Here is a 144,179-nt window from a genome sequence, read left to right as displayed (position 1 = left end):
AAGTCAAATAAACGCAACATAACCATAGAAAACACTCAAATACTAAATAAAGAAACAGACATAAACAAATGCAAAATAAAAGAAGCCTTACTTATACAACAACTTAAACCCAAAATAAACCAATATAAAAAAACACCTTTATACCTATATTAAAATAAAATAAAAAAATAAATTATATATTCAAACATCTAATACCGCCCTCTACATTCCGACACTCAGTTACACAACCCCTTCCAAACATGTGGTCAGCTTCCGGTCAGTTACCTCTTTCTTTCTTTGTGAACCTGACGATGACCGAAGAAGGTCAAAACGTTGTTCGCTACTCTTCTCTATCCATATCTGCCGTTTTTTATATATAATTCTCTATAAGTGGGTTTTCTCGTCATCACGGATGCTTGAGGTAGATTTTCTGCGTGTGGAAGTCTGTATGTTTTTTTGGAATTTCGCACAAAGCTACTCGAGGGCTATCTGTGCTAGCCGTCCCTAATTTAGCAGTGTAAGACTAGAGGGAAGGCAGCTAGTCATCACCACCCACCGCCAACTCTTGGGCTACTCTTTTACCAACGAAAAGTGGGATTGACCGTCACATTATAACGCCCCCACGGCTGAGAAGGCGAGCATGTTTGGCGCGACTCGGGCGCGAACCCGCGACCCTCAGATTACGAAGCGCACGCCTTAACGCGCTAGGCCATGCCAGGCCCGTGGAAGTCTGTATATGTTCCGAAAACACGTATATATATTTGGAAAAAAAAACATCTCAATACATTTATTTTATCATATTTGTTTTAAAAATGTACATAACGGTGTACATAAATTTCCAATGATAATCAATTTTAATACAAAATAAAATTACTTGAAGCTATAACATATAAATAAGTAACAAGGGGCCATTTTGTTTGTTCAATTCTGTCAATCTACACTCACCTTTGAGAAAAAGTAAAAACTTAAACCGTTCTGAGAAACATTTTTATTTTAAGTTGGTTTCTCATCACTAAGAAAAACTTAAACCATCCTTTATTATTTTCAGGATATTGTCGACTATTATTTTAATGAAGGATTTTAAATCTGAAGATTTACTACTGTAGGTAAATGAAACATGTCTCCTCCACCTTATCCCAACATGGTGTTGGGTGCATGAAAATTTATAGTTATGCCAAATTTCATCTTGATGACTGAAAGTATGACCGCACAGGAGCTCAAACATACATTTTGGGATTGTTTTACTGTTCGCCCTGTAAAAGTCTTAAAAGGAACTAAATGCAAAGATCGTAACTATGAGAAACCTCAAACTGTGCTTTCCTCGCTGATAAACTGAGCAAAAGACAAAAATTCCATAATTATCTATATCTCTGGGACTTGCAAAGAGGATCTTTATACTAATTCCAATGTAAATTGGTCGAAATATGGCCAACAGATGAAATAAAACCACAATATTTTTTTTTTGTGTGGTATTATATTGGTATCCCCAATAAGTATAAAAAATATAATGTATTATATTTCTTAGAAATTCTACAAATTTTAAACAAATCTAGCATTTTGAGCAAAGTTTTCCTGTCTTTTATTAAGTTATAGATAATTTTCCTTTTGATAATGAACTACGTTTTTGGAAACATTGGCAAAACTTGATCTTAACTATAGTTTTAAGTAAAGTTTAGTGGTGGCTCGTTAGAGGAGGCCGGGCATACACGAAATTTTGAAAAGATCTAAGCAAGAAATGGTCATGTTCATTATTATCATTTATTGGTTTACGAAAGTTGTCATATTTCTGGTGGCCTAAACTGAGAAACTGTCAACAAAATACACCCTCTGCTCTTTCACCTATAAACAGAAGCTTATACACAATCATTAAAACAATTGTTGCACAATAATATATTAGCATATTTGCATAAGACTCCTGAGTGTGCTCTCGTTGTTGTTTTTTATTACTTTTTACCTAAAGTGAATATAAGGTATATGGCCCGAACATTAAGGGCAGAGTAAATACTACATTTTAAAAACAAATTATAGCCGCTTTTTGAGCCGAATTCCACAGAAAATGTTTAATCTGGATGAGAGGCAAGAACTGAAGCTGGTATTCGAGAAACATACCAACTATATGTCTTATATAACCAATATTTTAATTAAAATTATTGAATTTAGGAGACTAGAAAATATCTTTCAAATACATTTTTCCACAACAGGCTTCAACTTCATCCCTGAAGATACTTTGTTTGTTTTGGAATTTCGCACAAAGCTACTCGAGGGCTATCTGTGCTAGCCGTCCCTAATTTAGCAGTGTAAGACTAGCGGGAAGGCAGCTAGTCATCACCACCCACCGCCAACTCTTGAGCTACTCTTTTACCAACGAATAGTGGGATTGACCGTCACTACCGTTTTATAACGCCCCCACGGCTGGGAGGACGAGCATGTTTAGCGCGACGCGGGCGCGAACCCGCGGATTACGAGTCGCACTCCTTACGCGCTAGGCCATGCCGGCCTCCCTGAAGATACATAAAAAGCTCTGTTACAATGTACCAGTAATATGTCGAAAATATACAAAGAAAATTAAGATAATGAATGTTATTAAATCTCTAAATAAATATTTTCTTATTTAGTTGTGTTTTCTATATAGAGAGTAAAAATGTTTGTTTTTTTTCTGTCTTTTATCACTGTATTTTCTGTTTGAAGTGACTTAAGTAAGGCTAATAGGAATGACGCGTAATTGTTAAAAGTTGGTATTCATATTGTTGTAAGTTAAATTGTAAATGTTTTACTTCAGAGGACGCAAAACATTAATTAAGGACACGTAAGCTTTTGAAGATATTCCTAGAATACATAACAGAATATTTATGTATATTATTAGTTTGCTTTGAATTTCGCGCAAAACTACATTAGGGCTCTCTGCGATAGCCGTCCCTAATTTGGAGACAAAAGGGTAGCTTAGTCATCGACACTCGCCGTTAGTTCGAGATACTTTTTTAGTCAAGAATAATGGAATTGACAGTAATATAATAATGCTTTCACGGCACAAACAACCTGACCATGGCGGGACATATTATTAGTGAGTCTAACGACTTTAAGAATATTCTACAAATAAATCTAGAAGAATAAGTATAACTAAGTAAATTTTCAGCTGATACAGTACTACTAGACCAAACGAATTATTCAGATCACCAGTAGTTATTGCGTATATTAACTACGAAATTATACAAGTAAATTTCATTTGAAAGTTGAAATGTTGTTGGTGAACTGAGTCCTGCAAGTATAAGTGTATATAAATGATAGTATTAACGTTACTATTATTAATAGCCTATAGCAAACATTAAAGGGTGTGTGTGTTTTGTTACAGCAAAGCCACATCGGGCTATCTGCTGAGTCCACCGAGGGGAATCGAACCCCCTTGATTTTAGAGTTGTAAATCTGTAGACTTACCGCTGTACCAGCGGTGGACCAAATACTAAAGAAATTATAATAATTTGTTGTAGTTACTTGAACGGAACTTTGCATTATTTTCAAATAATTTAACCCATGAAAAGAAAAAAAAACAAGTGTTAAAATGATACTTTAAATGGTTACAGTATTGAACATTATTTGATTATAATTATTTAATAAATATTGCTAACTTATAATTCGCTAGAAACTGCAGTAATTGCTGTCATTGATATTTGGTATTGATAGGCCTCACGTTGAATACTATGCATAGTTTTGGTGTTCTTAACATTAAGATCGCTTCATTTATATTTAACGTTATCTTTAGAGAATAATAAGAGATAATGTTATTGACACTTACAAGATTATTTGGAGGATCTATAGGATGAAAGCCGCCGATTTCTTTGTATTGTATTCTGAAAGCAATGTACACTCATGAGTTATTGTCAACAGTATTAGAGACTAGAACTTAACCTGAGTTTGAACATGTCTGATTATCAAAGAAAATGTAGCTTATTTCATATGTTAATTTCTTCACGTGTTCTTCAATACAACCATGGGTTAAAGGAATTATTACCTTATCTAAGAGTACTGACCACTTACAGACGTATACAAATTGTGCCAACCCTGGCTCTGAGATAAGTATCATTCTCAGGTAGGCACAGATAACTTGTAGTAAAATTCTAAAACACAACTTTAAGTTATCTAAATAAACCTATGCTTTATATTTTTAAATTATTAAAGAATTATAGGTGACAATACTTGCTTATTACTACCACGCTATCTTAATCAATTCATTTATTTAAAGAAAGTTTCGTATCAGTTGAATGAATTAGGTATTCAACCACAGCAGTGCCAACATTAAGTTCCTAAAAGTGAGGAGGCGGAAAGGTGGCGTACAGATTGGCTAAAAAGGCAAATGTTTTTTAAAGTTATTTTTAAAGGATAGGTGGTGAATAAATTAAGAAGCTTTAAGGGCTAATGAGAGATGGAATAATTTTTGTTATGTGTGCTTTCCGAATAACTGAAACTGAGAGATGTAGCTTTTACTAAACTTTTTTTTTCTCTGTGTGTGTGTGTGTGTGAAATATTTGGAAAGGCAGATACATTTCGGATCTGGTGCTTCCCACCCTTCTCCTCTGTTGTCACCACTGCACTTGGGGAAAACTTGCTTAAAAGAAGGTCTACATAAGCTTTAATTATACAAAAAGTATTAGTCTGGAAATATCTTTCTTTCTCTCTCTTTAATTCGGTATATATATAATGTAAATGCTCTAATAGGATTACTTTCTGGTATTCAAGAAAAACGTTTTCCTTCTTTAGTTCTGGGTCAACACAAAATATTTCAATAATTTTACATTTATCCATCTTTGTATTCTGATGTTCCATGTACAGTTAAAAGTGACTATGGTTTGTTAATTGTGACTTTGTTTTACTCCGGTTTTACACTGTTTAGGGTGATTCATTTTGGTGTTATACTGAACTATATCAAAAAAATGTGTAGTTGGCGAATTCCATAGTCTAGGGAAGACTAATTAACGTGAGTTCCATGTTGTGCACTCATCCTGTTTATAAAGTATCGTGTATTTTCAGTGGCATAACTGGGTATTTTTAGTCACAGTAAATTTGACAAAATGATCACACCCACAGTTTATACAACCACAAAGCAAAAATAATTTTAATTGTATTTGTTGAAAATATTGTGACGTATGTAAATAATAATAAAAGTATATGGGAAAAAAATGATGACAAATAAAGAACTCAAGAATTATAGTTCTAATTCAAGTGAGTTCTTTTGTAATCAATGTTGCCCATACGCTGATTTTTGTGTTCTCAGAACTGACTAAAATTCGAGGATTAGGAAACATGTCTAACCGCTTTAGGTAAATATGGTTTTTACCATTTTTTTCTCACCCACCAACATTTCTACTTGTTGCATTACTTTAAAAGTTGTGAAATAAAACACGTACATAAGATACTTATAGTTATCTGTGCTTACGTAATACGTAATTCCAAGAAAAATTGTGTAATTACACTAAACATTTTGTGCTTATAAGGCCTTCAAAATTTTTATTAAATTAATACAGGTTTTGCTGTCGTTGCGCAGTCACATTTTTCTTTTACAATGAAAATCCAGTGAATAATATTTTTTAAACAATGCCGTTGAAATTGATCAGATAGCTATAATTTAAATTTGATGTTTCTTAAGTATGCCTACCAAAGACAAAGAATGCAAATATACACAACAGAAGTTTAATAATTTCGTAAATTTCATTAATTAATGTATGCGGTCCATTAATTTCTTACCGAAAGAGCTAATTTGGTCATATGATCAAGGTAGCCAATCGATTGAATACACGATGACTATTCACCTGTAGACGCATGCGTTGGATATGGCGGAGCTTGTACCGCCAAGGTTTAAGAGAGTATATAAACTGACAGCACTGGGTCATTAAGGTTATGAGATTAATTAACGTATATTTTGGAAATGAAGTTACGAAAGATGAATAAGACTAGAATATTAATATTATTTATGGTTATTATCTATCCTACTATTGCGCACAAAACAGAAAAGGAAGAAAATGTTTTAGTTCTGGGTACAGCAGACTTTGATGAAGTTATCAAACAAAACGAGTTTATCTTGGTTGAATTTTGTAAGTAATCTATTTGTTATTGTTAGTTGTCATGCGGCTAGTACACTTCGTCTAGATTGGTAGATAGTTATAAGAAATGATGTATGATTTCTTTATAAGTATGTGTTTTGTTCTCACATTGTTATTTGTATCCTCTTATTTGTATCGTACCCAACGGTATTGCCAGGGTTTTCAGATAGGTGGATCAGAAAAGTTTAAAGGGGGTAATAAAATAAAGATCTGAATTTGATCTACATTTTTAATGAAACTGCTATTAAAACAAATTTTGCAGTTTTTATAGAACTTTTTTTTTATTATTATTATTATTAAATGATACAAAACGAGTTTATTATATATAAAATTTCAAAATAAAGATGTAAACAGTATGCTTAGATTTGTCAGGGGGCCTACTTCTCCTTTACCATGCCTGTTCTCATGCTTTTAATTTTAAGTTTAAAGTAAATAAGCCATCAGTTTCACAGCATCAAATAGTAAAATGGAAAGGATTGTTGATTAAAAAATCCATAAGCTCTACACTAGGATGAACAGAGCAGTTAGAAATTTGAGTTATTAACATAGATTTTATTAAATGTAAGGGTGAGATGATGTATTGAATTTGGTAAATCAGATAAATAAAATTGCATGGTGTCTTTTTTTTTTTGTAGTACAGAAACGAAGGAGTGAAGAGGTGCCACAAGATTAATGATTGGCTTAAGAAACTTGATTTGCATAGACAGTCTTAAAGATCTTTTTATATATATGAGTATGCAAGATCTGAAAGTGATACAATTTGTGTATTTGAAAAATGCTATAACTAAAGTTGTCTGCCTATAATAATAATAATAATAACCTGTTGGAAAGGTGAAATATTACAAAACTTCAAAATTTTGTGAATGTTTGTTTGTTTAAAAGAAAGTTCATTCAAGTTCTCATTGGGGTATATCATCCTGTAAGGTTTAAAAAAAAAAAAAACTAGTAAAGAAGTTATTTTTCCAAGAACAAAGTCTTCATCTGAATTTCCAAAGATTATATTTACTACCACACAAATCCAAATATTCTCCAAGTTTTGTAATTGTTTTTCTATGGTTAGCTTATTTAGTACAGTTGAATTAGGTAGCCACTAAAAGAATAGAAGCTTTAACAATTAATTGCAAAGTTTTTAATCTTTTATATACCTGGTATATTGTTGTAATAGCTAATTTCTGTTCTTTCCAGTATAGTGTTTTTTTTTTTTTCTGTAATAGGTCCTAACAAAATGTTGAAAAGAGATCTTGTCAGGATATTATAAAAGAAAAATAGCTTTATTGGTTGAAGAAAAATTCTTTCTCTCCAAGAAGAGTAAGGATACATGCTCCGAAATTATTAAAGCAGCTTACCGTTGTGTATGCATTTTTGTCTTGAAAAGCTTTCTTTGAAGAAGTCTAACAAAATGTATTAGTGTTACAGAAGATTATTTAACCTGTTATTGCCATTCCTAAACCAACTAAAGAATCCATAACAAAATAAGTTTTTTCTTAACATAAATTTACATAAAAAAAAACAAACTTTGAATTAATTCTCAAAAATGTGTACATTGTATCAGTACACATCATTAGACAAATGACATAAGAATAACATCTTTACTAAAGAAACTAACTTGAGGCTGGACTTTGTATTCATAATATTGAAATGTAAGTTTCCAAACTCTTAATTTCACCACTCCTACATATAATTATTATGCAATTTAATCATGCTTCATATGCTTTTAATATGTCCTACATTAACATACGAGAGAGAGAGAGAGAGTGTGTCAATTTAATATCTAAACCTCTATTTCAAACTTAAATTGCTTAAGCCAGCAGTCATTGTAATAACATGTCTGCACCATTTCTTAGATAATGGTATTTCTGTTGGTAAGGAGACCAAAACCACATGGTTTCCAAATTAGTTCTGCCAGGGCCTTGTAAGTTCTATTTTCTTTCCACATAATTATTCTTTTCTAAATTACAGTATCTGTTTTCTTAGTTCCACCTTTCTCGTTATTGATGCCATTTCTCGTATTTTGTTTCTCAAGGATCTTGTAAAAAAACAAAAAACTTAATTTTGTTAATCTCTTCCATTATTTGGTATTAACTATTTTGCAAATACTGTTATCAAAGAGGCCATCAAAATTGTTTATGTAATTAAACTTCAAGATTTTGTGAGGAGGACAGGAATTTATTGTCTGCATTATATCTACTATATCCAGTGCCAGTGAGGTCTTTTGTATAATATTGGGAGTGGTCATCAGGCTGGAAGGATAAAAAGTAGTGATTTGAGATGCTATTTGTATTTATGAATTGCTTAAACACTAACTATCTTAGTGTTGTAAACTGTAATTTTTTTTATCAACTTTTAATATTTGAATTGTTTTCATTTTATATTTATTAATATCAAATTATATGAACATCATATTTTATTTTATTACAATTTTATATATATATATTTTTTTTTTTTTGAATAACTTTTAGTTCATGAAAGAACAGGCAATTCAGAGTAGTTTTTTGATCTTTTATGTTAAGTGACCATAGCATTATAGTTCTACTTGTTAGTACTGTAGACCATATTTTTCTATTTAAAGACACTGTAGCAATGTTTCTGTAGTACTTGGATTATAATTAAACATCACAGAAAAGATTGATACAGCATTTGAGATTTCCAACAAGTACAGAAATACTATAATTGACAATTCTGAAAATAGCTTGTGTATGAGCATGAACTGAAACTCTTGCACCATAATATTTTCTTTTTTGTACTAAGACAATTTGTGTAAATTCTTCAATATAATTTTACAATGCTTTGAAGATGAACCTGTTGCACAGTCTCTGTACGATGTAGAATTATGTAAAGTCATGGGAAACTCGGTTTCAGCTATCTGTGCAGTGTGTGTGTGTGTGTGTGCAAGTTGTACAATTCATAATCATCATCAGTGATGATGAGAAAACTCGCTTGTAGAAAAAAAACAAAATATGTAAAAACAGCTGGCTTGGGTTGAGAATTTCTTGTGTAGAGGAGTGAACAACATTTTTGAAACATTCGAAATGTGACTTTTCTTTTGAGCATTGTTTCGTAACTACACTTATTATACATTTTTTTTTTTTTTTTATTTCTTTTTATCTACCCCAAGTGTTAAAATAGGCTTCTTGTGTTTAAATTGTAAATCTTATAATTGTCTAAGAAAGTACATGTTATGTTGAATGTACTAGTGAAATGGAGTTTCTTTGTGTAATATATTGCCTAGCATTTAGTTCTCTTGAATTATTTTAAGTCAATTTGAATTTACTTGACAATATTACAATAAGTATTATCTTGTTATTAAACATTCTCTAGGAAATTTAAGTTTTGTTTTTAAAATGATTGTACAAAGTTACTCTTAAATACAGATGTTAATATTGCTGTCTTATTTTAGATGCACCTTGGTGTGGACATTGTAAATCCCTTGCTCCAGAATATGCTAAAGCTGCAACTCTGTTGGCTGAAGAACAGTCTGAGATTATGCTTGCTAAAGTTGATGCTACAAAAGAATCTAAAGTGGCTAGAAAATATGATATCCAAGGTTATCCAACACTAAAACTTTTTAAGGGATCAAAAATTATTGATTATACAGGTAAAAAATTAATATCAACAAACACTACATAACATAAAGCCAAACCCACCAGTGAGGTTTATGTAACTTAAGAGGACAAGTGAAAATTAAAATGTTCAATATTCATATAAAGCATATTGTAGATTTAAAGTTACTATTGCTTTTTTAACATTCAGTTAGTCTATATAACAATATTTTGAAGGACAAGATGCTCTTTTTGTCCATCTGTGCTGTCTTATTCCCTGGGTCTTGATGTTTCCATTGTTTATCTGCAAAAACTCATTCTTACCCTTATCTTCCATTTGTCCATCATGGGAGTTGTGTATCAATTTCATGCCCTACCCTTTGGACTAGCTTTGGTGTTGCATGTTTTGATGTGTGTGTGTGTGTGTGTGTGTGTGTGTGTACATACTAATTTTCGAAGAGTAAAAGTTCTTTCAGCACTTGCTTACTAATTTTATATTTTACAAACCAGGTAGTTTTATTCAGGAACACTTGAATTTTCTTGAAGTTAACTTATTGTTAATAAGTTATTTTTATTCAAAATTGTTACTCTTCTCTCTATGAATAAATTTTGAATTTATAGATGATATTTCAGGTATTTTATTCTCCTCTGCACATTGAAAATCTTAACTGTTGTGAAGATTTTTAACATATTACAATCCCTGAATGAAGTTCTCTCTACAACACCTCTACAACATGTATTGCACCAGTTTATGCCATCCACTAATAGGATTGTGCTTATGTCCTCCATGCATGGTAATTCACCATGAATACTAGTTTTAAACAGGTTCATTCTTTTCTTGGCATTGCTTCTCAACGTATCTGCTTACTTAATATTCTTTTATTTTGTTGTTTGCAGGCTTTTTGTGTGGCATGGTTTATACACTTTGAATGCTACTTTTAATGTCTTGCTTATCTTGTCTAATAGCCTATAGTTATTTTATTGTTAACTCAGTTTATTGGTATTCATATTTTTTTTTTATTTATTTATTTTTTTTTTTTTTGCAGTTTCAGGGGTACTCTGTTAAGAGATGTTTCTGCAAATATTCATTGTTCTATTTGTTACCTTTTTTCAACAAATTTAATTGGTTATTTCCGTTGCTTATGTTTGCTGCTGGTTCTTCTATCTCTTATCCTTTTTCTGGTTACATTTTCTTTCCATTTGACATTTTTTTGTTTATGCTGATACTACTTGACTTTGCACTGAAACATGACACTCATTCTCCTTAGCTATAGAAGTGTCAAAAAGGTTCATAGCTGTTGCTCAGCTCATTTAATATTTGTCTACACTTCAAATTATCTGAGGCTCATCATTGCAACACTTCCTTTCTTAGGGACACTTTATATTTACCTACTTGCCATTTTGTCTTGCACCTTTTTCATTGCCTTGTCTCGGTTGGCTTGGTTATTTTTATTGAATTTGTTGGTCATTATACCTTAACCTTGGGTGTTTGCCTTCCTTGGTCTTATCTGTAGTGATTTTACTGTTTCTTTTCTTCATGACAAACTCTTTGGAGATATTCCTCCTACTATGACAGCTTGACTGAAGCTGGTTTCTTTTGTTTCCTGACTTTTCTGGATGACCCAACAAGTTTCCTATCCTGAGGAGATTTATGGGGCTGTCCCATCTTCTCTTTCTCATTCTTTTGCTCCTTCTCAGTATACCCCTTGTTATAGGAGTGGGAACTTCATTCTTCATTTATACCATGGGCAAAAACCTTTGCTTCAGGTCATGAGTTAATAGGTTGTCAATTGTGCAGAGTGGTGAACATGTGTGATATAAATGTTCAGATAAGGAAAATGTTAAATATTCAACACTCTGAGAATTTCTCAATTAAAAGGTGGTCGTAAAGCTGAGGAAATCATTCAGTGGCTGAAGAAGAAAACTGGTCCTCCAGCCAAGGAACTCTCCACTGCAGAAGATGCTACACTGTTTAAAGAAAGTGCCCATGTTGTAGTAGTTGGTTTCTTCCAAGATCAAGAAGCAGATGATGCTAAGGTTTTCTTGGAAGTTGCAGATGAAATTGATGACTACCCTTTTGCCATCACATCCAGTAAAAAAGTGTATAAACAGCTGGATGTAGAATCTGATGGGGTTGTACTCTTTAAAAAGGTGAAACAAGTGTTTGACTATTTAAGAACAACACTGCAATTCAGCCAGTCTAAACACATGTAAACTATCTAATTTATTGTATTAAATTGATTTAGTTAATACTGAATTGAGTATTCGTGTGTGTGTGTGTGTGTGTGTGTGATTTAGTTGAGTATGTTATAAGTACCATATTTGCCTAAATTTAATGCACACTTTTCCTCCAAATACTTTCTGAAAAATTGAATGTGCATTATATTTGCATATGTTTCAATTCTGTTAGGTGTTACACTAAAGCTAAAACTCAATCATTTAAAACATTGTTATTAAAGGTTTCAAAAAGTGTTGCATATTCAGTGTATGAAGACATGTAAATATTTAAGTTGTGTGACAATTACTGCATATTTATTTCCTAGTGAAATGGGAAGTATGAAAGTTCCATTATGTTTTGTAGATAGTGTATGATGCCACCTAAAATTACTTACTTTGGGTAAAATATTTGCATGTTTGGATAAAAATTTCAAAAGTAGTTAATTTCCTTGTACATAATGGCATTGAAAAACAAAGTATCTATTTTTGGTATGTAATGTCTTGTTATAGGTGAGAATTCACAAATGCAAGGGGGGTGATGATTATAAGCTATCCATATGCTTTAAGTGATTATTATACAATATTAATAAAGGACTTTCATCTCTAAAGTCGAAGCAAGTTGGATGTACACAGGTTACTTCCATAACTCATTCCTAAACTAAAGCATACTGTGATCAGCTAATGAATGAAGAATTACTTCTGCAACTCCTTACAAAGAAATACTGGTCACATTACAAATTCCCTGTGGTTCTCTTTCTGACCAAATTGTGAAAATGTGCACTTGGGAACCATTTTCCTCACATCCAACCTGCTTGACATCCATGAGTTATCAAACATGTACTTGATAGCTCGTGGATGTCAAGCAGGTTGGAGGGGTATTCTTTAAACATGACTATGTAAGGAAGGAGCCTTTTCTGTTGGAAACTGTTGCAGAGCTATTGTCAGGATGGAGGGTTATGAAATAGGACATTAACATGGAAATCAATGTACTCAACCTCTGTGTAATATACTTATTTGACTCTTGGTTTCAGATATTTGGGGGTATGCTTCCATTACTACTTTGTACTATATTATTTAATAGCATTAGGTTTTTATTATGGTGCACTTCAGTTTACTGAAGAAAGGGCTTCCAACAATTTCTTGTCTCTGTAGATTTCTTATATACTGTACATTACTTTATCATATTACACAACTTTTTTACAGCTGTAATATATATTTGTAGATGGGTGTCTTCCTACTGTTCTGTTATTAGGATCTGATTTTTCTCTGGGATTTGACAGTGGGGTAATTTTAAAGATTTTTATTGTATTTTAATTTGTTCCTTAAGTGCAACTTCTTTTGATCAGATTTTACTAATGGAACCTTAGTTTTGCACTCTTTAGGCAATTATTTTAGCAATATAATGTAACTTTATAGCCAAATTAGGTTAGTATGTTGCTCACCTAATTGAGATTATGTACCCAACATGGTCAAAAGTATGTGGACACCCCTTCTAATTTGTGGGTTTGGCTATTTCAGCCACACCCATTGCTGTGGTTGTATTAAGTAGTGGTTAAATTCTATTTGTTCACACAATAAGCCTAAGAACTGGTGGTGGATGCTTCTCACTATCTGCCTGTCCTTTTAGTATGTGAATTCAAAATGGAGGAGAGTTATGTGCATATAGCTTTTGTTTACTTTTCCATGAGATTATGAAATGAATAAATGTATAATTTTTATAACTTCTTAAACAGTTATTTTTATTAATATTATGTGAGGTATTGTTTTCTTTTTTCAAGATGTCTGCAATTGGTTCTATGTTCACTTTGTCTTGTAGAGTAAATTGGGGTTCTTATTGTAAATCTAATTCAAGTTTATTTTAGGGGTTTCTTTTGGTCCAAAACCTTTTTAAAAGACACTTATGTCTGGCGATCTATTGTATAAAATTGACTTGCTTATTTGAGATAACATTTTAAGTTGCACTTTTAAAGTATCAACATTCTTACACTTATTACTAGTGATGCATTAAACGTTCATATAATTAACAACAATGAAAGAATTCCCTAAAACTGTTAAAACAGTATAGATAATATTAGTGGAGCCACTTTGCTTGTAATGTGTGCAGAGACCACTACAATTTGTAATAATTAATATAATATAACCCATTATATAACTTACAATTGAAATTTTTTCAGTTTGATGAAGGCAGGAATGCATTTGAGGATGAAATTACTATTAAGTCTTTGAAGAAGTTTGTAAAAGCAAACAGCTTGCCTCTAGTTATAGAATTTGATTCTGAGGTAGGTAACTTCTGTTTTGGATTAAATAAATTTAGTCACTTTTTGCCAGTGTTTTGAACTGGAATACCTATATCTATTTGCCACTCAAAGTATGTTTTAGTGACTGAAGTTATTTTCTGATGTTTCATCTTGTTTGTCTAGTTTTACATTTTTATAAAGTTTTTTATTAACTTATTCTGTAACATGTGTTTAATGATCTTTTTCTTAGTATTGTTTGGGAAATATGAGTTGCTCTTATTTATTTATGCAAATATTCTGTCCAATAATGTGATTTAAAATGAATTAGTTTTAAGATTTAAACCATAATATTTGTATATGGCTGTTTTTAATTTTTGTTTATGGATGGAAGGAAATGTTAACATCACATAAATAAGTGGCCTAGTAACTAGGAATTATTGAATGTTTAGGAAGTGATTTTTAAACAGTATGAAACCATCTACTGGGAGAGGCTAGACTGAACTGCTGATTTGATCATTAAGTGACCCTGTTAATTAGTTCAATGCTCTCACTTTCAAGCTTGTATTTTGTGGTGAAGTAATACAGATAAGAGATGTTGCACATACCATAAAATGAATAAGTGAAACTTCTGTTATCTGTGAAACCTAAGCCTATTTAATATATCTTAGTAAAGCTAATGTTAAGAACATCTAGGTTCAAGAAATATTGCTTATTATGTGGAATGAACTTTGATTTTGACCAAGTAATTCAAACTACTTCAAGATCAAGTTGCTGGAAATGGAAAAGTGGAGAGTAATAGAAGAAATTGGAAAAGAACTGCAAATCTAAGCTTATTGACAAATATATAATGATGCTGATATAAGGAGTATACAGGTGAACATCATCAATAAAGTGAAAATACCAATCAGTGATGTCGAGAAACCCACTTGTTGAGAAATTTATATGCAAAAACGGCTCATTTGGGTTGAGAAAATATATTTTGCATAGAAGAGCGAACAATGTTTCGACCTTCTTCACTCTTCTATGCAAAATATTTTCTCAACCCAAACGAGCCGTTTTTGCATGTAAATGAAAATACCAATGTTTTATCACAGGTTTAATGCAAGTTGAGCTGGCATAGTGAGGATCAAAACAAAACTCTGTATTAGCCTAATAAGTTTAATCTTTATCTTTAACTATGCCATGTAGAAAAGGAACTCATCAGGTCTACACCTGTCACTTTTGTGCCTTTTTATAACCATAAACAAAACCTTTGATTACTCTAGCCACCCCTCTTACATTAATGTGGAATTTAATAGGCCAATTTAGCATCCCCAGAATAAAAAAAAAAACTGATAAAAAAAGGTGCTGTGGGAGACATGTCAGGCAGTTTCAAATAGTTTTCAAGATGCATAAATGGAGTTGTTAACCAACAGTTATTCATCCTCTTGCACACCTGAAAGGACCAGCTTTAACATTTTACAGTTTTTATTGGAAGGTAGTTACTAATAAATAGTATTAGTGGTCTCCTTATTAAAGAAACTGAGTGTTATAAGCAGAAGCAAGTTTCCAAAGGAAACTTTAGGACCAGAGTAAGGGAATAGAATAAGACATTGGTCAAATTTCTGGAAGATATGGAAAGTTTTTGCTCTGTCTAATGCAGACTACCCATATATTATATCAGCAGTGTTATCATGAGTATCACATGACAAAATAGATGATTACCTATGTTATTAAGGCAAATAATCTTGCAGAGAGGGAAGGGAATATTTTATAATTTTTGAAAAAGGATACTAACATCTGTCACTACAGCCCAGAGTAATGTTTATTACTACTTCTATAGCCAACTTCTATACTGCATTGACATGTCTGAATTTCCAGTTGAAGGTCAGACAGATAACAGGAGGTGACTTTGGAAGGTTCACCCGTACAATTTTAAGCTTGTGCAGTGCACTGAATAAATTATGAAATACTGATTCATTATCTTGATCTTGTATTATTGAAGGAAAGCACTAGATATTTTTTATTCTATTCTGTTACTCTAACTTTTTGAATGATGAACTGTTTTCTAAAAGAAAAGTAAGAGCATTAAACTAACTATTCATTGGATCATGAATGGTGCATAATGACCTTTTTGGCTGACTGTCTTAATATAGTACAAATACATGCTATGCAGTTGGATTTTTAATGCCTCCAAAAAATTGTTAAAGGAAAAATGCAACTGTATGGAAATTAAGGCTATAATTTGTTTTTGAGTAGTTACTATGATCAGAAGCATTTTGTCATCTCCATATCCTACTGACAACCAGGCAATGGAGAGGTCAAGAATTTTCTTGTTAGATGTTAGAAACTGCAAGATTAATATAATTTTAATTGTACTTTGAAGGAAACATGGGCAATCTTAGCAGTATTTTTACAGCATCATTAGATATTGTGTTGGAGCACCTTTAGAGAATTGATGTAATTTATTCTCTACCCTAGGACAACATTGAGAGTGAATAAATATCAATGACCAGAGTTATATACTCCACCCCCTTCAGAAAGCAAAAACTCTAAGGAAGCTTATCAGTAAACTTAAAATTATTTCAAATCAGGGATTGAACTTTTTGAACTAGCATTGTTTACAGAAAAATCAAATCCTTGGAACCAAAAGGACCAAATGACAGTTCATCAGTCTACTGAGGGAATGGTGGGGATAAAAGTTGTACACTTTTAAATTACTTGACTATTGATCTTCTGTTACTTGTGAATTATTATACTTAAAATTAATGGCCAGTTACCATCTGCACATTTTTGGAAAAGCTAAAATTTCTGCCATTCAACATAATCTTGCACAGCATATTCAGCGAGGTTAAAGAAAATCATTGCTATATGACATCTTTTGAAAGTACTTAAATGGTATGGTTAAACAGTCAGTCTCTTCTTGAGGTACAATCTCCAGAACTATGTAGATGTTCAGATGGGTTCTAGGTTGTAATCAAATAAATCAATATTGTTTTTAGAATACATAAGGGCAGGTAGTGTGACCTAAAGGCTGCTCATTGGGATAGTCCTGGTAAGTACACCAGCATGAGAATGGATAGTTGATTAGCTAAAGAGAACACTTTACCAGCATAAACCTTTTTGAAGATCCCAAAATTCCTGTTGATTTCTGTTTCATAAACAAGACAGTCTTTTAAAGATTAAGAGCTCATCCTATTTTTCTATCGCAAGCCACAAAAGTTCAAAAGCACTTAACTGGATAGTATAAGTAAAAAAGTGTTGATTAAGATTGTGGTTGCACGTTGTTGCGTATTTAATTAATGGCTTAATGTGGCCTATATTTATAACACTACAAAGTGTTGAGCTACTTTCTTTATTATGGAAGTTTTTAAATTTCAAGCTATTGTTATTGCTAGCAGAAATGCCAACCTACATTTTGTCTCAAAAAATTTCTGGGAGGTACGGTGCAAAAATATTTATTTTGCTTATAGAAAATTAAAAATGTAATTGAACCCTCATGTACAGTCCTAGTAAAAGTTGTTTGTTTTGATATTACTCTCATTTAAACTTGCATTCTGTATAAAGTAAAAGTTGTTGCACATACCTGTTTATTTTTTGTAAGTTCTTCATGGATTTCCATTTCTGATACTATTCAGTAGGTGGTGCCATGTCATATTTATTTTAGTCGTGTACAGATAGAGGTGTGTTTTTGTATTTTTAAATTAATGTTTTTGGGTTAAAACTTGTGTTTTGAGTTATTCACTAGAATAAACTGTTCATTTTATTTATTGCAAATTGTACATACAGTAGTTTATTGCTAATGTAATTTTGTTTAAACTTGCATGGTAGTACAAAATCCTTTCTTTTTTCTGGATAAATATACAAAGTTCTCAAAGTACTTTTATAATGACTGAAATCTGTTGTATACATTTAATGATGCCAAAACCTAATTTTAAATTTTTTGTTTATTTTCTGATTTTTTTAGAATGCCCAGAAAATATTTGATGGAGATATAAAAACTCATATTTTCCTCTTTATAAGTAAATCATCACCAGAATATACTAAACTTGTAGAAGATTATAATAGTGCAGCAGGAGTGTATAAAAAGAAGGTAATGTATAAACTTGGATTTTAAGTAATTTACAATGTAAATTGCATCTTAGTTTGAAAGAAATTTTATGAAGAACTTTTTTACAGAAAGTGGAATTGAATAAGCTTAATTACAATGTAAGTACTTCAGTAAGGAACTTGTATTTACCCAAAATAATGTTAATATCTAGTAGGATTTGTATCTTAACTTCTGTGTTTGGTGCTTATCCAAAAATGTCTGTGTAATAGTTTTTTTTTTTTTTCACAGGTTAAATTTGTTGTTGTTGATACTGAGAAAGAAGACCATGAAAGAATTGTAGAGTTCTTTGGACTGAAGAAAGAAGACATGCCTGCTGTACAGATAATACAGTTAAAGGATGATGTGAAAAAATTTAAGCCTGAAACCAAAGAGATCTCTTTGAAAACTATCCATAGTTTTCTTGAAGGTGTATTTGATGGAAGATTAAAGGAAAGTTTTTGTTTTTTCTGTTAAGAAGAAACTTTTAAACAATCCCATTATCCTGGTTATTCTTAATATTTGCTGTTGATAAACAATCTTTCTATTAACGGATATAAGGAGGTATTAACATGTAATATTTTCAGGTGGTATAATATTACTTAATTTTTAAACTGAACAGTGTTGGGTAAAGAATATTTGTATATAGAATGCATGTGTTGTATTGCAGCATAACAGACTAATAATTTGCATTTGTATAGATTTCTAGGACCAGTTGTTTTGCAACATAAGAAATTTTTGTTGAAGTACAGTTTTGTTTGAAACATTGAGTTTTAATCTTTTAAACTATGGTCTTAATTGAAAACTTTCTTTATACCTATTAAAAATGCTTGTTAGAAATGGTTTTAAACCATTTATATAAATTCTTCTAACTGGAACCATGTACTAAGATAGTAAAGAATGTTGGAGTTTAAATTCAGACTTTGTAATTATGTTAAGAACAAAACAATCACTTATTTATATTTTGATAATTTAATCTGTGCAGGTAGCTAGAATAATAAAATTTAGTATCATGTGGCAATTAAATATTCATCATTTTGGGCACATTTTGTTTCTCTAAAGTTTTCCATAAAAAATGGTACAAATCTTTTCTAAAGAACCACTTTCATTCTAAATGCTCAGTTACTTTATAATGATGAAATGTACTAGATATGTTGTTACTTTACATTTCAGAAACTAAATTATTTTATACTGCTTTGTATACATATAAACTTTGTATAATGCTGATTTATATTGAAAGCAGTTGCATCAGATATCCACTGGTAAACAAGTATTTGAAACTTTATTTACAAAAATTGCTAAGTATAATTTGTAATCTTTTGGTACAGGAACATTTGCTGTCTGAAGATGTACCTGAAGACTGGGACAAACATCCAGTAAAAGTTCTAGTCAGCAAAAATTTTGAATCTGTAGCTTTTGATAAGTCTAAGGATGTGTTAGTAGAATTTTGTAAGTTGGATTTTTACTTCATAAAAATAAAGTTTAGATAATCATGGTGTATAGCATAACTGCTTATACTAATATATTATTGAAAAGTGTTTATTATGGCTGCATATTTTTGTTTCAAGGGAATGCTACTTTTGTGCCATTGCAAGATAATATTTGAAACTACTGTGTATGTTTAGGAAAACATTTTATTTGTTTATTAAAGTACATCCACTTGAAATAGTAACAAAATCTGGAATTGTGTATGAACAGTACTGTAGGTTTAGCCTGACCACCTGTCATAATTTCTTATGATGCTAGTTTGAAGTAGATTCAGAATATATATATATATATATATAATGGGTAGTGCTTTCAGTGACTTGTGTGTGTATTATTTTTTAATGTGAGTTAAAAAAACAAACAAAACAATGTATTGACAGACAAAACCAAAACATTTTTTCTTGATTTAAATTTGATTATTTCAACAGTTGCACCTTGGTGTGGACACTGTCAGCATCTTGCTCCCATCTATGGAGAGCTTGGAGAGAAATACAAGGAAAATGATGCAATTGTGATAGCTAAGATGGACTCTACACGTAATGAACTAGAACATACAAAAATTAGCAGTTTTCCCACAATTAAGTTATATAAAAAAGGGACCAATGAGGTATAAAGACCTTTTGTTTCTGTTACAGATGTTAGTAATAGTGATGTTTTACTTAGTTTTCAGTTTTTTATACAAATTTTTAATGCAGTTTGCATTGATAGATTAAATTGGAGTTATTGGTACTAATCTTCATGTTTAAAAATCAACTTATATTTGCAGAATGTCTACATAATTAATAAATATTTCTATTTAATACTATAAATTAGTATAACTTGCACAGGCAATTCAGAGTATGACACCTGCTTAGGACTTGTGCTAGTTTATATGTACATTTTAATGTTTTTATCTTGAATGTTCAATTGCATCTTATATTAACTAATCACAGAACCTTAAATCTTAACTTTTAAGAAAGTAGTAAACTCTTTTACTCTGAACAAAATTTATTCAGTGCATAAATAACTGGAATATTTTATACAAAATTTGCAATAAGCATGTATTTTTCTACTTTTTCAAGCATAGACTCAAAATACTGTTTCCTTAATGTTCATTATACTGAAGTGCTAAAGAATGAAATTCTTTTGTGAATTGTAAATAAAGCAAGAAAAATATTTTAAGGTATTTATAATATTAAACTTTAATTTTGATATCAAAATGTTAAATTAGTTAAATGAAATTCTGTAGATGTTTTTTTTTTTTTTAATAACCTACATGATGCAAATACAATGCATGTGAACATTTGTTTTTTAGGCAATAGAGTATAATGGTGAATTGACATTAGATGGTATAACTAAGTTCTTGGAAACAAATGGAGAATATGGTAAAGATGCTCCTAATAAGGTAAGGGAAGTTTGTAAAAGGAATATACTTATGTACTTATTAATAAGCTAGTAGATTTTTGCATCTGAATTTCTTAAACTTAGTTGTAAGATTGTCTTATCTATCTTAACCCTAAGTTTTGACACAATTCATTTTAAATGCTAGTACATTTATTAATATCATTTGAAAGTGTTGTGTGTGTGTGTGTGTGTGTGTGTGTCACTAATTTTGAAAGGAAGAACTTCCTAATGAAATTTGTCTATTTGTAGACTTATTGTTATTATAAGAACTTGCATGAAAGTAGAGAAGTGGAGTTTGATATTATTACAACCTTCTGTTCCAGTGCATATTAGAGCTTTTACCAATACCAGAATTTATCAGACTGGCTAGAATAACAGTAATTATCACAAGAACGTTTTTGATATTACTTAGATTTTGTTGAATTATATTGAGCCATTTGCATTTTCTTTTTTTAATTTAATTGAAGTCTATTTGCATTTCAGATAGTTACTTAAATTTCACAGTATTGCATATTTATTTTGTATTGTAATTCACTTAACCTGATTTATTTTGGCCGGTTTACTTTTATTTTCTACATACTTTTTTTTATTGCTTCAGTCCTGCTTTATTCTTTTCCAGATTAAATTTTTCATTCTTTTGTTTTTCAAAACATCTTTTAATTTGATTTTAATTACTCCTTTTCTTTTAATTTTAAAGAAAAGGAGTAATTAAAATCAAACTAAAATGTTTAATTTAAAATGTTTCTAACTTAAGTTTACTGCTTAAAAGTAATTGTTAATCTCATTCTTGTGATGGTCATTACCCATGTAGAACTAACCTCCTCCATGATGTTTTATCACATTTTTGCCTAGACAACTTTCAATTTAAAATATTTTATGATAAAACTACTGGTTGGGTATCTCAACTTAATGAATGGGCTATCTATATAATTCTTGATGGGTTAATTTATTGTGTTATGGATGTCAAAGTACAACTGGAAAAGTTCATTTTAAATTACTGCATGTATGATCTTAACCTTTATTTTTGACTTTTAACAGGTTCACTAAAACATGCTATACAAACTTTACATTCCATGGAATTTTTAGATGAATTAAATTGTATTATAAAATAGTGATGATAATGTACAACATACACTTAACTGCCCTTAATAATAGCAAAAACATATTCCAATAATGCAACTGCAATTTATTTATACAAAATAATTACAGAAAAAATTAACTTCCTATAACTTTCTGCAAACATAACAACAAATGTATGAATTACTTATACATGGCAATAGTTAGTTATTTTTTTTCACATTTTTAATTCTATGAAAAATGTTTCTGAATTTTTGGAAAAATCTAAATTTTTCTTTTTCATAAGGATAAGAAAGATGATGAGCCTGACTATGTGCAAGAAAAGGATGAACTCTGAAACTATTTCTATTTTTAATATTTCTAGCATCATTGTTCACTTTTTAACTTTGAAATATTTAATTTTATAGTATTTGTATTTTGAAAAACAAAAGGTTGTTTCATTTATACTTGGTATATACATGCAAAACTTTCTCAGTGTCAATAAACTGAAGTTGTAGAATTTTTATATAATGCTATCATGTAATGATGCACAAATCTTGTAAAGAAGTAAATGATAATATATGAATATTACACTATTTATGCATTGTGTGGTGTGTTTAGAATATCTTAATTGTCTATTTCTCATGAAATGTGGGGTGTAAAGTGACTTTAAAAAATGAAATTTAACTGAACTTTTTCATATTTAAATATTTATAAAGGTTTAGAAAATGTTAACTACCTTTTTGTATATGAAAGAATAAACTTTTACATTGTTCTTCCTTTATCCTCTTTCTAAAAGGACTAGGTTTACTTTGAATTTATCATATTGTATACAATGTCATCTCCTATGGATGCTAACTTGCTACTGAATTGGAAATGTTGCCTGAATTCAGCATGGGATTGATCTTTTACAAGATGCCAAAAGAAAGTTTAATTCCATTGTGTCCCAAAAACCTGTTGGAATGAATCTAGTACATATAGTATTAAGTTTGGATAAGGTACCTTGGCAGAATTGAACATGATCTCTTACTGTCAAAAAACATTGTGCTTAGTTTTCAAAATTTTATGGGTTTCTCTAGACACTGTCTTCTAGAATGTTTGCTTGGGATTAGATCATCTTAGCTGATTCTTTTTGTTAAAGAGCTGCAAAGTTTGATTATAACTGCAAGTAGTATGGACGTAGGCTGTTTTTTCCCTATCTAAACAAAGTGTCATTAACTTTTAATTGATTTCTACTCCTACCACTATGGTATATTGTAAAGATTCTAAATTTGGACATCCTAATAATAGATAGAACTCTTCCTTTTTAAGGTTGTTTTACTTCAAATTTCATTTGAAAACTTGGGTATAATGTGAAAAGGCTTCCTTAGAACTGATTTATGCAGGAAACTGATTTGACTGATATGTATATATCAACATTTTTTTGTAATGGTTCATCAGTATACTGGAAGATTTTTGAACAGTTATTGCCTTTTGGTTCATATTTATGCAGATAATTTTGAACTGCAATTGTATTAAATCATAACATCTGAAAAAAGGAGAAATACTATTGTTCAAGGTTTCTTCAAAGAACATTCAGTTGTGCTCTTTATTTAATTCAATAAAAATTATGCATCTAACCAAAAAGTAAAATAATTAACTACTATGATGTTTAAACATTCAACATTTGATTTTTAAGGTTGACAACACCAGCTACTGTCCCAAATGTGATATTTGAGGTACTTTTAAAGGTTTAAGGCTATAAGCCTGCCTTCTCACATATAAGTCATTGAAGACATTGCTCTGTTGTTGGTAAACAAATAAAACAAAGTTGTATAGAATACATTTATGGACACATTCATTACAAGTTAAGAGGTACTTATCTTTCTACTTAGATTTATTGGATCCAGTTATGGTTTTTTGTGTATAAGAAATGATTCCCCCTATAGGGAAAGGTTCAAAGGAGAAATATTTGGATATTACAGAAAGGTTAAGATCTCTTCAGAAAAGAAAGGTAAGTAGTAGTATTAATTGTTTTAGAATTTTGCACAGAGCTAGGGATTGCTAGTGCAGATAGCTAGCCCTCATGTAATTTAGTAGGATAAGACTAGAGGGAAAACACCTAGTCATCACAACCTACTACAAACTCTTTGGCTACTCTTACCAATGAATAGTGAGAGTAACTGTCACATTTTAATGCCCCTATGGCTGAAAAGGTGAGCATGTTTGGTGCAATATTGATTCAAATCTGCAACCCTCAGATTACAAGTTGAACGCCTTAACCAGCTGACCAGGCAGTATTGATGAATTTTACAAAATCATACATAAGGACAAAGGCCACCAATTTAGTTGTGCTATAGACAGCACAAATTTCTAGATTTGGAAAATCTAGGCTATTTGAAGAGTTTGACTTGCCTAAAAAAAGGTGTAGTTTAGGGAATGAGTTGCATCAGCCTAGTGAAGGGGGGTGGGTTTAAATTTTTCTTTAGGATTAATATCCAAGAATAGCTTTAAAGATCCAGATTCTTCTTTGTGGTTTATTCAAAGTACTCCATATTCTAAGACTACAGCTATAATATTCCACACTGCTTATTTCTGGCGTTCCCTACTTTCACAATTTTTTACATGCAGGTTTAGCACCATCTTACAACAAAGTGATATTCAACCATTAAGCTCTTTCTCAAAAGCCTTTTAATACCAAGGTGTTCAAGTAGAACAGGCTAAGTGCTCCATGGAAAGTACCATTAACTTTGTAGTAGTTAAAATGTCCTTGACTAGCAAATGCCAGTGGAGTAACCTTGAAACTCTGTTGGTAAAACATTCAACAGGGTTGTGATGGATCTCTGGCTCAAATTTGAGGTGAGCAGGTAGGTTATAAAAACAAACTACCATAAGAAAAATGCTTATCAGTTGGGTACTTCTAGCAACTGAACTACTATAATAGCTATGCACTGTACTTGTCTTCTGCCCAAACTATTGTCTTTGTGTATTTTAATTAAAACTTGCAAAAGTAAACAGATATATTGACTTCATATATTTAGAGTTGTGAATGTTAACATAGATGTTATGAACAATATTTTTATCAACAACAAGTCACAAATTTAACTTTGCATATAGATGTTAGGTTATAGAACAAACTGCCAGTCATCAATTATTTTTGAAGTACTAATGCATACAAACATGTATTCTCTTGAACTTTGTTACAATTTCATAAATCTTAGGGTAAATCTGCAGTTATTTCTCAGGAAAACATTCAAGAAGCTTAAAATATCAACATCTCAATGAGATAACTATAACAGATTGAGAAGAAACCCCAGCATGAGGTCCTATGATGGAGAATATTAACGAGCTTTCTTTAGAGGGCTAGAATGTCATTATACATGAATAGTAACTGATCTTGTCACTTGTTTAAAAACGTGAGTATGTATTGCTGCTGTGACTTCACTATGGATGTTCTAACATCACCACATGCTATTATTTTGTAACAGACTAATATGGAGTACAAATTGGACACATTTAATATACTGTCTGTATTTAAGCTATATATTTATGCAAACACAGACTATTAGAATCCATAACCATTAACATTTTGATCTTCTATTTCCATCTTTACTACAGATAGCAGAAATATAATTCTTAATTATATACTGGTTTAAAGTTGACATAGAATGTCAGTTTAACATATTTATGTTGACAGTATCTTCAGCTTCACTGGGTTAAGAATTATAACAATACAATAAGAACTACCTGTTAAACTCCCTGTAACTTGCTGCCCAGGTTTTTATGCCTTGTGTCTAAGTGTAGTTCAAGATCCTCAAAATTTTGTACCTGGTTATGTGATGAATATGACTTCTCTTCTATCAAAGTTGCATCTAGCTGATCAACACAGGTTGGAGATAAAATGTTGCTGAGTATTTTCCCCAGAGCATCCCATATATTCAGTCAGTCAAATATTGTATGTTGGCCATTCAATATTCTTTTCTTTTCTTTTTTTCTTCTAAGAAGTTACTAAACAGCTGAACACAGGCAAAGCATCTGTCACTTATCACCACTCCTTACAAGAAAGTTCTAGCCAACACTACCAAAAGATATACAACTCTATCATATGACATTCATAATGATCCCTACCAGGACAACCATTACCATAGGCTTCAGAATGGATTATTATTCAAATTTCTAAGTATTTGGTTGCAACATAAAACATTTCTGAACATTTGTCCACGTGTCGTTTAACCAATTCGTATAATCTAGACAGCATTGGAGCCATGGTGCTGACTTAAGCAACATACCATACTGGCAATCTTGCATAAAGGGCAGCCTGAAGAAGCTTGTGTACAACAATTTCTTGCTAACGTTGTACAGAAGCTGACCTGAACTGTTGGTTCAGTTTGAAAGGTGATGCCAACTGGTTGCATGAATTGCATATAAAGGCTACTTTAGGAGATTATAAAAGATGATCTATCATTTCCTGCTGCATGGTAGTCCACATCTCTCTCCCTAAGGCTAAGATTTTTAGCCACTCTGCACAGACTTGTAGTGTTAAACAGGTTTACAGCTGACCTTACTACTTTCTACATCATGAAAACATTTCTTTGTAAAGATCCTGATATGTCTGTATCAATCTCAAATTTCTAACAAGCCCTAAGTAACAGTTTAAAAAACATTAAACTTATTTCTCTAAAATTAAAATCAGATCACACCAGCAGTTACTTGACATTTTTTTGCTAAAACCTCAGTGAATAAATTTTAAGATGTCTTCTGTAGTTACATGTGCTTATCATGTTCAGTGCGATACTTTATGATTTGTGCACTAGGGTCTATGGTGTGATCCATGAAAACCTAATGCTGATTTTAAGTGGTGAAAATCTCTCCTCATGACCAGTTAGAAAGTATGTTGACCATTGCAGCACGGTATAACATAGTATGGAGGTAGTAACAGAATTTGAAAATTCAAGATTGAGCGATATGCAGCTTCTAAAGTACACACAACAACCAGTAAAAATAAATAGAACTAAGTTATTATCCAGTATTTAGAACCTAAGCCTAGGAATGTACTACTAAGTTGAACATCAAATCCTTAATATTATATTGATTTAAAGGACTAGTACTCCAGAGCAAATAATCTGATTTATCATGAGTACTAAACAAAAAGAGGAACCATCACAACAGTATCACAGAAGGATTTTGAAACAAAGCACAGATCTAGTAACTTGGTATGTTTTTTGTTAGTTTCAAATGAAAAAGTATCATTTGTGACAAATCATACTGCCATCTTTATGCTGAAACACTGTCTGATTTATTCTCAAAAAGGATAGAAGAAATCCTAATAATCTTTTCCAAAAAGCTTATGACATATGCGACTGAGGCTTTAATTCTCTCCATGCATTAAAAACGCATACTTCTGTCATATTTTAATGCAAGTGACTTGCTCTTACCAAGATGACTATTTTCACACCAATATTTAAACATCCTTCAATCAGTGTTCACTTATTATAGAATGGTTCAGTTCATCACAAAATCTTCACTGAGCATATGCTTTAAAAATAATCTCGGATTCCTGCAACTAAAGCACAATTTTCATTGTTTTGACAATGCTTTAATAATGACAATATTTTATATTCACAAACTTTTCTTTAATCTTTTGAGGCATTGTTACATGTAAAGAAAAACAAACCCATGTAAATTTTATAATTAATCTATCACATAGGCAACTCTTTTCACGAGCCTATATCTGATAAATTATTTTATGCAATATATAAAAGATGCTTGTTGGTACTTGGTGAAACTCTATAACTACAGAATTGAATAATGAAATGTTATAATATAGAATAAAAGTAGATAACAGTTCAGGCTTATCATAATGATTTTATAAATTTTATGTAATTCTACTTGATTGTTAAACAAGTTAGTACAATTTCTAGTATATCAAAATTATTTTTGAGACTTCCCAATCAATGATTATTTGCATGAATTGAACATTTTGGACTTCTTTATTTCTTTAAAGTGGAATTATTGACAAATAACATCTTTAGTAATTAATTACAAAAAACATTCAATTAAACATTGAAATTAAATTAAGTTAAAAACAATTCAAGTAAGAATATTCAAATTTAGATAACTCAGTTTCAGGAAGTCCATTTGGCTCCATCAAATATATGGAGAGAGTAACTAGGTGAAATGATAATTTTATCTAGTATTTAAACTTATATGGATAAGCTGGTTTTTATGTATTTTGCATATACAACATTCTCCTGGTACTGCTTAAATTGTAACATACAAAAAATCTTAAATTTTAGTGATATGATAACTTTTAAAAACAAAACTATTTTAGTGCTGCAAGTAAGCAACAGGTTAAAAATCTAAATACAATTAAACATGTACACATGTAAAGTCTTATTAATTATTACAACATGGGTTTAGAACTAGGAATATTTTATGCCCTTTATTTACATAAAAGACCAATAGCATTGCAATCTTTGCATAAATGTAATTTACATCTCTATGTAAACTAAAAAAATCAATATTGGTATAAACACTGTGATTCAACAACATTGCCCTACTATTTCGTTTTCAGAAACGGTTGGGTTTTACAATAAGCTCAACACTTTTTTGGCAAAAAAATATTATATCACAGTAGTCACATAGCAAGAAAAATGGTATAACAATGTTAATAAGAAAATGACATAAAACAATTATCCATGGGCACTTAACTTGGAATACAAAAATTCAAAACAAGTTCTTTCCTGCAAAAATACAGAACCAAGTAATTTGCTGAAATCTTTAAATGTGTAAATTTACAAAATGCCTCTTGTAAAATGAATATAATTCCTGTAGATCTAAATCTCATCTCTAAAATTACTGAAAATACTGGATTATTGTGTCAAAACCCTGTTAACACTCGTGATTTGAGTAGCAGCTTAGTAAAAGTTTTAGTGATTAGGACTAATTACACAATATTTCTATTTATTGGACAGGAAGACTTTAATGTAGAAATCACTTATTCTAAAACCATCTGGACTAATAAGAAGATAAAAGTCAATCTGTAATATCATCACCAACATATCACAGACTGAAAAAACTTCACTACAACGTAAGATTACAAAACTTTTCACATACGTTAACTTATTGAAAATGGATATTAAAATACATTAAATATTTAATTACAAATCATGAAACATTGTGCCCTGCAGTTTCTTACATATGTGTTTTCTTACAGCAAAACCACAATGGACTATCTGGCGAGTTAACCGGGGAAAATCAAACCCCTGGTTTTAGCATTGTAAATCTGTAGACTTACCACTGAACTAGTAGTGGACACCAGTTTCTTACATTTAAAATATTTGATTTCACTATTAAAAATATAAAACAGAAAACCACTAAGGTATATTTTAGGTATGCATCTCAGAAAAAACCTAAAAAAATACTCTTTTTGAATAGAAGTTTCTATTTATATGAAATATAAAGTGTTCAGTAAATCGAAATGCATAATGCTACGTTCAGTTTCCTGGCATGTTGGCTCACATAAAAAGTAACAAAAATAATAAATTAGGTATACCTTCCTTAAAGCCATCATTATAATTTTACTTGAAGAAAGTACTTTTACTTTAAACATGTAGTAACAGTACAGATAAGATGGGAAACAAATTAGATAAATAACAGAAATTTACTGAAAAAGAACATTTTACAGTTAAAATTTACATTAATATTTGTGAAGATTGTTCAATAAGTCTTTAAAAAAATTTCCTTCATGAATTTCCTTTATTACTTGTATTTGTCTGTAAAATACATTAAAGGCACAACCTATTTATTATTTGAATTTCTTGCTGTGCTGGGAATACGGTTCTTGCCTTTACTATGTTTATTTATAATAAAGTTTAGATGATCAAAAGAGAAACAAAAATTATTAGATATTAAAAATATTAATGTCTGTTTATAAAAGCATTCTGTTAACATAAACTTAATAAACTCTCGCCATCAAACACAAAATTATTACATGTTAAGCTAAATAGCAATAAATAATTATATAGGGTTAGACCAAAATTATTCTGCTCATAGGTAAGGTATCACTTCACTGACAAGCTTTTCAAACAACACATTGCAGAAACAAACTAAATATACAACAATTACAAAAGTAGAAAATACATTGTGCAAGGAAAAGAAAGGAGTGAAACAAGGGGGAAACTTATGTTCTGAAATGGCATGGAGGTTAAAAGGAAAACTAAAGCAAGAAGAAAAACTAATAAAAGAACATGAAATTTAATGGTTACTGGACTATTAAAAATTACTAATACTCGAAATCTTCCTAAAGTGATTATGTGTAACCAACCATAAACAATGTGATAAAAGTGTACAGTGTGCATTATTATTGTTTTTGGCAAACAAAGTGAATTAAAGTGCGACAAAACTTTGAAAGTTTTAACAGTGTAGTGAAGGAAGAAATAACTGACAGAATATTCACTCACAATGATGTGGAAATAATAATATGTAATTATTTTTCAGTATGAATTTGATCTATTTATACACAATTATCATCTTACTCAATGTAACTGAAACAACTATAAAATGTCTACAATTAAATATAAAGGTAAACTTTATAAAATATGGTAATTTCCCTGTACATCTCGGTTGTTAACTCATGAACCTCTAAAGCACACGTTTTATAGACAACAGGATATATTAAAAATAACAAAAAATGCAGTAGAGCAAGCACGTTTAATGTTGAAACCTGTAAACATTATTAATTTTGATAAACTGTAACTCAGGCAATACATAATGAAGCCAGATATATGTTTATCACAATGAAGCCCAGGTAAGTTTTAAAGCAGCTGCATTTCTTTTTTTTTTAAACTCAAATGAAACTCTAAAGACAATATCAATGCCCATTGTGTGCAAACTGGGAAAGGTATTAAGTAAGCAAATAAAATTATACATAGCAAAAATTATCATAGTGTTAAAAAAAATCAACATGTATTAACAGAGCTTTGAGAAAGTAATTAAAATGAAAACATTACTGACTCGTTATGGGCTACAATTATTCATCCAAGAGGGCAGCGACGTAAAACTTTTACTTCCTTTGCACAAACTTAACTTCTCCCATAAGGTGCTTCAAACAGCATTTTATAAGATCACAATAAATATGAAAAGAAGCTGGACTTATTTTGAGCAGCAAGTTGACATTGTGGCTAACAATTATTCACTAGAGGAGACCCAGCAATTTCTCAATAAATGAATGGCTTATTTATAATACTACCCCTTTGGTCTATATACCAACCAATGATTATCATCGTAAATGATGTACATGTAAATATGATACAAATCATATGCAGAAAACCAACAACCAATTGACTTTTGATCACTCACTCTAATATAAGTTATATTAAAAAACGAATTGATAAGTCAGAATAAGTCATCATATTCAAGGGTGTTTGGGGATGTAACAAAAGTGCATATGTCCTCAGTGGCTGTCAAATAAAGCTGAAATGCAACACAGAGGAAAATATCCTGAACAGACACTTTCTTCTTGTGTATACAATAATCAGTAGCTTTTGGCTATTTTGTACATAAAATGACAATTTGACAGACTTGCAGATGTCATTACTGTGCCATTTGTTACACATGGTAAAAGCAGCAGAGGCCATATCACCTATATGCATCTATTGACTTTGTGCAAACAGTAGAAGTTTACAATACGTACAAAGAAAAGAAGGTATTTGCTGAAGTCTACCCATTTATTTATAGTACCAAAATTATTCTACAATTGAGTTATGTTTAACCAGTTGAAATAATGTACTTATAGTAGACAAATGTAAAAAAATAGTTTGCCCTTATTCATTTACTAATTATTTATAGAAACTGAAGAATTAAATTTTTTAAACCTGACAATAATGTACAAGGTTTAACTCTCTCTCTCTCTCCCTGTGTGTGTGTGTAACATAAAAATACTAAATGTGTGTTTTACTATATTACTGTATAAACTTAAATAGCACAAGAACTTTTCTTTATTCAAACTGTTACATAAACAACTAGAATATGCTGTATCCAAATATGCTATCCTCATGATGGTGATATACTTCACTCAAGAATTATGAGCAGTAAAGAATGCATAAGGTTTCAGGATTGCTGCATCTTTTTATCAGTATAGGTTACACATACAATCTAATTACTTTTGCTTTTATACTTTTAAATCAAAATATGCAACCTTTCTTCATTGAGTATTTGAGGTTAAAGACATTTTCTTGATCTGATGGAAGGTTACTAATACTATCACTACTCTCCTTGACACCATTAAATCTACTTTTGAATGTTACTACAACATCTGAGTTTGATAGATAGATTTGCCTCAACAAGCACTGTCAAGAAGTTCATTGCAATTAAATTCAAGGCTGCATGGGTTACAAGTCAAACATCTCTGCAACTTGCATATACAGGTAATCAATGGAATAACAGGGACAAATAATGACATGCCAATGAGTATCAAAGTTTGGAAATACCTGCTGATGATCTACTGGGCTTCTGCTAGAAAAAAAATGCAACAACAGGTGAAAGGCCACAAAACAGACCTATTAGTTAAACAACAAGATGTAATGTCATTAACAAGAGGGTTTGCTGCTGCTGATTTTGTTTGATTTGGAAATTGTAATAATCAGTTCTCACTGTATGCTACACCCTGTACAAGTTTACTCAAAATTAAATAAATTTAAAGTCTGATCCCTCCTTATGGGGAAGTTCTAGTTGAGGGAAGATATCCTGTGTTAATTACAAACATTTGTATTGCTGAACGATCTCATTATTTCAAAATACAAATATGTAGAACTTGTAAATTAATATATGAAGTATATGCAACATACATTCAAAACAGAAGTTTGATAGATACACTGCCAGCCAAAATCTTAAGGCCAATGCACATAAAGAAAAAATATGCATTTTGCATTGTTAGACTCAATCACTTATTTGAGTAGAGCTTTGAAAGATGAAAATAAGAAAAGGGGGGAAAAAAAACAAAAAACCTTTTTAGCATTTAATAGGGAAAATGTGAACACTATGAAATTAGCCTAAATACTAGCTGGTCAAAAGTTTAAAACCATACCAAAAAGAAGTCCTAAACAGGATAGGAAATGCCCAACAAGAGGTCTCAGTAATGAGTTGCATAGCCATCATTGCGAATAACTTCAAACATTCACTTTGGCATGGTCGATATAAGCGTTTGCAAAAGGCTGGCTGGAATGTATTCCAAGTGGTAAAGATGGTTTCATGAAGATCATGCACTGTTTGGAATTCACGTCCATTTCTATAGACTTCCCTTGCCATCCACCCCCAAACATTTTAAATGGGGTTCAGTTTGAGTGAACATGCTGGATGGTCCAAAAGAATCATGTTATTTGCCATGAAAAAGTCCTTTGTCTTGTGGGCATTGTGTATTGCAGCATTGACCTGCTGAAAGATTCAATCATTTCCATACAAGCAAAGGCCTTCAGTCAATAAGGATCGTCTCTCCAACATGCCAATGTAGCCAGCTGTTGTTTGACACCCCTGTATAACCTGAAGCTCCATTGTTCCATGGAAGGAGAAAGCACCCCAGATCATGATGGAACCTCCTCCACTGTTTCTTGTAGAAAATATCTCCAGTGGGATATCCTTATTGTGCCAGTTTGGTGCTTCTCAGCTAGTTTTGAAATTATAAACTAAGTGTTGCTGCCAAATAAGTCATAAATAAATAGAGTTCTTTAAAGTCATGTGATTTTTTCGCCACAGAATCTTGCTTCTTCTTATCAACATAGTTTGGGGATCAAACAAACATATTTTAAGCCATGGTACTGATAGTCACTAAATGAGGTTATTAGAACAGTGATCAAACAGCATGCAATTGAAATGTCCATGTTAGCCTCATAAACTTTGCCTTACATAAGCTTTTAGCAAGGGAGGTAAATAAGTATAAAGTTGCAGTTCAGGAAGTACAATTTACTTAGTGAATTCAAGTGTATGGTTGAGTTAATAATACACTAATAATAATTAATTTTCTAATATTTAACCTCTTCAAACTGTTCAAATTAAAATAGAAGCAAATTTTAAAAATGAGAGTATGGATTTATAAAACATATCTGTGTATTTGATACATTTAATAGTATTATTGGATTAAAAGAAAGTTCAGTGGTTCCATAAAATTTTAATATATTTTTAATGTTATCAGTTTAACAAATGTTTTATTATTTATAAGTTTCTTTTGATCTCATTATAAACTTTATTAAGAGTTAGGTGAAATTAAGTCCTAATCTTAAATTTAATAAATTCTACCTTCTCTCAATGTATGGAAAATGATGGTGTTATGCATAATATATCAGCAAACATAACTTATAAAACATTTTAATGAAGGTGCTTTCTACCTTTGTTTATGCTTTATTTTGGTAATGTATAGTAGTTAGCAATAAAGTTATACACCTTAATTGATATACCAGATTATATATGCAAGTATATTTGATCTTAAAAATTACACTGTTGCTTCAACTGTTTGCATCATCTAATGCAAGACCTTTTGTTCACTTATTTTGCAGCACCAGGTTTCACTCTATAATCCATGGGGCAAATGTGAAGGAAATGAAAAATGTGTTAATTTTTTTCTTTTTTGATTTGGCATTTCAGTACCTTACATACATCACAATCTGTACTTCCTACAGGATGTATGACAACAACCAACATATCATTTGTAGTTATACTGGTTCAAAAAAAATTATACAACAAGGCAATATTTCTTGTTTTGCCAATACTTGTGTGTACTTGAAGATTCATGTATGCACTACTGTTTGTTTTAGTTGTACAAGGAAATCAAAGAGTTAAGATAACCTGTCTCCAATGAATTATCTGTTGTTACCATTTTTATTACAAGCTTGTGCATGACAAAGAAAAACTGAACAAAAATATGTTATCTGAATTGCCACAAAGGATTACGTTCCTTGATAAATGTGTTTATCTGAAGAATTAAAGGAACAAAAACACAATATCTTATTCTGAGTAAAACTGTCTACCAATTATGACTGAAATTCCCCAAACTACTTACTTAAATTTAAATAAAAACTAAAACCTGTAACATATTATATTATGCTGTAAAGAGTGATTTGCCCAAGTCTTTTCAAGTACCTTGAGAGAAACCTCATACATCGTCATCTTTGGTTATAGCCAACATATTGAGAATATTACATAAAAACAACATAGATCTAGTGTAGTTAATGGACAGGTTGGAACAAATGCAATACAACACAAACATGTTGTTCCACAGAAAAGGAATATACATCACATGCATCTGCTTCACATACAACCATCACTGGTACAAAAGTCAATACATAACATGTTAAACAATTCCTTCTTGGGCTATACAAAAACAACCTCAAAGTTTCTTTCTTTTTATCAGTACAATGAATAAATCTAGAAGGCTTCCATTATGTAAATATCTGAAAAGTTGTCCAAATTATTTGCATAATCCCATGTTAATTATAGTTAATAATAAATCCAACAGTTATATGCAACATGGAACAGTACAAACAGGTCCCTCAGAGACAAATGTATATATACAAACGTGTAAATCTTTACATCTCTGGTTCTACGAAACTTAGTAACATCAATGTTTTTAATCACAAACATATTATAGGATAAAAGACATTTTATTTAAATAAACAGTCCTAAAAGCACATTTTCTACCTTATCTCATTATACCCATATCTAAAAACATTCACATACACAAAGTTCTTATTTTCTAAATAGGCATGCCTTTAATGATAATAAAAAATAACCATGTAATAAAAAATATATTTATTAGTACCATAGTTTTCACCATAAAAACATAGTGCATGTACACCTAAATTATACAGAAAAACTTAATAAAAATACATCCTGGAAACTAATCTTACATGCATTTAGTTTGGTAGAGCTAAAAGACTGAGTAACTCATACAAAAGGCTAACTTTTTAAAATTACCTTCAGAAAGCTTTTGCAAAATTAGAATTTTCATACAAACCAACATACAAAATTTTTCTCCCAAAAATATGGGCATTTCTTGCTTAAAATACTTTTTAGAAGAAGCTTGGTCAATAAATCACATTCAATCCATGTAATATCTGGATATCTAAAGTAGCTGTCAATATCAACTTGTGCTCATTATCAAACAAATGTTAAAAGTATTTTGTCCTAATTTTTTTCAACAGTGACCCTTATTATACAATAGTCATGGAAATGTATATATGTATGTAGATATTTCATATTTTCTTTCACTTATTTATACACATACAGGAAAATGTTGACAGGAAACTTTGAGAAGCTTCATGAGTTTGAAAATATTACACAATCCCAAGGTCATTAATGATCGAACAAGAGCCTATGGTGAGTGATCAGAAGTTCTATGACTAAACTTTCCTGATGCCAGGCTGAGAGCTGTCCAGGCTGAGAAATGAGATCAGGGGTTCTCATCAGTGTTGGACAGAACACTGTTCCCAAGTTTTGGATACTCATTAGGTTTTGTTTTTGCTTTTCTGTAATTCTGAGGAGAAAAAAAAAATCATTTCAGTTCTGAGTTTCAGGAAACATGTTAAAACTCTTTCAAAAGAACTGCAGTACCAATATGCAATTTACTATAATTCTTTTCTCCTGCTAGACAAAATTCTGTGCTAGAACTTGCTACTGGATCTCTAGTCAAATAATAAACTGAACAAATATTCACTCAGTACTCAGGTAGCAATAAAACAAATCAATGTTAACTTAAGAATAATCCCCGACTTGTAAAGATGTCACAGCTGAACTGAAAAGTTTAAAGCAAAAATATTTCTTTAATGTGTTGATTCTGGAGTTATTTTTCCACTATCTGCAATGATTCTAGTGTTTACTAGATGTTTTGATTTTGATTTTCAAATATATTCTAATGGTATGATTTTTATAAAAATAACAAAAAATTACATTGAATACACTGAAAGAATGTCTTCATCTTAGTAAATGGTTCTCACTCTTTCTCACTCAAATTAATTAACTGAATAATTATCAGCTTTACTGAAGGGGATAAAATACAAACTACAAACTTTCAGCTATATATTATCTTGAAATAACCAGTTAAATTTCAGACTCTTCAATGAAATTTAATACAATTTCTCTTTCCAACAGATGACTTCCCAACAAGCATCTACTTTTATAATTTTCAATGCTGGTCAAGTGCTCAATTCATGAGGTAACTCATAAACTTACAAGAGTTGACAGAACTAAGACTGAATCATTCTACAATTACTTCAGTACTGAATAAATTCTTTTCAGTATTTTAAAATTCTTCACTAAAATTTGCTGCAAAATAGATAAAATTGTTGTTTTCTAAATGAATGTTACTTTGTGTTTGGTTTTAAAACAAGAAACTGAAAGAGAATTTTCAATTTTTAACATAAGGAAGTTGAAAACAGATCTAACTTCAAGCATAAGCAAAACCTTCAACAAAGAAAGGATAATATACCTATAACTAGCTTGAAGTAGAATATGTGCAAAATTAAACAGAGGGTTAACAAAGTTAACAAGTAGTATCTGTGAGAATTATCTCTATCATGCAGAATGATGCCATATGTATCATAGTTGACATACAAGACATTTGTTTACTTTGACCCCGTGAAGTGAGATATGTGAAAGTGTTGTAGGCTTTGGAACTATTAGTGATCCTAGTTTTGTTTTATATTTCAAACTTTACCTGTTCCATATTTTATGTAAATTTTGTGATCAAGATATCTCATAAACAATCACATAAATCACAGTTTACCATGAATGTAGAATTAAACATGCTTTTGATAAGGATCTTTTAAAACTTTTATTGAAGTAATTATATAACCATTTTCAATTTATATAATGTTCAGACCTCAAGTTTCAAGTTTATATCTCAGAGAAAGTAGCAGTATTCAATGTATTAATGAGAGAAGTTTGTGTCATGTTCAACATTTTATTTGTCACACAAAAGCATTTTCATGGCATTTTATGGAAACTAAATCTACTGCCATTCGGCAATGGCTTCAGCAATAATTCCATGAACCCATTATTAATAAAAGTCACAAATGTCACTGTGACATTCACAATTAGATTGACCTATAAAATCCATAATAAACTTGTTTCTGTTTACAGCTTCTCTGTTGTCAACAGTGCAAATAACAGCACTCACATTATTCATTTGTGCATTTCCATGTAAATTCTTGCAGATTACAATAATAGGAAATAATCATTAGAAAAAAAATAGAGTTGTGTGTTCTAAATATATGGATACTTATTTTCCAGTTTCTAGCACTAAAAATGATGAAGTTATGTTTCTTTCCAGCTTTTAAATAGCAGGCATAAACTGATATTTTCACATTTGTTTAAAATATTTATTAAATGAAATAAGAAATACCTTTTTTACATAAACTTTTTTTTTGAACAACAAACAAAAAATAAAGAGGATCATGAAGCTCAGAATAACATCTATTGGCCAAAAACTATTTTTTTTTAATAATTTATCAACTAAAACCTAATTACTCTACATCACTACTTTTATTTGTAAATTCTGCAGTGTCAACTCGACATAACAAAATGGAATAACTTTATACTTAGTTTTGTTTTATTTAAAATGGCCCTGCATGGTCAGGTAGTTAAGGCACTTGACTCATAATCCAAGGGTCACAGGTTCAAATCCTCATCACACCACACATGCTCATCCTTTCAGCCATGGGGCATTATAATGTGACAGTCAATCCTACTACTCGTTGGTAAAAGAGTAGCCCAAGAGTTGGCAGGGGGTGGTGATGATTAGCTGCCTTCCCTCTAGTCTTACACTGCTAAATTAGGGATAACTAGTGCAGACAGCTATCATGTAGCTTTGCATGAAATTCAAAAACAACAATTTATTTAAAAGCTAATCCAATGATCTTTATCTTAACTACACATTAAACCAAGAACTGTAAAGAACTGTCAATCCCACTACTCGTTGGTAAAAGAGTAGCCCAAGAGTTGGCAGGGGGTGGTGATGACTAGCTGCCTTCCCTCTAGTCTTACACTGCTAAATTAGGGACAGCTAGTGCAGACAGCTATCGTGTAGCTTTGGATGAAATTCAAAAACAACAATTTATTTAAAAGCTAATCCAATGATCTTTATCTTAACTACACATTAAACCAGGAACTGTAAAGAACTGTCTTTTAAATAATAATTTAAGAACCAGTTTCAGCTGCATGTGAGATATAACAGCACTAATAGGAGGCTGCAAAATATTTCTACCAAAATTTATATTATACTGATTACTTGTACTTAACTGCATTTAATCTTTTTTATTATTATTTTACATAATAATTTTGGAAAGATCTTATTCTGATGATAATTATGAAGTATTTTTAAACATTTCTCTGTGAGTGGAAAAAACAAACATTTTGGAATAAGTTAAAGATTATTTTCTTTCAATTATAACTTGAGGACATATATTCTACTTACATTTCCTCTGTGCCTTGATGTTCAATAATTATAATTACCAACTTCTTTTAGGTGAAAAACGATTAAACATTAAAGTTTGCTTAAACTTGGTCATTGCATTTTGCTTTTAACAAATACTAACATTTTCATACTGCTCTCTTAATCTTAATCTTTTAAGACTATTTTTATTAAAGTGAATCTGGTGCAATACTGAAGTTGGTAAACAATTCTAGTATAATTGTGTGCTTGGCCATGTTTGTAACATTTATAATACAGATAATTCAACATCAAACAATTATAACAACACAAAAATAAGTCATGAACCATTTGCACACATTCTTTACAACAGTTTTATCGAACCCAAATAACATCAAATCTCTATGGAAAGACTCTCTTAAAACAAGATCGCTGAGATGGAATTTGTAAGTTACAATAAAAAAGTATGCTAAATATCAATTTCACTGCTATCCATAAGTGGCATCTTAAAAGAAATAAAAATTTTAATAACGCTGCACAACAATGTTTTTGAAAAGTTTTCCTTCCTGAAAAGTTTTTGGTGATTGTGACAGGTACCTGGTGGGTATGCACAAATATAGTTTTGGTTTTGCTTCATCACGTAGAAACTCTGAAAAATAGACAGTTAACTGTTTATTGTTAAGGTTTAACATAATTAAAAGTGTTTTGCTCCTGATTTTCATTTGTATTCAATGTCTGGTGCATCATGTTGCAGTGTCCAACAGTAGTCAGCAAGCATTGACGGATTCCAGTTGCCCTGTTACCATTTTTCCATTATAGCTATGTCCCGATGAAACTGAAGATTTCGATGAAATGGTACGTGATGGGCAATTTTGGATGTGATTTTTGTGATCTGCTGGTTAATGGTCTCACACCTTAATAAAAATTACTTGTCTAGGTTGCTAGTGGACAAAAGCTTTTTTTTAGAATTTTTCTGTTTTAAAAATAAGTTATTATAATATATTTAAAAAACAACAACTAGGATCCAACAGAGTCAACTGTTCTCATTATTTTGTGTGAAGTCAACTAGTCAAAGTTCTGCATGCTGTTTATTGCAGGAATTATTAGATACAGAAATTTTTAATTTCACTTAATTATACAAATCTTATTTAAAAAAACTTTAACAGAAATTATGTTTGTTATACAGTTAAGTACTCTATACATGGTTTCAGGGAAGTTGGAATGTCAAGCATAATCCCTGGTGTTGTTCAAGGGCTTGCATTCTCCCCTCCTTTCTCCCAAAGAAAAACTGAGTTTTCAGGTTACTGAAATACTTGAAAGTTAAAAATATAAATTTAGTTATACTCTTTAAATGGTGCATTCAACATTTAGAATATGAGTAGTCCACATACTGCTAATTTTATATCATTAACACAGTAATTGGGTCTTAGATATCAAGCCTACAACTTCCATTAAAATTAACTTAGTGATGTTCACAAACATTTGCATCAAATTATTTTCTTGCTAATAAAAACTTAGCTTGTTTAGTTTTGATTTTGTAGGTTTACAAAGCTCAATACACAAAACTTCTCAGTTCTTTGTTCAACTGAATGACACACTTACCTAACCATCCCTAATTTTTAACTGTGAACAGAGAGAAAGATAAATAATTGGGAACATTTGCTATATAAAGCAGCTACTTCTAACACAACAGTTTGATTAGTTGTCACTTTCATAACACACTTGCAGATGAAAGTGAGAACGCTTAACAGTACTCTGCCTCAAACCATAAACTCTCAGATAACCACTTTCAACAACCTACAAACCAGACCCCAAACCTTTTACACTAACATGTGCATGTGACTTTAAGCCATGTTCCTTTATTTATCAATCACGTTTCATAATTTCAAAAATTCATAAAATTCCATAATAATAACAGTACAGTTTAGTTTAGAAACACTGAAATATAAGAAACTAACATATTTTAGACTAATTAACTGTTAAATGTCTTGCCTGTACAGATGCTGAATAAGGTACTTCAAGGTCTGATAATGTGCTGGAGGTAGTTTGGCTGCAGCTTCTTTTATGCCATTTAACTTTCCTTCCAGTGTTGATTTTCCTACAAATGTATAAGAATTTTATTTTCTTAGCTTAAAATATCTTCTTTTATGCCATTTAACTTTCCTTCCAGTGTTGATTTTCCTACAAATGTATAAGAATTTTATTTTCTTAGCTTAAAATATCTAAAGTCTTTATCCCTGCATATTTATTACACTTTAATATATCTCAAATTGGCATATATACTACTAGCTAGATCATTACTGAGCTGTACAAGAACCATAAATGCCAGTGATTTCAAACTAGGGTTCAAGTGGAACAGGCAAATAGAATGGAAACTCATTCCTCTTGGGCAGAATACCAGTTCATCAGAGGTTAACCCCCAGCTAACAGCTAGACATCAATCACAGAGCAAGGTAAAAAAGGAGTAAAGAGTCTTGCTTAAGAAAACACAAATAAGACCAGGGCAAACCTTAAACTTGTCATCACTGAACTACAAATTCAAAACAGGAAGAAACTAAGCCACAGTACCCACATACACACAAGTGCAAAAAAACTAAAAATAGTTTTTAAACCTGTAAAGGTCTTGACACATTCCCAAATAAATAGGTTTAAAGGGTCTTTTAGAAACCATCAGTGAGGTGTATGAGCAGCTACTTAGTGAGGATAAAGTGAAGCACCTGTGTTTTATATAAACTGAAAATGTTAAATATACTTGTCTAATTTTTCTAACTCGAACCACAATTCACATTTCTTAAGTACAAATTCAAGTGTTATAAAACAAAAGAAAAATAACAGTGCTGAAAAACAGTTTTCTAATACAAGTAAGCAAGAGCTACAGGCAAGATAAAAAGTTATCAAACTTGAATCTGATCAATAATCAGAAAAAATTGTATTACAAGGTTGTTATAGCAAAGTTATCATTTTCCTATACCGAAAATGTATTTCCTATAGGTAGTTCCCCCCACTTACAAGATTAGCTATTATTATTTGTTGCTGCCCTCCATATGTGAACTTGTTTTTTTTGTTGTTTTTTTATGCACAAGCCTTCTGAACTCCTTGACTGGAATTAAATGATTCCAATGTGCCTCACACAAATCATCATGCATCACTTCTCCATCAATAGGAACAAAGTACACTTAAGTGACACATGCAACTTTTTCTATGTGTCTCTACTAAACTATCACATTGAAGCTTGCAGGCAATGGAAGCACTAGAAATGAGTAGGGAAGAAGAGTGGGATATGTGAGCAGAGGGAAGCACTTATTGGAAATATACTTTCTGTGTAAGTAAATTATAATTTCCAATATAGTACTTCCCTCTTCTCACAAGATTAGTTAGAATCTCACATTCATTGTAGGTAGAGAGTCAGATCCAAAAACTCAAAGAGGAAAACTACACTGCTTCTGATTCAGATATACTCTTCATCCATTTGTGTAATGTGCAAGAAATCAGGACAGACAATGTGAGGAGCACATACAAGTGGGAGAACATGTGGTAGGAAAGTGATCCTAACCCAAGAAAGGTATAATAACTCAACCACACAATCAGAAAAGTAAGAAAAGATGGATGTGTCCAATGGTGTAGAGTGGCTAGAGTGTGGGATGCCTAACTAGTGACTAGGGTTGATGAAGAAGGTTGTGTAATAATGGAAGTGCTACAGAATGAAATAATTGTGGTTGGAGTAAACAAAAAGATACAATGGTTGAGCCAGCAAGTAGAGAGCAATAAGAAGGACCCTGCATGGGGTGGCATGGACAAGGGAAACTACTACTCAATGAAGCAATAGGTTAGGAGGATAAAGATATAGGAACTTATGTGACCAATCCTGGTTGAAGGCATCTATAACTAAAGCCTGAGGATAAGGTACCAAAAACCTAAAGAATGGTAATTAGGGACTGAGGGTGGTGATGACTGCATCAATGTGAGGAACCCACAGCAGATTGCAAAATCACCTAAAAATGAGAAAATGAAGGGTCCCACTCCATCAGGAAAGTCGTATTGGGGTTGGAAAGATGATCTGCCATGAGGTTGAAAGCACCCAGAACATGACACACAATAAAATCAATGTGTTGCATGTGGGCCCAATATATGAAAACAGAGATATTTCAAATGGGTGCCTCCTTGATGATTAATGTAAGCCACCCCCCATCTAATTGTTGAAATGGATCATTACCAGACAATGTCTGGCAATGTGAAGAAGTGACAAAAATTCCAACAAAAGGCAAGGAGTTCTACGACATTAATATGTAAAAAACGTCATTGACAGAGTAACAAACTAAAGCCTCCTGGTGACTGACACACACACTACAGCTCTAAAGGGATATGTTCGAAAAGAGATGTAAATTCAGATGACGAAGGAAATGTGGCACGCTCAAAAGATATATGAAACTCGTCCAACTACTGCAGGAGATCTAAAAGAGAAAGAAGAATGGTAAAGGTCCCAAGCAAAGTTCTACTGACTGAGCAATATCACAGAAGACCAAGTCCCCAAAAGTGAGAGAATCTTACAAGCAGAAAGTGAGGTAGCACACAGAGTATGGTGAACAGATAATTCCACAGAACAGAGTCAGAGAGAATGTTGGGCTCAATTAAGATGAGTATTGAAAAGACACCTAAATACAAAAGGTATTGATAAAGAGATCTAATTTGATCAACCAGCTTACCCAAGCAACTTTGAGAAGGTTGGTTGGTTGATTTAGTGTTTTATGACACAAAGCAGCTATGCTGTGTGTCAATCATGTAGGAAAAAGTTAAAATTAAAGTAAAATTAGGAAATTTATAAAATGAAATTAAGATAAAATAAAACAAAGTTAAAAAAAGAAAAAAAGAGCATAAAATCAATGTTTACATCTAGTCTACAGTGTCAAGAGAAAAACTACAGCAATACAAGTTGTAGAGGGCTTTCTGTACCATAACTGTAATTATCTTACCTTGCTAGGAAGACTAACAGATAAGTTTAAAAACCACCATTAGTCACCTGAAGTTGGCCTTTCCAGTCCTGGTTCTGAGTTAATTGATTTTACAGCCATTTTCAAAAAGTACAGTAATAAATGTTTTAAAAGACTTGTAGCAAAATTTTAGTAATAACTCACCAGGATGACTAACAGGTAGTTCAAACTGCAGCATCAGTCACCTGAAGTTGGCCTTTCCAGTCCTGGTTTCGAGTTATTTGACTTTACGGCCATTTTCTAATTTCAAATCAAACTAGATGGACTATGATTCTTAAAAGGGAATCTCATTAAACAAGGTGTAACGTATAAATTAAAAACTTAAATGGCAGTAAAAAGGTTGATGGTCTTTAAAAAACTAAAAACATTTCCAAGGTGGACAGTGTCACCATCAACAATTACACTGTCTAACGTTATGGACAAACCTTGGAACAAAATATGGTTAAAATGGCACCATTGTTGAGAGTAATAACAATGGCAAGAAAGTAAAATGTTGGTTACTGTGACCTGAGTATCACACAGACAACACACTGGTGCATCAGTTCCAGATGAAAGAAAATGATGAGTCAAAAAACTTTGACCAATAGTTAGAACAACTTCCTCTTTTTGATCCTTATAGAAGCAAGACAGCCAAAGTCCAATATAGGGTTTTATTTGGAAAAGTTATCACATTGCTCATTCCAAGTTGACTGCCAACTGGCATGGAGCCAAACCTTGAATACAGGACCATAGTCCATGTATGGAATGGGCACAGTGGTGATAGTGCTAGAGCAAATAGATTTAGCTGCAGTGTCGGCAAGCTCATTCCCATAAATACCAACGTGGCCCGGTATCCAGAAAAACTGGATAGAAGTAGATGTTAAAGATAATTGGGCCAGTTGGTTTTGAATATCAGGGAGAACAGGATGTGAACTAACGTGAAGTGATTCCAGGGCCAGTGGAGAACTAAGCGAGTCAGAATAAATAGTGTAGTTCAAGTACTGCTTAGCTTATATGTGATCCAGGGCAAGAGAAATGGCATACAGTTCAGCAGTGAACACAGAAGCTATAGAGGAGATTCTGCACACAACCACTGAATCACAACAAACCATGGCAGAACCCACAGACTCACCTGATTTCAAACCATCTGTATAAATAGGAGTGGAAGGATGGTTTGTAAGATGTTCAGCAAATAACAGACAGTATTTCCAATCAGGAGTGTCTGCTTTTCTCTGATGATTTAAAGATAAGTCACATTTGTGGACTGTAAGAAGCTACAGTGAGATGGGCTGACCAGTGAATATAGCAATGTTATCCAAAGACAGACCCAATTCTTCCAACTGCAACTGGATATGAAGGCCAAAAGAAGCAATGGCAGATCATCTGTTCTGAAAAACGTAAGGCCCATCGAGAAAGGAAAACATGACCCCAGGTGGAATGCTTTGGTAAGGAACAAAGTTTTGATGCATATAGTAAAGACAGTTGCAAATGGCAGAGGTGCAAAGAAGGTTCATGAGACTCTATGTATGAGGTCTGAACTGGGGAAGTGTGGAAAGCCCCAGTGTAGAGCCAAAGTCCTTCATGATGAATGGAGTCCAGCATATTTAAAGACAAAGTCCTGGCAGAGCTATAGACCAGTGATCCATAGACAAGTTTTGAACAAATAAGAGCACGATATATCTTTAGCATAGAACATCGATCATTTCCCCAGGTGGTGGAAGAGAGGACACGGAGGATGTTCACTGTTCTTGTACATTTGGCCCATAGCTGCTTTATGTGTGGTATAAAGGTCAGCTTAGGGTCAATGATAAGCCTCAAGAACTTTGTCTCAGAGACCACAAGCAGCATAACTTTGCTGATACAGAGTTTAGAATCAGGGTGAATACCCCTTTGGTGGCAAAAGTGCATGCAAATGGTTTTAAAGAGAGAGAAGTTAAAGCCATTTGCTGAGGTCCACTTCAGTACCTCATGCAACAGTAAAAGGGAGTTGTTCAGTGGTGGCATTAATCTTTATACTGAAAAGTGTGACACTCAGAAAACAGCCCTAAGGAACTACAAGTTCCTGTAGAAAAGAACGGGAAAGTGTCAAACCCACATGAACTTGGAATCTCCTGTCCATTAAAACATTTTTAATAAAAATGGGCAAATGGTCACATAACCCATATATATGGAGGTCTTGCAAAATGCCATACCTCCATGTTGTATCATAAGCCTTCTCAATATCAAAGAATATTGACACAAGACGTAGTATGAGAAAGGCTTCTCTGATTGACGTTTTAAGTCGAATCAGGTAGTTCGTGGTGGAGTGCTGTTGTTGGAACCCACACTGGGTGGGCAAGAGGAGGTTGCTACATACGAAGAACCAAACAAGACGAGCATTAACTCTCCTCTCTAAGGTCTTACAGAGACAGCTCATCAAAGCAACTGGACAGTAGTTTGAAGGAATCTTGGGATCCTTCCCAGGCTGAGAGAAAGGCAGGACAATAGCTTGGTGCCAGATGTCAGCAAAAACATTCTCCTGCCAGATCTGGTTAAAAACAATCAGAAGAATAGCAAGAGAAGTAGAAGATAGATGGTGCAGCATGTCATAGTATATATCATCAGGTCCAACCGATGAAGAGCCAGTTTGAGTTCCACCAGTGTAAATGGACAATTATAGTCATAGAGACAATCAGCTTGAAAGAACAGAGGTGTTTTCTCTGCCTGAGTCTTGAAAGAAAGTAGAGGAAGAAGCAGAAGTGCTAGATACCCAGCAAAAGCTTTTACCTAGACTATCAGCAATGCTCTGTATATCAGCTACTTCCTGGCCACCAGAGAGCAAGATCGAGAGGGGGAGCAAACTATACTGCCCACTACACCTTTCAAATTTTGTCCCACATGACGTTGGAACTTGTGGTAAAAGATATGCTAGTTGTGAACTTAATCCAAGATTCCTTCTGGCTTTGACGTCATACTCAAAGAGCATGTACATGGGCCTGCTGGAAAGCAATGTGGTGCGAGAGTGTGGAATACCTGTGAAAAGTATCCCAGGCCTGTTTTTGAGCCTTCCCTGTCATGTGGCAGGCAGGATCCACCATGGACAAGGATAACGAAAATGTATCGAGGTTTCAGGAATTCACTGAACAGTGGTCTATTGATGGCTTACAGACGATGGCAGTATCAAGTTCTGCAAGAGCAGTGAAAGAGGGCCAGTTTGCTTGATCCAGTTTCAACCAGGACATGTTGATTGGGTGGCATTGACCACGGTCAGTCTTTCTCAAAATTATAGGAAAATGATCACTACCTCATGGATTATTGTCAACATTCGAAGAAAAACGAGAATAGTGAAGGGAAGCCAAATGAGAGATCAATAGCAGTATAGGACTGACTAGGTGCACAAAAATAAGTGGATGAACCAGTATTGAAAAGAGAAAGGTTGAGATCAGAGAGCATATGCTCTATGGAGCAACCCCTCCTATCAATATCAACACTTCCCCAGAGGGGATGATGTCCATTAAAGTTCCCCAGGAGTAAAATGGGAGATGGCAATTGTCCAATGAGAGCATCAAGGAATGATTGATCATAGGTCTCTCTAGGTGACAGATAGAGAGAACAAACAGTAATGGTACAACCCAAGGAAGCACGGATGGCTACGGCATCCAAGAGTGTGTTGAGTGTTGACAGAGTGAGCACATGCTGATCAACCAACAGTGCCACCCCTCCATACACTCATCCATCACACAGCCTGTTATTTCTGTACAAAGAAAACTGCTGAAAGGTGACAGTATTGGCAGGTTTCAGAAATGTTTCCTGTAAGGAGAGACATACAGGATGGTAGGAAGTAATCAGTGTTTTGATGTCATTTTTATTTACGTGTAGGTGAATTGGGTGGAGAACCTTTCTGTTTACTACCACGTCTTTGTTCTTTACTCTCCATATTCGAGAGAGGTCTAATGACCTCCATATATCCTGCCCTATGTCAATTGGGCAGGTCTTTGCTGTTGAAAGAGGATTCCAGTGACTGAGGACATGAACGAATGATTGTTTTGCATTTTGGGGTGGGAGAAGAAGATGTATCCAAGGAAGTGCTTGTACCCAAAACCAAAGGGAGGGGATCTTGGAATTTGTTGAAATGTATGGAAGGGACAGAGATAGGTGTTGAAGTTGATTCATCAACCTTTTAAACCATAGAGGTCAAAAGACATTTGTTTTGAGAACAATTCTTCTGGAGGAACAGAGAGATCCATCTGCACTCCCACTGTACTAGTGGAAAGAAGTGGAGCAGCATATATCTGAGATGAAGTGGTGGGCAGCAACTTATGAGCCTCAGGATAAGTAATGTTATGAATCATTTTCAAAAGTTGCACTTCTTGTTTTTCCAACCATTTAGGGCAAGAATGAAAGTAGGACAAGTGAGAGCCATTGCAAATGATGGAATGAGAGTCCATTTCACATAGGCATCATGGCCCTTGTCACTGCAATGAGCACATGTCAAGGAACCACAACATGACGTCTTTGAGTGACCAAACCACTGACACTGAAAACATTGGAGAGGGTTTGGAATGTATGGCTGTAACCTGCAATTAAGATAACCTGCCTTGATGGTGGCAGGCGGATGTGGTGACGTAAGTGCCAGAATGAGGACATTGGTCAGTACCATAATACAATCTTTGCGAGTGGAGATACGCCTCACTGCAGAAACTCCTTGGGTGGAGAAGTCAGTGAAAATCTCTGACTTTGGGATGTTCTTCAAATCCTTCTCAACAGTAACTCCTCGTGGTGAATCCAAAGTAGCATGAGGTGTTACCTCAATAGGTATATCCCCAATTGCCTTTGAATGCAAGAGCAGTTCACTGTGTTGAGATGTGGATGTTTCCACCAATGTCACCAGATTGAAGCTTCTTTACTGAGTTTAGAGAGTCAGGAAGTCTTTCTAGTCCCTTCTAAATGAAAATGGGAGACATTTACCCTACAGGGTTGCCTGAAAGTGAATGCAATATAAGAAAATGAGGTACAACAGGTGGTACAGATGGTAAGGATTGCCGTTCAAAATCTTCCAGATGTGGTTGTTTACCTATAGATTGTTTTTTCACTATTTTATTAAGATTTCTAATTTAAGTACCCATAATGAAAAAAGAAAAAGTTTTGTGCCCACTGACCCCACCTACCATGGAGCCCTAGAAGTAGTTAGTCACCCATGTAAAAACCTTAATGCATAAAGAACAAAATCTCTTACCACTCAGCAAAAAAAATAAATAAGGAACTAATAGCAATCTGAAGAGCAGGGCTAAATTGGTAAACTACCCTTCAATGCAAGGACTTAAGAACAAGATCATACAGAGGTAGAAATATGCAGATAGTAAGTATAGGAGATGCCATCTTTACCATCCACAGACCTGGAGAAAATGCCCACAGAAGAGTGAGGTAGGATTCCATGGCATAGAAAATGACCAAGGCAGGCCAAATTGATTATGGACCTCCAATTCCTAGTCTTTTAATGAACCATAAAAAGATGAGAGTATAACCCCAGTGAATGATGTGGAATATGTTCAACAGACTGTTAGGTGAGGAGATTCTGTACCTCCTCTGCTGGACACTGGCAAATTATGGGATCCTGAAGAAAAGGGAAGGAAACAAGTACCTGGGACAAGGGAAGCAGGGTAAGAAATGGAATTTTTGTGCTTCTGATAAAATCTGAAGAACTCAAACATTGATGGCAAAAGGATGTCACTGATGAACAAAGGCCACAAGCCAAGCTCCCACTGGGTCCCAACCTGCCAGGTAGTCACCAAAACTATTGACTGTATATCACTGCATCAAGAAAAACAAATTATGGCACCATGAAAATGAGGGATGGGAAAGAGTTGAAAAGGGGAAGGAAGGAAAAGTGGAATCAGTACCATACTCAGCTCTGACCCAGGCTATTAGATATAAAAGGGTAGATTGTCACTGATCAAATGCCACCCAAGACGTCAGGGATTTCAGGACTGTATCAAAGACTAAACATCTAAAAATGGAGACATATGCAAATCCAAAAGATAAGGAGCAAGTAAATGAGTTTGAGATAATATCAAGATAAACCATTTTTTCAAAGCCAGAGCCAAAGACAATAAACAACCCAATGTGGAGGTAAAGAGAGAGAGAATGTTCCTTGAAAATCTTTCAGAACAGCCTAAGGTAGGAAATGAATTGTGGAAAAGTACAGCATAAGATTCACGTGTAATAGAAAATATATTCATTCAATAATGAATGACTCAGATCATAAGATATGGGAGCAAGGGGTAAAACAACACATACTTAAGAAATGTCCAAAAGACCATGGAAAGCTGAACAGAATCCTCAGAAAGGGTATGGTAAGGCATACAAAATTCAGGAAGTGGAAACAAGCAAAGTCTTTGCTAGTCTGCCTAGGTTCCATATGTTCAGGAGGAGGTGGTGTAATGTTTGGAGATAAAGGTTGACCCATATAATGTTCAATCTTCCTGCAAATCAATGTAGATAAATCTCCTGAAGGTTGGTCACTAACACCTGAAACCTGAGGTAAAGCACCAGCTGAATGCGAAACATCCAAAATGATGACATTAACTTCAGAATTCATGTTGTATCAGTTTACAGGTGTTTAAAAAAAGAAAGAAATGCAACTAGAATATGGGCAATCGAACCTGAATGCTTTAAAAGAAAACAAACCTAGTGTGTTACATGAAAACACTTTGAGAACCAATTTCATCTAAAACACAAATCAAGATTAAAAATTAAAATGGGAGATTCAAACACAAGTGCTGCCAAAGGAGAAGTGATAGTTTGGTAGAGGCATTTAGAGGGAGTCATATGAGTGTACTGTGATCTTACTTGTGAAGAGATGCACGATGATTTGCACAAGAGACATGTTGGAATCATTTGATCCCAATAGTGGTTGGTTGGTTAATTTAGTGTTTTATGGCACAAAGCAGCTAGGCTATCTGTGCCAAACATCCAGTAAAAAGGTAAAAGTAAATTCAGTAAAATTCATAAAAGGAAATTAAGGTAAAACAAAACAGTTAAAAAAAAGCATAAAACCAAGGTTTACCTCTGTTCTACAACGTCAAAAGAAAAACTACAGTAATTCAAGTTGTAAAGGACTTTCTGTAGCATGACTGTAATAATCATAACTCGCCAGAAAGACTAACAGGTAAGTACAAAAACCACCATCAGTCACCTGAAGTTGGCCTTTTCAGTCCTGGTTTCAAGTTACTTAATGTTACGTACAGTTTCTAATTTCAAATTGAACTAGAGCCACATTAAAAAGGTGAAAAGTATATATTAAAAACTTAAATGGCATTACAAAGATTAATGGCCTTTAAAAAACTAAAAAAAATACACAAATGGACAGTGTCACCATCACCAATAACACTGTCTAACGTTATGGACAAACCATGGGACAGAACGTACTTAAAATGATGCCGTCATTGTGAATCATAATAATGACAAGAAAGTAAAATGTGGCTTATTGTGATCTGAGTGTTACACAAACTACACACTGGTGCATCAGTTCCAGATAAAAGAAAACGATGAGTTAAAAAACTGTGACCAATGAGTAGTCTAGTTAGAACAACTTCCTCTTTCTCATTCATACAGGAACAAGACAGCCAAAGCCCAATATAGGGTTTTATTTGGAAAAGCTTGTATTCTCACTGCTCACTCCAAGTCGACTGCCAGCTGGCATGGAGCCGAGACTTGAATACAGGACCATAATCCATGTATGGGACAGGCACAGTGGTGATAGTGCCAGTGCAGATAGACTTAGCTGCAGTGTTGGCAAGCTCATTCCCTCAAACACCAACGTTGTCCAGTATACAGAAAAACTGGATAGGAATAGATGTTAAAGAGAAATGGGCCAGTTGGGTTTGAATATTTGCGAGAACATGGTGTAACAAACATGAAGCGATTCCAGGACTAGTAGAGAACTTAGCGAGTCAGTATAAATTGTGCAGTTCGAGTACTACATAGCTTCTATGTGATCCAGGGCAAGAGAAATGGGGAACAGTTCAGCAGTGAACTTTTGAACACAAAAGCTGTAGAGGGGATTTTGCATGCAACCACCGAACCACAACAAACCATGGCAGAGCCCATACAGTCACCTGATTTCGAACCATTTGTATAAATAGGAATGGAAGGATGGTTCAAAAGTTGTTCAGCAAATAGCAGACAGTATTTCCAATCAGGAGTGTCTACTTTTCTCAGATGACTTAAAGACAGGTCACAATTGGGGACTGTAAGAAGCCATGGTGAATGAGCTGACCAGTGGATACAGCAATGTTATCCAAGAACAGACCCAATTCATCTAACTGCACCTGGATACAAAGGCCAAAAGGAGCAATGGCAGGCCGTCTGGTCTGAAAAAGCAAGGCCCATCGAGGAACAAAGTTTAGAAGCAGAGGGGGACAGAGTGATATTGCCCACTGACAATTTGAATCTTGTCCCAAATGACTTTAAAACTGGTGAAAGAGGATATGCTCATTGTGAACTTAATCCAAGATTCCTTCTGGCTTTGATGTCGTACCCATCAAGCATGTGCATGGGTCCGCTGGAAAGCGATGCGGTTCGAGAGTATGGGATATCTACGGTAAGTATCCCAGGCTCATATTTGAGCCTTCTGTGCCATGTGGCAGGCAGGATTCCACCATGGATGAAGAAAAAGTGGAAAATGTGTCAAGGTTTTAGGAATACATTGAGCAGCTCCTTGTATAATATAGTCAGTTACTATTGCCACACAGTCTTCTATTGATGGTTTACAGACAATGGCAGGATTAAGTCCTGCAAAAGCAGTGAAAGAGGGCCAGTTTGCCTGATCCAGCTTCTACCGGGGCACACGGGTCAGGTGGCATCGACCACGGCCAGCCTCTCTCAAGATTACAGGAAAGTGATCACTGCCTCATGGATTATTATCATCCCTCCATGAAAAATGGGAGAATAATGAAGGGGAGCAAATTTAGAGATCAATAGCAGTAAAGGACTGTTTAGGTGCATGGAAATAAGTAGAAGAACCAGTACTGAAATGAGAAAGGTTGTGATCAAAAAGCATATACTCTACAGAACGACCCCTCCTATCAATACCAGCACTACCACTGAGGGGATGATGTCCATTAAAGTCCCCCAGGATGAAAAAGGGAGATGGCAACTGTTCAATGAGAGCATCAAGGTATGATTGATCATACAAGGGGACAGATATAGAGAACAAACAGTAATGGTATGACCCAAGGAAGCACAGATGGCTATGGCCTACAAGGGTGCATCAAGTGGCAAAGACAGGGTGAGCACATGCTGATAAACTAACAATGCAACCCCTCCATGCACTCATCCATCACACAGCCTGTCATTTTTGTATAAAGATAACCACCAAAAGGTGACTGTATTGGCATGTTTCAGAAATGTTTCCTGTAAGAAGAGACAAACAGGATGGTAGGAAGCAATCAGTGTTTTGATGTCATCCAGATTAGAGCGTAAATCTCAACAGTTCCATTGTATTAGGGTGGCCATTTTTATTTATGTGCAGGCAAATTGGGTGGAGAACCCTTTTGTTTATGACCACGTCTTTTTTCCTTACTTTCCTTATTTGAGAGAGGTCTAATGAACCTCCATGGATCCTTCCCTGAGACGATTGGGCAGGTCTTTGCTGTTGAAAGGGGGTTCCAGAAGCTGAGGATGTGAACGAATGATTGTTTTGCATCTTGGAGTGAGAGAGGAAGATGGATCTGAGGAAATGCCTATACCTGGAACTAAAGGATGTGGATCTTTGGGTTTGGTGGAAGGGAATAAGGGACAGAGATAGGTGTCCAAGTTGATTCATCAACTTTTTTAACAATGGAGGTCAAAAGACTTTTAATTTGTTTTGAGAACAATTCTTCTGGAGGTACAGAGAGATCTGTCTGCACTCCCACAGTAGCTGTGGAACGAAGTGCAGCAGCATATATTCAAGATGAGGTGGTGGACAGCAATTTTGGAGCCTTGGGATAGGTAATGTTATGAATCGTTTTCAAATGCTGCACCTCCTTTGCTTCCAACCAGTTAGGGCAAGAACGAAAGTAGGACAGGTGAGAACCATTGCAATTGATGCAATGAGAGTCCATTTCACACTCATAGGCATTATGGTCCTTGCCACTGCAATGAGCACATGTCAAGGAACAATGACATGACGTCTTCCAGTGACCGAACCATTGACACTGGAAACATCGGAGAGGGTTTGGATTGTATGGCCGTAACCTGCAATTAAGATAACCTGCCTTGATGGTGGCAGGCAGATGTGGTGATGTAAATGTCAGAACGAGGACATTGGTCAGCACCATAATTCCATCTTTGTGAGTGGAGATATGCCTCACTGTAGAAACTCCTTGGATGGAGAAACCAGCGAGAATCTCCAACTCTGGGATGTTCTTCAAATCCCTCTCAACAATAACTCCTCGTGATGAATTCAAAGTAGCATGAGATGTAACCTCTATAGGCATATCCCCAATTACCTTCGAATGCAAGAGGAGTTCACTGTGTTGAGATGCGAATGTTTCCACTAATATGTCACCAGATCAAAGCTTTTTTACTGATTTTGTAGAACCTGCAAGTCCCTCTAGTCCCTTCTGAATGAAAAAGGGAGACATTTACTCTAAAGATTTGTCTCAAAGTGAGTGCAATTTAAGAAAATGAGGTACAACAGGTTGTACGGATGGTGAGGATTGCTGCTCAAAATCTTCAAGACGTGGTCGTTTACCTATAGACTGTTTTTTCACTATTTTATTAAGATTTTTAATTGGAGTATCCATATATAAACATCAGCATCAGGTATAATGTCCACAACATCTGTTGAGAACATCCAACACTGGTACTTGGTTGACCCTAGCCTGAGTGGACAAGCTGATTGTACCAATGGGAGCCACCCCAACGCCACCCGTCTACAAGAATTCAAGGCCAAAGTGGTGTGTTAGGGTTGGACCCCTCAACCACCAGGATCCTCTAATCCCCTTCATGGGTTGCCACACATGGCAAACATGTGGGTGGATGTTTACATCCCAGAAGAGGTAAACTGAAAGAACAGAACCTTCCATGTGAGGTCTCCTCACCACATCGAGGAGTTGATCCCAATAGAGGGGTGTAGAAGGCTTGTGGTACGTGTAATAAAAAGTTCACATATAGAGGGCAGCATCAAACAGGAATAGATAATCTTGTAAAAGGCAGGAAATACTGTACCAGAATATTAATGTTCTTGACTGTATGCCCCAATATTTTACAGAATTACATTCAAAGTTCAATTAAACTACTTTATCATAAATGTACACAAATAAACTTGGCAATCATGCCCTAAGTTGAACAAACTAACTAACTAATAAATAAATATTTGCTGTAAAATTCGTATAAATGCTATAAACATAGCTACCAGTTTTGGTTTTACTGTTTTAAGTCTCATGCTCAACAACTCATTTATAAACAATGATGCTCCCAGTGGCTCAGCAGCAAATCTGAAAGCTTATAATACTAAAAAACTGGGTTTCATTCCTTGTGGTGGGCACAGCACAAATGGCCCATTATGTAGCTTTGTGTTTAACAAAAAAAAAAAAAATAGCAGCAACTACTGAAGTTATTATTAAAAGTAATAAATATTTGTCATTATTTTGCCTGTGCTCCATTTCATTTTGTTTGTTGTATAACATTAAAATAAAAACTATTTTACTTGCTTATTTTGAAATATTTGCTATTTTAAGAAACAACAAATGCTTCATGAAGACCATTATTACATTTAATTTATTGTACCCATTACATAACTTTAAAAGATGTATAAAATTGTACATTAAATATATTGCTACTTATATGAAATGTTGCATCAGTCTAAAAATGATTAATATAGATTTAGCACAATTGCATTTCAAACTCCATGTTTAATAATTCTAGTTCACTATCACTGAACTGTCTACTACAAATAATTAACATTATGGAAAGAATTTGTGCTACTGGTATACACACTTGTTTATCTGCAAGTAAAAATATATTCTTTATCAACAAATTGGGGACCAAAAGAATAATTCTCACAAGCATTTCCTACATTTGGGGGTACAATTATGGGAATGTCCTTCAAGTATTAAAAGCAAAAACAGTGTATATCATACATTACAGCATACAGTAAAGTAATATTCAAATGATGCAGCTTATATCATTTTTATTAATATGCTTTTTGAATAGGAGTCTGTCACACTTTAACACAACTTAATGAATAACAAAAGCAATTTCTACAGTCATAAAATACCTCAATCTTGCAAGTAGTAATAAACTGTTAATACTTGACAATGAAATAAGCTACATGGAACGAGGATAAAACTACATTCATAAGGTATACTTTCATCTTAAAAAGATCAATAATTGACAAACAGCATGGGCTAACCACTTACTATTTGAAATATCTTCACCTTAAAGTATACCAATGTTATGAAAGAATAAATGAAATTAATAATCATACATTACTATGTACAATTAAAACAGAATTAGAAAAAAATGTATTCATACACTTCAAAGTTACATAGTAAAACCTGTCTAAACTGGAAACTGTATAGGGCAGAAACCTGTACAAGCCAGAAATATCAAAATTTTGCAGCATTATCTTAAGATTACTCTTCTAAAAGGCCCTCTATGTGGGAGAACCTGCATAACGCGATGGAAAAATTTCTTTCACCTACCTCATCTATCAACAAGTAGGATTAGAACCCAAGTAAGGCAGAGAAAATGTTCTTGATTTTAATTAATAAATTCTTGTTTAATTAATAATTTGTTTAAATATCAATAAATTCTTGGACATTTTGTTACAGTAGGTATTGGTTAAATATATTCTGTTCTTTTTTCTGAAATCGTTATTTTTGCAGTTAAATTAGATTAATGATTTGTATAAATATATCTGTCTTACGTGCAAAATTCTACTCTTTAAATAATTCTCATGAAAAACATACATCCCTATCTTCCCTAATTTTAAAATTTGAGGAAAGTTTACTTAATACCCTCATTTTGAAAAAAAAGCTACTGAATACTCTCATTTTTTTAAAAATGTTATGACAATTCTAGTGAAATCTAATCTCTGATTGATGCAGATGATTCTGTGAATGCAGAAAGTTTTGTGAACAAGAATGTTTTAACAAAAACTGATGAAACTGATTTAAAATCTATAATTAAATTGCAAGATGGTAACAGTGTGAGAGATGTGGAAAATATAGTGAGGAAATAGAAATTCAACTTCATTGAAGGTGTTAATTTGCATTAATGCTATCAAATTGTATGCAAAAGTGAAGGGGAAAAATGAACTTCATGAATAGGTTGTACAATTGGTGTTCTCTTTTAACTGCACGAGAAAGCCCATTAAAAAAATGAGTTGAAACTGAATACTATCTTCAAATAAATTTAAAATTTTGTGTATTTATGTATATTTTGAATGTCTATTTTTGTTCTTATTCTAAAAAATGTAGCATAAACAGTATAAAAACTTTATTCACAAATGTCTTACTTCCCATGAGTAAAGCAAGTATAATGTTCTGCTCAAAAATTATATGTAATTAAGGAAATGCATGTTCACTGTCTAAGCCAGAAATTTTACTCTGTCCCATGCAATTCCACCTTAGATGGGTTTTACTATATATATTGGAAAAAATACAGTTTTAAGAACTTTACTCACTGATCAGTACTAATATTATGACTGGTAATTCTTCAATTATGACACTTTTAAACAATACAGTGGAAGTGGATGAGTTACAATAGAATTTATGGCTTGTTTAGATTGTGAGGTTTTAAAAAAAAAATATTACATGCTGAACTTGTGTCACATAGCATTTATGTTAGCTGTTGACACTCCAAAATGTATCAACAGTTTTACACAAAGCTCCAGTTATGAAAAAGAAGTTGATATCAATAAATCTAAAAAAAACAAACCTAAATAATTCTTTTTGTGAATTGTTTTATGTGATTACTCTTAACTCAAAAATAATCAAAACAACAGCAAAAGTAAATGTATTGTTATTTAATAAAAATATTTAATCATATGATCGATGTGACTTATTTGCAACAAATGTAATACTTAATATTTTTTATTTGAAATAATCACTTCAGAAACTGGTAATTTTTATTTTTTAATGACAAAAGTATAATTATACACTAAAGAAACAACGCAACATTAAATTCAAAGAACAATAGCTACTGTGTATAATTTTGTTTCTAAACATTCTAATACAAAACTTATTTATATGCCAATACAAGAAATAAAAAGAACAAATATTACACAAAATATTGTACTTAATTTTAATAAAAGCATTTCTGAAGTTGTTTATAACTAAGAAATGAAAATAGAGTGAAAATCATATAAAGGAAGTACTTACTAACAGCATTCATGAAGAGAGGATAAGTATCATAGGAGATGAGTGGTATTGGTAGTAATCGGAAGAAGAGCTTCAATACCCCTGTAATTACATGGATGTCTTCATATGCTCTACTACTGATGTCAGCATGCTCACCATCTATTGTAGATATACATTACTGTCAGTACAAGCTTTAAGGATGGAGTAACTTTACTTTTTACTTTTGATAAATTATTGATACATTTTTGATGTACTGGTGTATTAACCTAAGTTGCTCTTTTTTTTTCTTCACATTCTTCTCAGTTTGGTCACTTTTGATTTGCCATAAATATAAGAAAACAAATCCAAAAGCTCCTACAGTTTACATGGTTTTTATCACAAATATTAGGCTATTGAACTGTAATGCTTCACTGGCTTTCAGCTTTAATACTGTAACGTTTAAATTGCTAAATGTACCACCAAAACCACCATATCACACAAACACAAATAAAACGTTTAAGAAATAGTTTAATGTCACTTTTAACTCACAACTGATGATTATTTCACATATCCTTCACTATTACAGCAATATTTTCCCTCTTTGTAGGTTTTTCTGGTTTCTTTTTGTAATAGTTTTTGCTACATAATTTCAAGACCATTAAAACAATAAAGAAGAAAGTTTTGGGCCTACTGCTATTGTTACATAATTTATTCATATTTACAGTGACAGTGATATATACAACATTTAACTGTTATCAAGGTAAATACATACCTGTGAAAGTGTACAGTGAAAAAAAGTTAATATATGACATAGATTCTACAGCACGGTACACACACATTTTCTCATAGGCACAATGCACCAAAATGGTTACAAATGTGTCTAGAAAATATTATTTATAAGATCACACAAATTCTTAATTCTTGCAACACTAAGAAATTTTTCTTTCTTTCAAATTTATTATGTATGTCATATTTTAATAACTAGAGCAGGTCTCTGATCACATAAATGTTTTTTTTTTTTATAATTTCACAGGTTAGGAGTACAAGACAAATTATTAATAATTTAATGAACCACTTAATCTCATTACCACAATAGTGGTAATGCATTTCAAAAATCTTTAAACCATTGGAAGTGTAAGCCACCAGATATTGTTAAACCACTAAAAAAAATGAAAATCTTCAGGTATCCCTTAACTGAGGAACAATATGTTTAACAACTGAAACATTATGTTCAAATCTTACAGAAAATCTGGTTTATGTGAATTTAATGTAGAGATAATTTGTTTTTATAAATATGTAGAATACATTTAATATATATATACATTTAACTGATGTTTAGTATGATAAAATCATTTTTAAAATCCCATTAAAAAATGTTCAACAATTCACCTTTTTCAAAGACCATTCTAACTGCTTCAATTTCATCACTGAACCCAGAGACTCTGTATAAGCCTTCTGCATCTAACCCTGTACAAATATAAAAGAATCAACATACAGCACATGTCCATGGAGAATTAGATTTTGTTTTCCATTTTGGTTACAAAAATATTGTATTAATTACCAAGTATATTTTAAATTGTTGTAACTTACAAAATTACACAAACAATTAATTTAATAAAAGCAAAAGTGACTGAGAAAAAAAGACTATGTATAAGATTATTATTTTGTTTTTGAGTGGTTTGTAGCTGGTGAGTTTTTACAATTTTGATTTATTTAATTCATATCCACTCCAAGTAATACTGTATAATATTTCATTACTAATTTACACCTGTAGGCTGTTTATTTTACACTCCCTTTTGACCTGTCTTCACAGATTATCTCATCTCCCTTAACTAATTGTTTTTTATTGACAAATATCTAAAGATTATTAATTTTATGTATCCTTACACTTACAGGTTATTTCACTTTTCCTTACTGATTTACACCAACAAGTTATTTATTTCAAGTTCCCTTAATAGTCTACATCTACCCACTATTTCACTTTTCCTTATTGAACTGTGTCTAAAAGCTATTTATTTTATATTTTTTTACGGTTATTTATGTTCTCTTAGTGACTTTAATTCAATTTCTCAGAATTATCCAAACAAGATGGCTAGAGTAGCAACAGTGTTATGTAAATAATAGAATCAAAATAATTGTTTCCAATTCAAAATGTTACAAAGACAAGAATATAAAGTATATTGTTTGGTCAAAAAATGTTTTAATTTTACTGCTATCAGTACTTGATGAACAGCCCACACATTATTTGCCATTATATTAATTTCTACAGTAAAGAGAAGCAAAAAAAGGTTTTTTTTTTAAAGAAAAGCTTCTACATTTCATTCAGTTTCTCCTCTATAACTATCAGAAAAATTTGGACAAATACTTTTATACTGCACCATTCAGGTTAATAATCCTATCAGACTGATGTAAAGAAAGATCTGTGAAATGTTAAACCAATATTCTATAGGTAAAAAATATCTGGGTTATACTTAATTTTTTTTTTTTTTTGAATTAGGATGTCAAAATTGTGATAGTTTGATTCACTTTAGTGGGAAGGAAGAAGGGTCAAAATTTTGTAATTTGATTAAGAGAGAAGAAATTAAAGTAATATAATCTGAAACAGAAGATATAACGAATATGTTCAGAATTTTGAACCATTCTTTTTGAAGACCAAAAAATAAAAGAATGAAAGTCTACACTATGAATGGTAACTAAAAGTTACAAATGTATCTTAACAAACCAGAAAAGGAAAAATGAATAATCATGGGATTTACTCTACTTGGAGGTTATTTTGCCTTCCTACTGGTGGAGAGCCATAGTCCGACAGTGGTTACAGAATAGACTGATCCAGTACAAATTAATATATGTGAGTGGGAGTTCCATTCAAATCTTGTTACATGCCCAAATATATTTTTGGCAATGGTATGAGATAACAGCTACCAGTTCTGTGGAGTGGTAAGTAGCACCTCTGAGACTTAACTTTTCAGCTATGGGTTTGTTTCTCTAAAGTTAAAGCAAAAAGCTACACAACAAGCTATCTATGTTTTATGGATGGGAAAATGTAAGTGTAAAGCAAAAATATCAAGCTAAGAACTGTGTGTTAACTTATTGCAATTTTTGAGAGTGAGTGAATTAGTAAGATACATACTAATAATCTAACCAAGGACCTCATCTGATTACAGTTGAAGCTATTGAAAGAGTAACTGATAAAACCTGATCATGATGCATCAGTTTAATATTGGAGAAATATCAACACAAGTAAATTTATGTCTTTTATATCCCTTTCTTTCCTTTTTTATTTATTTAATCCTCACTCATAAACTTAAAATCTATAGATATTTAGTTAATTCATGTTACTTTATCACCCTATAACTTAAGGTTATTAATTTCAGACTCACTTACTGAAACAGTACACATTATTTATTTCATGTTTCCTTGTTAACCCTAAACTTTCTGACTTGTTTTAATAACATTCACTATCAGTGATACTCACATCAATATACTGTGTAATTTTATGTTGTTGTTTTTCTGTTACAGCACTCACTGTAGAGAACTGACAAAAACATGTGTGAAATAACTCAATGGTACAATTAACTGTAATACAAACAACATCTTTTGGCATGCCTTGTATGTTATCAGGGAATCTGTAATAAAATTATAGATTTACAAACAATATGATGCAAAAATGTTTAACACTTCTAAATTAGTAAAGCTACAGTTAACAATGGCTATAGGTTACTTACAGTACACTTCCTGATCTTTTAGTAATTTGTACCTACAAGTTATTTACTTCATATTACCTTTTTCAATTAATATGAGCAGTTATTGGTTTATTCAAAGGAAATGGAATTTACAGTTTCTGATCTAGTCAGTCATTTAAAATTAACTATTGTGCTTACTTCTGATACTTCAGTGTATATATTTTCACACATCACTTATAAAGGTAGGGTTATTAGGTTCAAATGAGAGGTCAAAGCATTAAGACAATGCTGGATTGAAGGTACAATTTTCTTTTATTTTTTGTGATGAGTTACTAAACCTGCAAGTCCTTTCTCTTTTGAAAATAGCATATTTACTGCTGGTGATAAAATAAAAAAGAGCCATTTCATTTAATATGAACACAGGTTGTATGATGCAAATACTATATCATCTGACTCGAGGTCTTTACATTAATATGGCTTTATCTCACATGTTCTTGTTTTGTAAAGTTGCTGAGCTGACAGTGTTATGTACATCATTCTAGCTTATTTTAGTGATGAAATTATCATTATATTTTTATCAATGTTTTTGTTAATTCAGTCAATGAAAATGGATGAAATTAAACTAGGTCCATCTACAAATTTACAAGTCCTAGTTGCACAGAAAAATATGTAGGTCTATACCATCTGGTGGATGTCTACTTGTACAAACAGAATGTGTCTGAGAAACTTGCAAACTCATCAATCACTGCACAAGATGCAACAGTTTTATTATTCCTTTGTTTCATTGTAAAACTACATCACAGGATATCTGTTTTCTGTCCACTATGGGAAAATCAAACTTACTGCTGATCTACTGGAAAATGTATAATTACAAAAGAATGTCAGTTATCCATATCAAATTTTTAAACTTAAAAATATTTACATACACGTATGCATTTTCTTTGTAAAAAAACACAGATGTTAAGCATGCCCCAAGATGTTTGAGTCACCTTATAGCAAAGGGCAGCTCTTGTTGCAGAACTGTTAATTATGACATAGCCTTACTGAGTACATGTATGCTTTGTGTAGTCTTAAAAATTAAAGTATGTTTACTTGGCCTTCAATTAAAGTTGCTCTTTATTAGGGTGAAAATGTCTATTATATACAGGAAAGTGGTTCTTTTATTGAATGACAAAGTAAACATTTTAAAAAATGGCAAATATAGTAAAAAGCTAGCAGAGAAATATGGTTTTAGAAATTCAAGAATATCAGATATTAAAAAAAAGTTGATTCTTAATACTGTTTTTGTTTTGAAGGATCAGCATAAAAAACAATGAAAAAAACAGAAAATAATAAAGGGGACATTGTTGTTTACATGTGATTTTTGCAAAAGTGGTCATTGGCCTATCTATTTCAAATTTTATTGTTTGTGAAAACTCTAAGTTTTAATGAAAAAAATGGCATTAATCCAAAGTTCAAGGCAAGATCAGGCAGGATGGCTACAAAAGTGTTAAGTTACAATACTGTACATGTGTAGTGCAAAATTCAGGAAAAATGCTTTCAGTCAACTTCTGAAAAGCTGATAAGTTGGTAAACAAACAAGAAACATTAATTCATGAAGAAGAATTATGATACTGACTTAAACTATACTACATATTGAAGAGGCACAAAAAGTGTGATTCTGTTGTGCTGCTGCTGCCTGAAAGAAATGGATGATTTAGCTGAAAAGAAGTCTTCCATGTAGCAGCTGTCAATTATTCAGTAATTGTCATAAATAAGTTACAGTAGTGTATATAATAACTCAATAGTGGTATGTAGTTAGTTGTTTAGAGTGCATACTCTACAGGGAAATAGAATAATTTCTTATTTATGTCTTAAATTATTTTTATTTATATTACCTGTACGTATTATTAATGCTCTTGTAAAATTTATGTTCAAGATACAATTTTTTATTATGTTTAAGATATTATTTGTTTTATGAAAGTCCAGTTATCCCAATATTGGATAATTTGAACCATCTCTGGTCCCAATTACTCCAGATAATCAGCACTCTACTGTAACTGTAACTATGCTACTGCCAGTAACAATTTTGTGATAACTAGTTTGGCTGAGAAATGAAGAGCACTTAATGAATCATAAAAGTCTAGCAGATGTAAATACAAATCTGGGAACAAGTTACAAAATTCAGTGACAGAACCTTTCCCTCCGAGTTGCTAAATGGAACTTTTCATTATATAGAGGTATGTTTGGATTTAACCTGTTCAGTGCCGTAGACAAGATAACTCGTCCAAGCTGATTGGTAACACAGTGCCACGGACGAGTTAATTCGTTCTCAATAATACCTAACTTCAACGCTAGATGTCAGGACCATACATGCATTCGACCTACTTACAAATTGTTTCACTTTTGATCCAAAATGGCATCACAAAAAAAGTTACAAAATGAAGAAGCATTAGAGTTGTTTGTAGCAACTGAAATACTTGGCAGTCAACAGGTTAAATATTTGCATCTTTAAATACTAAATAACTAAAACAAAATATTCTAAACTTAGAATATATTTTTATAAGACAAAAAAAAAAAAAAAAAATAAAACACAGATGCAAAACGCAACACAATTCATGAGAGTAATTAAAAAAAGAAAACATGTTTCATTTCTAGGCACTTGAATGTACTAGAAGTTTTTGAAAATTGTATTGTATTGTAGCAAATGTTCAATATAGTGTTTTGTAAGTATATAAAAGTAATAAAGAAATTTGTGAAATTCATACTCTACAATAAAATGTTTTGTTTTGGTTTTGCCCATTTTTAAACCAAATTCTACTATATCAATGCCCAAAGCTCCTAAATCTTAAAGTAATTATTAAATTGTATTTTATTATTATTAGTAGGAAAAATCTACAAGTAGATTAAGTATTTATAGAGTACTAACCTATTGCAATTTTGCCAATTAAATTTTTAATTAAAGCAAGCTTTTATAATTTTGAAAATTGTAATATTTACAAACCTTAATAATAATTTTTGAAAAACTATATATATTTTATTAGCTTATTTTATTTTACATCATAACAAAAACTGCAATTATATTTCAGAAATTGCCAACCTATGTTTAATACCATAAAAGGTATTACATTATTTACCCCTGTTTTCTATTTCTTTTATGCACAAATCAACTACAAAAGGTCTTGGTATATTGTGGGCCTTAACTAAAGTTGTGAGGTCTGTGCCGAACACTCGCTTCACATATTTCAGATCTGGGAGACAATCACTGGGAATATTTTCTGAACATTTTCGGTGGGCACTGAATCCACAATCTACAATAAAAATATCAGTTCAGAGTGGATTGAGAATATTCAAAATATTTCAAAATGAATACAAAATTCACAGGTTACTAAATTAAGATTAATTAAATATAGGACATGAAATTCTTTCTACTAAATTGGTTATTATTTTTTATGTTCTCAAAGATTAAAATACATATGAAAAAGTGTCAAGATAATTTACTTCTTTGAAATTCTTATATTAGAACATACAGGATAATTTATAATTATTGCTCTGGTCAGAAAATATGATGCCATCACTGTTATTTAATTTCCAATCAACTGAGTTCAATTTGTTTTATTTATCTAATTCTTCTTCCTGCTTTACAAAGTTACCAATGCATTATAATTGACTGTAATTCTTTAAATGTAACTTCTAAAAAAAACATTCTAATTATATTAGCATAATGGTGTTATAATAACAAATGGTCTTAACCACACAAACTCAAGGATCAAGAATTTAAAAAAGTCAAAAAAGTATTTGGTAATATGTATTACTGTTGAAATTTTTAAATACTGATAAATGCAGACTATATAGCAACAAATGTTGTGTCATTTAATTTGTCCTAAAGGCTATATTGTTATAACATTTACATACAAACATTTCTCCAGCTGTTTAAATAAAAAATAATAATTTTTATCTCAGCCTATAACAAACATAAAATTATGCAAAATTAAAACAGAAGAATTAATATTTATTGAAAGTCAATTACACTGACTTATTTTAACAAGTAGAATGTGTTTAATTTATCAAAAAAAAAATTAAGTTAATTTACAAAGCATCAGTTGCATTAACATCTAGTTTATATTCATTATAAAAATTTAATATTGAATAATCATGAGATATGTTAAAAACCCAAGAGTTAATGTTGCACTATGTCATAAAGAAAAATTAAAAGTATCTTAACATCATTAGGAAAGCCTGCATTTCTTGCATGGTGAAAAATGTAGTCTCCATTTTTAAGTTTGAAATTGACCAATAAACATAACAGTATTAGCACTTTTTAGATTGAACCCATGGGAAAAAAATGTTTCTTATAACTTGAGTCCAACATGTTTAGAAATTTTTATATCCTTTTCTTACCTTCACACTTCAAACCTTGTGCAATAATCCCCCACATAAAATTTCCACAAAAATCACACCAAGGAAAACCTTTAAAGTTGTGGGTCTGAAACAAATACACAAGTTCTACTTAAATAATCAAACAAAGGGTTGTCACAAATAGTCAATCGTTAAAATAATTATAATCTTGTGGATTCATAATCACAACAGTTAAAGCCCAGACCTACAAAGCTATAATTTGTGACTACTAACTTCTCCTCTTAAAACCCAACCAAAATTAAGATGATGCATTATTGTTCCATAGATATATATATACATATATTAGAAATAAATGACAGCATGTGTATAAATTTGAACAGTTTAAACTACCACCAAAATGCATTTAACTATAGATTATAATTACCCCAGTATGTAGTTTGATGTTAAATAACTATCTTTTACAGAAAAACCTTGAAGATGATTTGATAATTACCTACTAGACATGACAAGTAAAGATATTAACAGTGTTTGTCTACAAATTATTAAGTGTGCATACAGTATGTTGTTGTGGAGTTGGTGAAGAATATTGTAAATCTGTTGACACTGAGTTTTAGACATACTGGGGGGACATTTATTACCTAACATAATGTCAAGATATAAAGGCCAAATCCATATTAACCAACAACTGTCTTTGAAACTATCAGTCTGATGCATCAACATTAAAGTTGTAGCACACAATGATATTAACTCCAGTACCATTTTTTCCTTATGAATTTTGCATACACTTGCATACTTTTTCCAATAAAAAATATTCAAATTTAATAAAGGTTAAGTTACAAAGTTGTACAAACCAATATCTACCAACTTCCCTTTCTTGCTTCATGTTCTATATCTATAACCATTATGGCCATCCTCACGTACTGGCCCAATGAAGTGGTATAAAATATTCTTTACAACCCAGAGAAGCAATTATCCACAGAACTTTGCAGACTATACTAATACTGACTGAATGTACTGAAACTACATTACTTTAGGGAGAATGTCACTGGAAAAGAAAATATGCAGCAAGATTTCCTGAACAGCAACACACAAATACACCCACAGTTTTATGCATTGTTGACATTCTTCAATAAATAGGTTCTATCATGCCAAAACAGCAGTCAGAATAGCCATAAGTGCTACAAATACTGACCACATTAAAGCATTACTTGCTTCATATATTTTAAACCCCTTCACAAGCACAAGAGTTATTGCCTCAGAAAGTTATCTTTGCCAAAGATGAGTAATAAATTTACTATTTTACTACATCACCCTAAATTTCATCCTCACCATATCTACTGTCATCAAAGTGTTGAACAGAAAGACTATGAGCTGTGATTAGACTTTTGTACTTGGTTTATCATAATGTTAGATGAAGATTTATAGATTCTAGCACACATTATGTGGTTTGACAAAGTACAGTTTTCACAGAACTGAGTGGTTAACACTCATAATGTGCCCTACTTTGCATCTAATAATCCACATTGACTGTATCAGGTATCATGGAGTATTAACATATAGTGCTGTAGTTAGAGTGTCACATAAGTGAACCAGTATTATATAAAGGCATTTAACAGGGGATTGCTTTTTGCAGTTGATTTTACAAGGTCTTGTGACTGAATATTCTGATGATTTACCTCTAGCTGCAGGTGTGGTTATCAGCTGGATGGTAAACTACCTCATTTTGCAGCCTGTGATTAGTTACATGACATTTTCACAAGACAATGGAACTGAAGGATTGGCTTGTGATTTGGCCTACATGATCTCTAGACCTAATACCATTGCCTTTCTGTGAGGTTACAAAAACGTTGATGTATGCCACACCCACAACAACTCTGCACACAAACTTGAGAGCTATATGTAGATATTCTCATGGAACTCCTTCAACTGCTCAACATTTCATAAAACATCATGCATATGTACATATTTCTGCATACTGAATATTTTTTGTAAGTTAACTTGATTTTACAGATTATTATTTCTTGATAAACACAGGTAGATTTGAATGAACAACCAACTTTTCTAACATAATACTGTTGCACTTCAAAACCTTCATATCAATATTTGATATCATATCAAACTGCTGAAGACTAGCAGTTTAAGATATAGCATTGATTTGACCTTTATAATATGACATCATGTCAGGTAACAAATGGCCCCAAACATGTCTAAACACTCAATGTCAGTGAATTTTCAATATTCTACATCTAATTCATAAAAATAGAAACAATCAGGACTTTTTGACTCTGAACTGGAGTTCTTGTTTTCAGCAGATGTAAAGCAACAAATATGAAAGATTACCTTAAAGTTATGAGGTTTTTCAAAATGATGAACATTAAGATCACTAGTAATAGAACCATCCATAAAAGACACTTGACTCTGTAAAGAGATATTTTGCATGTATAACAATGCAACACATCATTCTTCCATCAATATTTTACCTTTATCTCTAGGGGCAAAACTATTTTTGATGTTAAAGAGAGTTATTTACATTGAATATGATCTTTTTAACAATAATATTCAGTAACTAATGATTTATACTCTAATTTAAGAAAGTGTTTTTTCTTTATGAGCTTAACTCTGACAAACATAATTTAATGCAAAACATTTAGGAAAGAAAGAAATGCCTATCAATTACTCTAAGCTTCAAAGAATACTCTGTTGTTGTTATTCTTACACCACTTTACAGATTATACAATTACATAAATAATTCACAACTCACTCTATCCAGTGGTATTTAAAACTTGCTTATAGCTATCTTAAAGCTGAATGCCATTAGTAGCTGTACACATCACATGCTATGAGGTCATACAAGGGAGGGAATGAGAGACTGTACTTAAATAAAACCTTAAGGTTGGTTGGTTGGTTGATGCAAAGCAACCAGGTTATCTGCACCATAAAAAACCAGTCAAAAATAAAAGTAAAATTATTAAAATACATAAAAAAGAAACATCTTGAAACAAAAAAAATTACAATATCTGAATTAAAAACTTAAACAGAATTGAAAAGGCCAATGGCCCTTTAAAGTTTAAAAAACACAACTGAAGTGGACAGTGCCACCATTGCCAATAACACTATACAACGTCAAGGATGAAACCACGTAAAAGATGTCTAAAATGGTGCCGTTGGTCACAGTTGTAACAATGGCATGACAGTAAAATGTGGGATATTGTGACTTGAATGTCACACAGACCATACATTAGTGCATCAGTCCCAGACGAAAGAAAACTATGAGTTAAGAAAACTGTGACTAATGCCTAGCTAGGACATCTTCCTTCTTCTGATACTTAAAGAAGCAAGATGGCCAAAGGTTTTATCTGGAAAAGCTTATTATCATGTTGCTTACTCCAATTCAACTGCCAACTGGCACGGAGCCGAGCCTTGAATACAGAACTGTAGTCCACACATGGGACAGGCATGGTCATGATAGCAACAGAGCAGACAGACTTATCTATGGTGTCAGTGAGCTCATTGGTATTACAGATAGAAATGAATAATAATAAGAAACAAGCTAGTCAAGTTTTGTATATCAACAAAAACAGGGTAAGAACTAACATGAAGCGATTCTAGGGCCAGTACGAAGGTAAGCGTATCATTATAAATAATACAGTTCACGTACTGATGGCTTCTATGTGATCCAGGGCAAGATAAATGGCATATAGTTTGGCAGTAAACACAGAAACTGTAGATGGGATCCTGTGTCTAACCATCAAAGCACAACAAAACATGGCACAGCCCATAGAGTCACTTGATTCTGAACCATCTGTATAAATGAGAATGGAAGGATGGTTCAAAAGATGTTCAGCAAACAGAAGATGGTACTTCCAACTGGGAGTATCTGCCTTCTTCAGATGACTCCTAGAAAGGTCACATCTGGGGATGGTAATAAGCCATGGTGGGAAACAGTAACGTCATCAAAGGCAGGCCCAATTCACCCAACTGCTCCTGGATACAAAGGCCAAAAGGGGCAGTGGCAGGCTGTCTATTCTGAAAAAGCATGGGTTATTGAGGAAGGAAAACACAACACCAGGTCAGATGTTGTGGTGAAGATCAAAGTCTTGCCACATACAGTAAAGACAGTTTAAAATGGCAGAGGTGTAGATAAGATTCATGAGGCCCAGTGTAAAAAGTCTGGACTGGAGAAGTGGGGAAAGCCCCTGCAGAGCCAAAACCCATGATGGTGAACAAGATACAATATCTTCAAGGCCAAAGTCTTGGCAAAAATAAACTCAAGCATATTATAGAATACTGACTGAATATAAATCACACTTATTATTGTGATAAGGAACACAATAACACCCAGCCAAGTGTACATACACGATGGGAGGTTTGATGTGGTCTGGCAGAGTGATCAGTTTTGGTTGATTGAAGGCACAGTAAATTTTTAGCACAGAACATCAACCTGCTCCCCAGGAAGTGGAAGAGAGGACATGGAGAATGTTTAGTGCCCCTGTACACTTGATATGTAGCTGCTTGATGCATAGAATAAAGGTCAGCTTACAGTCAAAGATAAGCCCTAAGAACTTTGTTGCAGGGAGCATGGAAAGCATAACTTATCTGAAACGGAGCTGGAGATTGGGTTGAATACCTTGTTGATGGCAGAAGTGCATGCAAATGGCTTTAGAGTGAGAAAAGATAAAACCGTTTACTGTGATCCACTTCGGCAAATTATTGAGGGCAGTCTGTAGCTGCTGTTCAATGAACTTCTTGCTCGACGACTGACATGAGATGTGTAAGCCATTGACATAGACCATTTGCAACTGTAAGGGGGAGTTGTCCAGTGATGGCATTAACTTTTATAATGAAAAGTGTAACACCCAAGACATAGCCATGAAGGACTCCAAGTTCTTGTTGGAAAAAATGGGAAAGTATTGAACTCATACTGACTTGAAATCGCTGATTCATTATAAATGTTTAATAAAAATGGGCAAATGGCCACACATTCCATATGAGTGGAGGTCTCACAGGATGCCGTAATGCCATATCATAAGCTATCTCAATGCCCAAAATTACAGAAACAAGATGTTGTTGCTTGAGAAAGGCTTCCCTGATTGACATAAAGTTGAATCAGGTGGTCCACAGTAGAGCTGTTGTCAGAACTCACACTGGATAGTCAAGAAGAGGTTGTGTTTGATTCGAGGAACCAAACAAGATGAGCATTAACCATCCTCTCTAAGATCTTACAGGGACAGTTTGTCAAAGCAATCGGACAGTAGTTTAAACAAATCTTGGGATCTTTTCCAGGCCTAGAAAAAGGAAGAAAATAGTATGGCACAAAGCAGATCCAGTTAAAACCAACCAGAAGAAAAGCAAGAGAGAGATGGTGCAGCATCTCGTAGTGAATATCATCAGGTACAACTGATGTACTGTCAAACTGATGAAGAGCAAATTTGAGTTCTATTAGTGTAAAGGGGAGATTATGCTCATAGAGACGATCAGACCAAAAGGAAAGATATGATCGCTCTACCTGAGTCTTGATGACAAAGAAGATGGGCAATGAGGCAGAAGTGTTACATGCAGGAGAAAAGTTTTTGCAGAGAGCATCAGGGATACTCAGGGCATAAGCAACTTCATGGCCATTAGAGAGCAACACTGAAATGGGTACAGAAGTATACTACTCACTGACCTTCCAAATCTTGTCCCACGACTTTGTAGCTGGCGATAGAAGAGATACTAGTTGTGAACTTGATCCAAGATTCCTCCTTTGCCCCCAGTGACACAGCAGCATGTCTGTGGAATCATACCACTATAAAATGGGTTTCAATACCTATGGTGGGCAGAGCACAAACAGCCCATTGTCTGTGAACAATTCAAACAACCACAACCACCTTCTGGCTTTGACATTTTACCTGCTGAGCATGTGCATGAACCTACTGGAAAGTGATGCAATTTGAAAGTGCAGTATATCTGTGAAAGGTACCTCAGGCCTGTTTTTGAGCCATCTGTGCGATATACCTAAGAAAGGTACCTCAGGCCCATTTTTGAGCCATCCATGCCATGTAGGAGATAGGATTCCACTATGGATGGGGATACCATGGGAAACGTGACAAGGTTTTTGAAATAGACTGAGCAGCTGCTTGGACAATTTTACTGCCACCACATGGTCATCTATCGATGGTTTACAGATGTTAGCAAGATTAAGTTTCGAGAGAACAGTGAAAGACGGCTTGTTGGCCTGGTCCAGCATCCACTGTGGCATGCAGGCCAAGTGGCATCAACCATAGCCAATCTCCCTCAATATGATAAGAAAATGATCACTGTCCTATGGGTCACTGTCAACCCCTCAAGAGAAATGAGAGAAAAGTGAAGGGGAGCAAATAGAGAGATCAACAGCAGTAAAACACTGAATAGGTGCATGAAAACAGGTATAAGTACCAATAATGGAGAGAAAAAGGTTATGATCTGCAAGTATATGCTCTAAAGAATGACCCCTCCCATCAATATCAGCACCAACTAAGAGGCTACCATGTCCAATAAAGTCTCCTAGGAATAAAAAGGGAGACAGAAACTGTTCAACAAGAGCATCAAGGTCTAACTGATTATAGGTTTCCTTAAAAAACAGAAAGAGAGAATAAAAAAACACAGATGGCTACAGCCTCCAAAGATGTATTGAGTGGCAAAGACAGAGGGAGCACATACTAATCAACCAGTAGTGCTACCCATACATGCACCCATCCATTGCAAAACCTGCCATTTCTATGCAAAGAAAACTTCCAAAAAGAGACCGTATCAGCAGATTTCAGAAATGTTTCTTGTAAGGATACACTCAGGATGGTAATAATCGATCAGCGCTTTGATGTCATCTAAATTAGAATGCAAACCTCAATAGTTCCACTGTATTAAAGTGGCCATTTTTACTTATGTGAAGGAGAATTGGGCATAAAGCCCTTCTGTTTTGACCCATGTCATTTCTTTTTATTAGAAGGTCTACCAACCTCCACGAATTCTGTCCTGGGGCAGTAGATGAAATATCCAGTGATTGAAGGAATGAATGAATAATCATTCTGCATCTCAGGGCTGAAGGAGAAAATGAACCCAAGGAAATGCCAGAGCCAAAGGAAGTGAAACTGGGGGCCACTGGAAGGAATGGTGGGGATAGAGATAGGTGATGATGTTGAATTGTCAATTCTCTTAACCACGGGGTGCAAAAGCATCTTCGCATGATTTGAAAAATGACTCTGTCTGAGACACAGAAAGACCTGTCTGCACTTCCACTGTAATAGTAAAACAGAGTGCAGCAGCATATGTTTGAGATAGAGTGATGGACAGTAACTTTTTGCTGAATAATGTTGCCTATGTGTCTTATATTTATATCAAATGGGACTCCTAATTGTGGGTTGAAAAAATTATCAGTGTACAAAATTTAAAAAAGAAAATGCTGAAACATATGTTTTTCTATCAAATAAAGTTTCCATATATTTGGAACAAAAAAACAGGAAAAAACTCAATCAAAATTGTAGATATTATATCCCAGGTATTTCTTAATGGATTGCCTTGAAAGTTCAGTCAAACAAATCCATAAGAAATATATGATAGTTTGGATTATCAGTCTGAGATTCAGACGGTAAAAGATAGTTTAGCAATCACTCCTATTAATAACACAGTGTCCTGCAGTAGGTTGTTTTGACCAAATAAAACTACCATTTATCTTGATAATACTCAAACGTTGTATGACATTATCAGTCTTTATGCAAATCTATATTTTACATCAATAATACCTATCAATGTATCATCAATGAAATAAACTGCAATAGGTTATATTACAAAATAATATAATATCTTTAAAATCCATTTTTACATAACATGTTACTGCAAAATATTGCTCCATCCTTAAATTTTGAAGACCACATAACAATTTTGACAGTTATTAATTTTTTTTTCTAGTTCATAATTTGTTCACACAAACACTCTACTAAGAGGGTTAATCTTTTCTGCCACCCACAATGATAGATTGGAGCAATCTTTGGTGAGAAATTATAATTTCTGCATCTGCCACCAATGTTGAACCTATGTAATGGCCTTAATATATAAATAGAGAGAGAGTAAATAAATATCTAAGTATTAAAAGAATATTTTAAAACTTATCATATGAAACCACAGGTGGGTAGATATATTCAATTAACTACTAACATAAAGCAACAAACTGAAAAAAACTTACAACTCCATCTTCAGATCTGCTTGCTGATTTTAGACTATTACTTTTACTTCTTTGGTGTGAAATATATCGTTGCTTTTGGCTGTTTATATTCTGAAGCTTCCTTTTGTACGAGTTCAGTGTTACGTAGGGACTCTGTTCATACCTGGACTGAACACACATCTTTGCAATATACTCTCCTGCATGGGCTTCTAGGTACAAAGTAATCAAACCATCAGCAACAAGGTCATGAACGGTGTCAAATTTTTTATCACCCACATAGTGCTGGCCATCATAATATAGCCGATAGTTTTTTGTCACTCCTTCAAACCTGATGAAGTAGGGTTTTTTTGTAAAATGAAACAAAACTCAAGAAACTGTTTCCTAAATTACATGAACCAGTATTTCTACATGAAATGAAGTTGTACAGCAGTTGCAAACGTATAGATACATGTAGCTGACATATATTACATAATTTAAATTTATTAAGTGTATTTTATAAATTTCAAGAAATGCACCTAGTCTTTGAAGTTTAAACATTTCATATTATTAAGACTTGTTAAAATGTACTTAGTTAGCCTGGAGAGTTTTAATACTTGCCCCTGACACCCAGGTTTTGAAAGAATGGTTAGATTTGATGTCTTTTACTAATTAAGTTGATCAGTATTTCATTTTTAATCACACCATTTGACTTTGTCTTTTATATTAGAAATGTTTGGTAGGTATCAGATGTGGAATAGGTTTAACCATGCAGACATTAGATTCACTCAGAATTCTTTACAACCTCAAACATCAGTTCTCTAAGTAGATCCTTAACAATTTTAATTACTTTAAATAAACAGCACATCCTTCACATTTTATGAACTTTATGTATTGAAATACAAAATACCATAACAACTAAAATGTTATACAAATAGCACAAGATTTTCCCCCTATTTAACATTAAAACAGCTATTACTGTTGTTGTGTTAAAAATAAAAACACTACACTATTATGGACTTAATCCAATTAATGAGGAACTACAGTAAGTGAAACATGCCAGGAGTTTCTATTCCACCTTAGTTTAAACAGGTGAACAAGAAATGCTCAATGAAATGTTTAAAATGTCCACATATCTGCAAGCAGGTGCTTATAGGATTTATATTACTGAAACTAATTGTACATTATGTATAGCTTTCTAGAGTTGTAGTTGCCCGTCCTAGATAATTCCCCTTTGATGACATTTAAATTTCATCAAAACAAAAAGAGGTCATGCCAAAGTTGTATGGTTTGCCATACTATGTAGTTTCTGTAGTAACATTTGCTCTATGTGCATGCTCTGACTCTACAAATTGATATGCAATATGGCATTATAATTTCATATCAGAATTCTCAACTTTTCTGTTATTCTACTTTGCTTATTTCTCAACAGTTTATGGTACAGTAGAGAAAATACCTTATACAACATATATATATATACTAAAAAATCTTTAGACATGCACTCAGGAGTTCATATAGGTAATGCAAATGTAATTTATAAGTTATACAACAGACAAAAGAATTTCCAATTATGATGTGAACATCACCTTGAATTCCATCTTGTCAGTTTTAGCCAAGTTCATTTCAGCATTTTGCACACAGTTTTAGAATAAAAACTTTAGTAATACACATTGCTTCTTGTTTACAGCAGACTCGTGCTGTTTACTAAAAGCTTCCCACATATTATGAAGTTACTACATTTATTAAATTTAGAATTATTGTCAATACAACTATTATAACATGAGGTAAACCAACTGGGCCAACCTATGATCATTCAGTTGATTGTGTGGTAAGCTACATAACATTCGGAGGTTACGTCCACCATATTATTGTTAGTGGACTGGCAAGACATGACATAGATAATACATGCAGTTTGAAAAACATGACACCATTGTGTTTTATAGACAGTCATTATATTCTTTTTTGTTTCATTTATATTTTTAGATTTTCTGCAACTTTACATCTGATACCAAAACCTTACAATAGATAGAGGGTAATATTGTCTGTAACTTACCTATCCTTGATTTTTTCAGTCTAATAAATCTTACTGACAATTCTTTTCTGACATTGTATTTATTCTCCTTCTTCAACTCAGATGAAATAAGAAATTTAGATTTAATTTTGCAGTTCATTTTTTTGCAATTTCTCTTGCCATTACAGTTACTATTCTTATTTGTAATTTAGTAACCATACATAAGAATACCAGAAAACTAAGCTAAATTTCTTCTTGACTTAACAAAGGAAAAGTAACAAAGAAAGCATCAAGTTAATGAGTATAAAATGAGAAGAAATACACATAGTTAAATATATACTTATGCTTCAGCACATTTGAAAATTTTCTATTTTTGTTCAATTGAAATGCCAATAGTTAAGTCAGATGAAAAGATCACACACAATTTGTTTGACTTCATAAGAACTTTAAAAGAAAGTTTGACTATGAAAATTTTAAGAGAACTTAAATGCTCAAAAACTGATAAAGAATGTTCTGGCAATTCAGGAAGAGGAATAGAAGTCTCTGAGTTCTCTCATTGTTGCCCAGCTAAGCTACCATTGTTGAAGAGAGCTGATTAAAAAACTGACATCATACCAATACATAATTTATTAAACTACTGAACATTTTGGGTGAATGACCATTCTCAGGTGTACATAACTAGTCATGACAAAGCTAAAATTATAAAACGTAAAAAAACAAAAACCTTACCTTAGGCCTAATGTATACTGGCCATGTGCTCTTTGGCTTTCTCGTACAAGGTAACAGCCATCCCCTTCCTGAAGCAACAAGTCTGCTTTCTCCCTTGAAATTCTTCCATGAAATCTAAATGCAATTAACCACATTATGTTTGCATCATCCTATTTACAATATTAATCTTATATGTAATTTAAAATTAAAGTGCTGGCTAGAAATTGTGCATGTTTTTCAAAGAACAATAAATTTCTAGAATAATTTAACATATTCAGTGACGTCGAGAAAACCCACTTGTAGAAAAATATATATGCAAAAACGGCTCGTTTGGGTTGAGAAAATATTTTACATCGAAGAGCGAACAACGTTTCGACCTTATTCGGTCATCGTCAGTTACCTCTTTCTTTGTGAACCTGACGATGACCGAAGAAGGTCGAAACGTTGTTCGCTCTTCTATGTAAAATATTTTCTCAACCCAAACGAGCCGTTTTTGCATATAAATTTAACATATTATATATGAATAGAAATTGCTTGGGAATTTTCAAAAGTGACTCAGCACAGTTTACAACACATCACTTGTATCAAAGGCTTACAGATTAATGCTATCCATAAATAATTTTTTTTGTATTTATAACAATGTTTAAGAATACAATAAAATGGTATGAACAATAAAACTAAATACATTGATGATTTTCTTGGACAATGAAGAACTTAGCTAATTATAAAACAAAACTATTTATTATATTCTTGTGCAAATGTTTTTGAAACAAATGAGATAAACTTACTTTTCATTACACTTCATAATTCCAAATGGCACTTTTTTTCGTTACTTTTGTATCATAAAATTTTAAACCTTACTGAAATCTACTGTTAAATCTTCTTTCTATTATGCAGTAAATAAAATCAAATTTATGTACTACACATTATTTCTGAAATACTGTGTTTTTTTCCTTATTCATGAGCTCAAAACTTACAGTCAAGTATAAGTCTAGTTTTTAGAATTTTAGAAGTGCTCCTGACAGATTATAAAGATACGTGGAGATGCTGAGTATCATAAAAACAAAGATATTATGAAAACAAAATTAATTATTCTCCCTGCTCATGTGACAAATCATACATATGGTGATTTCCTTTTCTGTTAGCTGTAAAGTTCTCAATAGTCATCAAAATAATGCTAACAAGAACAAATGTGACTTCCTTCTGTGTTGGTTGTACTGAATTACAGAATTCTTAATATAACCATGAAAATGCATTAACTTTTGAAGAGAATTAAAGAAAATGCTGCCTTAATATTCTTGTGAATAATAATGATTCATTAATGTGCCTCAATATTAGTCAAAATAAACAATGATATAGAATGACATGAGTAAAGTCATGAGGGGGTTGGACCCCATCTAATTTCATATTAATAGAATTCTTGAAAACAGTATTACTTCCTTTTCAGTACTGGTGTATTCATGTTTTTTATTGCACTTTTAATGTTTATGTTGATATGAAAAAGACAAATGCACCTTCTTAACCTTTGCTGCAAACAGGTTTTTATTTCACCTATCTAACTTTCAGGTACTCCTGTGTGTGTATGAGGTCATAACAGGAAGAACAAAATTAGATAGAAACCTAAAGTCAACCAAGATGCAACAGCTCAATTTCTTTTAATTCATGAGAAATGCTGAAACCATTGATGTATTTATATTCATTTTCTAGAAACAAAACAAACACAGTCTCAAATGTACAACATTAACTTTCTGTGTATTTCGATTATTACATTCTAACATGATAGAATTACTGTTTTAGAAAACTAAAGAAATGGATTAAATATTTCTGATACTTACTCTCTTCCATAATGGAGAGGTCTATAAAGAACCTACAAAAAAGAAAAAGTTAATTCAATTCTAATTACAAAACCAGGCTAAAACAGAATAAAAATTTTTCTTATTTGAAATTTACAAAACAATCAGTAAGTTAATTTACCAAAATATTAATCAGTGAAATAATTTTACTGTGTTAGTAGTGGTTCAGGTCCTTCTTTCCTGTTAGACTTAGGATTTTATTATTATTATTATAGTTGTACACATATGGGATGATCTAGTGCTCACCGATAGCTATATTTAAAAATTGAGTTGCAAAGCTTATAACCTACTAAGATTAATTATGTAGGTACTATAATATGTTTTAATACCAATAGTTACTATTCAAATATTACTCCATCTATAAATACAGTTTGAAGCCATTCATCAGTTAGAATTGAGTTATCAGTATAAATCATTTTCTACTTCATACAGGTAAACACTTTCTAATTAGCTTGTTAATGCATTTTGTTTCTTAAAACAATCACTGCAGCAAGAAAATAAGAAATGATCCAAAATACAAAAAAGAAAGATCTTTACTTCAGATCTCTTCACAAAGAGGTAAATTATATTTCAAAAAGTAAACCTTAATTATACCAAAACGTTTTTAAACTGATTGAACTACAAAAAAAAATTTAAAGTTTGATAATTCTGGTTCAAAAACTTTCAATTATATAACCTATAATGTAATTTTAAAGTAGGTTGTAATAAAAATTCTTCTATTTGCTGGTCTTTCTTGGCCAAATCACTAAAATGTATCCAAATACCTTGTGTGAATTGAATTTTGCTTTCAGTAGTTAAATGTGTACAATAATTTTTTTGTCCATTTATGTTTTGACTTGTTCCTGCCACTGTAGAAATTTGTACTGTTTAAATACACAAAAGTAATGTTAATGTGATAGCTCTTAGTTCATACTATCTTGGCATTATTATTGTTATTATTTACTTTAACCTGAGTAATTATGAAAATGTTTTAAAATGTTAATATCCTTATAAAGAAACTAGATGTTTATTTTATTTAGAAGTTTGAAGGCACAAGCACATAATATAAAATGTTGACATTTAAAAAAACACTTTTAATACCTTTATTTTTGCAACACACTTTAAAATATCCTTCTCGAGCTAAAAACATAAAATGCAAAATGTTATAAAAATGTTCTGGCATAGTTTATAGATAACTCACTTATTCTACTGAAACTAGTTTATGACTACTTTACATATTTCAAACTTAATACCATTTTCTGCATCATTATAAACTTTGTTTTCTTCACTGATTTTATTTTTATTGGTATTGACCAGTAATTAAACTTTTTCTGGTACTCACTCATGTATATGTTGTTTATCAAGTTTTCTTGTGCACACTAACATGTTATAATGTCATTCTCCTTCAGTCTTATTATCATGCCAATCTTGGTATATCATACTGCATTATTCAATTCAAGATACTTCTGATGTGTCTTAACATCTAAAACCTCAGTTGAATTCTCACCATTAGACAGTACAGACTGTGTTCCACTTTTTGTGTGGTCTTTTGCTGTAGCATAATAGATCATATAATGGCTCCAAGTTTGTATGTTTGTTTTTAAATACAAACTTTAAGCTTGTAGTTCTGTCAGCTTGAACAATTTGAGATCTAATCACAGATAGTCAAACTATATGGATGTATTTGACCATACCCAAAGTCACATAGTTTAATTTACTATAATCTTGCCTAAAAGAATGTCAATTTGAGAGTAGGCTAGTAGAACTCGTGATGAGTAATAAACGTAATTCTGGTATACACACACCCCACACTTGACATTGCTGATGCACAAAACTATAGCTAATAAAAATGGAAACAAAAGTCTCGTACATTAATTCTGCCTAAAATTACTTCAAATGTTATAACTACTCAGGATTCGCTCTTGTGTGTGTTGTGTTTTTTTTACAATGTATATTTACTCCATCATAACTTTTTGTAATTAGAAACATTCTAGATAACGTTAAAAATAAGTACAAACACCTTTCCAAATATTTTACATTCTTGTCTGATAGTATTAAAAGTAGCACAAACATTCTTTCAAAATTTTTTTTTTTTTTCTAATACATAGTGCACTGAAACTGCACTTTTCTGTAATAAGGAAATTAAGCAATTAGGAATACTTTACTTACTTCTCTCGTACACACTATTCTCTTTGGAGTAGGTGCTTGACTCTGAAGTTGAAATACTAGAAAAAAAGTATATTTAGAGGTATTAATATACAGAAAAATTATATTCTATCCTGTCATTTTTTAATTTAAGTGCCTATAAAATAATAGAATTAAACTATATATTTACATGGTAGTGCAAACAACAGTTTGCACACAAGCTGACTGTGCTTCATTTGTAGGCTGTTTACTAGTTATTTTTAATGAAACCACTTAACTTTTGCTCTAAACATAGCATAGTAATATCCTTTTTAATCTTGCACTGTGTGATGAAATTGCTATCATCAATAGCACCCTTACTTCCATGCAGCCCATAATCATTTTGAGGTTGGGTAGTATATGCAAAATGTAAACAAGAGGTATCTATCACAAATATATTTTATGTTTAGGAAAATGTTAACTTTTTATACAATACCTTACCTCTTCTCACAAACAGCTAAAATCACACACTCAAATGCTCGAAAGTCCAGTGAAAAAATGACTCATCTTTACAAAGCACTCAAAGGAAGACTATGGTGTTTGCGAGTATATGGAAGGCAACATCCCTAGGGGAAGCTGCACCACTTCTGAGCCAAATTTACTTTTAACCCATGTGAAAATGTATTACAATAAGGATGGAATCATCATGTGTATATCCAACATGCACATCATTCAGGGAATTTTAGGAGAAGAACAGTACCCAGCCACACACATGTGCAAAATAAAGTCTCTCTACATGGGCTTACTTTGTACTCAATTTAGTTGTTATAGTTTAGATACTACTAACCTTGAATACAGTAACTGTATTGTCACAAAATGTGGCAGACTTTCAGCAGATATTAAAAGTCTTTCACATACAAAAACTCAGGTTTTTTAGTGAGTAAAGTATTTTAATATATTAAAAAAGATTTGTCTGTAAAGATAGTGAGGTTTTTTTTGACAGAGTACTCTGAGTGTGAGGTAATTTTTATGTTAAGATTAAAAATAATTTTCTTCATCTCAAACTCTCAAATATTATTTGGATAATCACTAAAACTTCTTAAACACATTCTAAATGTTTGTTTTCACTACAACTTTATATTTTGTCTGTTATTTTCTCTATCCTAACTTAAAACAGAATTGGTCAATTTGACTAACCTCATAACCACCTCTCCCAAATCAAAATAAATGTAAACACTCTGTTCTTTCTTTCCAGAATGACTTCAAATTGTAACATGAAACTATATTCATTTATCATAAGTAGCTTTAAACTCACAACAGAATACATCTATTTATACTTAAATTTTATTAATTTATTGACTTTCAAAATGCGTTTGATCATCATTCTTGCCACTATAGGTTGTAAATCACTTGGGAAACATGGAACTCATAGTACACTATTGAATTACATTACCCACAGGCTATTCCAATCTGCTCATGTGCATGGCACATGAAAATGTTTTATTATATTATTATTTATATTACCTAATTTAACCTGAACTAACCTAAGAGATTCCTATTTTTACGTTTAATTACTTTTATAATAATAAATAAAGAAGAGAGGCTGTGAACTAGAAGCTCTCAACTGAATTGGAAAAGGTCAGGCCCAACTTAGCAGGGAGTTGAATAATACCCCAAGATGAACTAGGTATTGCATACGGTGAGGAAAGACTTTTCCACTTTTACCAACTAATCCAAGCCACTTCTCTTGAGAGGAACTGAGTATGAAAGGTAGAGTCAACCTGCAAGGAAGTTTGAAGTAGCCAGTTATCCACGTAATGGTAGAAATGAAGATGGGCAAGCATCAAACCACTCAATATATAACTAAGACGAGTCCAAATGATAGAGCCTGGATCTGAGACTCATGCTACTGATGAACAAAACGAAGATAATGTCTAGACACAGGGGAGATGAGAAAGTGTATGTATGAATCTAACATGACTATCATCATCCACAGACAAGGAATGAAAACCTAATGAAGGGAGAAGTAAGATTATATGTTGAAACATGAGAAAACCAAAGAGCGATTCAGAGTCAACAGATCAATGATATAGCACCAGTGTCTTGTCTTTTTGGAAACTACAAACAGGTGGGAATAAAAACTCGAATGACTGGGATTTCTCCAGTCAATGACACATTTGTGAAGAAATTCCCAAACTGCTTCCAAAAGATGCTGTTTAGCAATGGGTTGTGAGGATAAAGGAAAAGGAGAATTAAAGTAAAAGTACCAGAGATTCTGAGACCACCCTCAGAACTGAAGGGTCCATGGCAAAGGTCCTCCACATGTGGTTAGATCTGAAAAGCCTGCCCTCCACAGGCCCTGAACCCAAAATGCAATCAGATTTAACAGTTGCCCTGAAGGTGGTGTTCCAAGGACCAATAGCAAACCTCAGGATCACAAGAGACTGGAACCAGCAAAACAGAGGAAAGAGAAGGTGAGACACAGAAACAGGTAGGAGAGGGGTTTAAGATAAATGGGAGACCAATAAGGAAAGGGAGGTATGCAATTTGACTGACTCAACCCTGGTCTCCAAAAATTAAAGATGTCCCCCAAAACCTCCTGGCACAGAAAAGGGGCCATGGAGAAATCACACAAAAAAGAGGGTGGCAAACATACCTGAGACAAAAGATTCCAACAACAGATCAACCATGCTTACAAAGCAAAGGTGGAGGAGGAGAGGCATGGTAATGTGAAAAACTGGGGATTACAAGTTTCTACCAAAAATCTTTCAGGAGAGATATGAATAACCAACATGAATAGACAATAGGTATGATTATGTACCCTACAATGGCAAAAATTTTAGTTTCACCTCTTAAAGACAATACAATTTAAACATTTATTAGTTTTAAGTATAAAAGATAATATTGTAACTAACTAAACACTGGAAATTATTTTACATATTACTAATAAAATTTAAATAATAATTTTAAGTTACAAAAAACAAATCTAGAAACTTACAATATGACTTCCAAAGTTGTTGGATGCCACTAATTCGGTGTTGTCTGTCATTACCTAAGAGTTACAAAAATTAATTATATATGTTGCAAATAATCTAACTTTCAACTCTCAAACATGGTATAATTATATAGCATTTTGTATTTCCATGGTAACTTCTTTTTTACAAACGCATGTTAATATATTTTTACATTTGCAAACCACAAGACACACTAAAAATAACAATGAGCACAATGCCTACAACATTCATATGCTCAATATTAAAACTTACCAACTTGTTGTTCACGTTGGGCTGCATGGTGTGGATAAATGATGTTTTGATGGTAAGCCATGTCGTGTTATTCTACAAAATTTAGAAAAACTGTATTTCAAAATGCCTTTCAATCAAACCATCACTCCTCAAAAAAAGTTAAACATGGTTTAAAAGATACAGTACATAAAGCATTAACAGTTCTGAATGATAACAGAAATAAGGAATTCCTTAGCTAAACTAGATTTTACCAAAAAATGCAGTCTATATACAGAAAAAGAGATTTAAATATAATAATTACAAAATCATATTTTCATTATAAATGAATGCTCTTTACTAAACTATAGTGTACAAGTCACATGTGCATCTACACATAAACTAACTTTTTTTAAGCAACTTAATAATCTGATTATACTATACTAATGCAAAAATGAGATATGAAGAGTTGGATAAACCAATTTGTGATATATCAGTCAAGGTTCAGTAAAAATACTGGACATTTTAATTAAACTTTTTTTATTATCTTACATAAGCTAACAATATTGCAGTGCTTCCATTTATACCTGCAAGTATCATTTGGCAAGTGCTTCACACAAATCTTGCCAATAATTGACAAGATGAGCACTATAATTACACCACTCAAGAGATTTCAAAAAAATAAGAATAATACTGTTGCAGCTATTGGAAATAACTGAGTCATATCACATCACATTTTTGTTTCATAACAACATGGTAGTTATAATCTTCAGTGGCTCTTTATATACTTACACCCAATGCTTAGAACAGTCTCTTGATCACACTTGAGTGGCCAAGTGATCTGACAAGCATAAATTACATTTTTGCATGGCATTATAAACACTTTATTGAAATTAATTATAAAAATATATACCAACATTTCATCAATTTAGAATTAAAAGATGTGTTCACTGACACTTTAAAAATTTCAAAAATTTTAATCATGATCTAGTTATTGCCTTATTACTTTATTTCATGAGAATGAATATATGAGAATCACCACATAACTTGCTACATTATTCTACTTAAAAAGCTCATAAAAACTTCAACTGGAAAAAACAAGAAATAAAAGAGGTCTTACCCATTTCTTGAGTATGAATCACTTATACTAAACATTTTTAATGATGTTTTTCCATCCCCTTCTTTTGGTACCTTACTTTCCCAGATAAGAATAATGCAAATGAACTTTTGTATTGCTGACTTAATCCTGTAATATTTCTTTTACTTCTAGATACCAGACTGTCTATTTTTGTTTTTACTTACCAATTTACTGTAGAAAACTTTTAGCATTGCAAACTTGTCTTTAACAGAACGTAATGACATGTGAAGTCATTACTATTACTTTCTTTAGCAGATACTTTTATCTTAAATAAATCTACTTCATTTCTCAAACTTTGAATTTTTACATTTAACTTTGCATTTTATCACTTTTTACACCTGCATCACATCTATGTTCCTTTACTTTTCTATCATACACTATTATACATACATTACTTTTTTGTTGTGATTTCCTTTAACAACAACAGTGCATGATATCTAGCCTTTGATATATTTTTGCCTAAATTTATATTTAGCTATTACTAGAAGTTAACAGTGTAGTCTGAAGATATTTATCTACAAATGGTACAGAGAGCCATTTTCCCCTTTTAAAGAAGCTGGATGAACTTATGTTAGAAAAACAAGTAGGTTCAAAAATTGGGAAATTAAAGCCTTAAGAAAAGAATGTCCACCTTTCGAAAGCACACAGGTTATAGGGTTTTTATGCATTTCTTGAAAATGAATAGAGATACCATTTGGTGATATTTGTAATTTTAAGATAATTGTTCAAGTTTTTTGTTGCTTTTTTTTCAAAATGATAATTCATGCCTATTATATTTTTTTTGGAGATGATTATATTTAGATATATCACAACCTGTACTAAATTCACCATTCATTTTCCAGTAATAATACATTATGTAAAAGTGTGAAAATGTTCCTGCAGTAAAATGTAACATTACACAATATAATATGTAAACACATAAGCTTATTATTTTTGTGAATTTTGTTGAATTAGAGGTGGACAATTTAATTGATACCCTACAGGTAACGATTGCATCTAGTAATGTGAATTAAATTACTAAAATGAAATTATGATTCTCACAAAACTAATGTGAGAGGGTCATGATTTGAGGGTCTAAGGTTTGTCTCCAATTTCCACAAAACAAACTTGCTCACTCTTTATAATGGCAAAGCAGACCTGGTTCTAGCTTGTGGGGGTTTCTAATGAGACATAATGGAGTTAAATCTAAAATTAGAATAACAGAGAACATTAGCATGTGACTAAGCTACTGTCACTAATTTTGAACTGCTGACTAGAGGGAGGGAAATTGCCTGGCAGAACCCACTGCCAACATTTTTCTTTTTTGAGTTGTTGACTAGAGGAAAGACATAAGCCATCAACATTTTTTTTTGTAGCTAACATAGTCTGTACTAACTGATTTATGGGGTCATCAAATAACCGATTTGCAAATAACATTATTTTCCAAGCTCTACTATTGATTTTTAATATAATACAATCAGTAATGATATTGAAAGTTCCCCAAATCATGTGGAATGACCATTTCTTCCAAAATGAATTTTATGTATCTATGCCAAAATTAAGTTCATTAAATATATTACAATTTTTTTTTTCTGTAAAATATATTTCAGGACTTGCATATTAACATCATTTGCTAATCCAAGAGAGATAGGTTAAAGTTATTACTGCTTATCTTGGCACACATATTACAACCAGGAATAAAATATTCAACATTAAGTCACCAAGACATTTTTTTGAAGTCTTTCAAAATTGGTTAAAAAGAATCTTAATAGACTGAAATATATTTCACTCGTTACTTTTTTGACTACTGGAGATGTATGTTACATCCCACAAGCAGACTTCTGTCTGGAAGATTATCTTATAATCTTGACTGAAGTTAAGAAGGATTGAGATTGACAAAATGAAGGAAGGCTCATTTGTTTCCTAGAGCAAAGAAGTAAAATAAACAGGGCAGATTAACAGACTACTAGCAGTAAGAAGGTGAATAAAAACATTAGTCACTATCACAAAAATATTTAATAAACATGTGTAGGTGTGAGTAGGGAGGGTCAGACAACAACCAAATTAGCACCAGTCAATTAGTCTTACCTCAATGATTCAGAAATCACAGTCTATAACTAAATAGCTTCTACAAGAATATTTAAACTTCATATTATCACAAATAATAAGTATGCATTTTACAAACTTGCTTTCTTTGAAAATGTTATTCTTAAACAGGATTTTGGCAATATACTTTCTTTGGTGTTTTGGATCTTTCCAAATTGTTCAGATAATTTCACATAAGAGTATTCTAAGAAGAATGCAACTTTGAAGGTGGTGTTAAATAGACTGAGACTTAGTTAGATGATAGAAAGCAAAAGATTGTTACTGATGAAGTTATTGTGTATTAATATAGAAACTGGTGTGGTTCTTCCTGTGCCATTTCCACAAGACTGTAAACCCTAGACTGCACAAAAAAAGTTACAAATATCTTAAAAATGAGATGGCATTTGTACTTAACCACTGATACTTACACAACCACAGAGAAATATTATTTGACAGTTAAAGCTAACTTCATCACAAGACACTAGGAAATGTCATGTATTGCATGCATTTCCACTATACGAATCACACAGGAGGATAAATAATGGTAATATTCAACTTATCATAAAACTTGGCAAAATCTTGACAGTGGGTTGATGTTGTTACAGATAATGACAGCAATATTGTCACTGCAATTAAGAAATGTAGATTTAATCCTCACATCAAATGCTTTGCACTCACTGGAAATCATGCAGTTTGAAAGGTTTTGCAAATTAATTAAACGTGTCACTTGTTGAGGCAGGTATGTAGGATTGTTGCTCCTTGCATCACAGCACTACCATGGCTTTACTACTACATGAAAAGATAACTTTGCTTCAACTGCCTCCACACAAACTATATGGACCAGCCCCTACATTTCAAAACGATACTCAATCAAAAAGCAGAAGGAATCACAATGCTGATTAACACTGAAATTCAAACAAATGTGGGGCATAACTATGCTATCAGAAGAGTACTTAAGTAATATAAAATAAACTGTGAACAAAACAATCACTACAGTGTTGTATGATGTCAACAATGTGGAAATTTTCACTTCTTTGAACAAGTTTGATCATTTTGTATTTATCATGTTTTCCCTGAAGGAATAAAAAGACACTCTTTGTTCCTTTCTATGTTTGGTATAACTGAATAGAGATCAGTACAGGCTAAACATGTTAACTTTTCTGAAAATTAGTTTTTGGTACATATTTTCATGTTTTGCTTGGATATGTGTAGTAGTAGTTTCGACATTTGGTAATTACACCTGGGTCTAGTAACATAAAGAAATTTAAATAAAATTAAGACATAATTTGTTTTTTTGTGGGGATGATGTATAACTGGTTTAAATACAATCACGTGGCACACTCTCCAATGGTAAATAAATGTTTCTGTTAAAATGGCTGTGTTAATTACAAGATATGACAATTATTTTTGAGTAATTTAAGCAGAGATGTGAGGGAGATTTTGTGTATCATAATAAGTCTTATTCTGGCTTGTGTATTAAAATGCATATCATATGACGAGCCTGATGTATCATAACACACCCACTTGTCATTCCATGGAAATAAAACACAATCAAATGGCCTTTTTACTGCAGACATTTTGCCACATGTAGAATTTATAGTACAATAATCCACAGTAGCTCATGGCCAGTATGTATTACTGGTGATGATACTTATGATTTTGGTGGTCAACAAATTGAAGCAAATATCACTTTCTCTAACCAAAAAATTAAAGAAACAAATCTTGGGCATTTTTTGTAAAATTTGTACAATTTAATATCAGCTAGTTAATCATGACAGCAGAAACTTTTTTTCTCATGAACAAGGAGAAGTAAACAGTTATTAAGTGCAATAGAAACAAGATCCTCATAAACTACATTATTTCAAAAGAACAGAATTTAACAGACTATGGTCTATTCAAAAAATATTTTAGAGACTACCCCTAATGGACTTCAATAAGTCTGAATGAACTGACTAGGGATTATGTAACTTGTTCATATGTTGAATCTGTTTTAAACTTCAGTTTATATCTCTAAAAGTTCAATTTCACTTCAAGGTATTACAAAGTAAATCAAATTGCCACTTTAGCAATACACCTTTTTTATTATAATTTAGTCACATTTTAATTAAAGACACCAAGGTGCATATCCACTGAAGTTTTTAATGTTTTTCCTTCCCATTCACGAGCATTTGATGTTTATCATGTAAGAGTAAAGTAATACTAAAGGGATACATAAAACCAGTAATGGAACATCTCAGAAAATGTTCCTAGACAGTAAATATAAAAATCACAATTTACTCAGCATTAAACCCATCAATTTTAAACTGCATAAGTCTACTTTCATTGAGTGAATATTATGAGAACTTATGCTTATTCCAGACCCTGTACAATATACATCTTAAAATTACACATCCAATATTCATTATTAATAAATATACACCATTACCAGAAATACATATACATAATTCACTGAGAGTGCGAGTTAGACATATTATCTTATGAACTCGTATTCTACTCTAGTTGCAAAAGTATTATATATTTACTTTAAAATCTACAATTTTGTGAGGTTTTGGGCATTTTAGTGTCTTAGAGATTTATAAAGTATTTGTTTTATTTTATAGCCTTTTCATTCCTAAATTATCATACAAGTCTTATATATATATTACAAACTACGGCATCTATTCAGCATTTGTCTGCCTCCCATTTGAAAAGCTATACACAGCTAAAGCACATTCACTTTTGAACTGACTAGAGAACAGGCATGAATAATGTCAATGACGAATTTTATTTTGCAAGCAGGATAGCCTACACTAAATTGTTAGGAATCAACCATACTATCTTTTACATTTCAAAATGTGATACAACTTAAAAAATTTAAATTTACTGTATGTTATTGCTGAGCAGTTCTCATCATGACTAAAATGCTTAACAATTACTTTTGTGCAGTGTGTGGTATAACTTAAGTAGCTCAAAGCTTTGGTTCTAATTGAAACCAAGAGGGCAATACAACTATTTTAAAGTCCATGAAATAATTTAAATTGGTAGATTAACTTGTACTTTTTACCGCACTGAGAATAGGTACTTCTGCTCGTTTACAAGTTTTAATTTTACTGTGTAACACTTAACTGTTATTATTATTAGTGTTAACAGTAACTTCTCTTAACTGAACCAGTATTTATTGAAACTAAGTTATTACTTCACTACATTGTTTACAACACAACTTCAGTATGCAATACTAATACTGGTATTGACATAACAAAGCAAGCACTATAACTAAGATAACAATGATATTAACAGTTAGCAGCGACTTTGCCTTTATGAACGTTTGCTTCGAACTTAGCCAGCCCTGATTCAGAGATTCATAAACAACCCAAACAACTTGAATTCCAACAAAGTTCATACGTGTTACTTTGTAAACACCATAATTTAACGATATGTTATAATCTTGAATGGTACACAACCCAAGCTCAATACCAACCATCAGCTTGTGGCCTATCGTTATTACCAAACCTTTTCCACACTTTCAAACTGGTAGTCATTTTAACTGTAGATACTGTTTCTAAATAATACTTGCATATAAAAATAACCCAATATTATATTAGGCCTATTACGATTAAGACATAATATAAAACATTCTCCGTAACCTATCTTGCGTAAAACTAATCATTTCTCTTAAGTTTCATGTAGTCCGAACAGCACCTAATCTCGTCAACAACATAATTCAGCTAATTATATTTTATTCATGTCACTTTTAATAATACATTCTTTATTTGAACAAACTATATATATTACATATTATATAAGTTATTTATGACATAAAAATGAAATATAAACATGATATAAAACACTATATACATCAACAAAATTGGGATAATTCTACAGCGACATCTGGAGTTACAAACATTCTAAAGGGAAAGAGCTGCATTAAGATTGAGTTATTTCGTGAAAGGAGGTCCAGCGACAAAGAGAGTACGTTTGTGATTCCTCTTAGACCTAAGGAAGCTATAATGGTAAGTTTCACCTAACTTTACTAGTATATATACTAACAGTAGTAGTATGTATACTTATATAACGAAATTGATAGCATTTTTATTGCATCGGTGATTTTCAGAAGTATTTTTTACTCAAGAGCACTTCTTTTAGAATAAAAAAGTATAGTTTTACGTTAAAAAAACAACAAAAAACATTATCACATTTTATTACAGTGTTTTACGGATTTATTTAAAAAATGTACTAAAATTTTCTAACTTTTTTTTCTAGGCAGATTTGAAGCCGGTAGAAATAGAGAGTAAGTATTTTAGCAAGTATTTTAATTTTTTAATAACACTAAATCTAACATGTAGAATTACATAATTACATATCGTAACTAAGCTATTTTTAATTCGCAGTACATTTGCAATACAATTCCGTAAGAATATATGCATGGAACACCTAATAACTAAATAATCATAACCTAAAATACTGAAAAGCTTGTTTAATTTAATCCTGTTGTTTAAGTTGTTTTTAGTCTCAAATTTTTTGTTGCAAACTTAAAAAAACACCCTTGTTTTAATTAGCTGTTTTTATTGCTCTATTATTTATGAAAAAAAACAACACCAAAGCTAAGATTATTTAGAGAAGTGATTGAAACTTTTATATCACATTTTATTTATGTTTGTATTTGTATCTTTAACAAACTATATGAATACATTTGTTCCCTAGTCTATAGCATTAGCACTAGACAGTGCCACACAGATGTTTGATGGCATTCTGTGCGACATATTAATTCAGTATCCCCTATCCCTAACCCAACCCATTAGTCCGCTCTGTTTGTGAATTAGACAATAGGCCCACCTTGTGCAATATCCACAGTACAACACTGGTAATTAAAAAGTGTCGTTACCGAAAAAATATGGTTATTTTCATTTAGCGCGGAGACTACAAAATGATCCATCTGCACTCAGCTCATTACATGGATTTGAACCACGAATTTTAAATCTGTACTGCTAACCCATCAAAAGACACGAAAGAAAGAAACTCTATAACCTAGTCATTTATGATATAAATTATTCTCGTCAGTAGCATTTTGGCATTGTAAACTTCAGGATCACGGTCTTTATCGTGTAATATAAAATGTAATATAATAATATTCATATTGCTTAAATGACAAATATTTTGCTGTAATGGACTTGGTCTCTTTATTTCCAGTCACTTTGACAATATTGCACAGCTATAGCACTGAATGTTATATGATGTATATAAATACAATTTGTAGCATATGACATAAAATATCCTTCTAATTATATTTCATTAAATGTTTTAGTTAATTTAGAGTGATTGTAGATGTTAATATTTTTTGTCAGTTGTAGTAAATTCAGTGCGTTTTTTTCTTTCAATTTGGAGCATATAAAAATTGACGGTGTATACTATAATAATTATATGACTATTATTTTGAGTTAAATCTTACTTTTCGGTCTTGTATCCAAAAGTAACAAAATGAACGTTTTCTTCATACCTAAAAGTTTGTTTTTTTTTGTTCACTTTATGCATGTTTTACCATAATTAATATAATATTTAACATGTTTATAATTTCTGGTTAGGTCTATTCTGTGCAAAATATTTTCTACTACAATTCTTATTCCAACATTCAATCTGATATTTATGCAACCAACTTCTAATGCGCAATTATTGTTATCATTTTGGTACTCATCATTTGTTTTACGAATAAAATTACACAGAAGATATATATTAACAATATACAGAAAGACATCATTTAGCTTGTTTGTGAAGCAGTGATGTAAATCTTTAATACAGTGGGACTGTACCTATTGTGTCTGAAATTAAAGTGTCTGCTTTGTTTTTGTCTGTTTGTATAAACCAAATAAATAAATACATAATCTTCCGATTGCATTGTTTAACTGCTTCTATTTAGCAACGTACATTTAGTTTGGTTTAAAACCTACGTTTAGCTTGTTAATGTAATGTTCCCCAATACCTCTGTTTTTCTTCTGTGCTAAATGCACATATTATAAGAACGCAATAAACTGCTGTTTGATTTTTGGCATTCTATTATAATTTAATATAGTAATATTGCACAGTCACTGAATTATAAGTCTTTTTAGAAAAAATAGTTTTCCCTATATTTTTCATGAAAAGTTAAATTTTTAATATGAGTTTGAAATTGTTACACATAACTGAACAGGATTAAAAACAAACAAAATATATTGATAAAATACTTGTCTGTTTGTTGAATTTCGCAAAATCCTATTATAGGACTACTTGCGATAGCCGTTTGTAATATTGAAGTATTTTGTTTTGTTTGTTTGTTTCTTGAATTTCGATCAAAGCTACTCGAGGGCTATCTGCGCTAGCTGTCCCTAATTTTGCAGTGTAAGACTAGAAAGAAGGCAGCTAGTCATCACCACCCAACGCCAACTCTTGGGCTACTCTTTTACCAACGAATAGTGGGATTGACCGTCACATTATAACGCCCCCATGGCTAAAAGGACGAGCATGTTTGGTGCGACCGGGATTAGAACCCGCGCGCCTCAGATTATGAGTCGAACGCCTTAACCCACCTGGCCATTTTTGTTTGAAGTGATAGACTTGATGGAAAGTAGCTAGTCAACACCACCCTCTCTTGTGCTAATCTTTACTAGCAAATATAGTAATAAGAACTAATATATTACAATGTCCCCACGGCTTTAAGGATGAACATATTCGGCAGTGGGTTTCAATTTCACAGCCTAAATACTGGGTGAGTGTCAAATGCTCTAACCACTAGGCCATGCCAGGCCCGACATAATGCTACACTGAGGTGAACATGACAGCATGAAGTGTAGTATCAATGACTTATTGTTTCAAGTTGTTTAATCATATCTTTAATCGTTTTTTTTAGAATCAAATCACATTGTTTCTAAGTTGAAAATGAAAAAAAAGTCATATTGAATTAGTTCTTTGCTTTTCCAAATGAAGCAAGGGGTAGAATGCTTTCCTTTGAACAGGAAAAATAACTAAAATAATTTTGTTTGGCTAGATAACATTTTTTTTTCTCTATATATAAATAGCGCTTATTCATAGACATGAAAGTGAGCATTTTAAGTCATGGAAAGCTTGGGCACTGTTGTTCCCGTCAGTCTCGTTTTGTTTCGTTATTTTTAGTCTGACGTGCTTCACTAGAATTTAGTCTGACGAAACAATAGATGCAAACGCTAGTTTTTCTTTTCTGGTTTGGCTGTCGTTGCTTCCTCACTCCAGAAAGTCTTCGAAGTGGATTTTTCCATTTCTTTCTTTCTATAAATAATCTTAGCGCTCTCTTCGTTTTCAAAACCTTTTTTGGTGCTAACGTATGTACCTTGGTGTCTGCCGTACGTGTTTCCAAGTTTGATGATTCTTCGTGGAGTTATCGTATCTCTATACGTTTAGTTTTCATAATATAAACATCGTGTATTCAGAATTTTACAAATTAATATTTTTGTTCACTAAAGTTACATATTTTAGTGGAGAAAAAATTCAAAGTTAACTTGAAGCTGTTCAGTTTGCTAGTGATAAAAAATACCATATTTTATATTTATTCTTGTGATTACCTTAATTTGTATAATAGTTGGACGCAGATATAATAATATATAAGTTTTGCCTTTATTTCAGCTTCTTATTTAGCATAGTTTTATAAAGAAAAAGTGCTTTGGTGCGGATAAATATACATTTTTTCGCCTATTTACACAGTGTTTATTCATCTGATTACATTAAACTTATTCAATAGTTTAGATAGGTTGGTCTACTCATACATTAAGAAGTTTCTTGGGTAGTTCACACTAATAATATGAAGTTAATTTTTACATAAAATGTGAATGTATGTTTTGAGTCGTGATAGGATCTTTTGACACTTTATTTTTAACAGAACTGGAATTTAGATGAGGAATTTTTAACCTAAACAACACCTTATATGCATGCTGGGTAAACGGCAAAGTTAGACTCTGAGATTCACACGCAACTATCCCAGTTTTGAACTACTGACCTGAAACATTGTCGTAGCAAATAATATTTGAGTGGTCAGGCCATTGCACCATTCTCATTTCTAGTGGGATCTTAAGGCACGCCCTCCAGAAAATGTAATGCTAAAAAGGTGAATCTTGAGTCATTTTAACTACAAATACTGTATACATACAACGTACTTTACTGAATTAAAAGAAGCAAGTTTTAACAGAAAACTTGTAGCTATACATGCCATTAAAAAGTAGTCAGGCCATAGCCTAATATACTTTCGTACGGCTCTGAGACAGAGCGGAAGTCAACCAGCTAGCATCATCCACCGCTTATGCACATACTGTTTAATCGAATACGTGTAGCAAGAATGACTGACATGACTTATGCGTTCGCACGTGTGAGTAAGAGGAATTACATCTCAAGCCTTGAATATTTTGATCCGCAGTCTGACACGTTGACCACTGCTAGGCCACATTTAGCTTAACGACAAACAAGTTCTCCTCATTGGAAGTATAAGATGCTAATATCAATTTATTTTTAAAGTTACTATTAGAAAACTACTTTTGTTTGTTTTTCTCTCGCACAACATATCATATTTCTTAGAATAAGAAATTATATACTCTTCAAAAAAAGAAAGCAAAAGGCAAAATATGAGACAAATTGTTAACAAGTTTATTCCGGGTAGTTCTGTATGACATGTGTGAAACTTTGCACATTCACTGCTAAACATCCAAAGTCTGCAAAGGCGAAGTCCACGCTCACTAGATGAAGTTTAACGTCACTCAACGTCAATAACGAGTATGCCTCCCGTGAGCATCAATAACTGCTTGGCATCTCCTGCCCATGGAAGCGATGAGATGACGAATGACATCCTGTGGAATGGCTGTCCACTCAGCCTGCAAAGCTGCTGCAAGCTGAGGTAGAGTATGCGGTTGAGGTTGTCGCCGTCGCAGACGTCGGTCCAACTCGTCCCAAAGATGTTCGATGGGGTTTAAATCTGGTGATCTGGAGGGCCAGGGAAGAACGTTGATGTTGTGGTGTCTCAAGAAGACAGTGGTGAGTCGGGCTGTGTGAGAACGGGCGTTGTCATGTTGAAAAACGTCGTTGACGTTCACCATGATGGGTTGCACATGGGGCCTAAGAATCTCGTCGACGTATCGTTGAGCCGTAAGATTCCCTCGAATGTGCAAAAGGTCTGTTCTGGCATTGTAGGCGATGGCAGCCCACATCATGACGCTGCCATCATCATATCTGTCAACATTTTGCACACAGGTTGCTGCAAAACGTTCACATCGGCGACGGTAAACACGGGTCCTTCCATCCTGCCTACGAAGCATAAAACGTGATTCATCGCTGAACCAAACATGCCTCCATCGTCGATGAGGCCATACCCGATGTGCCCGAGTTCACTGCAGCCGTGCTTGACGATGTTGCTGGGTGAGAATGACGCCTCTGACTAGACGTCGAGGTCGGATTCCTGCATCTCGTAGACGGTTGCGTACGGTCTGATCGGAAATCCTACGCAGCCCTGGTATGGTTGAGGCAGTAGACGTCGCAGTGTTGGTCCTATCCCGAAGGTGACGTAACCGGATGTAGCGATCTTGTGCGGGCGTGGTCGCACGAGGTCTGCCAGATCGTGGACGGTCACGAGTTGATCCATGTTGTTGGTGACGATTCCATAGCCTTGTGATGATGCTTGGGTGGACATTCACAGCTCTGGCAACATCTGATCGAGATTCGTCTGCTTCCAAGCGACCAATGGCGTTGTTGCCTTGTGCTTCAGTCAGTCTTGGCGTAACTGTATTGCGTGTCGGTGGCTTAACACTGAGCTATGGAAACCGAGAACCCGTCACTTTTATAGGGATTTTGCACATGTTGCACTTGCAGAACATGCAGATCTCTCAAACAAAGTTATTGGACACGCATGCGTTTTGGCGAAAAATCCGATGTTTTCCTCCGTTTTCAAAGTGCACAACTTTTATTGTTATTTTGGTCTGACAATCAGTGCCTTAACACGTGTAACATCACATAGTCTGAGCTTGTAACGTTATTACATATATTTCTCTTTAAAATAAAATAAAAAACCTTTTGCGTTTCTTGTTTTGAAGAGTATATTTAAGCTTAATAGAAACTATATCGTAGATACATTTTTCTTTGCATGTGTTATTGTTAGCCGCACCCTCAAATTCTCTTTACGACTAAATTTTCGCTTGCTTCTTTGGGAATTGAAAATGATCAAGTTAATGTAATTCAGTGAAACTGAAAAGGCTTATAAATCAACAATCAGTTACCTAATAGAAATATATTAATGTTGTTTTGTAAAAGTGTTTATACCCATACCAGCCGTCTTGAGATACACTGTTACTTCAAGTGGGTTTCTTGTCATCACAAGAAAGACTGTTTAAAAGAACTTTTCTATTATTATTATTATTGTAGAAGCCAGAGATCATTTCGAAATCTATGATTTCGAAGGACAGGGTAAGATAGACTGTAAAGATCTTGGAGATTTACTTCGGTCGCTGGACACTCGCCCAACTATCGCGACAATTACGAAAAATGGTGGTACAAAAAAGAAAGGTAAGAATACCTAACTTAAGGTAACCAAACTTGAATATTTTCATGATTGTTTGGCCTCTTAAATACAGTAACTTAATTTTGGTATTGGTAATACAAGTGTCTATGTAAGTAAGTACAATAATACTTTTTAAAAGATATAATAACATTCGCAAACATTATATTTTGTAACACCATAGATACACCCAAAAGTTAACACATGTCGGCTCTGTTTTATTTGAGAAGTAGCTTGGAAACATTTCGAACATTACAGCAATTTTCTGTTCATCTATTTTAAACGCCTCCCAGTGCCACAGCGGTATATTTGCGGACCTAACACACTAGAAACCGGGTTTTGATACCTGTGGTACGTAGAGTATTAGATAGCTCTTAATGTAGATTTATGATAACAACAAACACTGTTGTAAACCTTTATATAATTTCTTGAGTCTACAAAGAAGGTTTTTCGTTTGTTTGGTTTCTAGTGATGTGATAGTGGTAATATTTTTCTGCTATTTGTGAAGCAATTTATTGTAGTTTGTATTTTATTTAACAATTGTTACTCGTTTTTCACTGTATAGCACGTCAAAATGTTAAAGTGATAATTTCTACCGTGTGAGTAATGATTTATATGGCAATCAAATTTATGTCGTACTCCATCGTAAAGGTTAAACTTATAAATTAGTTTTTACAATAAAAACACTTGATTTATCCTAAAATTAAATATATTTTAGTCATATTAGGCCTAGTGATATATTGTGTAAAGCTTACAGTTGTCGTCTATCCTAAAATCACAATAAATATTTCAAGTGTTTAAAATTATCAAAGCTGATACTCCGAATTCAGATTACTTCGTTTTATACTTGAGTTACAAAAAAGTGTTAACTTTTTATAATGCCTTATATTGAGCATATTCATGCATTGAATTAAGTAAACCTGCACATACGTTTTCTTCTTCTTAGCAGATACAAATAACATTAGTCTTAAATAATTATATGGATCGCAGAAATTGAAGTTTATAACCTATCTAATTTCAGGGGAAAAGATGCTCACTTTTGACGAATTCTTACCAATCTACAGTCAAGTGAGGAAGGAGAAGGAACAAGGAACACATGCGGACTTCATGGAAGGTCTGAAAGTTTATGATAAATCTGAGAATGGTACCATGTTAGCGGCTGAGCTAGCTCACGTACTTCTTTCACTAGGTATACAGCTTTTCAATACTCTTCATCAATTGAAACTAGTTACATTTTTTATTCTACTATCCAAACATAGGTAGATCTTCCAACGTGTGTGTGTGTGTGTGTAATACCTTCTCTTTTCCTATTTATATATCAATAAAATCGCGAAACGTATTTCATTACATTCACCCAAGTCTTTCCTTTTTGTATACAACATTTGTGATATTTTTTCATCACTGAGATGTGAAAGAAAGTTTGGATATCATTAAACTCTATTAGCCAACATTCGGTAAAACAAAACCCATGGCAAAACAAACTGAGAACCACAGTTTCGGATGATATCATGTGTTATCAATTCACTTGGCTGATGTTGGAGAATATTAATCAATAGATCTTTATGTATCAGTATACTGAAAATGGGTCGGTTTATTTAGAATTTACGTGAGAAACTACACAGAGGCTATCTATGTATAGGTGTCCATAATTTCGAAATAATAAACCAGAGGAAAGGCAGTTAGTAAATAACTTTCCGTCAACTCTTTGACCACTCTTGTCCGATGGCCTGAATAGAAACGTTTTTGCGGTAAAGAGACGCGAAATTTTAACTGTAGACTCTATAGTTTAGATCCATTGAAGTGTATAGGAAGGGGGGGGTTACTTTGAATGTATTATATCATGCACACGTCTATAATCCGAGTAGACCTGTTTATAGCTGATCGATTGAGGACTGATATCTATTGAAAATATACTGTTTTTTTAGATGTTAATGGTTTTAATGTTGTTACCTAATGTTACAAAGCTAATATATATATTGTATTACTTATACAATCCAAGGACGAACAAAACCGAAGTGCTAAATTTAGCTGAAAATACACACATGTATACTCAATGATGATTGCAACGTTTTATACTTTCTTAGGCTGCATTTTTAAATTGATTTAGATTACCCGATGAAATATAAAATTTTCCAAACTAGCAGCATTCGAATGTTCGTGGTATAACATTTATATTTTCGCTAAGGATGTTTCGATGGACAAACTTGCCACAACTGTAAGTGGTAAAGATGGGCAGTTTCAAACCTCAGACCTTCTACCCTTCGCAACAAAATGTTTTATTTTGATTATAACCTTTTCCAAAAGTGTTTGAGTAAACTCGACTGATCTACCAATCGCGTATGTTAGAAATGTTCAAGTCTGCTCGTTGCATGAAAAGTTTTAAAGAGTCCACTTAAAATATAATTCTTTGTTTCTGACAATAAGTACATCAAATGTTACTTTTCAAGGTGGAGTCATATTGTCTATATTTTTCCTCTTTAATTATGCGTCATACTGAATTCTTATCACAGGTGAGAGGCTTTCAGATCCCGAGGTTGAAGAAATTATGAAGTGTTGTGCTGGCACAGAAGACGAGGATGGTTTCATTAAATATGAACGTAAGTTTTTAGTACAGTCTCGATCTCACTTCGAAACTCGAAAGTACTTTAATTAGTATCCATGAGATAGATTCTTAATAAACGTAATTTAGACTTTACAGTAGGACTGAAAAATAGTCACTTTGTTCCTTACGTTGTTCGGTATGCATATTCAGTTGAAACACATCTAAAGATGAATAATGTTTCTTTTGATTTCCATACCAATCATTTATAACTTCCTGCATTAATCAACATTGAAGTAAGTGTTCGAATATGACATTAATAAGTACATAGTTTAAATATACAAAAACATTTATATCTAATATTTGTTGGCTATTTAATAGAAACTTATGCTATTACACTTCAATAAATATATAAAAAGTAAACGATAACATGAGTGAACTGTACAATAAAATGTAATCGTTAACAAAATCAGAAAATATCTAAAGTTTGCAATTAATGTGTATAAAATGACTTTTGTAATAAGAAAAGGTTTAAGTAAAAAACACTTGAACTATTTTATTAAATGTGTATTTTAGCTTTCGTCAAAGCAGTTATGGCGGGACCTTTTCCTGAAGAAGCTCAGTGAAGAACAGCAGCAAAGGACATTTCTAACATTAGGCCCTAAATTTGACGTGAATATGGTTCTGGTTATTTCACATTCTTGTTGAATACAAGTATAAATTATTATAGTGTCATATTTTCTTGGTTAATTGAAAACGCTGAACAGTCGCCTAATAAATTTGCTATCCTTATTAATTTTGATTCTAGAAACTTCAAAAAGCGTACTTTAAAATATCATGAAATAAACTTAATTTAACATTTTCGTAAAACTTCCACTTGCCGTGTGATTTTGCTGCTGTGATCTGCCTGCTTGAAAAGAATAGTTGTCATAAGATTACAAATGTATTATAAGAGTTTGCATTTTGAGCATCCCAAAGGCCAAAATAAAAATATCTAGTAGAAAACCTATTTTGTGTTATATTTCATTACCTTTCCTATGACCACTACAGTGGCAGCACAAGCAATTCAGGGACCCTGGGACCAATAAGTCATCGGGCCCCTTTTTCAGGAGATAAGACCACACTAGGTCCCAAGACATTGCCCCACGCTCGTTCTAACTCTGGACCAATTAATTTTTAGTAGTCATAATGTTATATACATTAATCAGGGAGCATGTAATCTACGGTCTTGCATGCATCAAACCACTAGTGTTCGTATTCTAAGTTGTACTCGATTGCTTTCAATAACCTCATTTGTATGTGTTGATTATAAATTTTCTTATTAATTTAAATCTTTATTATAACACATTTTATTATAAAGGTTATCTTGCATTGATAGCCTAGTAATGAATTTAATAATGATTAATAGAATAATTCTAATTCTAACAAACTCTTTCACAGTGATTCATTTAATGGTTTAAATCAAAATACTCTTCAACAATGCTTAATTCAATAAGTATTAGAAAACCCTTTAGCAGTGATTAACCTATTTTTATTGTAGGTATGTGTCAGAAAAACCAAGTATAAAATTAAATGAAAACTTTTACCCAAAATGAATAGGAAACGGAAAACTCAAGTTCAACACAGAGACAACCGTCATAATATAAGATTACTATTTCACATTATAAAAATATACTTTAACATATATTACAAATTAAACACTAATATATAGCAAATAATGAAGTAATTAACAATATACATAAAGAACAAACTAAAAAAAGAGCACTCCAAAAATAGTACTTGTACATTCTCAAGAAAATGGAGAAATATGCATAGATCAGCTCATCCTTTAAATAATGTCCAATTTTACGTTCAGAAAAAGAGAAAGGATTTTAAACACTTTTAATGTTAGTTAATCAATAATGTATATTCCATTATTATTTATTACTTCCTGCCTACGATTCACAAGCTTCTAAATGCTACTTCTAGAAAATTCTTGAGTTTGGAGGAAAGAGTGTAGAGAGGATAGTTTTGACAACTTCATGTGTTTCAAGCTCTTTTCCATCAAGACAGTTGTGCAAACTTCGGAATGGATGATAATCAGATGGGGCAAGGTCTGGAGAATAAGGAGGATGTGGAAGTTTTCCCAGTCTAACTCTTCAATCTTTGCAGATGTGATTCTTACTGTCTGAGACTGTGCATTAGCCTGAGGTAACAACACCTTTACGATTGATCAAAGCAGGCTTCTTTTCTTTCAGTGCAACATTCAAGCGCTCTAACTGTTGACACTAGCAGTCTGGTGTAATCGTTACATTGAGTGGCAGCAATTCAAAGTGCATCACACCAACAATATCCCACCAAACGCTTTAGAAGACTTTCTTCGGATGGAGTTCCATTTGGGGATGTGCTTTAGCCAATTTACCTGCACTGAGATATTGTCTGCGGCGCTTAACATTTTTATAATCTATCCCTTTTTCATCTCCAGTCACTGACCTTTTCGAAAAAGGTGTTATGTGTTCACGAGAGTGAGTGTAGAGAAGTGCAAATGTCCGCTCTTGCTCTTAGAATGAGGGACTCATTTTCCAAGTTTGGACACCTTTCCAAGCTGTTGCAGAGGACAGTGAACTGTTGAATGGATTGAATTTAGCTTTTGTGCTAGTTCTTCAACTGTTACAAACACAATCTTCATCAAGTACAGCCAGCAGCAACTCATCATGAAACTAAACAGGACGACCTGAACGTGACGCATCATTTAAGCTGTGGTCACCTGATCTGAACTTCTAAAACAATCTTCGACATTTTCTTTCACTGAGAGACTCCGCACCATAAATATCTTCGATGTTTCGTGTAGTTTCTGCTACGTTATTGCCTTTTTTAAACTCGTAAAGCATTATATGCCTAATATGCTTTTCTGACACATCCATCTTTATAAGAGTTTATTTGATTAATGATCTAAACAAAGTGGAGTTGGGTTGGTTTCTTTTATTTGTCTGAGCATTTTTTTTATAAGTTCCCACTACATATTTTAGTCATTAAAGTCTTCTACAAAGACAGAAATTATGATGCACTTTCTGTATTAAATTTTCGTACATTACTTATGGAATCATCTGATACAATCGCGAAAACGTACCACTCAGAAGACAAAATAATACAGCATCTTAAAGTAAACGAAATTAAAATATAAAGCCTTTACCGAACACATTACATATGTGTGTGTGTGTGTGTGTGTGTGTTTCGTATTGCAAAGCCACATCTGGGTATCTGTTGAGCCCACCGAGGGGAATCGAACCCCTGATTTTAGCGCTATATATCCGTAGACTTATCGCTGTACTAGCGGGGGGCTACATTACATGTCGACGAACCTTTTCTAGCTCTTATAGAAACACACTACTAAAACTATTATATTTCAGTAAAATGACAAAACGTTGGGAATGCATTTTTTAAAAAATGTGTAAAATTAAACCATCTTTACGAAAAATTAAATGTAAAACAAACTTAATTTTTGACATGAAATGAAAATACAAAATGAAACCATTACATCATATGATGGCCCGGCATGACCAGGTGGGTTAAGGCATTCGACTCGTAATCTGAGGATCACGGGTTCGATTTTTGGTCGCACCAAGCATGCTCGCCCTTTCAGCCGTGGGGGCGTTATAATGTACGGTCAATCCCACTATTCGTTGGTAAAATAGTAGCCTAAGAGTTTGCGGAAGGTAGTGATGACTAGCTGCCTTCCCTCTAGTCTTACACTGCTAAATTAGGGACGGCTAGCGCAGATAATCCTCGTGTAGCTTTGCGAGAAATTCAAAAACAAAAACATACATCATATGATGAAATACAAAAATGAACACAAACTAAACCAATAAAATAATTTATTTTATAATACGTACCTCAAAATTACAAAACAAAAACTTTAATTCTGATATCAAACAAAATGAAATAAATTATAAATAAAATTAACAGAAGTACAAACATAAATAGTAAAAATTACTCAGAGAAGAGTCTTAGATTAGAGCTCTTACATTTACTGTATCCCCGATAAAGGGTATTTAGTATATTGGTCGACTTTGTTTTCACATTAGCAGTCCACTAGATTATATCCCTAGCTTCCACCAATGCCTCATGGGTTTGTATCAGTTTATTTTATGGCTACCACACTTCATCCTATAGTCATGATGGTGGTTCAGTCCTATATTTCTTGAATATAAAGGGCTCAGACCTTTGTTCACTTTGCAGATTGTTCCTGACAATTATATTTGAAGATTGATATTTGGAGTGGCATGAAAATGGTGTTGATAGTGGTCTTTGATATTAACAGGAGATCCACATTTGGCTTCTACTGTGGTTGTTTAGGTAGTGGTAGTGCTATTACAATAGGAATCGAAGTTCTCACTTTGATGTCAAATATTAGTTGTAATGTTGTTTTAAGTGTTTGGCCCAGTTGTCACGGTTTTTGATATCTGACTATCCTGAGATTCAGAGAACTTCCCAGGTTTTGACACTGGGAACGGTTTCTTTGTATTAGGAAGGTGGGTATAAAGTTGGAATTTATGACATATGATAAAATAATATTCTAAAATGGAACAATCGCGTAGTTTAGACCCTCCCCTAGATTTGGCAAGTGTTTCATCTTTACTACTTGTGGTGGTATAACCTCAAGAGAAGCTGAATTTTACCAACATTAGGGTTTTGACAGGAACACTGATAGTTACAGGTTACTTATCAGCTAATTGAGAAAATGGTAACTCTATTAACCTTGTTGCCAGTTCATTTCACTGTCATGGACGGATTCATTATCTAATGCATCAGACATCATTGGCTCTTTATCCATGGATTTTGCCAAGTCAAACGTGAGGCTGACCGTCACGTTTTAGAGACCGTCATGTAGTAGTCCTTGTCTTCAAGATATCCATACAGGAAATCACCACAAAAATCTCCTTCTATGCCAGTATTAAAAAAATAAGAGGTTTTACACATACAAAATATGATAACACAATTGTCTAGCTGAAAAACAAAATAGCTAGAAAGAAGGGCTATGTATTTAGTCTTCAGGAAAAGTAAGGATTGAGAATGTAAAGTCAAATGAATTTTGATAAATCAGAAATTCCGCTTGAAGTTTAGGTTTAAAAGTTGTAATGACCCAATTCCAACAGTTCTGTTTGAGTGAAAAAATTATTGCCATGGCCGAGTAACATTTTTACATGTTTATACGTAATTACTGTATATTTTCAGTAAACAATGTGCTTCTTGAAGTACCAAGACACCCACAACTGCAAGATTCATGAAGTCTCATTATGGTAACAACTATTATTCACTACTGTCTGGTTATTATACAAACATCTTAGTTCCAGTGAAAAGAAAATAGGTGTTGAGGTTGCAGCTAATTATTGTACAAATAATTAAAACAGGATAGCCTTTAATTGCTGACCACTAGAATCCAATAACGCTCACACACTCCTTTTGGACTCCTTTAAGAAACAAGTGTAGTATAGGCCAGGCATGTCTACAAAGTTACACTACATGAGTGTTACTGACTGCCTCTTGCTCTAAAATCACAGCATGCATTTTCGTACATCTTAACTTGTTCTAAAACAAGTAAATTTTATGATTAGAATGTATAAACATGCTTCATTGAAAATATTTAATCATGACCAAATAAGATCAGGATACAATAATTTTACATTTAATAAGACATACAAGCTACTGCTCCAGAATTTCATTTTCCACAAATAATTTATAGACTCACGAATTTTTCGAGTTAATTCAACTGAAATATGTTGTGCTACCATTACAGAAAACATCATGTCAAAATGAGTTTTTCTAAAACAGTGTAATATTCCATTTCATACAAAATGTTTTAATCCCTAAATTGAAATATTATTTAATTGGCATTAAGAGAAATGTTAGACACATTGTATCTTGATCTAACACTCTACAAAATGACACTATAAACATTATATACACATACAGTATTAACAAAGTTTTTATTTGACTTTTAAGTTATGCAATGAGATCCATGTGCATAAGATAATTTTATATTACATATCTCATTTAAAAGGAATGGGTTTATGAAAATCATTCAAGCTACCATCTTATTTCAACGCTTCACAGAATTGAAGACTGTTCTTAAACACAGTGCAGTTTTAAGACGTATATTCATGAAAGTTGTAGTGTTACAACAACAAAATTACTCTACCACTACAGTTTACTAAAAAGTTCTGTGGCTTTGCAGCATATTTAAAAACATCGATAGCAAAAAACAAACAAACAAAAATAATGTATACAGTGTTAGTACAAAAATAAAACAACAATAACAAAACTAAATTAACGTAATTTCAGTTTTTTAAATTAACAAGGCTTCAGTTTTACTTAGGTTTGTTCAGGTAAGACTCCCGATTGATACTATAACTGTTCGAACACTGTTTGATTTCGCTATTTACAAAACAATCCAAGTGAAGCCATAATTCCAGCTATTTAATATGCACTTAATTTTGTCAAATGGTAATACACTAGATGTGACTGTTTTTGCATAGGAAACCTAAGGCCAAGGAACAGTGCTTAATTGTATGATGCAAAGAAAGTCCAGTACCTCTATGCACGCAAGTGTCGTTCTGTGGCCGATCCCCAATGCTTTAGTGTTCTAATAAATCCAATACACTGTTTCTAATATAGAAAGCAGAAACCATGTCATCAACTCTTATAGTTATTTTTCAGGGAGGGGATAAAGTGTCAGTGTTGTTCTACAATTATGGGGAGTTGTTTAGTTTCCTACTTCAATGAAAACCAGCATAGTAAGATAAGTGGAATCGACTAATAGTAGCAGTATTACTAATGTCGCTTCTTTTTCATCATGCCCGTAAGAGAACTCATGATTGTTTATATATTCGAGATTGCTTATCGAATATTGTTCAAGTAATTTGGAATGAACACAAAATGTAGAAGCTCAGCGACTTATTGGTTGCATATGCTGGTGTATTTATTGGACCAGATGACCAGTGAAGTCATAAAATGTAACATGTCATCACATAGATACAAGAAATACATGTTTGATTGAACAATAATTGTGCTGGATTCCCTGAAAGACTAGGCATATAGCATACCTTAAAGAATGGTTTATTGTTTGTTTGAAATGAAGCACAAAAGATACACAATGGGTTATCTGTGCTCTGCCCACTGCGGGTATAGAAACCCGGTTTCTAGGGAAGCGAGTCAGCAAATATGTCGAGGTGGTTCTGGGAGGCGTGGAAGAATAAAACTACAAACTACGAAGAGTGCCTAGTTGTCTCAAGTGGTGATTGTTAGCTGATTGGAAGCTGTATTAGTTTTAGAGGAGTCAGTTTGGAAACTTCTACTGGTGGACTTCTTTTATGGAGAATAGACGAATGTCTGAATGTAGTGGATCTGGATATTTTGATACTAGCAAATTGAGCTGAATGAGAGAAAACTCGAAATTGCTTGTAGGGCAAATGGAGTAAACATTGAAAAGATTGCAATGGCAAAGGTGCCTCATCTATATTGATAACATTTTCGAGTTTGGTCACACGTTGAAATCTATGTCTGAGAACCTAAGAATGATATTCAACTACACAAAAAAAAATAAAATTAGAAACATGGGTGCTCATGCACATAAAGTAGAATTTCTATGCGACATCTTACGAAGACAAAATAGTAAGAGATTGGCACTAACCTGTGACCACGTACAAACTCCTGGTTTTTTTGCCATATTACAAACTTCTCCAAGATCGCAAGATCATTGTTTGAGTTGATTAAAATTAAGATATTTTTTGATGGATCAATGAATGTGAGCTGGTATTCTGATTTATTAGAGGCTTCAGAGTAGACATACCCATGACAACACAGCAAGTTCCTATTGAGCACTAACCCAAGTGATAGTGGAATTGTTCGAGTAATGGCATCATAGTTGCAAGACGAAACTGAGCATGCAATCACACCTTGCAATCGCGTCTTCTGAATGCAGATACTGTATGATGAAGAAAGAACTCCTCGCAACAGCCTTCGTAAGATACTCTCAATATTACAGGTAGGGTAGAATTTTCAATGTCATGGTAGACCATACTTCAGGTAAATGGTTAATGAACTTCATAAACCTGGAAGGGATGATAGTACATTGGTTAACAACGCTGCAAGAATATGATATACGAATTTGCCTTAATTTTACGATATTTGGCTGAACCCACCAATACAAAAATGTGGATAGATTACTTTACTACACAATAAGATCCTATATGTTTGAAGAATGTCGTGATCCTTGACAGTGTGTGGGAATTGAAACTGAAACTGTTTCTATCATAGCACTACATACCAAAATTATGCAGGGCATAGGATTCAAGGTCCTCTCCCCTGAAAAGGGGCTACAAATCCTCCAGTATTTTAATGTCTCTTAATAACGCTTTAAAAAGTAAAATTTCCATGTCCAGAAAATAAAATTTCACTAAGCTCTAATAACAAGCAGTTTCAAACATTCCTCTTTCCTATTTTACTCCTCAATCTGGTAAATGTTATCAAAATCCAAAGAGGTCTTAACCAGATATGATGATACCACCCGTTTTGGCTAATCTGTGATGACGAGAAAACCCACTTGTAGAGAAAAATATAAGTAAAAACGGCTGGTATGGGTAGAGAAAGCACTATGTAGAAGAACGAACAATGTTTCGAAACCCGGTTTCTAGCCTTTTAAGTCCCCAGACATACCATTGTTTCACTAGGGTTGTTAGATCTTCTACATGGTGCTTTCTCTACCCGTACTAGCCGTTTTTACATATATACGTTTAAGCTAATATCTCTAAACAAATTTGGAGCTGGTGTGCTTGACTGGTCTCGGCTATTGCCCACGCCATGGAAACCACTACATAAAGTGATGACATCACCGACGCACTCAAAACATCACCACGTACGTCTCACTTTCTCCCTTCTCCTAGTTATGCCTTTGGCTCTCTTCTTTAGTATACAGTTCCGAGGGTTTCAAATAAATAAAAAAACTTCACATCGGAAAACAAAGATTCAAAACAAATTATCGATTTCCGCCTTTTCGACCAAAAACGTACCTTTCATTAACGGTATGCAGAGAAACAAAAAGTATCCCATGTTGTTTTCCATTGGAAGATCTCAAATCGGAATTCCTGCTAAGAGAGAAAAAGGGTGGACCACAATGGTTAATTAACACGTGGATGGAAATAAAAGATTTGATCTAGACATTGTGTTATGCATAAGTGTTTATAGGAACAAGATATCATTACACTAGTTTTGGATCAATGTAAGTTTACAATTTTCATTGATTTTAAAGTTTATAATTAATGTAAACTTGAGGAATAGCCTGAAAAAGGAGGAGGAGGGAAAATGTGGTATGAAGATATACCATGAAATTTCTACCTTCTTATTTTAAATGTATAATATTTCAACGTGTTTTTCTTATTTCTAGATCTACGGAATTTTTGTAGAAACACATGATCAAGAAGTTCAATTTTATTATTTTTCACTGCAGACAACAACTGGTCTGCCCATGAAGAGTTTATCTTCAGAACTGTGTACGAAAGTCAACTCTAGTGCCCTCCAATGATAGATTAGGCGATATTTTGAGGTTACAACTTGCTTTATATTTGAATGGAATTGACCAGTCATCTGGGTAGCTCTAGTTATTCCGGATAAGTCTTAAGTAATGTGAAATCTGAATAATTTGAAACATCATCTTGAGCGAGTCATTTGGAAATAGGGCTCGAGAGTGAAGTCAACCTAATCAATTACAAATTTCAGTAAAGACAAAGTCCAGCATCCAATACAAGTACACATTGTGATATTAATAAAATGTGTTATCATTGCAAAACATATTTGCAGTTGATTTATTACTTAATTCAGAATCAGTTTGCCTTAGCAGCCTCGGTATTTAGTTGGCAAGTTATCTTTCCGAACGTTCCCACTATATAGTTGCCTATCAAGTTTAGTTCTTTCATTAATCAGTTTACCTGAAAATACCACGTAGCGAATTAACTGAAAACGATAAGTTAGTTACGCAAGTGCACTTTTGGTATCGAAAACGAGACGTAGAGAGACTACATATCCTAGACCCGTCTCTCACATTCGAAAACTCAGGAAATCCTTCTCGGATCCAGAATAAACAACAATCCGGACCATGTGTTTTGCAGTGTGATGAAGAGTTAACCTTAACGTACCCATAAATTTTAGTACAAATCCAATTACACTTTACACAAATATTAACCCTAAATTTAATGCAACTAACATTTCAGTTCTATGCCACCTACTTGTATCATAATATTTGTGCAGTTAAGCACAAGTTACAAAAGAGATCACCGTAGATATAGAAGCCTCATTTTAGTGTTATAAACCTACAGATGTAAAGCTGGGAGGCATTTTAGCATGTACATGTTTCCATACAATCGATCACAAAGTAGCAGTAACTTATTTTTATTCATACTTCTATTTCATAAAACACTTTTTGGTAACTTTGTTTTATATAGGAAAAACAGTTTCCGAAATCAGTGTTTTCATGTTTCTAATAAAGCTCCAACTCTGAGGTGTGTATGTACCAGGTAGTTTCCATACGTTCAATCGATGTCTACTAAATGAGACACATTACTGTGAAAGAAACCAAGTTTGTTACGTACCCATTGGAGACAATCATGAGACGAAACGTAATACATTTTGTAGCAATATGTTAATAAAGCCACCACAGCTTGAAGAATGGTTCAAATTAAGCTGCTGTAGCTCATGGTGAAAATATCAAGTTTGATTTGCATAATTCACTTATATTAATCCTGACAAGTCCATTTCATCCCCATAAGACCCGCTAGTGGGATTACAGCAAATTTACGGACATAAAAGGTGAAATTTACCGAAAAAAGAAAACTTTGCAGTCAAAAGAACTACTCATACTGATTAATTTTGCAGGTTCACATTTTTTATAAAAAATATGTGCTAATAAATGAAACAAACGTGTTGCAGAAAGAGCCCTTTCCGAGCGGCAATCCGAACGTTTTAGTTTTTACGTTTGCTGCTAGGAAAAGTACTGTGACGTAATAGTTGCCAAACAAACCGCCAACGCCAGCGCGTTGAATGTAAATAAATATGGCCAGTGCATACGGACAAACAGAGGCGGAGTCTGTTTTGACTTTGTGTTCTGAACAGTGTCGAGTAGCGCCATATCAATTCAAACCTACTCTGAACGAACCTAGAACAGTTACTTTTGACACAGATCTGACAAGTTCTAGTGATGAGGACAGTTCCACGAGCGAGAGTAGCGGAACTGTGAGTGATACTGAAGAAATAAGACTATATATTAAAACAACATGCTTTATGAGGTTTATGAGATTTATATTTAATATGACAATGTCAAAGTACTGTGTTAAGATTAATTTTATTATGATGAGTTATGGAAATATGTTATGGAGTTTATATTTGATTGTTTACAAGTCTACAATGTTGTTATTTTTTTAAATACATAACATGTACTTTAATTACTTCAAGATGATCAATGAAAAATGGTATTCTTCAAACTTTTCCATATGTAAAAATGATACAAAAACATCTACAGAATGATCTACCAGCTTTTAAACTTGGAATATACTCTATTTGGATTAGATTTGTCCACTGTCTAGACTATGAAATCAAGGTTTCACTGACTTTCAGGTGCCACAAATGCAAAACACGCTCGTGAAATGTGTATGTCTAGTAACATTCTTCAAAAACTTGTACTTTTTAAATTATTATATTATACTAGTTATTGTTTATCGCTTTATCTGCACACACACCTTTAAGTTTGTTATTTTCGTGATAGCAAGGGATGGGTTCAGAGGGGTGGAACCTATACGCTACAGGCTGAGATCATACTTCAGCTCTACACGAAAAAAGATGGTGGGGACAATCCTGTCTACTGCCGATGATTTTTTTCAGTCTCAACCTGTCTGTCTTGAAACCCAAGGAATCCAAAACAGTGGGATTCGACACAAAACATGAGCGTTCAAAGTGATCTTGACAAAGCTTTGCATGGTGTGAAGGAGTCCATTTCTTTCTATTGACCATCTGCACCCACTGTCAAAACCTTACCGGTTCCTTCTCTATTGCACGGAAACGAAAAGAACCTTTTGCCCGATGCCGAACCGTTTTTATAACCATAAGTAACGCAGTAAACCATGTTATCATAAAACAAACAAAGTAGCAATATCAAGACAAAAATAGTCTCAAAAAGTATGTAATCCGAAAAAGCACCGATAGATTTACATAAAACACCAACACTGAAAGGAACAATGGTTGGCGCGCAACGAAGCGTGTTTGGCAACTATTACTTCATAGTTGTAAAACGTCATGGAAACAGCCAAACGACAGAGAGTAACTTGAGTTCGAGGACCCGCGTATTTTGTTGCATTTTTTACTCACAAACTAAAGTGTTTAAAAATATGGCAACCACACAAAAATTATACCTAACCAAAGTACAGTTTCTAAGGCAATTTTAAATTTGTTGAAAATTCACCTTTAAATTTAAAATCGCGGACACACAACAAATAGCTCAACTTGTCTTTACTCCAAAACAAAAGTATGAACAAACGTACTCATAAATCTATATAAAAATACTACTACTGTGTACTGTTTGTCCACGTAACTACTTTGCAAAGAGTGGATGAATCTTCACGAGAGTTGGTTTGGAGGTTCATTAGCTCCTTTCAAGGATACTTACAAATTTTGCATTTTTATCACTACTTCGTTCCCTGTCGATGGATCTTCATTACATTTCGTAAGGTTGGTTGGGCCCATGAAGAGATACATGTGAAGTTACAGTTCCACAGTTTGTGTTTTGGAGTCTTTATGGATGTTTTTATAAAATGCATATTAACGAAACAACTCAATGTCGTAAGATAACGTTTCAATAACCATGAATTTACATAACTTTCCTCCAGGGGACGGCACTCAAGCTAGTCTACATGTATAAACACATGTATGTTTTATGTTAACGTGGCTACTTTGCAGGGTGCAGATGGATCTCCACCATAATTTGTATGGAGGTTTATTTGGTCACCTTTCATTTTGAGTTATCTAATGTTTCAACAGTCGTACACTTACTTAACTGACGGCCAAAATTAAACAATAATATAGTTTAACTGCTTATGATTAAACAAGTTAAGAAAATGACAGACTTAAAATTATACATACATATATCGCAAAAGGAAGATTAATATATTATTTGTCAATAATAGTAAAGAAAAATTATTTTTGTCTTTTGAATGAGTTTATTTTTCCGATATCCTTGTCACGCTTTCCGTAAAACGAGTTTTGTCAATAAATCATTTTTAATAATTCTTGCTTGTTAAATTTTTTATTACTTCAAAATTTAAAAACAATTTCTTGACACTTAGAAATACTTATTTTACTAAGGGTCGTGTTAGAAAAAGTGACAAGCAACTTCGACGAGTATTTTCTTTTCAATGTTATAAAGGAAAAAGTAACAAACAAACGAGAAATAGAGAGTTCTTCTGAAGAATTCCATCAAACAATAATGTATCAAGGTTGCTAGTAACTTGAAGATCGAACTCCACAAAACAAACTCTTCTTGTCTCACTATAGAGAAGTACTTGCAATACCAGGTACTTGTATTACTTTTAATTTCTGTGCATTCATTTCTTTTTTCCTTTAAAGATAATGACACTTTGTTCTTATAAAGATACTAATAAATTTCAAATACACGTGTAAGTTATAATATAAAATGTCTGGTTTTTGGTAAACATAAATGTACTTTATTTAGTTTTCTGAATATCTAACAACAACAACAATACATGTTTACAATAACTTACTCAATAATACAAGATTATAGCGATTTATACAAGTAACATACGTTTTTACTAGACAAGTTACAACCATTATCACACTACAGTTTTCATAAATATATTATCTAAGAACTTAATATCACAAACACTCTCTCGCACTTCATGAGAAAATTAAAAGAATGTTTTAACTCAAGAACTACTGGAAAAAATTATTACAAGTGAAATATAAATCAATAAAAATTCTACATACTCCTCACTACTTGAAAGCCTCAAAGTCATAGGGCAAACAAGGGAAATCCCTATATTAATATTTATTTTAAGAACTTCAATACAGCGTGGTAATTTGACAGAAATTTCATACCAAAATGATACTTTAAACTTGTCCATATTATCACCCTCCCTAACTGTTAATTTTATAATCTTAATGTTTCGTAGTTATAATTTAAAAACAGTATTTATTCATTCTTTACTTGACTAGTAATTTAAAGAAGTTGCATCTAAAAACCTTTGGTTTAGTGCAACTTTAAACACTCAAAGTACCTGACTAAGATTTTAGGGCTGGAAAAATAGTAACTCTACATGTTGTAAAGACGTTAGAATTTGATGTAAAAGGTTTACACTACTTTAATTCTGTAAACCTAACACTAAATATTGATAACCTAGGATGACACCCATTACAATAGCTGTTTGATTCTTTAAAAGCTAGTAATAAATACACTGCTTTCCTTTAACAAAAAAACCTTATGTAGTAAATATCACAATTTCATTTAATAAAATAATTTTAAACTAAGCATGTGACGTGATAATAAAATGTTTAAATTAAAATAAATATATTTAGACCAAATAGAACTAGTACTTTAACAACATTAAAGTGTAAAATGAAGATAACAATGCAAGAGAAATAAGAACGATCAACCAAATATAAATGATCCTTTACAAAACAAAACACATGCTGACAGATTACATCCAACCTGATCATATAAGATGTTGCTAGCATTATTTAAAATATACTCCCAGAAGGTTTTGTTAATAGGTATGGTAACGATAATGTTCTATGATATACATACATACATACACACATACACGCACGCACGTGAGCGAGAGGAACCGTCGTCATACTTAGAGCTTCTGATAATATTTAAAATAATTTAAATCAACTTCTTAATTTAAAGTTAGGCTTTGTTTTAATATCTTTTACATTGTTTACCAGATATGCGTTTATGTCATAACGTTACAGAGTAAAAACAAAGCTTGTAATGGATTTTACATGGTGAATTAAATATACTGTGTTAAATAAGTTCTTTCAATTATGATTTAAGTGCATGCTTGCCCGAAGAAGAAATGAGACTGGGCGGTAACGCAGAAAAATTATAATCGATATCAATGACAGTTATATGCATGTTGGAAATATAAAGTGAACATTTGTTATAGAAGATACGATAATAATAAATACAAATTCCGATTATCGAGACTAAGGAGAGGGAACAGATATATTGGGTTGGTTTGCTTGAATCTACCGATCTTATAACAGAATAAATTATTTGAATTGCGCGATGTATTCATTCATCACAAATGTAAATACAAAATCGAATTAAAATTCGTGGAACGCCTCTTACACAGAATATCAGAGAAAATGGCTCGAATGATAGTTACTGATAACGTATAAATAACATCCAATGATACACAATATAAAAGTATCAAAAGTTCATAATATATTAGTAACAAAGATATCGACATATGAAGAAATTTGGTTTATTTAATCAGAGAGACAACTGTATAAATAAGCTGAAATATGATCCTATACAAGTACTTAATGCTATTAGCAACATTAATTATGAAACTCCCCACTACATCACTATAAAAATTTAAATTATTTTTTACCTTATGACTAATTTTGCATGATAGTAAGAAAGATCAAAATACATGGTTTCAGAGAGTTCAAAGCACATTAAAAAAACTGGACACCACTATAAGAAGCTACACTGGAATGCATGTTATTTCTCTAACAATTTTAATGTACTATTTTATATTTGGATTATCATTAGAACACGTTATAACAAACCAACTTGTTCCAATGATTACTAAACACTAGTCTGCACAAGTTAAAGCCTGGAGACTTCTAAATAAATAATTGACATTTTATGATCAGTCAAATACAAATAAGTTAGTCATTGGTATTATTATTTACGTTGAGTATCTTGTAGGGAAGAATAGATCGTGGCATCAGAATCATAAACGTGGATAGAGTGTATGACTTGGCCATCTTTATTAAAGTAAGTAAGTATTTTTCTACATGAATGTTCCAGAGAATGATTTAATGCATGTCGAGTACCTTTGAAAATAAACAGTCATCTTTAGTGGATAGTAAATACAGGCATGTTTCCTAGTTAACATTAGACTCTTTCATTTCTGTACTTGTGATGTACATCAGTAATAATTTAAAAGCTACAGCAAGAACACAGACAATCTTCGTGTTTTTTTGTTTTTTTATAGGTCACGCAGACCAAGTCATTTACTAGTCCAAGTATAATCCGTGATGACGAGAAAACCCACTTGTAGAGAATAGTTCAAGTATAATTTAGTACAAAGGAGCTCTGATAGTATTCTAACAGTTTAAACTTTCAAGTCGTTTAATTAACTCAATGCTAAAACTAACATTAAACTAAGAATTTAAATAACAACCGAAACGATCTAGCGTTTCAAACACTTTCAATATTTTAAAGCACAACAAGAATGAAAATTTCTGTCTAAATTACTGCTACTAGAAAACTCGTGCTTAGGACATATGTATTTGATTTTTACACCTATGTATACTCGCAAACACACAAAATAATATATTTATCTTAGAATGAATAATTAACTTTAATATACACTTAATTCACATCCATCCAAACCTAGTTCATCCCAAGTCGTTTTTTAATGAACTCTGCCACAAGTTCTTGTGGACGATGTTGCCATTCTTCTAACGTCTCTTTAGGCGTGTTTACTTGGTCACCTTCTAAGCGATTAAGCAGCGTCACGCATACTACAGCTCCTGCAAAAAACAAAAGAAGCCAAAATACATTTATTTAATTATCTTTGAAATGGAGCGAGAGAGTTACTCAGTGACCCTAGAATCTGCATAAGGTTTACTTTATAAATATTAAAAAGCAAACTATAATGAGTTACCCTGATCCATATACTATTTACTTGTTCATATGTGCCAAAACATCCTTTCTCAGTAATTAACAGTTCAGTTTTGTACTTTTTAGCAAATTTTCGTCTTGTGACAATATTTAAAAGGTTTTTTAAACTGCTATACGACCAAATATTCCATATTCATTCAGCCTTCTTGATACTGTGAATCTGGACACTTTTTGGTACATGGTCATTTATCTCGTACTTGAGATCAATGGCAGTCTTCCTTTTGTCCTGAAGATGGCGTAAGTAAAGGTACTTAACATCAGCATCATTGTGTTTAGGTTTTCTGTTTCGTACTCTTACAACTTTTAAATTTATCTGTTTTGGTCTCACTATATAGGGTGTACTTGACAGTGTTTGGGGAGCATTTCAAGTCTGCTGCAATTTATTAGAGAGACAAATAAGCATCACATAAAATTTGTTTATGCAAATTGTATCCACCAATGACTATTCTCAGTGGCATGACAACAAAACTTAATATTGTGTTAAACACTCTTTATAAGGTGTAGTTGTGAAATGCTAATAAGTTGATTTCTTATAGCATATGCTAGTACCTTGCTAGTTTATTTCTATACAATTAAGACACGGCATGGGGGTACCATGGCATTTATTTCAGACCCTAAATTTGATCAGTAGGTTTATTCAAGTAGAATCATCATGACATGCTTTTGTACAAGTATATGGGAATTCTAAAGTATGATAAATACTATTACCTTGACTCATTCAATTGTTAAAAGGGATCAATGAAGCATTACCATAGTGTTGAAATTTACATTCTGTAATGGCATGGGATAATTACTCCATTAAAATGGAAATACTGAGAAAAAATTATCTTAACTCTTTTGCACAGTTCTGTTTATGGTCTTTAATTTACATTACCTTTAATGCCTACGTGGTTGCACATTGCAGCAAAAGCCAATGATTCCATTTCAATGTTGACAATACCCTGTTCACTTAGTTTCTGAAGATATGCCATCTTGTCCTCTTCTTCATAGTTGCAGAAAGCTCCATCTAACCGACCTTGTCCTATCGAGAGGAGAACGATTTAGGACAGGACTTAATATCACTAAAATCAGTTCTAGTTTAAATAAATTCCGTATTATAATAGGGAATAAAACATGCAGCATGAGTAAACATCTGGACTTAGTAAGTAATCTTGATTCTAATTACTGGTGACTAACATTTAATATCAACGAATAGTCACTTCTGTCAGGAGGAGCTAGCTTTTGACGACAGTTGATGTATGTCGCTTAAGGGCAAGTTGTTTGTTTGTAGTTATATAATTCTTGATAAAGTTAGAATGGGTTTCAATTTGTTTTTAAATTTGTATTAAATTTTAATGAAAACATAGGAATCCTCAATAGCTGCGGCACTGGAAATACATCAGGCAGGATTAGAGTAAATTAATCTACAAAAATATTTCTCCCTTCTTATTAGCTATATTTTTGTGCATCAGCAATACCAAGCACGAAGCCAAGTGGTTAAGGCTCTCGTAAGCTGAGGGTCGCAGGTTCGAATCCCCGCCACATTAAACATGCTCGCCCATTTCAGCCGTAGAGGCGTTATAATGTGACGGTCAATATTCGTTGATAAAAAGAGTAACCCAAGAGTTGGCAGTGAGTGGTGATGACTAGCTGCCTTTCATCTAGTCTTACACTGCTAAATTAGGGACGGCTAGCGTAGATATCCCTCGTGTAGCTTTGCGCGAAATTCAAAAAACAAACAAAAACAAAATAAACCAAGAATGTAGCGCATGTATACCACATTCAATTTTATTATTCATCAGGATCTCTACCGGCCTACTATGAAACTGAAATTCTTTTAGAGAGGATTTTACCTTCCGTGTCCAAAATATACATTTTGGACTCAAGTCGGTAAAGAGATGAAAAAGCTGTGAACTAGAAGTTTGCATCAGGCCATCCTTTAAGTAATGTCCGATTTTAGATACAAAAAAAGAAAAGATTTCAGACATTTTTAATGTTCTTTAATCAATAATGTATGTTCCATTATTATTAATTACTTCCTGCCGACGATTGACAAGGTTCTGAATGCCACTTCTATAAGAACCTTTTGGGGTTTGGAGGAAAAGAATAGAGAGAGGATAATTTTGACATCTTTGTGTGTTTCAAGCTCTTTTCCATCAAGACAGTTGTGCAAACTTCGGAATAGATGATAATCAGATGGGGCGAGGTCTGGAGAATAAGGAGGATGTGGAAGTTTTCCCAGTCTAACTCTTCAATCTTTGCAGATGTGATTCTTACTGTCTGAGACTGTGCATTAGCCTGAGGTAACAACACCTTTACGATTGATCAAAGCAGGCTTCTTTTCTTTTAGTGCAACATTCAAGCGCTCTAACTGTTGACACTAGCAGTCTGATGTAATCGTTACATTGAGTGGCAGCCACACAAAGTGCATCACACCAACAATATCCCACCAAACGCTTTAGAAGACTTTCCTCGGATGGAATTCCATTTGGGGATGTGCTTTAGCCAATTTACCTGCACTGAGATATTGTCTGCGGCGCTTAACATTTTTATAATCTATCCCTTTTTCATCTCCAGTCACTGACCTTTTCGAAAAAGGTGTTATGTGTTCACGAGAGTGAGTATAGAGAAGTGCAAATGTCCGCTCTTGCTCTTAGAATGAGGGACGCATTTTCCAAGTTTTGACACCTTTCCAAGCTGTTGCAGAGGACAGTGAACTGTTGAATGGATTGAATTTAGCTTTTGTGCTAGTTCTTCAACTGTTACAAACACAATCTTCATCAAGTACAGCCAGCAGCAACTCATCATGAAACTAAACAGGACGACCTGAACGTGACGCATCACTTAAGCTGTGGTCACCTGATCTGAACTTCTAAAACAATCTTCGATATTTTCTTTCATTGAGAGACTCCGCACCATAAATACCTTCGATGTTTCGTATAGTTTCTGCTACGTTATTGCCTTTTTTAAACTCGTAAAGCATTATATGTTTAATGTGCTCTTCTGACACATCCATCTTCATAAGGATTTATTTGATTAATGATCTAAACAAAGTGGAGTTGGGTTAGTTTCTTTTATTTGTCTGAGCATTTTTTATAAGTTCCTACTACATATTTTAGTCATTAAAGCCTTCTACAAAGACAGAAATGACGAGGCACTTTCTCTATTACATTTTCGAACACTACTTATGGAATGACTTGATAGTTGGAAAAATAAACAAAATCTCACAGCCATTTTATGAGCCGCTATGCCGCAGATAAAACAAAAAGTGCGTGGAAATTATTGTTCTTCAAAACACCTAGATGTTCTTCCACATAAACTTATTATTTTAAACTATGTTTATCAACATATCGTACCTTCATAAAAGTCATAGGAGCACATAGTTTTTCCTAAAACAGTATTGTAGTTGGAAAGCTTTTCTTCTGCCACAGTCTTTAGTTCTCTAGCCAGCTCTAAATCCAAAATTGCAGGTCTTTGGACAATCTTTCCAAGAATATGCTGCAAGAAAATTACTAGAAATGTGGTAGTATTACCATTGATAACAGCGAGCGCAAAAACACAATATTATAAAAACAAAAACGATTCGACAGAATAATATCGAAATTTTAGACCCCTATGTGATAAAACCATTAAAACAAATTTTAGCAGATGAGATTGCACGTATCCACATCAAATACATAGATCACCAAAAATTTAAAAATGTTTGGCATACCAATTCTAAATAAGGACGCATAATCCCATCCACTGCTTCTTTCGAGATTACAAGACAGCCACCTGGAAGTCCTGTAAAAACCCAAGCATTATTATTATTATTATTCATATATGCAGGACGGTTGAAAGTAGATGCAAAAAAACTTTAAAATATCAGTGACACAATTTGTTCTTTATGAAAACATACATGGTCTTGTTAGCTCATAAATTAATTTTAAAAACATTCTTGAATAGATAAATTACTATTATTCAGTACACTGTTTCCCAGCGAGATGAAGGAAAGGACCGCCAAGAAAGCAGAGAGTTAAAATCAAAGCAGAGAACAGTCAGTGTATATTTTACTTAAATGTTGAAATATAGATGATAATCCAATAAAAAATACGATTTTGAACTTGTCTCAAGTGCTCTAAAACGTGATAGTGTATAAAAACAATTAAAATACAGGTTGAATTCTTCATGTTATAGTTACACCAAGGCCAAACAACTGTTATAAAATAACATGCTCGCCCTCCCAGCCGTGGGGGTGTATAATGTGACGGTCAATCCCACTATTCGTTGGTAAAAGAGTAGCCCAAGAGTTGGCGGTGGGTGGTGATGACTAGTTGCCTTCCCTCTAGTCTTACACTGCTAAATTAGGGACGGCTAGCAGAGATAGCCGTCGAGTAGCTTTGTGCGAAATTCCAAAAAACAAACAAACAAACATAAAATAACATTTCCGCCTCAATTATTTAATATAAGAATAAAAAAATTAACGATAAGTTACGTGATCTTGTTAAGTATTTTATGTATCTTTGTTTAAGTTGACAAAATATAGAATTTTATATATTTAAATGTACATATGTAGTCGCGAAATAAGAATGAACGTAGCAATATTTTGACTCGATTAAAAATAGTATTTCACATAAACCCAAAAACAACAATCGACTGAGAGGGCTGTATTATTTAATAGTTACTAGTCATGTTATTAATTATCACGGTAAACCTAAAAACAACCAATGCAGTAGTAAAGTATTGTAATTCTCAAAACAGTAACTATAATGATAATAATTAGCAACATAATAAAAAATACACGAATCATGTTAGAAAAATAGGTTCAAGACGTCTCTACCGAAATGAAATAAAAATCCTACGAAATACACGAGTTTATTTAACACATCAAAATATTCTATACAAATATATCGCTCTAACATACCACTTCAGCAGAATGATCGGGCAATTTGTTTCAAAATATAAAAGGAGTATTTATAATTTTGAATAAGTTTTAAAGCTCCCTAATTTTGAGCTGATAGATTATATCATCGGTTATCAATATGTGGTCCGCGAACGGGCAATTAAGACGGTTCTTTGAAAAGTTCCATAATTATAAAAGTGTATAAATCCCGTCGAGTTTTTGTTTCTTTTTAAAAGTAGGTAATTCGCAAACAAGTACGTTTGTGAATTACTAGCCTAGAGGAATTATTACTATTTGACTGGAGAGTGGGACTGTGGCTGGCTATCACTGATACTCAAGTATACAAAGCTACGCCCGGACCTTCCGATTTGTTAAATTAACACAGATATTATTTTGATTGACATGAGATTTTATAAAGCATAGTTGTGGTGAAACTACAGTTTTTATCAAATGAAGTTATGAATACGCACATCATTATGTACAAGAGGGTTTTCTTCTATAGCACAGGTTATTTTTGAGACACGGATTTGAAGAGACTAGTATTTTTCTCACAAATAGGTTTTAAAACTCATTTGAAGAAAATACATTTCTTTTAATGAGCAATTGAGAAACATTTGACAAACACAGGAGAGAAATAAATAAAAATGGAAAAGTTTGTTCCTACCTATTCCTCCACACGTTCCTATACGGATGAAAGTGACGTCCTTACATTGGGCATGGTACATCAACTTGATGACCTCGTGAAGCATAATGGACACCGAAGGAATTCCCATTCCATGCTGTGGTAAAATCAAAACACGTGTATAGAGGCGTTGCCATTCTTTGCCGCAGTGATATCATAATTTTCTATAAAAATTTACTATAACTGACATCGTGCTATTTTGCACACTCTTTATCATTTGGCGATATTAAATGTGTCCTTTAAATCTTTTCTTCGACATTTATATTTAAGTGAATTAGCAATTTTCTGATACGAGCATTTTTATAGGCCTAACTCCAACTTTGTAAAGAAGCCTCAGTGTCACAGTTTTTGTATTTTTCCTCTTTCTCAATTATTTTCACGGTTTGTCAAGACATTTCAAGACTCAACATTCCATCCGCGGCAAAACGGTAATGAGTATCTCAAGTTGATAACCAGAATTATATAACGCAAGATTTCTGGGAGATTTAGCAACACCAAACAATCGATCGAGCTGCAATGCAATTAAGCAATTACATTTAGTTACGTGTTTTTGATTGTCTCGGTTTCAGTTTTGTAGATTATTCTGCAGCTAATTTTCGTACTAGTTGATTTCCCACACACATATATAACCATGATAATTTTATGCCTGACTAATAAAATTATACATTTTTGTACGTTATGTGTCTGATGATAAATAATATACACCCTTGTGCAAATTAATTGAAACAAGAAGGAAAATTACAATGTGTTTTCAATTTTTTGCGTTTTATTTCTGAGAATCCAAAAATTACTCACAAATTAATACATGATATGACCGCCATTATTTTTTTAGAAGATCATTAATCCGCTTTGGCATCGAGTCTACGAGTTGACTGCAATCTTTACTCATTTTTGGATCGCGATACCACACCTATTTTATGGCCTCAATTAGCTTATCTTTCGTAGTACAGTATTTTCCCCGAAGTCTTTCTTTACAAATCGCCCAAAGATTTTCAATAGGATTTAAGTCCAGAGAGTTTTCAGGCCAGTCCAGCACCTTTATTCGCGTTGTAGTCATAAAATTCTTCACAAGTTTCGATGTGTAGCATGGAGCCAGATCTTGCTGAAAAATGCCAGATCCATCTGGAAATCTCTTTTTCAACTCTGGAGCGACTCTTCTCTGCAAAAACTTCGATGTACTGTGGTCCTCGCATCATACCTTCTACGATATATGTAAACCTCCGACGCCACAGTAGCTGAAAAAGCCCCAAAACATCTTCTTCAAGGGATGTTTTACGAACTGATTGATGTGAGATTCTCGAAGTTTCTCACCTGGAGATCTGCGAACATGTAAACTTCTTTGACCCTGTATGAAGAAATGAGTCTCGTCACTGAATAACACCTTCCTCCATTGTTCTTTCGTCCAGTTCTTGTATTTCGGACCCCATTGATACCGTTTTTTCTTTATTGAGTTGGTAAGTTGTTTTTGACTGGTCTCCTTGCCCTTCTAACGCAATTTCAAATGACGTAATGTTCCTCAAAATTTCGTCATATATTCCAAAAATAGATCGACTGTACTGCAAAACATAGCTAATGACGCCGTCTGTGTGAAAAAATGACTATTAAAAGAAATTAGCGGGTCCAGCGAGCCTACAACGGCCACCATGTTGAAAATATTGTAAAATTACCATTTGTTTCAATTAATTTGCACAAGGGTGTACATCCATACAGAAATTATGGCATTTTTGTATCAGTAAACCATACAAATTTACGTTTATCATTTATATTATTTCTTCGCTCACCTAAAGCGCTTTTGTGTTCACAAATAAAAGTTTTTTACCTCGGTGTCTACTTGAAAAAATATCATTTACGTCAATTTATCGTTAACTTTTTTTTCAAATACTGTTGTTTTTTTTTAGAGGGAAAACGTATTTGTTTTGTTATGGTGAAGTTATTAAACAGCTTTTGGTGGTTCATTGCTTAATTGTGTTACTTTAAAGAATGAGAAGTTGTTATATCACGGCCTACTTTTAAATATTATTGTAGTAAGAAAAAAAAGAAGCGATATTATATTCGATTTTTAGCTGCGGCATAGAGCCTCAGAGAGCGGATCTGAATTTGGTTTTAAGAACAATTGTTTAGCTCATAGTTCCATTATCTCTTGACCTATTTGATATCTAATTACAGTTTTGGTCTCAGGAGGTCAAACTCTTTTGATTGATGTGTTTGACCACGCCCAAAACTTCTAGATTAATTTGCTCTAATCCTGCCTAAAAGAATCAAGTGCTGTGACTATTGAAAATTATCTTGTTTCTATTATTACAAAATAATCAGAATTTTCAAAAACCGATTCCAACTCAAACAAGTTTTCAGAATAGAAATTAAGCACTTAATTTACACTCCAACTAACAGACAACTGGATAGAGAAACAGAAATCGATTACTTACACTTATAGACAGAACGGGTCCAATCTTGAACATGGAATACCGGTAAGAATGTTTACTTATGTCCTCTAGCATTGTGCCTGTGGGCAATTTGATATTCAACTCCTTCTGGATGAAATGTGCAAAACTTTTCATTCGTTTTGGTGTTCCACCCATGCATACAAACTGTAAAGTAGTTAAGTGTTATGATAAAATCGTCTTATATATACAAATAATCAGCTCATAATATACTCTTCTAACCATACATAACAAGAGAGACGGGTAAAAAAAAAAAAAATATTCTGTAGTATTCTATTTATATGTGGTCCTAGCTCAGTTCCATGTTCTTTGGTTTGAGTGGGGTTTGCGAAAACGAAGTTCATTGTTTGTTATTTTAAAGTTAGTTTTTAAAGTGGGATTTTAGTAGCAGCGAAATGTTATGAAAGACTACTAGGAAGAAAAGTAGCGTTGTGCTTTAAACCCATATGGTTGTGTTAAACATGCAGGGAAAACAAAAGTTTAATTATACACAAAATTTGTTTTGTACTTTTAAATATACTTAAAACTAAACGACGTCTAAAGCTTTAGGAGCCGAGGTAAAAGTTGGTCAGTTTAGGTTGAAAAATTAAAGTTATTCGAAAGTGTTTTTATTTCAAAATTATTTTTATATCTTACCCGTACTTCAACAAACCGTTTATTATTATAATTTAAACCATCTATCACCAAACTTACTTTAACGTCTGCGAACATTTCTTTCAGGTTATGAGTTCCAGTGCTGAGAGAAATGTGGTATAATACATCTTCCTCCATAGTGGCAATATTAGGGTTTTTAAGAATAACACCATATTCGTAGTCACTGAAAAATATACGACAAATATCTTTCATTTTACTTAAACGTTCACAGCGTAATGTCTGTCAAGACCGTTGTAAATATGTTTGCATGCTTATTTAAAAACAAAGCAATACGAGGATATCTGCTGTGCTCATGGCTAAAAATAAAATTCCGGAGTATAACGTTACAAGTCTGTCAACTTAACGCTAAAAATCTGGGGAGTGAAATATTAAAACATGAATAGTAGAACTGGGAGTTTCACATCATTATGGGCCCGGAATGGCCAGGCGGTTAAGGCGCTAGACTCGTAATCTGAGGGTCGCAGGTTCGAATCCCTGTCACACTAAACATGCTCGCCCTTTCAGCCGTGGGGGTGTTATAATGTTAGGGTCAATCCAACTATTCGTTGGTAAAAGAGTAGCCCAAGAGTTGGTGGTGGGTGGTGATGACTAGCTGCCTTCCCTCTAGTCTTACACTGCTAAATTAGGGACGGCTAGCACAGATAGCCCTCGAGTAGCTTTGTGCGAAATTCAAAAACAAACAAAACTTATGTAAATAAAGGAAGATAACTTCGTTACTAAAAAGCAAACCGTGATCTGTTGTAATCATTCACTTTAAAATTATTACACCGAACATTTCAGAAGAGAATCACGACCTACTTGTATTCATAGTACGTGCTATGTAGCACGCCAGACATACGTTGTTTTGTTGAGTTTCGTGCAAATGATTAATACTGCAGGACATGTAAGCGTAACGAGAAAAAACAATATAAAACCTACATGCAAAACGTTATCACTTGTGGTATGCGTGTGTATTACAAAAATTTTAAACAGATCTGATAACTGCAAGCAAATTGAATTCCTAGTTTAAAGATTTAAGCCTTTCTTAGAAACCTTGAAGATGTAAATAAATTTCACATCTTTACTGAAACAACCAGCAACATCAACACACTTGTAATGAAATTTAACTGAAATACGGGATTGATTACTACAAAAAGATTAAAAAAGCACATCATTGCATCTTTAAACTGTTATATTATGATTCAGCATTAATTTTCTATTATTAATGTAGTCATTTTTATATTTACTCATATTTTATTTAATTTTCATCGATTTTGTCTTTATGTATTATTCAATTATAACAATACCTACCAAGTAGTTACAAGTATTCGTGAAACGCAGATTCTGATAACGTTATACAGAATATTAAAATGAGCACAGGAAGCAAAGAAAACGACGTTAAACAAGTGGACAATTTTGTTTACATCGTTATTTACTGGCTGCCTTCTGTGTTTATTTGATCGTAAATTGGCTGTTTGGTCAGAAGAACTGGAGGCCCGGAATGGCCAGGTTGTTGAGGCACTCGACTCGAAATCCGAGGTTCGCGGGTTCGAATCCTCGTCACGCCAAACATGCTTGCCTTTGACCCATGGGGGCGTTATGATGTTACGGTCGATCCCACTATTCGTTGGTAAAAAAAAAAAGTAGCCCAAGAGTTGGCGGTGATGACTAGCTGCTTTCTCTCTAGTCTTACACTACTAAATTAGGGACGAGTAGCGCAAATGGCTCTCGTGTAGCTTTGCGCGAAATTCAAACCAAACCAAAAGAGATGGTTTCCAAAAACGTTCACACAAGAACAAAAATAAAGCAATGATTAATGAAAACTACATTTTGAAGGTACTAGTGTGGTATCCCACAATACTTAGAATACCTATGTCAACGATTATTATAACTATCATACAAAAGAGAGAACCACAAAACTCATACAAATATCCGCTTCACCTCCGAGGTTAGCCTACCCCACCGCGGGAAATAGACGCGTAAGGCGTAGAACTGGTACAAGCTTACACGAGATAGTCCTTGTGGTAAATAGCCCTTTTACGAAAGTAAAGGTTTATTGCAAATTGAACCTTCATACAGCCATTTTACGAAGACTTCACAACTATATAAAGTGTTCATGGGAGTGTAGAAAATTACCTACATATTTTCGAATAAAATTTTATCCTACTCTAGTTATGAAAGAATAAAATTAGAAATTATTTAAACTCTGACATAATTTACACTTTAACCATTTAGAAAACCTTTTTATCTATCTTACGAAGACTACGAAATTCAGTCACTAATGTAGAAATATGAGACTGGGTAGAGGGTGCAGTGCCTAACCGGACTAATCTGCTACAGGGTGTCATTTCACCTAAAAAAAAAAAAAAACCTGAAAGAAACAAATTATTCCGTTCAACACTTTAAAAACTATAGACTGTATATCAGAGAAGATAACTTAATTGCGATATCAAACTTACAAATGATCAGCATCTTAAGACCTCAGACGACTTTGGTAAAAAGATTTACCAAGTTCGTTGCTTCCATATCTACCTATTTAGAATAATCTGTCTAGCTTCTCTTTGCGTCTTAAAAATTTGTGTTAAGTTTAATTTCTCTTCCAAAACGTGCTTTAACCTCGAAATTATTTAACAAAGTAAGATCACTATCACATACATACACACATTAAAATTAAGACTACAAGTCTTTTAACTTAAACATGGCACATTTTTCACTTCAAACACTCATGAACCTACCAACGCTGCAGTGCTCCCTTCAGCAAACAAAGAGCGTTGACGGCTCTTTCTAATGAATATTTAGACAATTAAAATATTTTACTAAAACGAAAATTGTAAGGCTGTAATAGTGAATTCTTATGGTTTAAATCCTAATAATTATAATATTGAAACCATCAAAACATTTCTGTTCTCCCCCCCATCCCCCTGAATGTTTACTGCCTCCAAATTTTAAAAACGTTCACTAGACAAAAGTACCATCTAGGTTGATAAACAGTTTATAGTATAAAAAAACATTACGCATTTCAACTGATATTAGCAAGTATGGTATTTCTGTATACGTAAATTTGAGCAATCATACATGTTTTCACAAGAAAAATTATCTGGTACTTAAATCCCAGAAACTTTAAAGTTGATGAACTGAGTAACAGACAGTAATTCAAAAATAATATGTAGGCGTTGAAACTCATATTCCACAAAGAAGATATTCGATCCATGTTGTTATGTTAACCCAACTATTGTTTCTGCAAGAGTCAACCATTTACGAAACTGGGGGAGCGAATATTAAATTCTTTCTAATGGCCGTTAAAATATGTAAAAACAACAACAAAACAAAAATAAACACTTATACATACACATTTACAGATGGAACAAACATTTTTTAAAAAAGTACCATTTTTATTTTTAGCCAAAATTTGATCCTCATTACAAAAACACCGATTTCTAGATACGAGGTCTGTTCAAAAAATACGCGGACTGTTTGAATTGCGCGGCTCCAGTTGATTCCAGGGGAATCCGCTTGGTGTCGCTAGGTTCGCACAGATAAGCTGATTACGACGCCATTTCCCGATTGCAGATATCTTCATTTGTGTATTAGCTACGCGGTTTTAAGTGAAGTGCGATTTTTTCGTTTGGCGGATTTCTGAATGAATGACCTGAAGGAGCAACGACTCGCTATGAAATTTTGTGTTAAACTTGGAAACTCTGCGACTGAAACTTTTGCTATGCTTAACACGGCTTACGGTGATGTTGCTATGAAGCGTACGACATGTTTCAAGTAGCATGAACGTTTTAAGAATGGTCAACAGTCCATTGAAGATGATGAGCGTCCTGGACGTCCTTCCACGTCAACTAACGACCCACACGTCGACAAAATCAACACCCTGGTGCGGGCAAATCAATGTCTGACTGTCAGGGAGCTTGCTGAAGAGTGTGGGATATCAGTTGGATCTTGTTACGAGATTTTGACCGAAAAATTGAAGATGCACCGCGTTGCTGCGAAATTTGTGCCTCAGAACTCGTGAGTTTTGGCCAAACACTCGATCACTGTTCTTCCCCACCCCTACTCACCTGACCTTGCTCCTTGCGATTTTTCTTGTTCCCCAAACTCAAAAGACCCTTGAAAGGAAGAAGATTTGAGACGATTCCGAGATTAAGGCAAATGCGACGAAGGAGCTGGAGGACATTACAAAAGAAGCGTACCAGGACTGTTTCAACAAGTGGAAACACCGTTGGGATAAGTGTGTGCGTTGGGGAGGAGAGTACTTTGAAGGGGTTCCAGACCTGTAACTTCTAAATAAAGTACATTTTGTTTTATGACGTCAGTCCGCGTATTTTTTGAACAGCCCTCGTACATTACTATAGCACATAGAAGAAACCCGCCGAAAAAAAGTTAAAGATAAAAACAAAAACTGAGCTGTTTAACTCGAAACAAAAATTGAGGGAGACTAATTTTATGGCTCATTCCACCAAACTGTTTTCAAGACATGTTCCTTATATGTTTGTGTAAGCTAAACAGTCAAGGCAGAGATCCCTAGCCCCTGGATGGCCATGTTGTTAGGACGCTTGAGCCGCAATCTGAAGGTGACGGTTCATATACCTGTTCCAAACATGCTCTTCAGCTGTGGGAGCACTGTAATGTGACGGTCAAACCCACTTTTCTTTGGTAAAATAGTATCCCCCAGAGTTGATGGTGGGTGGTGCCATCCCTCTAGTTTTTCACTACTAAATTAGGGACGCCTAGCGCAGACAGCCCTCGTGTAGCTTTGGACGAAATTAAAAACAAAGACTCCTAAAATTTAGGCATTTAAAACTCATGATCTGAAAAGTCAACATTCAAGAGGATTTGCCGCTGATAAGAGTTATTTAAATCAGTTAACGAGATTAGCTGAGATAGCTATAATATTTTACAGCTGAAAATACTGAGAAAGTTTAGCGGCATATCGCGGCTCGAACCTTCAGCTTGACACGCTAACTACTAGCCCATGTGCAACTTTACTGAAATATTACTTAAATCTTCAAAGTGAAGTTCTACAAAATTTACTAAAATTGTACTATTAAGTTAATGGTCATTCTCATTTCAAGTTGTGGCGTAGATGATTTTAACGGTTAGTAAGAATTGGTGAAACTTGTCTTTCTTCAATATATTTACTTGGATTGATTGTTGACTAAGAAAGTATATGAACTGTGGGATACCTCACTGTTTGAAATCAAAATTTAGGTATTCACGATTATTTGTTGCTATAGAGACATTTTTCATGATCTTGTCCTTGCCCTGTGCGAATGCGTTTGAAATTATATCCACTCCAACTACAAATCAGAAGCTGGCCAGTCGCGTTAAAAGACTTGTAATTGTGAAAAAGATTACCGTTTTATTTGTTCACTGTGTCATTTATCTTACTTTGTTGACTGTGTTCATGTTAACATTCTGCATAACATTTTTCGAACCTGGATATCAAAGTGCATGAATACCACAATACAAAGTAAACATTTTTTCCGCCAACTTGACACTGTGGAGATAGTTTTATTCAAAGATGAAACGCGAATACCTTACTGTTACTTATGTTTGTAGTACGTATTTATTTTGACTCACAGAGTTTATGCAAGATCGATAGAATTTGCTTTCGAGATATAAATATTTACTGAATATAGAGAAATATACTCTTCAAAAAAAGAAACGCAAAAGGCAAAATTTGAGACAAATTGTTAACAAGTTTATTCCGGGTAGTTCTGTATGACATGTGTAAAACTTTGCACATTCACTGCTAAACATCCAAAGTCTGCAAAGGCGAAGTCCACGCTCACTAGCTGAAGTTTAACGTCACTCAACGTCAATAACGAGTATGCCTCCCGTGAGCATCAATAACTGCTTGGCATCTCCTGCCCATGGAAGCGATGAGGTGACGAATCATATCCTGTGGAATGGCTGTCCACTCAGCCTGCAAAGCTGCTGCAAGCTGAGGTAGAGTATGCGGTTGAGGTTGTCGCCGTCGCAGACGTCGGTCCAACTCGTCCCAAAGATGTTCGATGGGGTTTAAATCTGGTGATCTGGAGGGCCAGGGAAGAACATTGATGTTGTGGTGTCTCAAGAAGACAGTGGTGAGTCGGGCTGTGTGAGGACGGGCGTTGTCATGTTGAAAAACGTCGTTGACGTTCACCATGATGGGTTGCACATGGGGCCTAAGAATCTTGTCGACGTATCGTTGAGCCGTAAGATTCCCTCGAATGTGCAAAAGGTCTGTTCTGGCATTGTAGGCGATGGCAGCCCACATCATGACGCTGCCATCATCATATCTGTCAACATCCTGCACACAGGTTGCTGCAAAACGTTCACATCGGCGACGGTAAACACGGGTCCTTCCATCCTGCCTACGAAGCATAAAACGTGATTCATCGCTGAACCAAACATGCCTCCATCGTCGATGAGGCCATACCTGATGTGCCCGAGTCCACTGCAGCCGTGCTTGACGATGTTGCTGGGTGAGGATGATGCCTCTGACTGGACGTCGAGGTCGGATTCCTGCATCTCGTAGACGGTTGCGTACGCTCTGATCGGAAATCCTACGCAGCCCTGGTATGGTTGAGGCAGTAGACGTCGCAGTGGTGGTCATATCCCGAAGGTGATGCAACCGGATGTAGCGATCTTGTGCGGGCGTGATCACACGAGGTCTGCCAGATCGTGGACGGTCACGAGTTGATCCATGTTGTTGTTGACGATTCCATAGCCTTGTGATGATGCTTGGGTGGACATTCACAGCTCTGGCAACATCTGATCGAGATTCGCCTGCTTCCAAACGACCAATGGCGTTGTTGCGTTGTGCTTCAGTCAGTCTTGGCGTAACTGTATTGCGTGTCGGTGGCTTAACACTGAGCTATGGAAACCGAGAACCCGTCACTTTTATAGGGATTTTGCACATGTTGCACTTGCAGAACATGCAGATCTCTCAAACAAAGTTATTGGACACGCATGCGTTTTGGCGAAAAATCCGATGTTTTCCTCCGTTTTCAAAGTGCACAACTTTTATTGTTATTTTGGTCTGACAATCAGTGCCTTAACACGTGTAACATCACATAGTCTGAGCTTGTAACGTTATTACATATATTTCTCTTTATAATAAAAAAATATCCCTTTTGCGTTTCTTGTTTTGAAGAGTATATCAAACTTGTACCCCGTGCACGCATACGTCTCAATGCAACTGCACGTGGTCGTCTTGAAAACGTAAGTTATAAAAATTTAAAGCAGAACTTTGAGTATCTTTAAAGTCATTACTCGAATCAGTTAAACGTTTGCAGTTATTAGTTGTGTGCGATAGTTCTTGAGCATTAGTTTATTCCCGTTGAAAGAGATTTAGTAACACAAGCGTGTTGGACATTGTGTCACGGCAAACATCATTCCTATGGATAAACAGGAGTACAGCGTCTGCGTGGAACAGATTTCCTAAAGTGTTTCTGCAGAGACGGAACACGTCTGTGCTGAAGATAACTAAACGTGTTGGTAGCATTATCGAATTTTTAACTCTCGATCTAGCTTATGTACAAGTTTTTATATTAATATTTAACAAGAACTCAAACGAATTTCCAAATTACAAGTTTCGCCAAAAAAAACCAAAAAACTCCTACTCGTGTTTCCGCTCCCTTCACAACTATAGATTGATTCTCCTTACAAAGTCTATGACATTTCTGTCTGGTTTTAGAGCTATCTGCACATAGCTGTTGATTATACAGCTAGTCAACAGGACTCACTATCAGTTTTTGGACTTCTCTTTTTTGACAAAACAGTGGAATTTCACTTTATTACAACGCATGAAAGAGTATGTTGTGTTTACGCGGCAAAAGAACACGAACCCTGACACTTCTAACTCAAAATTCAAAATTTGTACTTGGACATATTCGGTTCGTAGTGACAAAACACATGATAAATGTTCTAAGTAAAATAAACGGTACTGAGCTGCTACTTTGTTTTGTATACACCGAAGTATTTCAGTGTGGATTGTCCCGAGGAGGCTTATCTAAAGTATTATTATGAATTACACGAAGAAAAGAAACAAAATATTATAAAATTAACGTTACCGAAAACATAACTTGTTAAGCTGACATCAGTTAATAACGGGAACTATCAAGGCGATGGTTTAATAAACAAAACAATAAGTAAAATAAGATAAAAGTTCCTTGACAGACTGGGACCGCAAACAACTGATCTCCTCAGAATTCAAGTAAATGTAACCACCGACTCTTTACATTCATTAACAAAATACAATCAAGCTATTACTTAGGGGATATTATAAACCAAAGTAGGAATTTTTCTGATTAAATAAGTAAAAAGAAACAATAAAAATAATCCCAAACTTAATTAAAACCATTATACTGGATAAATGGTGCAAAAAAATCTAAACCAGCGTTTCGACACAATTTCTTGAAAGATGTGCGCATCTTCACAACAATTACACGATGAAAATTTTGGACGTTTTACTGTCAACAATATTCAATAGGTTCTATGTTTGCTTAATATTGATATATAGTATTTTAAAGTCACTACTAATAAAATAAAATACTTTAGATGTTTGGATAACACGTGACATACCATCAAAATCAATTTTCCGTTACCATTCAGCTGACTAATTAAATATTTGTATAGTTATTGATTTCTTTTCCTCTGCAAACGTAAATTTGTGTGAAAAAAAAAGGCGCAAGGGCCTAACCTATTCTTTAGTTCGCCACTTCCGCTGTAGCAGACTGTTTTCGTCGAATTCAGTTAAAAATAAATGTATTTTAGCAGATTTTAGCGTAAACGTCTGGAAACTTATCGCTCATTCAAGTCTAATGAACTAACGAACAATATTTCTTTCGATTTAATTAATTAAACTAAAAAGATTAGTCGACAATCACTGTTAATAACCCATTGCAAAAATGCTGAAATCATATTCCCAGCTATACTACAGAGAGAAGCATCAGATACAAACATTTTTATATAGGTTATTGGGTTAACCCACAGCTACAGATAGCAACTTCGTTTTCAAATTCTGAAAGCATATGCCCAGGTATACTACGGAGAGAAGCATTTTTATATAGGCTATTGGATTAAGTCACAGCTACAGCTAGTAACTCACTTTACAAATGCTGAAACACTGTTAAATACACTGTAGCTTGGCAGTTTTCTATCAAGAACATGAAAGTATTTCTAGCAACGCTGCTGAATATTGTTAACTTTAACTCTTAGTTGATGTCACAACTTGACATTATTTATATGACATATGCAAGCACCGGTTAATTCATTGTGTTAATTTATACTTTGTTCTTAAGGTGTTGGTTAATCAAGTTGGTGTGAAATTTCATTTTGTTTTTCATGAAATCAAAAGGCCAGATTTTAAACTGAAATTAAAATGCTATGAAATGACCATTTTTGTATTATAGTAAAAGATGTGCGCTTCTTCGTAGCAATCTCAAGCGAGTGGAGAAATAAATATGAAGGTATTCAATTTTCTGGTACCACAGCTGCGGCAACTGAATTATAGTTACATTTGTAGAAGAATTTTTTAGCGTTTTTTTTAATTATTCTTCCAATATTTTTTCAGACAAAAAGTTTTAATTATCACGTACTAATGAAATTTCGAAAAGGTTTTAAACGTTAAGTTACGGTGGTTATAATTTAATATTTTTGAAAGTCGAATGGCTCTTTCTCAGGTAGGAAAAAGGGCGCCGATCTTCTTCGTCCCAAACATGAGGATTTCTATTTCCAATCAAGAATGAGCAACTATACAGTTATTTGATTCTTGACGAGAGGTAAAACAATCCACGAGTTACATCTAAATGAATATTTCTAAAAATGTTAAGATAAATGTTTTTGGGGTTATTTCTTTAGATAAGCAATATTCTCCAATACACCCTCACAGAAAAGCAGTCATCTAGAACTATATACTCCAACACAACTGCAGCGATGTCTCTCGGTCACTTAAATAATCTAGTGCCAATTTAAGCATAATGCCGGTCCAGTGTAATTGTGGGTTCACTTTAAAGCTACAAGGACCGCAAAATGACAAGTCACAATACAAATTTAATGATAATATGTGCGTGTCACAAAATGTGTGGACTTGTAGTTGGGGCCTGGCATGGCCAAGCGCGTAAGGCGTGCGACTCGTAATCAGAGGGTCGCGGGTTCGCGCCCGCGTCGCGCTAAACGTGCTCGCCCTCCCAGCCATGGGATCGTATAATGTTACGGTCAATCCCACTATTCGTTGGTAAAAGAGTAGCCCAAGAGTTGGCGGTGGGTGGTGATGACTACCTTCCTTCCCTCTAGTCTTACACTGCTAAATTAGGGACGGCTAGCACAGATAGCCCTCGAGTAGCTTTGTGCGAAATTCCAAAACAAACAAACAAGAACTTGTAGTTTATAAAAGATTACTGAGAATTTATAAATGAAGACTGGAAAGTTCAAGAAACAAATTATTACCATAAGACCAATGTATTACCAACTATTAAATGATATAAATAATATTGACAAGGTTAATGTTCGCTAGAGTAATTAGTGTAGTCACTAATGAGAAGGCGCTGAACGAGGCATTATTAGTATTTTACTATAATTTTTGAAAGGAGCTTACAAATTACTTTAATAAATATTACTATATAATTAACAAACAATATTTAGCTTTAACTTGGGTAAATGACACGCTTAAAATTCACATACACTTTCTATAGTAAATTACTATAATTCACCCGTTTCACGCACATTAAAGCGCAGGCTTCCGTTTACCGATTCTGAGCAACTTTTAACTTCTGATCACAATGATGTTAATCAGACGATTAGAACATTTAGCGTTGCTGTAAGACTGCGATTCATTCTCAGAAAGAAATTAACGAAAAAGAATGAAACGTGCAGGTGTACCAATTATAGGTATATGTCATAACGTTTGCTTTCCACTACATAAACGAACAAACAAACCTTTGGTATGTCTGTACCTGTTTTAATTGCAAGATACTGGGGGCTTTATTAAGTTGCTAACAATGACTTCAAACACGCATAATATCTACGACGTCTTGTAAACTTTGAAGTAAATTGACAGAGATAAAATAACAAGTTAATTTTTTCAGTTATGTTTGACCCATATTAGAACTAATTTTTCACTGTTTGTTTAAAAACATTTAAATTTACTTACCGTTCTTCACAATCTCCCATTTTCTTTCTAGCCGGTCAACACACTTTTCGTGGTTTATCTGTAGTCGATATTTCTGTAATTTTGTCACCGGCTTTTCAATACATTGGAAGATAGTGCAGCAAATGACGTCACAGACAGCACGATCAATAAATCGCCAAGCCCATTGGTACCGAGGGAGTGAATGCTTCCTCCACCAATCCGTGAAGCGATTTGATAATCGGAACATAATATGAGTCAGCAGAGAGCAATGGTGGTCTACGAAATAAATGTTGCTTTCCTAATACAACGTGACGTATAGCATGTATTAGACAACTTCTAAAGGTTTTTTCATGAAATATAAACATATATGACATTTTAAAGCGGACACATTATCGAAAAACAAAAATTCAGCCATTTTTCTCAGATTTAATTGTTACACACTAAATGCGTCAATATACTAATGAATCAATTATTAAACACTAGTTATAAAATACGACAAACTGTTCATTGCGATACGTTAAAACGCGTTCACGAGTAATTACTTTTTTCCTCATAAGAAACGATTTAGATTCAATTTTTACAATTAATACGTACAAAATCTAAAATTCTAAAGGAATTATGGTACAAATTCAATTAGCGCTCGAAAAGATTGCGTAGACATTTGTTTTCAGAGATTTAAGTCTTTCTGCATAAGTGAATCTAATGTGTCAACGGAAAAAAAATCCATTAGCATTATATTAGATCCTTTTTAAAGTGCAATACAAACAAGAAACGGCCCAGCATGATCAGGTGGTTAGGGCGCTCGACTCGCAATCTGAGGGTCGCCCCTTTCAGCCCTGGGAACTTTATAATGTTACAATCAATCCCACTATTCATTGGTAAAAGAGTAGCCCAAGAGTTGGTGGTGGGTGGTGATGACTAGCTGCCTTCCCTCTAGTCTTACACTATTAAATTAGGGAGAGATAGCGCATATAGCCCTTGTATATCTTTGCCCGAAGTTCAAACACAAAGTAATAGTTTTGCGCAGTTAAGTAACTGTGGTGTAGCTAGCTTAACTGCGTGTGTGTTTTCTTATAGCAAAGCCACATCGGGCTGTCTGCTGAGCCCACCGAGTGGAATCGAACCCATGATTTTAGCGTTGTAAATCCGTAGACTTATCGCTGCACTAGAGGAGGGTGCTAGCTTAGCTTCGTCTCTACTAATTGTAATGTATCGCCTCGTAGAACTAATGGATCGATCTTAATGCCGAAAAGTGAAAAGTCTTCATCAATGTTTGTGTTCACTTTTGAGAACTATTTTTCCTATAAAATTCATTTCATCGTACATCTATCATATTAGCTTTACCGAATCTTGATTTTCCTGCCTTCGAAGTGCGAAAGCTTGCTACGGTCAGAAAGCCAAAAAAATTACAAAAGTGGAATACAGCTACGCGACTATAGAAATTATACAGATTTTGGGTAGTTTATATTGACAATTCTGCTGTCTACACGATTCTTAATGTGTAATGAAAACCGTAAAAAGTGTACAAAAAAGCTCATAAATAAAACCTGTCATTACCTCCAATTTTCTTGCCAGTAGCAACTTTACTACATTTCTTTACATGCATTGCATACGCTACATGTAATAAAAACGTTTTAGTTGTGAAAACAAAAAGGTGCGGTAAAAAACTATCAGTGTGTGACTGAAAGGAATTGAATCAAAACTGGTGACCAACTGGCACCCCTCTGAATGGACCTTTACTTTATAGAAACAAACAGATTCTGTGAAATATGTAAATATCTAAAACAGTGTTAACAGCTCTTTTTATACTAACGCCATAGAATTTAGATTAATAGTTTTTTTTGTCATCACCCCCATGCAAACAGTTCAGTCGTGTCAACCATCATCATTATTTATGCTATTTTCTTAAGATAATATCACGTGACACTAAACGCTGTTTTTATTAGAATAACTTTATAAAAAATCAGTAAAATACTGATGAGAAAACAAATAATCAATAAAAACCGTTCACCTGTGTGATTCTTTTGTAAACTTCAGCTAGAAACTGTGAATGTAGTTTGCTTGACCAAATCAATACTTATGCACCTGCACGTCCTTTCACGTTATAGTTTTTACTGTTCTAAGACAACCATCTTTCATCCGAATAAAAAAACAAAACATACTAAAAACAGCCCACTTTTACGTGAATCTATACTTAAAAAAATGTCATACCAATAACTCACGTGAGTTTTTGCGTGGAAGCCGGCAAACATGTTTTGCTAAATTTGAGCGATTTTTCTTGAATAACTTTGTAGTTGTAGCTTATATTTACATCAAACGAGATTCATGATTATAGGTTGTAAATATCTATCATTGTACGAAATTTGAAAACAATAAATCCATAAAAGTTAAATTTATTTTTCTATCAAATAAAGTTTCAGTACTTTTCGTATGAAGAAAAAATATAGGAAGAAACTCAATCAAATTTGCCCTTTAGTGGTATACTTGTGAACTCACAACTCTAGAAACCAGATGTCGATACCTATGGTGGGCAGAGCAGAGTGTAGCTTTGTGCATAACCTCAACCAAACAAACAAATGGATCAAAATTGGATATATTACATCTTGGGTGTTTCTTAATGGATTCTCTTAAAATTTGGTACGGAAATAAAAGTTCACTACAGCACATCCACTTAAAATCTCGATGGTTTAGTTTATAACGGTCTAAGCTACGGAAGGCGGAACGGAATATCACTAAATTATCAATCCTGTTAATAACACACAGTGTATCATGCAGATTTTTCTTTGTTTTTTCGGCCGCAAGACACACGATATATTATACCGTGTTTTTATTTTGTTACGAATTATAATTTATCTTGAATAAGCCTCCAATTATGTTACGTATTATAATTTATATCGGACGAGCTTCCAATTTATTATGTGACGTATTATAATTTATCTCGAATGAGCCTTCAATTTTAACGCTACGTATTCTGATTTCAAATAACCTGTGGGCCCGGCCAAGGCGTTCGACTCGTAATCTTAAGGTCACAGGTTTGAATCCCCGTCACACAGAAAGTGCTCACCCTTTCAACCGTGGAAGCGTTATAATGTTACGTTCAATTCCACTATTCGTTGGTAAAAGAGTTGGTGGTGGTGACTAGCTGCCTTCCCTTTAGTCTTATGCTGCGAAATTAGAGACGGCTAGCGCAGATGGCCCTCGTGTAGCTTTGTGCGAAATTCAAAACAAACAAACAAGCTTTAGAATATTTAAATATTTCAATGAAATCATCCTAAAATTAGTGCCATTCAAGTCGCAAATATCAAATTAAATTGCTCTTAATCTAAATACTCTAGCTAAACTGCTAATAAGTTTAGATCAAAATTAGAAAGAAAAAGATAATTATTAACTTAAGAAGAATAAATATGTTAAATTCGTTGGGTTAAGGGAGGAGTATAAGGGATTTCCTTTTAAATAAATTTAATTTTTTTTGTAAACTGTTTGATAAAGCAAAATTTAATTTTGGTATTTCCGACGTGAATGGCACAAAATATGGCACGTGAGTCATATGGCCACGTTAACGACTCCTACATTTCGGGTATAGTCATCCTCAGGTTAAAACTATTGAGTGCTAAGGGGATAGCATTCAGTTATAGCCTAGGTGATTACTTTTAATCTGAAAGTACGATTTAGTGTCACTTACAACGTTATAATAGCTCAAGGAGTGTGATGTGTTAGTGGCATACCGCGGTCCGAAATTTAGACCTTCTCTACTAGACCATACTAAACCCAATTATTTTAAAACCAGATAGCACTGTTTGTCACTACATCATAAAATCTTTATTGATGTTTTTTTTATGTTAGGTTCAATAACAAATCTCATAAATTCCATTTTCGTATTGGCCAATTGATTATACTAGTAAAACAAGACTTTGTTTTCCAGTATTGTTATGACACTGTTTTATGCCATTGAACATTTATTAAAGTTAATGATGTTATACTCTCGTATAGTTAGTGACACATTTTAAAAAAAGTGTTAGATACCATGTTTTTATATGTGAAAATAAAATTTAACCTTCAAGTTGTAATAACAATAAAGCAGACACACACCAATAAAAAAATATCGCTTCACGTGCAAATTATTTTAACTTTATGTTGAGAAATATTTTATGGAGTTAATATATCGTTTGAAGTCTACGATTGATTCAGTCAACTGTTTGGGTCTTTTTTTATCCCCGTCTCTGTTTGTTAACACCATATAGTTTCAGGCAACTGTTTGTGCATGTTTTATCATTGTCCCTGTTTGTTAACACCCTACAGTCTCAGTTAACTGTTTGTGCACGTTTTATCCATGTCTCTGTTTGTTAACACCCTACAGTTTTAGTTAAGTGTTTTTGCATGTTTTATCCTTGTCTCTGTTTGCTATTGCCATACAGTCTCAAAGCTCTTCCATACTGATTCATGTCGTAAACTCATACACTTTAGCTGAACTCTGTTTGACATTAAATACCGACGTGCACAAGGGGAGGGCTTAAACCTTTCCCTTCATGCCCAGAAGTTCCTTTTCTCAGAGATAAAAATATTGCACGTCCATAACTATTTAAAGTTTCATTAAAATGTTCATAATATTAACTTAAATAAAAAGAATAAAAGAAATTTGCTTCTTACAATTCCAACACACCTCCCACCTTTTTTTTATGAGCGCTTGCCCATTTAACATTCTGTGCAAAGATAACGCCCACACTTATCACTCTTTAAATGAATTTATTCTGTAACAGTTTGAATTCTTAAATGTTAATTTTAAAAACGTTTTAGAAAAAGAACGAACTTTTATAGGAAAATTTTGAAATGACGCGTTTTCACTTATTTACTAAACAGTGCAGACGTGTGGTTAAGCACTTACTTAAAAGATGTCTTTGTAATTTTTACGACTTATGTCAAGTGAAAGCTTCTTTAAAATTATCTAAAATCCTTAACACGTCACTAAACTAGTTGAAACCCAACTACATTGTTTCATTTTTATTAACAACTTAGAAAACATGATTTATTCTGACAGTTTACAGTCCGACTGAACAATTCCAGTGCAAAGTGTAACATGATCTCAGTACGAGAGAACTACACTAAGTCATTGTTAAAACTCTTTGTATTAAATTCATACTAAAACAAGCCGTGCTCTGACGTGAAATACCTAACTAGCAACAACCTTTTTTGAGTTTTTAAAGCATAACCAACCTCTTTGTGATTTTTGAAGTAAACTATCATTTTATGACAATTATATTGATGGCGTATCATTATACTCTCTATGAACTCATATGAATTTCGTCTGCATGACGTTAGTTGAGTTTCAAAAAAAACAAATTGATCCAAATAAATTAATTATGTTCAATACGAACAATAAGCTTAGTGATTTTTTTAAAAAAAACTATGGAACCTCATCTTTAATTAATAAAGATTTAGTAAAATATGTTGATTATATGACACATTGATATTTATATTGTAATAAAGGTTCAGTGAAATATGTTGATTATATGACACATTGATAATTATATTGTAATAAAGATTCAGTAAAATCTGTTATAACTATATCATACATTGACACTTATACTGTAATAAAAGACCTGGTATGACTAAGTGTTTAGGGAGCTTTACTTGCAATCTTAAAATCACGGGTTCGAAACCCTCTTCCACCAAACATGCTCGCCCTTTTAGCCATGATGGTCCATTTCACTTTTAGTTGGTAAAAGAGTAATCCAAGAGATGGTGGTGAGTGGTGAAGACTAGCTACGTTCTTTCTAGTCTTTCACTACTAAATTAGGGCCGACTGAAGAAAAATCTGTCATGACATACTAACGCTCATATAATACTATCATACCAAACAAAATTAATTCTTATGTTATAGAAAATAACCATTCATTTTGATTGTATACATCAAATGTTTAACTACTCAGCATTACAAGGTAGCAATTTGTAGATACAGAGGATGCATGTTATTTCACTAATATTTTATTTGACTGTTTACTTTTTCCATTTGCAAATGGTAGGAATGCTAACTCTCGTTGCTTATCCTCAATCTCTAAAGGCATTATATATTCTTATCTTTCTTGAAATACGTTAAAATTATCTTTCGTTATTAGCACGAAGTATTCCTGGAATGCCATAATTATTTTTTCTGGTAAATGCACACTAAATAAATTAACACTTCTGTTTATAAATTACAAAAGGCATAAGTAAAAAGTATGTGATACCTCATAATATATATGTCTGTGGCGTTGAGAAACAAGGCTTATACATGGATAATTATGGATACCACAAATTCGGTTTTATTGACCTTTCCTTTTCTCTAATATAATTCTCCTCGCAAATTCAGTTTGTTTTAGGATTTATTGCAGTAATAACACGTACAATTCTGAGAACCGTGTTGTATATGTGCTGAAAATCACGTTTTTCTGATGGATT

General features: G+C 33.2%; 4 protein-coding genes across 9 annotated transcripts; 2 read left to right on the top strand and 2 right to left on the bottom strand.

Moving 5' to 3' along the window:
• The first annotated feature begins 5,492 nt into the window (after window positions 1-5,492).
• On the top strand, window positions 5,493-22,838 carry LOC143235020 (protein disulfide-isomerase 2-like). Of its 3 annotated transcripts, XM_076472732.1 has the most exons (11): window positions 5,523-6,062; window positions 6,707-6,804; window positions 9,469-9,666; window positions 11,490-11,761; window positions 14,002-14,106; window positions 18,011-18,136; window positions 18,383-18,586; window positions 19,462-19,579; window positions 20,044-20,222; window positions 20,910-20,999; window positions 22,362-22,838. In XM_076472732.1, exons 2-11 carry the CDS (start codon window positions 6,744-6,746, stop codon window positions 22,410-22,412), a joined length of 1,404 nt encoding a protein of 467 aa, XP_076328847.1. In that variant the 5' UTR covers window positions 5,523-6,062; window positions 6,707-6,743; the 3' UTR covers window positions 22,413-22,838. The 3 variants fall into 3 exon arrangements, with proteins under 3 accessions (XP_076328846.1, XP_076328848.1, XP_076328847.1); XM_076472731.1 differs by lacking the exon at window positions 6,707-6,804 and having other exon boundaries at window positions 5,493-6,062; XM_076472733.1 differs by lacking the exons at window positions 6,707-6,804; window positions 9,469-9,666 and having other exon boundaries at window positions 5,519-6,062.
• A 12,049-nt stretch (window positions 22,839-34,887) lies between these two features.
• LOC143235021 (N-chimaerin-like) lies at window positions 34,888-91,692 on the bottom strand. Of its 4 annotated transcripts, XM_076472735.1 has the most exons (15): window positions 91,454-91,676; window positions 85,587-85,635; window positions 84,840-84,911; window positions 84,572-84,625; window positions 81,619-81,674; window positions 79,453-79,484; window positions 77,639-77,752; window positions 74,944-75,250; window positions 69,087-69,164; window positions 66,789-66,873; window positions 65,525-65,698; window positions 60,115-60,192; window positions 58,768-58,905; window positions 41,442-41,547; window positions 34,888-36,557 (listed from the first exon to the last, which is right to left on the bottom strand). In XM_076472735.1, the coding sequence occupies exons 3-15, from the start codon at window positions 84,898-84,900 to the stop codon at window positions 36,377-36,379; spliced, it is 1,464 nt and encodes a 487-aa protein (XP_076328850.1). In that variant the 5' UTR covers window positions 84,901-84,911; window positions 85,587-85,635; window positions 91,454-91,676; the 3' UTR covers window positions 34,888-36,376. The 4 variants fall into 4 exon arrangements, with proteins under 4 accessions (XP_076328850.1, XP_076328849.1, XP_076328851.1 ...); XM_076472734.1 differs by lacking the exon at window positions 85,587-85,635 and having other exon boundaries at window positions 91,454-91,692; XM_076472736.1 differs by lacking the exons at window positions 85,587-85,635; window positions 91,454-91,676 and adding an exon at window positions 88,675-91,447.
• Window positions 91,693-91,781: 89 nt separating this feature from the next.
• Window positions 91,782-102,057, top strand: LOC143235022 (myosin light chain 1-like). Its single transcript, XM_076472738.1, has 6 exons — window positions 91,782-91,985; window positions 92,236-92,263; window positions 98,377-98,517; window positions 99,531-99,698; window positions 101,020-101,106; window positions 101,625-102,057. The coding sequence occupies exons 1-6, from the start codon at window positions 91,797-91,799 to the stop codon at window positions 101,672-101,674; spliced, it is 663 nt and encodes a 220-aa protein (XP_076328853.1). The 5' UTR covers window positions 91,782-91,796; the 3' UTR covers window positions 101,675-102,057.
• Window positions 102,058-114,767: 12,710 nt separating this feature from the next.
• On the bottom strand, window positions 114,768-137,900 carry LOC143235019 (uridine phosphorylase 2-like). Its single transcript, XM_076472730.1, has 8 exons — window positions 137,766-137,900; window positions 126,683-126,806; window positions 125,975-126,136; window positions 123,531-123,645; window positions 121,697-121,767; window positions 121,341-121,482; window positions 118,880-119,026; window positions 114,768-117,854 (listed from the first exon to the last, which is right to left on the bottom strand). Exons 1-8 carry the CDS (start codon window positions 137,783-137,785, stop codon window positions 117,715-117,717), a joined length of 921 nt encoding a protein of 306 aa, XP_076328845.1. The 5' UTR covers window positions 137,786-137,900; the 3' UTR covers window positions 114,768-117,714.
• Window positions 137,901-144,179: the final 6,279 nt, after the last annotated feature.

This window comes from Tachypleus tridentatus, chromosome 12 (genome assembly GCF_004210375.1).
Source record: "Tachypleus tridentatus isolate NWPU-2018 chromosome 12, ASM421037v1, whole genome shotgun sequence".
NCBI lineage: Eukaryota > Metazoa > Arthropoda > Merostomata > Xiphosura > Limulidae > Tachypleus > Tachypleus tridentatus.
The sequence above is the reverse complement of the archived record's forward strand: the minus strand, read 5'-3'. Positions and strand labels throughout refer to the sequence as shown.

Bases quoted from the DNA above. Each gene is read 5' to 3' on its own strand.
- LOC143235020 (XM_076472731.1), top strand. From the start codon at position 5,897: ATGAAGTTACGAAAGATGAATAAGACTAGAATATTAATATTATTTATG. The intron at 14,107-18,010 runs GTAGGTAACTTC...TGATTTTTTTAG, and splicing joins TTATAGAATTTGATTCTGAG to AATGCCCAGAAAATATTTGA. The intron at 18,587-19,461 runs AGTTTTTGTTTT...TTGGTACAGGAA, and splicing joins TTGATGGAAGATTAAAGGAA to CATTTGCTGTCTGAAGATGT.
- LOC143235019 (XM_076472730.1), bottom strand. From the start codon at position 137,785: ATGGGAGATTGTGAAGAACG. The intron at 123,646-125,974 runs GTAAGTAATCGA...ATTTTACCACAG, and splicing joins GACCCGTTCTGTCTATAAGT to CATGGAATGGGAATTCCTTC. The intron at 119,027-121,340 runs GTACGATATGTT...TCCTCTCGATAG, and splicing joins CTCCTATGACTTTTATGAAG to GACAAGGTCGGTTAGATGGA.
- LOC143235022 (XM_076472738.1), top strand. From the start codon at position 91,797: ATGAAATATAAACATGATATAAAACACTATATACATCAACAAAATTGG. The intron at 91,986-92,235 runs GTAAGTTTCACC...TTTTTTTTCTAG, and splicing joins GACCTAAGGAAGCTATAATG to GCAGATTTGAAGCCGGTAGA. The intron at 99,699-101,019 runs GTATACAGCTTT...TTCTTATCACAG, and splicing joins TCACGTACTTCTTTCACTAG to GTGAGAGGCTTTCAGATCCC.
- LOC143235021 (XM_076472734.1), bottom strand. From the start codon at position 84,900: ATGGCTTACCATCAAAACATCATTTATCCACACCATGCAGCCCAACGT. The intron at 69,165-74,943 runs GTAAGTTTTTTT...ATCTCTTTACAG, and splicing joins GCAGATCTGAAGATGGAGTT to AGTCAAGTGTCTTTTATGGA. The intron at 36,558-41,441 runs GCAAGACATTTA...TTTTCTCCTCAG, and splicing joins CTTATTCAGCATCTGTACAG to AATTACAGAAAAGCAAAAAC.